This window comes from Tyto alba, unplaced genomic scaffold, assembly GCF_018691265.1.
Source record: "Tyto alba isolate M040663 unplaced genomic scaffold, T.alba_DEE_v4.0 Super-Scaffold_14, whole genome shotgun sequence".
In the NCBI taxonomy this organism is placed as follows: domain Eukaryota; kingdom Metazoa; phylum Chordata; class Aves; order Strigiformes; family Tytonidae; genus Tyto; species Tyto alba.
The window spans coordinates 21467608-21611786 of NW_024881276.1; the positions used below are offsets into that span (position 1 = coordinate 21467608).

The window sequence follows — 144179 nt, forward strand, 5'->3', positions numbered from 1 at the left end:
TAACCATTATTTTAGAATCATTTTTGCTGCCAAAATTCGCAACTAGTATTATTTACAATCTGCTGTATGACCACCTGCAAATCTAACTGAATTTTAAAAATACATACTTACATATAAACATATACACACATAAATAGTCATAAACAACTATTTGAAAAAAAATAATGTAGAATATACATTTCAAAAATGTCAGTTAAGCAAGTAAATTCTCCCCCTGTTGCAATATTGTCTTGCACTGAGGGCATTTGCTCCTGGCAGTGAAGGAATTGCTGGGTTTGGTGTATTTCCTTCAGATGTGTGAGAAAGGCTGTACATGCTCCTAGCTGAAGAAAATCTGGCCACAGTTTTCACCTCATCACCAACCTTGAAACCAGTTTTCTATTCTCTTGCCTATCTAGCTATGAAATCTTCATCCAAACTGCAGTGGGCTCTGCCATCTGTTTGATTCCCCTGCAGATCTGGGCAGAGCAGTTTTATGATCTGCTTTCATGTCTGTAATAGAGAGTATTTTTATAAAGGTGACAAATGCTACTACTTAAAAAAATGACGGATGTTGGTTTATTTTTTATTTTCAATGTTGGCAAAAATATCTTTATGGAGCTTTTATTTCCTCATACCACCCCCAAAACCCACCAAGGCAAACATTTGCTAAAATAATTGTAAGCTAAGCAAAGCAAAGTGGAAAGAATAAGGTTTTGGATTATATACCATTATATTTTATGCACCAACAATACTGCTTGCCAGATTCAGAGTCCACAACATTTCTAAGCACAAAAGTAATTTTCAAATCCCAGGCTAGGTTTGCAGTGCTGACAGATTAAAATTCTGTCTTGCTTTACTTAGAAGTTGACCCAATTTGACAGAAAAATCTTCAGGAGAAAGAAAATGTAGAACTCTGTATTTTATTTGATACCGCTTTACCGACTACAGCAATGCTCTGAATGTCAGTGGTGTTATCCAGGCACTGAAAAACAAACCCTGCATCAAAACATGTGCCTGAAAGTTGTACCTGATTCCTTTATTTCTGCATGGAAAAGGTGACATTCTTTCCCTATGGTACCACCCTCATGGTGCACCCATCATGCAACTTTTTTTGTCCTGCTCCTGCACGGGAATAATGGCCTGTCAGTAAATCATAAGTATTATAGAGGCCCTTGCTGTGCTTCTGAAGTCACCAGAAACTAGTAAAAAAACAGTATATAATTTAGTCTGGCTTCGTGTGACTTGTGCAGTTCATGTGGCTCCTTCATTTATGTACGTTGTGCAACCACCATGTGACAACCTCCCCAAAGGAGGCCTGTGGGATAAAAGATCCCACGCACGTCTGCAGGCAGAGATGGGACTCAGAGAGGACTGTAAAAGGCATGGTGGAAGGAAAATAAGCAAATTGCTTCCCTGAAATGGAAAAAGAGAAGAGACAGGCAAACTTATTTGATTTTCTAAAGCCTGTATGTTCTCAGGTACTGAAGTGATGAATAGCACTTGCTAGTTCTTCTTCCCCACGGGGGACATTCACACAAGTGATACCGGGCTGCCTGCAGTGACTCCCAGGGACTGACAGCACACTTTGCATCTCTCATCCATGAAGTCTGGATGATGGCAGGAAGACATGGGATGTTCTGCTGCTGATCTGCAACTCTTGAGTACCAGGTCAGAAGCCTAGGAGGAGCTGGACAGTGTAGGGAGGTCTTCAGAGATCGTTTCCAGTGTGCTTTAGTGCTGATGTTTATGCAGCCCCTCTTTTATGTTTCCTTTTGCTGTATGGGATTGAGTATTGAATATAAGTGATTTTTACATCATTAAAAATTCTTTCAAATGAGTCAATAAACCGTTTATTTCAGTTCCTAATACAGGTATATTTCTGTTGGTTGCCAGGAAAAGAAGAAATGTTAACAAATACATACAATTCAGGACAAACATGGAAATCATACATTTCAAAGGCTGTTAGAAAACATTATCAGCCTCGTCTATACATGTTTAAAAAGGAAAGCCCTAGCTGATCCGATGTTAATTAAAAATCTGCGTATCTACAGTCTAAGTCTGTTTCCAGCAGACCCAGTGTGACAGGCCAGCGATGCAGGTAACCTTTGTGCCTTGTGCGTCAGTGACAGTGGCACCAGGGCGTGCCTGCTGTGCTCTCTGCTGGGGACAATGGCACACGTACAGCACCTGATCTCCTTGCCCCGATGCTTGCTGCTGATACCGCTATCGGTTTCATCCTGCACAGTGGGCTGAGCGGGCAGCTAACACAGCAAGGGCTTAGAAGAGACTATAAGGCAAAGATGAACGGAGAGTGACGATGCCCAAAAGTGGTAAGAGAGAGGGGAAGAGGACTAGAAGCAGTAGCCACCCTGGGGGCAGGATATTGGAAAGTGAAGTGGAAGGGGCACCCCTCTGGAGCCGCAGGGAGAGAAGGTAGCTGTGCGTCACCCACCAGTGCCCCAGAAGGAGGAAGGGGGGAGCAAGATGTCCCTGTGCCTTCCCTGTGCACCTCCTTGCCCTTCTGCTCTCAACTCCCTTTGCCTTGAGCTCGCACTTTTGCTCCTGCTGCTCAAGCATATGGTGCTTTGTTTCCAGTGCCAGGGAGGCTTTGTGAACAAGCTGCATGTGCTTCTTGCATTCCTTGACCTGAGCCCATCTAGGGTGAGTGGCCAGCTTGAACCATGAGCATGGGCATGGGCACAGCTGCAACACAGCTGCAGTGTAGCTTAGGCAGGGAGCAGTGTAAAAGCACCTCCTGAGAGAAGGGCAGCCATTCCCAACAAGGCTCCTCACAGCATTTTCTCAAACACCTCTCTGATTGAAGACGTGATGCCTGCACCCATTACCTAAGCTGGCCCTGAGCCCAAGCAGTCAAGACCCTAGGAAGGGTAGGAGGGTATGATGCAGGCCTGACAGCCAGTGCTTGTTATGGCTGGTAAAACTGACACAGATTGAGTCCCCGACTGTTTGTTGCTCCTCCGTTTAGAGGAATGGAGCTCCTCACACAATGGCTTAGGAGATTGTCATATGGTTGTAGAGGAAATGAGGCTCCTCACTGAAGGAACCTGAGCGGGATAAGCAAAGGGTGTCTCCAGGAAACAGTGCTGAGATTGCTCTTCCAGAAGGAAGGGATGTGGGCTCAGAGCAAAGAATCTTCTGCAAGGGAAGAAGAGCTGCTCTCATCCACCTCTCAGCTCATCTAAGAAACAAGCAGTGTCTGAACAAGGAGTTCACATCCACTCCATTCCCCAGTATCACAGGGAAGGAGCCTGCTCCAGAAACAAAATCTCAGCCTCTAAGCTGGCACTAGATCTTTTGTGTGCTCGTGTAACAGATACCTGTATGCAATGTGCAAAAGGCTGTCCTTAAAAATCAAGACCTCTGACTAGACTGGCACTTATATGGGCACAAGATACGCTTGAAGTGTCGGTCTTGTTTCTTTGGTTGTTTTAAGATTTGTTGTCATTATACTTTATCTGTAATTAATTGTTTTTTTAAATGTTATTGGTTTATACAGCTTAATTCTATTTGCCAAAACATGCTGACTATTGGATTGTTGCAGTTTTTTCTCTATCACTAGCATGCTGTTGTAAAATACATGGCTACTTTAAAAATCAATCATCTTGTTTTCTGGAGGCATGAAGAGGAGTTATTGTTAAGAGGAGAAGGAAACTTAGGCACCATATCAGAAGAAAACACATTGGCTCAAAATTCATGCAGTGCACCTCAAAGTTCCTTTCACTGTGTGCATGGCCTCATTTTGCCACTTTGAGGGTGACGAATCATCAAAGAGCTCTTGGGCTGACCGTGGCCTCTGCGATGCTCTTCACATGATCCCTTGTCCTCCTCTGCACTGTATAAAGGACTGCTATGAGTCTCTCAGGGCATCTTCTTTCATCCTCCCACTTGGAATCAGGTCCTGCCAGTTGTACCCTGAAGTTAGTGACAAAATTAGCAGGTCCCTGACATGACCCCCTTCCTACGGTGCTTCACTTCATCCTATGCTGTTGTGTCACACTAATGTAGTATCACTTTCCATTGCAGTGAAAGTTCCACATCTTGGCCTCCCTCAGCAGCAACTGTGTTGGCCATAGTCTGTCTCACACCTGAGCTTTCCCCATCCCTCTGTCCATAAGCTGAGGGCATTGAGGATTCCTCTTCTGCTTAAATAGCTGCACAAGGCTCAGGTTATGGCTTCCCTTTCTCTGGATCTAGGTCTGAGATGCATGTAAGGGAAATCAAGCCTCAGGAAAAATGAGGCTTTTCCAAAACTGGGGGAAAACCACTGCGAAACCAAGCAGCACTAACTCCTTGGAGTAGTCTCAGCTAAAAGGATGCGAACACAGTTGCTGCAGGGCTCTTAAAGCTGACACAAATTATCCAGTGTCTAAGAGCACCCCAGGATAGAGGTTTTTTAGGGTCCTCCCCCAAGTACGGTGGCTGCTGTCAGAGACAAGGTACAGGCAGATCCTTGCAGGTGGTCAGGCTGACAGGTCTCTTACCCTGGTGTTTTGCTGGGCAGAAAATACCACAGAATATGCAGATGCTTACATGTCAGTCAGGAGTCTGCATCTGTCACATAAGGGGATAGCTACACCTGTGTAACAGAAAAGCTGGAATTTGCTTGCTTGCCTCTACTTCTTATGTGAACACTTACAAACCTGCAATGACAAAAGGTAACTTCTGCCAGTGCGGGAGAATAGGCCCGGATCCCCAGTTCTATCTGTATTTGCTTCAGGGCAGACTTAGGAGAAATCTGGCCGACACAAATCACGGCACAGTCAAGAAAGGGAAAGGAGGAAAATGCAATCAGTATTGAACGCTGTGATGTTCAAATTTTAAGGTGCAGCTCCACCATGCTTCTTGACAGGAGCTAAATAACAGAAAACTATGGACAAGGGGGACCTCATAGATGCTTCTTAACCTCTCACATTGATCTTTCCAGGAGAAGAAATTATCTAATTCCTTCCAAGGTAATTGTATATTACCTACTGACCTTAAGAAAATGTCCAGGTATTCCAGGGACACCAGGGCAGAATCTGGCGCTGGTATTCAGAACTACAAAGAAACACAACAATTAAAAAAAGAGATGACAGAGTGTGACAAACCAATCTGAGTGACTTGGCAAATGCGCAGTGTTAAGTGTCACTTTATTGCTAAAGATGAAGATTATAAAATTGTATGGCTCCATTTCTCTTGCTGCGTGTCAAAACTCCTATCATCTGGAGATGTAATAACGCTCCTTCTGAAATAAGATAGATACGGTCTTTGTGTATTTTTCTGCTTTCTGACCTCTTATCATTTCCAGGTCCTCCACCCTTTCTCTGTAAATGCTGGTGATCTTAATTTATTCTGTTGTGGTAGTTATACTTAGTCACAAATGTATTTCTGTTCCACTCCCTTCAGAATGGACACTCTGAAAGCTTTGGAGTAATCAGGAAAGTTATCACAAGCCATCAGAAATGCCTGCCTACAAAACAGCTAGAAACTTCCTTTTTAAATCAAGGTATTTCCTGAGAAATAGGAAAAGTTACGAAAAGCATATTCGTATCGACATTAATGATAAAATCCAGATATTGCATGCCTGCTCTGAAGGGAAATGGGATAAAGGACACCACACACTCCCTCCTGCTTCCACACAGTTGGGTGGTTTTTGGGACTAAGGTGCTCAAGCTTCAGAAGTACCACTGCAACGGATCAGCACCTTCATTGTCCCCATAACAAGGAACAATCCAGGGAAAAAGGAAGATCATGGCATGGCAGAGCTCTTTCTTTAACATCTAATAATTATTACAAAACAGCACTAAACCAAACATGGCAAGTGGATATATCTAATTGCCATCTGGTTTCTGGGATGACTGAGTGTAACCTTCACCTCATCTTTGTTAACCTCTGTACCAGTTTTGATCTTATAACTGGTTAGTTTGTGTTGTTAGAGGTATAACGTTCACTCCTTTTATCACTTTTCTCTCCTAAACTACTTCTTTCGATTCTTATTCCCTTGACATTTCCTTTTGGCCTAACATAAGAGCATACATATGCTGAGCATAATTTATACGGCGTGGTGCGCTTTCCTATAAAGCATTCTAAGACTTTCTTAAAAGGTTTAAGAAAGTTTCCTAGTATTACTACTTCTTCCTCTGTAAACACGTACTGCTCACTGATCAGTTCAAGGTGGCACTGTGTTCTCAAAACTTCAGAGTTATCCCAAAAGCTCTTTATCCTGAATTGGTGCTGAATACGCATTTCATTCTAACTCGTATCTGTTGCTAAACTACTGAAGCTGATGTCTATATTTGCTCCCTTACATCTGTGCTGCAGGAGACTGGATCTTCTCCATCAGCTGTTGTAAATGGGCATAAATCTGCTGTCTTTGTCAACCTTACATACATCTCCTTACAGGGTCTCTTCTGACAAATCATTCTCTGACAAGGGCTGTGTACTCCCCATGGTTTCCTTGGGGACATACAAAGCCTGAGGCTTTCTTAGAAGACACATTTTGGGGCTTGGGCCTGACAGTTTGGTGCCACTGATGCACCTGCAAAAAGTGTGCAGCTATCAGCTGTATAATGAGCTGGCTGCCGTGCAAGAGCTCTGCTTTCTTAGAGCCAAATTATGATGTGGAGGTGTGAGGCCTGTACGGAGCCACCTGAACTCACCTGAGACACACAAGCGCAGTAAAATTATCACTTATTTTTCCCTCTGCTTTCTGCATTGTGTCAGAAAGATTGTCTTTACTCTGCAATGGGCTGACACAGGCTGTGGCTATTGCCAGCTGAGGACAGCCGCTGGCAGGCAACATGGACAGAGAAGGAATGAGAGAAGGAGAAAAAACCCACAAACCTCTGCTCTCCAGGGAGAGAGTGAGGATTATAAATCTGAATGTCCAATAAAGGCCAGAAGAGGTTGCAGCCTTTACCTTCAACAGCACCACAAGGAATGCAGAGAAGGCCAGAGTGGGCATGAAGAGAAGAAAGCATCACATTTCATTACACCTGCTATCACTGCAGAAGGGTGCAAGGCCTTATCACACCTGATACAATGGCTGTTTACATCTTTCCACCACTTTCCCCAGAAAGTTTCTACTTAACCATCAAATAACCAATGTCAGCTTCAGGAAGAATGGAAGTCCTCATTTTCACTTTCCACAATACGATTCTCTCCTGTCATGGGATGAAGGACCTCCTTCCAGACCAACGTTCAGCAGGCAGACTTACTATGAAAGAGGATATTCCCTGTGCATTATGAAGAAAAAGGAGATTGCGGGCACCGATTGTGAGAAGAACCCCCTGCAAACTGCTAGTCTTTTAAAGAAATATTTTTCAAATGACACAGCTAGGCAAAAATGTCCTGTTTTGAATAACTACAAGAATGTTCTCTCTGCAGGGAGATGTGAAGAGCAATTATGTTCCCAACTTTGCAAACATGGATTACAGAACTGAAAATGTTTTTTGCTTTAGAAAGACTTGCTTTGATTTTGTTCAAGAAATACTTGAAAATCTGCACTCCCAGATCTGCAAAACCATGATAAAATAATTTTAAAAGGTACATGTGTTTCCAGTGTACACATGAAGGCTAGCAATTGTTCAGTAATTCCATTTAAGCCTAAAATGTTTGATGGCTTGGTGCTCTTGTCATACTTTAATGGTATCTGCTGTAACCAGGCAGAGTAATGTCCAGCTCTATTCAGACATTCTCATTTTTAATCCAAAATTTGCATCTATATCCAACAAAGTATATGCTGCTTGACTATATGTCAAAAAGCAACTCTGCATTCCTCCAAAGACGGTCTCAGCAGGAGATGGTAGGTTCAAGTGGAGATAACATGGACTCTCCGTTTCTCAGTTCTCAGGACATCATTGCCTCTAGGGACTGACATCCGTGGAGGAAGGAAGTGTATTTCCTGATGTGGACCTCTCTTCTTGCACCTCTCTTTTCCTGATGGTTCCCTGGTGCAAAACCCTCTCGGTTTTAACAATATTGCAAAGGGAGACTCTGTAGACATTTACGGAGTTTAAATCTCCAACACATGATTGTGAGGAAACTCAGGGGCTGTATATCAAATTAGGCACTGTAAAATGGAGTGACCTAAAATCACGTGTTATTGGCAAAAAATGTGAGTCTTTGTCAATATCAACATCTACCAAAATAGCCATACACGTTTTCTGTTGGCTGGATATTTAAATTCTGGTTGATGCTACATTTTGTTTCACACTTTCTTAAAAACACTTGAAGGGGAGAGGAAGTATAACCACAGCTACTGAAATAAATGGCTACTGCTCCCTGGCCTGTGACAGCAGCATTTATCTTTTCTACAGCCCATGTGTGAGGGGCAGGAAGAGAAGTCTCTCCTGCTTTTGCCTAGCTATTTTCTGCCAAAAATCTTACTGTAATTTTGATACAGTGAATATTTATAACTGTTGTTAGTGTCAATACAATTTTTTGCAGTTACTGCACTCATTTACATTTTAATGGCCAAGTCAATAAAGATTTATGCACCCGTCATCTGAATTTTCCACAAAAGTGGTGAATGCTTCAAAAAAACAGTATCTCCTGGAGAATACTCCCCTTCTAAGCATGCTTTAAATGCCTTCATTGTTTTGGGAAACAGTAGGATATCCATTAAAATAAGCAACTCTTAAAGTCATAAGTCAAATCCAACAAAATCTGCCGGCAGCCTTCATGGCAGAACTTCTGCACATTACAAAAGCACTTGCTCAGGAACCAGTTTTTCTCTCTCTGTTTTTAAACACTATCTCTTGAACAGTGAAGTCTGGTTTATCACTTTGATATGTCTCAGCTGCACAAACTACATTGTTTTTGTAGCTCAAGGAGATGCGCCGCTTAGCATTGACTTTATTTGGAATTTAATGCAGTAAAAGGAATAGTTCGGAGCAGTGCTTCCAGGGGGTGCATGCAGGCCCACCGCTTAGGAGGGGCATGCTGTGCACTCCCTCCTCTAAAACACGAGCTACAGAAAGGAGAACCTGAAAGCATTCCCTCCGTACCCACCCGTGGGCTTCGCGCGGCAGTTCGGGCTGCCGAGGCCCGTGTGCGCGCCCGTTCTGTTCTGGCCATGCCGTTCCCGAAGGCAGCCATGCCAAAAGCCTCTGTTATCCCCACCCAGGGGAGGCAGCGAGACCCACACCACTGTGCTGCTGCCAGGGCCCCCACAGGATCCCTTTCCATTCCTAGGCTAAGATTGTTATTTCTCTGCCGTCCATCCCTTGCTGGATTTCACGGTGGGCCGGCAGCTGCGGTGACAATGCCGAGAAGCGGGCTCTCTCCAGGGGTCCGTTGTCTCTCCAAGGCGTGTTGCCAGCCAGGGCGCATCCTGGCCTGGCAGAGATCAGCCAGGTCTGTTCCAGCTGGAGCTCAAGATCTCAACGACACACAGAAGTACGAGGTGTCTGGTTAGCTTAGGTTGGGTTCAAGTTTTAGGATGGAGTTCAGCCTCAAGGCTGAGGCAAGGACAAGTTAGGCATCTGGCTCCAGCAGCACCCCAGCTTCCCGACCTGCCCTTGCCAGGTAACATCCATAAATCCCAGTGTTTCCACCCAATCCCTCGCACTAGGGCTGCCAAAGGGGGACATGCCCCAGGTGCGGAGCGGGAGCCGCCCCCCCCCCCCCGCTCCCCTTCGGACAGCGCCCCCTGGCGGCGGGGCGGGCCGCGGCGGGGCGAGCCCGGCGCTGCGCTCCCCTCCCTCCGCCCGCCTCCCCTCCCTCCTCCTCCTCCTCCTCCTCCTCCCTCCTCTCTCCTCTCTCCTCCCTCCCTCCCCCCCCCCCCCCCCTCTCCCTCCTCCTCCTCCTCCTCCTCCTCCTCCTCCTCCCGCGCCCAGCCTGCAGCCGGGATCTCAGTATTATGGCATCGAGGAGAATGGAGACCAAACCCGTGATAACGTGTCTGAAAACCCTCCTCATCATCTACTCTTTCGTCTTCTGGGTGAGTGCGGCGCGGCGCGGCGCGGCACCCCCCGGCCCCCCGGGCACCCCCCGCGGCGGCCGCGGCCCCCAACCTGCCCGGGGGGGGGGGGGGGGGGGGGGGGGGGCGGCGGGGCCGGTGGCAGCCGCCTGCGGGCTGCGGGGCTCCGCGGCGCGACCCCCCCGGGCTGCCGTGCGGGGACGCAGCTCTATCGATGCCGGGATATATACGTGCGTACACATAGAGGTGCGTATCTGCGCACACATACATAGGAAATAATTGGGGTTTTTTTTTTTTTGGCCTCTTCTTGCGGCGGGCAGATCCCCCCGAGCCCCCGCAGGGGAAAGTTGCAGGGGTCTCCCCCGGCTGCCGCGGTGGCCGCCCCCCTCCCTGCCTCCCCCCCCCCAGGCCGGCTGGACCGCGGAGGGGGGGCTGCGGGGCGGCCCCGCCGCCCGCCTCCCCGCTGCCTGCCGCAACCCGGTCCCGGGGTGCAGCCCCCGTGCCCCCTTCCCAACAGCCCCCCCCACACACACACACACACCGGCTTTCGGAGCTCGGCCCGGCTCTCACCTGGGCGCACCGGGCGCTGACCTCCACCGCCGCCCGGTAGATCCGCCCGCGCTGCGTTTCGTAACCCGGCTCAGGCTCCCGTAAACCATTTTTATGACCCAGATACATTAATTGAGTTGCAGTGATTGACTGACGGGGAGCTGGGTTTTTCAGGCGACCCCGGAGGCTGGAGGTTTTTCGCAGCGTCCTGGCCTGTTACTCAGCAGATCCCTGGCATGAGCAGCGTATTGTGGCGGCAATCTGCAGATTAAAGACCTTTTAATGGTACATGGTGACAACATATGATAATGGCCCCGTTGTGTGCTGTTAGAGACCGTAATCTGCACATCATTGATACAGTACACTGAAGCGAATTTGTCACTTCCTAGCCAGGGAAGCTGGATTGTGTATTTTTGTTTTAATAGCTTTATGCTGTGAATAGTGTCTGTGAAACGGAGTGACTCAAATTTTCATTATTCTGCTTAAAAATGCATTCTAAACAAAGAATTGCATATTCATGGCAATAACATTTTACATCTTTATAATGAACACATGACTTTAACTATTTCAACTTTAACTTCGTAGGCTTAGTTGTTTTGTTTTGTTTTGTTTTTTTTAAAAAAAAGCATAACCAAAAGTCATTTTGCTAATCCATACTTACGGCAGTACTTCTGCATTACTGTCCCTGCCACCCCCAGGCATTTAACGCACTCACCCCCCTTCTTTTTTAACAATTTTGGTGGTAACCACAGCAGATGCATCTGATGACTGAAATGGATAGGAAGCCGGAATCGTCTGTTGGTTTTTTGTTGGCAAGTAGATCCTTCATGTTAGTCTCAAGGAGGTAGGTTGCTAAGTTTATACACTTGCCACAGTTTCAAGATTCATCCTTACTAGTCCTCTGTTCTCAATGGATCTATAAGAAACCCCTTTCTTCCTCTGATTAATAAGCAACTGCGGCAGCCGTGGTGAATTCATGGTTTCTTTTTCAAACTGCGTCTTTTTTAAAAGTGACCACTGTATCTGCTGTAGCCTGAATAAACAGAGGACTTAAATCAGCATGCCCGTCGAGCTAGTGCTGTTCATGAACGCTAATCTCATTAAAAAAGAGAGAATTGTACATTGAGCCAAGCAGCTGGCTAAGGTCATTTGCACCGTGGGCTGTCGTGGTGCCAGGCCAGGTTGACAGCTGGGACCTCGTAGGGTAAATAAGACAGCTGAGCTCTGGTGCGGGCTACAGCAATGCGTCTGTGCTGGTGGGATGCTCCGGTGCAAATTCTTTTCCTCTGAACTGTCAGTCAGGCTCCTGTGTGTCCCAGTCTTCTCCAAGGGCATGGCCCACTAACGTGGCTCTATCCAGTTACTTAACACCTGGCAGCTGTGAGGGTGTTTGTCTGTTTGTCCTCTTCATTGAGCCTGGAAAAGAAGAAGAAAATAAACGGCTGGAGACAGAATCCTGCAACTGTGAGAAGAGAACAAATTTATTTTCCATCATTCTTGTTGTTGCATCTGGTTTCCCAAAGCACCAGCCTGGGGATACCTAGGCAGGTATCAATAGGAGAAGACAACAAAGGGCCTGGCACAGGTCCAGAGTAGTTGACAGCAGACCCGAAGTCTTTGTCAGTTGTTCTGCCCTTTAGCACAGAAGAACAAAAACTAGTTCACGTTTTTGGCCCCCTTCTTTCTGGTCTTTGAATCAACCCATTTAGTATAAATTGGAGCAGGCTGCACCTATTGCCATGAGTAGAGCAGAAACAGGGTGTGCTCTGGTCGTATCCTCATGTTCTTTTTACAGGCAAGTTTGAGAGCTGAGGGATGCGTGGAGTTGTCTCAACACCCACTCCCACCCTCCCCCCCCATTATTTTCTGGGGTGCTCTTTGTACTCTCATAAGCTTCTGGCTCCAGAGTCAGCGTAATTCAAATTTGGTCCCTATGAATTCTTGGAGCTGAAAATATGGGAAGGATTCAATAGGATGAACTATTTTAAAAATTTGTTTTTTCGACTTATCTATATACCAGAAGGAAACCATGCCAGTGCCACAAGTGGCTGGTTTGTAGAATTTTATTCTGAGAGCTTCCACACATTTTTTGGAGAGGTTGTAAGCTTATTCTGAAGGAGAAAGCCGTGCGCTGCTTAGGTGCAGTTTGTACGGGTTTTTTCTAGCCGTGGGGATGAGTTGCAGTATAACACACGGAGGAAAGTGGTCCTGTGACAGGGACGTATGTGGTGGAAACCCTTCGGATATCTGGCCAGGTGGTTATGGATTGTGATATGAGGGAACAGGGAGAGAAGATGCTTTTTTGAATCCAGCGAGATGTTCTGAAACATCCAGAAGGACTTATCTGTGTTTACGTTGTTTATAAAAGAAGAAAATCTATGTATGCAGAATGTGCCCGTCATGAGTGATTATTTGTCAGGGTTAAATATGAATTGCATTTGTATCAATGGGTGAGATGTATGTAGATGAAGGCTTTTAGTATAAGCATTAAATGAGGCTCCACTGACTACATGGGAGCTGCAGGGCGGTAATGAAGAGACATGGTTCATTCAAATTTCATACTGCGTAGCTTGTTCCTTTCCAAATAGGTTTTATTTAATAATATTTGTTATTTTGATAGCTTCCTCTCCTCCCCCTCACTGTACTTCCCAACTTCTTTCCGTAAATGTATCAACATGGTAAAAAAATTCCATAAACAGAGATAACAAGCTTTTTATGTGCTCATATGTATTGTTATTCATAGTACACATTAAATGCCTAGGGTTACCGCTTTTGGTCCTTAAGGGACATAGTAATAAAAATTCAACAGCCATTTTTTTCCTAATCAGAATTCTGTACTGAATGCATCTGGCTTGGAACTAGTAGATTAAAAAAAGGCAATAAAAGCGCTGCTTAGCTCTTAGCTATTTTTTTTTTTTTTTTTCCTTTTGGGTATCATAAATTGCTTGCATCGAAATCCAAGATATAACCTGTCTTGTTTTTAAGGGAAGATGAATTTTGGATTAAAATTCAAAGTGAATTTTTCATAGAGGAGTGAAACATTTAAGCACCCCTCAGTACCTTATATTTAACTAGTTTTTAAGTGATCTTATGTCTTAAAATATTTGTATACTTAATACTTCATCATAGGCTTTAAGTGATCTTATGTCTTAAAATATTTGTATACTTAATACTTCATCATAGGCTTTGAAATGTATTTTATTATTGAAGTAGCAGCCTGCCTTAATATGCTTTGGGAGGGAGCTTTAAGGGTGCATGCACTGGCCCTTAAAGCTATAGGGCTGCAGAAAATGGGTTTAATCTTCCATGCAAAGTTTGTTGTTGCCCCAAACAGGCACGGCAGCAAAGTGGTTAGCTTCCAATCTTAGGCCCTTTGAGACACCTGGCAAGCAAATGAGTGCTTTGTGTGTGCTGTCCTGCTGGTATGGGGGTTTGTTGCTGTTAATTAATGTAATAAAAGCATATAAGTAGAGTTTCCATTAAGATATTTTTCCGAGGAGGGTCACTGATCTGAAGAGCATCTATTGATCAAGGCTGATGTTTTGAAAACTACATTAGCTTCTTAGAACTCAGCTTGTCTTTTGCTATGTGATAAAATCAGAACTAAGATACCTATTTGCAACCATAGTAGTTTAGTTTTCCAATTTGTTATTGCTTGGAAAATGGACCTGTGCATCCTGGTACGGCCCCTTGGAGGTTAGCAGGTGGCAGGAGAGCTGTGGGCTGGAGTGTGGTGGGACAGGTAAGTGTCGCTTGGCTGCGAGGCCACAGCCAGCGCTGTGATTTTAAAACAGCTTGAAATTGCGTGTTTCCATATCATTCATCTTCTTTTAGCCAGTTCCTCCGCTGGCCACGGGAATCTGGTGTCACCAGCGTGGAGGGCTCGAGTGCTCCTACGATGGCTCCGTAAAGGATGAGGGGCTCAGGCCCCCTCTGGCATGGGGGGCACGGAGAGAGTCGGTGTCTGCTTTGGAGAAGCGGCCCTGCCATCTCCCTCTCAGGCTTCCCCAAAAAGGAGGCTGGTGGTAGAGGGCTGGGAGTGGCCGCGCTGTCGGGATGGGCAGCTCTCGGGCCTCACGCCGCAGCGGTACGGCAAAGGGGGCATTCGCCCACCACTTAGGGAGCTCACAAAGCCATTTTCTGGGAAATGCACGAGACAAAGAGCGAGCGCGATGGCCTGCTCTATAACGTGAATTTATGGCTGAGCTGCTGACCCATCTTCAAATGCAGCAGTTTGAGCCGTGCATTATAATATGGGATTAAATTTGCCTGTCCCTTTGAGTTACTAGTGGCATTAGTCGTCTTCGCTATGAGTGTCCAGCTGGGTTGCTGAAATTACTGCTTTTCGCCCCAGGACTTCTTTCCAGGGCTTTTGCATTGGTTTTTGCATGTGTATGGTATTTTTAATATCTCTTACTTACCCTGCTTATCTCTTTCTTTTAAATTTTGTTAATATCTGTTAGAAGACAGTATTAAAGAAAATACTTTGAGAAATGTTTTAGCTTTTCCACGTGGTTTAGATCGCTTTATCTTTTGGTGGTTCCATTAACTCTACAGTTGTCATTGCTATATTTTTGCAGAGAGGTGCTACTGTCTGTACTTAAGTTACCTGAAATCCATAAAAATTGCACTCTAAAAAATTTACAATATCCCTGTTACGATGGATTTGAAGTGCTCCATTGCTTAGGCACAAACCTCATGTAGTTGCCTCCTTAAGCCAGTTGTTACCTGTTCTGTTCTGATAATGACATACATGAAAGATTAAAGATAACGGTGTTTTCTTGTGAGCATAGCCCAAGGTGAATTCTGTTGGCTAAATAAATAACTGAATTTAAAAAAAAAAAAAAAAAAAAAAAAGGAGAGGAGCTAAATGGTGTTTATAAACATAGCTCCAGAGTCAGCTTTCTAAACTCCCTCTTGGGGTATTTATCCAACTTGGCTTACTTTTCTGGGTATTTTGGTGGGCTTTTTTGTTTTTATTACTGCTGTGGTATAAAACCCCCTTAATGACAGCACTAACAGAGGAGAGCCGTGCCAGCATGACAGCTCTGGTAAGCAGGCGTAAAGAGGGGATAAAGCTGTGACCTCCGCTTGTGCTCCGTTGCGAGTGCTGGGCTGTGTTTTGTGGGTGTGGTGCAAGGAGGTGCAGGGGCAAGTCCCCCACCGGTCCCCCTGGGTCACCCGTGGGTGGGTTGACGTGGGGGGAGAGCTGCTGTGTGACATCAGTTGTGCCTTCAGACATCGCAAGGATCTCACGCTGTTCTCCTCCTTGGCAGGGAATTGGTTTTACGAGTGTACTTGGCTGGCGTATTGTGGAGCAGAATTGGCAAGTCGGTGCAGTTTTTGCATTGCTGATGCCCATTCACGTTCTGAAAATTGTGTGCGTATGGTACAAATTAGCATTGTACACCTCATTTAAGGGAATAATTGACCTTGCTGTTGGCCAAATGCACCTTATTTCCTTGCTGTTTGTGTAACTATGCTTACGTCTTAACGAGGTACCTGCTACACCTTGACCTTGGAGTTTGTGTCTGGACAGTTCTCTAGTTTGGGGATTGTAGCTTTTTTACATTAACAGGTCAGTTTGAACTGGAGAAGAGGGATAGTGGGTGACTTGAAGTGTTTCAGTTATATTTGGGAAGACATGGGATGCGTTCATAAACAAGCAGTGGCAGAAGTCCTTGCTCTTTCACAGGTGATGGGATAGGGGTGTGGTGAAGTATTACTGGGTGTGTAGTAAACACTTTGGCTGTTTAGCATTCACTCCTGCTCTAAGCAACCTGTTGTGTGGCCTAAACAGTGTAAATACAAATTGTAGGGAAGGGTGCTGGGGAGGCCTTGTTAGCACTTTTTCATCAAAAAGGCAGTAGAGTCCTTTTTCTTGGATGGTGGCTCATATCAGCCTTGCTTGTCAAGGAAATGGAGGCAGTTATTTTAGGTAAACCAAGGGAATTTCAAATAGATCCAAGAATCTGATTTTATCTTCGATTATGTGACTATTTATCAATTCCTTGTGTTGTCAGGGAGATAAATTAGGTCACCTGGTACCATTAGTTGTCTCCATCTCTGGCTTTTTATCATTGTTTCTTCAGTTGTTGCAACTGTCCTACAAATTTCTGTGTCGATGAGTTAATAGATGAATATCTAGAAAGGGTCTTTGTGCACGTGAGCTTGCAGAAACTTCTCCATCAATCTTTCATGTGCTGTGTAACTCCAATGATGCTTGTTCTAGAGATGCCATCTTTACTGCAGTCAGTTCTGCATTCACCAAATCTGTGGGTGAAAATCCTGTTGACCTCAGTGTGTTGCAAACCAAGGTAAATCTCTAGAATAAAATACAGAACTCCAAAGGTGACTATAGGGAGCAGATGATAGTTACTGTAAGGTCGTTTTTATTTGCATAATTTATTTCTTTAGGCTCATGACTTTTAATTAGCATTTAATAATCTCTCAGAGAATAGATTCTTCACATCAGTAGAGCAGGCCTCTTTCCATCTTAGCTCTTTCACTGTGGTGGGCAGATGGCTTATATGTTCTGTCTTTATAACAGTTCTGGGTTATGAGAGGGAAGCATTAAAATTTCTCTTGTACTAAAGGGACTCTGAAGCATGGCACGCTTATGTCTTACTGGATTATCATTATTTCATAGCTGAGCTGGTTCTTTGAGCTCTAGGAGTAGGCCACAGGATTTTTAGGAGCTGTAATAAAAGAATGGAAGCAATGCTGTTAATACTAATTTTGCTGTAATTTCCATGTAGTGTTTTGCAAGATGTTTTCCAGATGTTCTTTTTTCATCTATATGGTTCTGGAGACAGTGCTAAAATCCTTAAAGGAAGGAAGCAGCCCCACTTTCCTCTCTGTTTCTTGCTTTCCTCATCTCCCTGAATTGCCGTGGTGAGTTCAGGTGGTGGCTGGTCATTGTGTGGTGCCCGTGGTGACCCCCTCGCAGAGGCCAGGCTGGATGCACCACAAGGCAGGAGGAGTCTGTGGAGCAGCCTGGGCTGGGCAGAAGGCTGAAACTGTGTCTTGCCGTTGTTTATTTCTGGGAGTTATTTGCTCTGAGCTTTGCAAAAAGGTTGGGTTTGATTTGGGCTGAGTATGGATTTGGATAGATCGGGTTGAAATGTTCCTTTTTTTATATTCAAGCAGGTTTTTTTAAGAATGCATTTTCTAGGAGAATGTGATGGTGTGAATAATGAGGTGATGGACTTAATCTGCAAAAATCTGTGGATTTTGGGAGCAGACCTAAGGAAAAGGTTGGCATGCTTATGTGTTGCAGCAGAGAAGGAGGAGAGGAGAGAAGAGTGTGAAACCCTGTAAGTATCATAGAAAGAGGAGCACTTACATTTCCCTAAAACTGGAAGTGAAAGAAGCCCGTGCTGTATGACCCTTACAACCACTCAAGTGCCTTAATGCCTCTGAATAGAAATGAGCAGCTCAGACCTGTGGATGCCACAGGATTGAAGTTACCAGTGAAGCTAACAAGTTCTTCAGGAGCTTGTTCCTGACCAGATTACAGGTACTGCTTCAGAGAATATAGTGCATGGGAACAGAAAATGGCACTGAACACCACCAGTAAAGTATGTTTACAGCTCACCCCTAGCACATGAGAAATTATTCCTATTGCAAGGACCTAAGTACATTCCCTGAAACTGAAGTTGCAGCTAGACTGTACTGATTTAATCCTTTGGTAAGGTTTAAAAGCATTTATCGTTTCGACAGAGTTTCTGATGGGTTGGCCTCCATCTGGCAACAACTTTGAAGTGTTTAGAAAATTTCTGTCAGCATTTCTGGCAACAGAATATGAAAAAGTGCTCATTTTGTATGTTTCTAAAAATAAATGGGAGCTATATCAAAACCTGAAATTTTTGATGGAGGTAGTCCTCTCAAGGATGGAAACTGTCAGTGATTTGGAAAATCCTAGAAAAATTAAGTTTTCAAAGAAACAAGAATTTTCTGAATATGCTGGTTAATGTTGACATTCTTTTTGTAGCTGGACTTGAAACTTAGGCCAGTTTATGACATCATGAGTTGTGTGATGGCATGGGTTGAATCAGCACAATTAGGGAGAACCAGGGCTTACCCTCTTGAAGATCTACAAAGTGTGTTGGCTACAAAGTCATAAGTGGGGCTTGGGGCCCAACCAGAGTTGAAAGTCTGTAGCAGAGGAGGGGAACCCAGGGTCAGCGTGCTCATGCTGGCTGCAAGGTTGTACGCCTGGATTGGGTTTTTTATCCATGTCAGAGGATAACACAAAGGTTCATGACAAGTGTACAGCTTGCCTGGGGCTGTCCAAATGCTCTACTCTGACCTCACCAAAGAAAATGTGAAGGGTATTGTATACAGTTTATGGAAACGTGTGCAGATCAATTCCAAAAGCTATTTGAGATGGAAGATTGCTGCAATTTTCCTTTGGTGAAGGGAAGAGGGGAAGATCACATGATTTCTGTTGTATTCCCTAATAGTCTTCTGGCCAAAGCATTTTCATTACACCTTGCTGGTGCCACCACTGCTCAAAAGACAATCAAAACACCAGAAACCTGTCAGGAAAGTTGTGGCTTTTATTCTTGCAAGAATAGGTTAAGATAAAAAAAAAGACACTTTCCAGGTTTGTATTAACAGAAGAGAAGATGGAAACTCAATCTTCCTATATGCAGTTCACTTCAATAGTACTTAACATCTAATTGGCTCTAATTAGGCTCGGAACAATAGCATAATTAAGTGCATGTCACTTTTGTTTCCCGTTGAAAACAATGAGGAAACAGAAATACAGACACGTTACCCTTAGTACCTCAGCGCTTTTCCTGATGGCTGCATCTCATCGCTGGGATCGTTTTTACTGCCCGGGCAGCAGCTGCCCTGTGTTGGATGTAGGACTTACTGCTCAGTGGCATGCACTGATTGCAGACAAAGCGTGGTTCAATTTACCTGTAAAATAATGTCCTGTAGGAGACCAGCAGCTGATATTACTGCAGTTTTAGAGATTTTTTTTTTTTTAACGTCCTCTTGGTTTACACGTCATTGATACTATGTTAGAGCTGCTTTCTTGTATAGCTGAGTCTTTCAATCAGTTGAAGCAGATCCAGTTTGCAGTTGCTAGCTAATGTTGAAATCAGCTCGTGTATTATTTGGGACCGAGCTTCTCTTTCCAGTATACTTCAGGAAAAACTGCTGAGTTAAATTATGCAGGTCAAATGACCTAGAGGCTTAAATTTATCTCTCTTGTCCCAGAACAACTTACAGACCATCTATGCATCACCTACAGACTTTAGGGTTTCTTTTGCATGCAAGTGCAGTTTAAAAACTTCCGAAGAAGGACCCAGGACCTCGAGATGTCAGGGCGCTGGCTGTCAGGAGTATTTCAGTATTATTTCCTGGAACATACAAGCCAAGCCCTGAGTGTATTCCTTGCTGCCTGTTCTCATAAAACAGCAGATGATGCAAAGGGATTGGATCAGGATTTACTAACAGAAGGTCACACCTTTCAAAAAGAAAAAAATTTAGTTCGTGGTGACGGCATTACAGATTTATTTTTGTCATGGCAGGTAAGACTGGAGATGCATACGGACTTTCTAGGAGGCAGCAAGACCTTTCTGTATTTACTGAGTATGTGCAGGACCTTGGTGCAGCTTTTAGAGAGCTTGTGCAAAACTCTTGCTGGCAGGATGGGACAACTGTTGTCTTTGCCCGCAGCCTTGTGGGCAAACATCTTCTTATGGAAAAATACTCCTTTTTGAATCCTTCCCCTTTGGTCTCCCTACTTCAGACCGATGCCTTTGCTGAGCATCCTCCCAGCATGGAAAGGGCAGCTCAGTGCCCTCTGTCCCCCCGCACAGCGCTGAGCTCACCCACCCTCGGCCGTGTTTGGTGGCACTGCTCACCAGAGCGGCATGCAAGACAGGACCGTTGGTCCTTGCCCCATACGAGGTGGTCCTGGCGCAGGGGGGGTCAGCCAGCAGCCGGCCGGCGGGGGCGAGAGCACCGCGGGGGTCTGCCCTGGGGTGGGCAGGCGTGGGGTGGGCTGTCCCGCCGTGCTTGCTGGCCTGTGAAATTGCAAGCTGCGGGAGATGTGCTGGACCAGCCAGTGTGGTAATAAACTGAGTATTTCATCCAGAAATTGCGTTATTTTTAACTGAAACCGGCAACAAAAATAAAACCTCCCACTTCCAGGAGTTCTGTGTTTTGTAAGCAACGCTAGTTGCTTTCTGACGCGAAAGATGGTTGTACTTAAAATAGGTACATCTGTGGGAGAGAGAATTCTCAGCTAGTGAAATTGTTCAAAATGATACAGAAAAGTTGCCTCAGTTTCAGTGAACTGGCAGGTTATGCATGCAATACTCAGGCAGAGAAACGGGTATTCTTTAACACAAAACCAACCCCATCCCTGTCGTATGGAAACCTGAGCATGCTGCACCATAGCTATTTTTTAACAGAAGTATCAGATTTAAAGTGTTCCCTTCCCCCTCACTCACTGACCTCAGATTGCCAGGGGACGGGACAGGATTAACCCCTGTACCCTGAAGAACATCCAGTATTAAAGCAAGGAGCTGGGCTGTTTCCTAGATTGCAGTACATTCCTAGTGCAATCCCCAAATGATCAAGAATATAACAGAGCCACAGCCACTTAGTTGATTTATTATTTTAATTTCATGAAGTGCTTGGCTTTGCAGTTTTGTGCCAGGTGTTAGACCAAAATGACTTCCTATTTTTTCCAGCACCACTGAATATGTACAATACGTAAGATGGCAGACCTCTAAATCTGAAGGATATTGAGAAGAATTTCATGCTAAGTCTTTGCTCCTAGGCAATCAGTCAAACTATTAATGGTATAAAAATAAGAGCCACCTCATCAGTGAGAAACAGTTAACCAGTTTTTGATCGGTTGTGCACCCAAGCCTGAGTCGGTGTGGCAGTAACATTTGCCTTCTGAAAACATAATTTCTCTATATCATATGTTAGTGCAATAGTGGTAAGCAAAAAGGTATGATATAAAAAGACATTTTAAGAAGAATTGAATCAGATGAGGCTGATGAGTACGTGTGGGTGGACTGAGCTCCGTCCATATGAAATGTATAAAATATCTTTCAAAGTCATCTCGCTCTGCTTAAAATCATTGGGAACCATATATGACCAGATTGTCTCATGCAGTCAGCTGATTGTTTTTGAAACTCACCCATGCTTAATATTCAGATTCGGTGAAACAGGAGGTTATTCTGGCTTGGATCCCACAGAATTCCCATACAGTTGGGATTGGGAGGGTTTATCACTCATTTTTGTGCTGGATAAATCTTTTTTCCTTTCCTCTGTCAAGAGAGAAGACTGGTTAAGTTTTGCCTCCTGTCTCTGGACTTGCTTTGGTTGCCCTTTGATTTTGCAGCACAACATCATTTCACAAGAAGATGTGCTGTCCTCCAGTGTGGTGGTTTCACTGAAGCTTAGATGGACCCCCAAAGAGGTAGAATTGCATTTAAAATTTTCAGCTTCTATAAAAACAAAGCCTAAACTACAGAATGCAAGAGCAAAAGACTCGATCTGTAGATGTGTTGATGAGATAGTATACTGCGAGATCACACGTGAGTTATCTGGTGGATGAATAAATGCTGAGTATTATGGCCAGCATCAGAGGGCATGCCAGGGTACACGTTGTTTGGATTAAATTCAGAAAGAAGTGGAGCCTAGCTACTGTCTGTATGTTGATAAGGTGGGGTTTTTTACAACATTGACAGTTGTGTATTATGTTTTCTCTGTTCTTCAAATACTGTTGTTCTTAAGAAGCATTATGTAATTACTTATGGGAAAACTAAATATATCTAAGGAACAATTTGGTCAAATTTGGCACAGCTGTGAATCAGTTATTTTAAGTCCTGACTGTAATAATTAATACTTTGTAGCACTCATTTTGACATCTTATTTCAATTTCAGGAATAGCAAGCTGAAATAAAAATTGCATTTTACCTGCTGTTAAGGTAGCTTGTAGAGTATGGGATTATTTCTGAGGAGGCTAATGAATACTGCTTGTGGAAAGAGATCATTGGATGGAGCAGCTGACTGTATCTGAGCTATGAAATTTGTAGACTGTGATGCTTCTTTATTCTGAAGTTGCATACACAATGCACTGGAAAAAGCATTTTGGGTTGCCCAGTGTCTTGGGAGAGGGATCAAAGCTGCTGGTTTGTGACAGCAGGCCCCCAGGTAAGTGGGCCTCCACAGCTGGGAATGGTCCAGGCAACTTTCCTGACTTTATAGATCAGGCAAGCTCTTTTGTGGGGAAAAAAAAAAAAAAATCCCTTCATGCAGGGCATGGGGGGGGGGGGGTTAGTTTTCCTTCCAGGAATTAAGTGTACATTTCTGTAGATTGATGCCTACCTCTATTTTGAAAGATCATTTGTCTGGGGAGCAATCATGTTGACACGCTTACTCCAAAGGAAGAAAACTTGGTGTGCCTGCGTAAGAATGTCCTCATCCTCTTTGTGATGAGTGTCTGTTGTCTCCATGGTGTGCACCAAGTGCGGCAAGCAGGATCAAGTTCAAATGTTGACCTCCAGAACAAGCTAGTTTGTTTACTTTTACCCTGCTCTGGACATAAAGATACAGAGAAAGGTTTTGCTAACATGGAGCTCTGGTTAAAGACCACTATGCAGAATTTTGTGATTCATGGATTCTGCCAGATTTTCTGAGTGAGATTGTCAAGTGCTCATCTGCTTTGGCACAGGAAAAGTGCACTAGCACCTACTGGGGATGAGCCTGAGTTGTGCTGGGAAGGACAGAGTGGGCTTCCCAAGCTGCCATTTAAGGCTAGAACAGGTTGTGAGGATAAGGGTTTCAGGTAACTTATTCCTCAGAGGGAGCATTTAGTTTGGTGGTTTCTTCAAGAAGGGAGTTTGTTCATGCTGAGAGCCTATTCTGTAGCCTGTACTGTAGGTCTGTGCTTTCTCCCACACTTCAGTGAGGCCCTTCTGGAAGAAGATAATGCTGGCTGCCCTTGCTTTTCTGTCAGAGTTAAATTAAATTTTTTTCACTAGATACAGATTAAGGTGTATTTTGTTGTTTGGTGGGTGTAGGCGGGGACAGCTCATGGAAAGTATTGACCGTTCATCCTAGTATGTATCTTGAAGCTGAGTGGGTTTGGGTGAATGGCAAGCTGATTTTCTTCTGATGGTCCCTGTGTAGTTTTATCCTAATGTTGCTTGTAATGGCTATTGCTCAGCTGGTCAGGCTGAGAGCAGAGTGGAATAGTTTAGAGCAGTCACTGTTTTATTCTTAGCCTCTCGTATGGCCTGGTGAACAAGAGGGGAAAGGGCTCAGTGGGGACTCAGCAAAAGCTCATTAATTTCTCTGGCATTCCTGGACCTTTTTACTTAAAAAAGAGAATTTTCAGGTAGGCTACAGCTTGATTTCTGTTTCCCACTTCTCCGTAAGTAGCATCATGTACAGACAGAGGCTGGTCTGTGGCTTAGTTCATGTGTTGGTATGTTTTATCACCTTATTTGGTGCAGTTTAAATTATGGTTTTCAGATGGTAAATTACGAATTGCTTAGGAAAGACTTCTTAATGCCATTTTTGCTGTCGGTTTATTTCATCCTTTTCATGTAAGTAGTACCAATCTAGTATGTGGTGGGGCTGCCTGCTAAGCAGTAACAGATGGCCCATGCTAGCTAGGACAGGAAGGATCAAAGGGGTAGGAGCCAGTGTTATCTACATATGTGTTTTGGATTCCATTATAAACGTTTCCCAGGAGGGAGCACAGCTGGCCCTGGAATTGTGGAAGTCTGATTTTGGTATTCTTTATTCCAAGTCTTGGCATACTTGAAAATTAACATATGTGGTTCATGTTGGGCTGTATCAATAATATAGAAATTATACCCCTTGGATAAAATTGCTGTGCTTGCTGGTTTTCTCCTTTCTTTGGGGGCTTATCCTGTAATCAAAAGTACAGGATAATCTTTCTGTGTGAGAAAGTATACAGAAGAGAGCAGCCAGTTCCATTATGTAATTTTGCTTCCATGTATGCTCTGCCATAGGATGGCCTTAAAATGTAGTAACTATTGCAAAACTGAAGGAGGAAAACTAGAATTAGTCGTAGACATTTCAGACCAGTTTTTCCCCCGCTAGCTTTGCTCCTGCACTAAAATGCAAAATGCATTTTTGCACTAAAATGCAAAAGGCCAAAGAGGAGAGGGGCATGTGTCAGAAAGTGGCTGCCTTGCAGAACTCCTGTTCTGGGGCCATCTCTTAACTCTGGTCTGGCAGCAACCTCCATGCTCTGACCTGGATTTCATCTGTAGCAGCAGGCACATCTCTAAGGGGGCAGACAAAAAGTGTAGATGAAGAAATCTGTGATCTTAAAGGCCGTCTGTGGAGGTAAATCTTTGATTCTGCTAAAGTGGCTGAGGCTTAGCCACAACTGAAATTACAGCTTGCTTTGTGTACTGTATTATGTTGGATGTTTGTCAAGGTGTCGGCAGGCAAAGGCCAAGATATCCTAGATGTGGCTGTATGATTGTGATTTGGCAGATCAGACCTTTCAGAGGGATCTTACCGTACATATTGGTATCTGTCACCTCTTGACACTAGGAAACCACGTATCTGGGAGGCAGGAAACTGTCCTTTTTCAGATGAATAAAAATGGGAGAAACTTCTTACTGAAAAATTCCCTGTCAGACATGGGAAGATCTTCACTTTGTGGGTCTTCTCTTTTTTTGTTGTTGTTGTCCTAAGAGCTTCCTGTGCAAATCCATTTTATTAGATAACATTTCATTCAGTTCTCCCCCTGCCACAGTTCTGAACTTAAATCCTTTTCCTTCCCCCTGGATGGGCAGAAGCTAAGCAGTCCTTGCTTCACGTAAGGTAACCAGAGCTTAAGTCAACCATGGGATGATGTAATGTTCTGACTTCTTTTCTCAACAGTAAGATAATAACACATAGTAGATAAAACACATTACTCAGAGAAAGATGTGGAAGATGACCTGAGGTGATCCTGTCAGGCTGAGACCTTATCCTTGGGCAGCTGAGCAAGGGGAAGTCACTTCTCCTCAGCCTGGCCTGTAAGCATTTGTCTCACAACTTGGCTTATGAAGGTTGCACTCTCCTAGTGCTATATCACTGTGATGAGAGTAGTTGCTGCTGTCTTGATGTCTGTCTTTTGAGCATAAGCAGAAAAGGTTGGCAATGTGTTACGAAGAGATCCATGAAGATGGCCTCTGAATTGCCCTGGGAGAGAAGAAGAAATCAAGTAAGGTAGTGAAAGCTCCTCCTCTGCCCCATGTACACACACTTGCTTGAGTCTAGGGTAAAGCCAGATTCTGCAGGGGCTCACTTAGAAGCTTTCCTGGTCATTCAAGAAAGAGAGATGCAAGTGCTACATCTGCAGCCTCTGGCCAAATTAATGCAAGACTTCGTATTTTGGAAACTGCCTTCCCTCCATTTAAAGCATCTTTTGCCTCCTTTGGTATTAAAGTAATCTCAAAGGCAATTAAAGCCTTCTTTGTGCTGTTCTGTGTTTGTGAACTCATTTTCTTCCACAGAAGGTCATTTGCCTTGAAGCAGTCATTTCATCTTATAGAAGTGAATAGCTTTCAGGACTCTGATGCCCATACTGCCTTCTGCTGAGTTTTCAAGGAAGGGCTGAGAATTCAGAAATTTCTTTTCTGGGTGGTCACAGGATTCCACCACAAAAGTTCCCTCACTCTGTCAGCTTTCTTCCCAAACCTGTCTGCTTCTGCTAGCAAGCCTCTTCTGCATGTGTTCAGCACTAGAAAGTCAGAGGGGCTATGTTCATGGTGGACTAATAGCCCTTCTTTGGTATGATGTGACTGCCCTGGGCAATGCTGTCACAAAACCGACCATGTTTAACAGTCTTTTCCATATCCTTTCACCTCTCTGGCCTGAAGCTGGAAGGTTCTTTCAAGGCTTGTTCTGCCTGAAGAAAAGTAGCCTCTGTCATCTGCCTTAGGAGCATTTCCATCTTGGGCATATGAAAGACAACCACATGGTATTTGTGTGATACATCTGCAAAGTCCTATTTCTGGGTTCAGCCTTCTGAGAGTAATTCCGTGCTAGGCTCTTAGTTTGGCAGAAACCAGCTCAAATATAAGGAAGGTCCAAACCTGAAAGGAATCAGGACTGCAAAGCCCAGTTCTTTGTAAAAGCAGTGGGCCTATGTCTCAGTTAGACCTGTCTTTCTAGCACAGTGTCATATTGATCAGAGGTACCTGGGGCATGGAAGTAATGTGATCATAATTAAAGGTGGGCTCTTCCCTGCTTCTCATGAGAGCTCACTGCCTGCAGACCAGGGATGTGCAGATTTGACTTTATTAGTTTTGGTCATACAGTTGCTCCACAGTGCTGCATTGTGTACTGTAGATGTGCCCTAGATGTCCCTAATCTAAACTCTCCACAATATTTGAACTTCTGGTTTCTGTGAAGGCACCTCATAGACAGATTGGAGTGCTTTTGTGGTATGGTGAGGTGTCATTCGGCTGTTTGGGGGGTTGGGTTATTCAGATATAGGTATAGGTAGAGATATAGATAGATATAGATAGATATAGATTTTTTTTTTCTCCCCAGAAGCAAATTATTCTATAATTTATCTAATAGAGGATTTTAAAAACTTTATTTTTTCAATTTGTTCCAAATCCCTCAACACAGTATAGATGAATTGCTGCAGAGTTCTTACTGGGAATTTATTTTCCCTTATGAATCGACCAGGTTAAGAGCTCAGACAAGTTTGCCTCTCCTGTGGGAGTTAGAACTGCTGCAGGATATTTTCAGAGCAGTGAACTTAAATGTCCACCCCAATCCCATGCCCTCCTTTTTCACCAAGGGTCTCGTTTGCAGAGACAGGACTAGAAATACATTGTTGGTCTTTCAGGAGAAGAAAAGATGAGTTTATTCCCACTTGCTCCAGAAGCCACAGAATACATGCCTGTGCAAAATGGTTTAATGCACTTACCCTTGATGGAGGTGACAGCTGAGTCTTTTCTGCCTCTCCTATTCTCCGTTAGCTCTGTGATGGAGTGCTGTGGCATACCTTGTGGAAAATGGCAAAGGAGGGAGCACCTGCTTTTGCACCTAAGCTGCTGAAAGGATAAATGTATTTAATGCCAGCTCTCCCTTGTGCTTCCCTCCTTAAGCTCTGCTCTTGAGAAATAGCTCATTAATCCGTTAGTGGCCTGGTGAGGAAGGAGGGAGCGGAAAGCCAGTAACAAATTAATTTGGTCCAGCCCAAGCCTCGCTGTGGCAGTCAGGAGCCTGCTCTGTCCCTCCTTGTTCTGGTGGGGAGATCAGGAGCTGGATGCTGAAGAAGGTGCTTGCCTGTTTTGCCATACACTAGTTTGTCTGCTGCTCATACACTGGCTGCTATGTATAAAATCTCTTCTTGATGGACATGAGAAGTTTTCTAAGAAATTATGGTAAGGGCTGTATGGCTTACACATATTCCAAATTTAACAATCACCTTCCTCCCAAAACTTCACACCAGAGTATAAATGTAGTACCTTTCTTTCCTTTTTCAGAGATCTGTGTGTATAGTACAAGTTGACAGGCAAAAAGATATACTTTGACCTCATAGGTCAGCCTTCCAGATAGATAGAAATTGGCAGGTTCCTTTTCTGTGGGCTTGGCAAGCACTGCTAGAGGAAAAGACAGTTCATTACCTGCTTAGGATGGAGATTATTGGTGTCATAACACCATCCATTGCTGGCCTTTTCTGCAGCTCACTGGTGAGGTCTGTTACAATGAACCATGAACTTTTTACCTGGCCTTGAAACTTGTAAGAAAACCACTGGATGACTGTAAAGTGTAAAGGTTTGCACTTGGTTCCTGTTGTAGGAAGACATTGTAGATTTTCACATTACTAATGTATATTTCAAATTGGGCAGAGGAAGTGAGGATGCCTGTAAAGACAGAAGATTTTACTATGCTTTGTTATCCCAGCTAACACTATGTGAAAGGTGATTCATCTAGAAAAATGGGAAGAATTTGGGTTACTTGATCTCTGATGACACAGAAAGATATTTGAAGGAAGATAAACTTTAGCATTGTTTGTTGTGAAACTTTATGGAGTGCTACAGTTACAAGTATCATACTACTGAAGTTTTGTACGTCTTTGCTCCCGACATATCTGCCAGCGTTTCTACAGCACACCTGGGTTGCACCTTCAAGGATCCCAGCTTCAAGAATGGAAAGACGAATGGTGAACAATTTGTCCTGAAATGCCTAATGATACAATGGTATTCATATGTATATCTAACTTAAATAATAACAACAGCAATAACATTGAATATCCTGGAAGTGATCCTAAAGTTCAAAATTCAGTCTGCTTCTGATGCCTCTAGCTTATGTTTTGGTAAAATAAAGCAGCAAAACATTTATCCTGTTCTTAATACTTGTCTTTGGATAACCAGCGGGTTCCCTCTGTCCCATCAGCGGTCCCTTCCCAGGCAGCTGCCATGAAGCTTGCCCAGGATGCAGCCCTGGTGTCAGTGGGACATGCCTGTGGAACGGACCTGCAGCATCTGCCTTTCGATGTAAGGGCAGCCACAAAGGTTCATCAGACTGCTCCTTCATGGCAGGAGCTCGCCTTGGGTCTCTCTGATGCCTCCTCTGGCAGGTACTATTTGCCCTGTGCTTCCAGATGGATACGTTTAAGCAATCTTCCCACATCCCTCAAATGTTATCACCTTTACAGCTGCTTGTTGTCTTTAATTTCCTTTCATACAGGCTCCCATGCTTTGGGATCATTCTTTTGGAGAAGGGCAGTGGATTTCTTTGCCTGTTGTGATGGCCCCTGCTAACTTTGGTCATCACATTGCTAAGGCACAGCTATTTCCCCACTGATATGATCCAGTCTCGTTTTCCTAGGCAATGAGTAGCTTTTTTTTTAAAGAATTCCCATTACTACCTCTCTTTCACAAGGTTCCTGATGTGGCTAGTGCATTGGCATCCTCATTTAAAACCAAATGCTTCAGTCCCCCACACCTTAGTCTGCATCATGTGTTTTAGACTTCCACCATTTTATATACAAGTATATATATTTGTTCTCGTTCCCTGTTTTCCCAAGTCTTTTTAAATGGGACAATTTATTCAGACTTCTCTTTATTTTCTTCCCCTCTGCATTTTGCCAGCTTCTGTCCTGTCCCCATCTTGAGGCTGCAGAGATTTTATGACCTGGTCCACAGGGAGTGCATTATCCTAAACAGTATGCTTTTGCACTTCCCCGTTGCCTTCCATTTAAAAACTCTCGGTGAAATACTCTGTCTCTCTTTTTATTATTTTTTTTCCCCCACCCAGTTTAAAGGTTTAACATGTTTTTGGTTTGGTTAAGATGAACTTGCCCTCCTTTCTGCAGGCTCCCTCTGTCTGAAACTCTACCCAGGTCATCAGGAGTCCAAATGCTGCTGGGGTTTGAGGCTGTGGTACAGTCCAGGGGTCCGAGCACTCACTGCAGGCTGTTTTCCCTGTGATTTTACCCCTGTTCAGCATTTTTGGAGAGTTTTATGTTGAGGAAGGATTTGCCTCTTGGGCACTGCTAACATGGGGAGGGGGCAGCTGCACCGCAGTGGCAGGGTGTCCAGCTGTGGGGCAAGGGGGATTTATGCCAATGCTGACTAGCACAACTGTGCTAAATCTATCTCTGCCAGCTGTATCTTGGATTTGTAATGCTTTCCCAATGAGGCCACCTGCCCTGACCTCCTCGGCACCTGCGCCCTGGGCGGCTTTGCTCACCCATCTTGCTCTAGTCTCCGCTCTGCCCTTGAGATGCGTTGATCTAGGCTTTTTTTTTTTTTTTTTCCCCCTACATTCAGCAGCATGCGAGGGAAGAAAAAAAAAAAAAAAAAAAAAAAAGGCTGCATTGCATTAAAGAAAGTGAGGAGAAAGAGTGAGGAGAGGCAAAAATAGAAAATAAAAGTGTGAAGGGGAGTGAAAAAGCATAAACCTTGGTGCAGTGCATGCTGGCGCAGGAGGGAATGGCATTGGACGAGGCACTGGCAGGCACAGAGATGTTGGGAGTGCAAATGGGGCTGCAAGCCCTAAAAAGCTTTCTTGTCGTCTCATTCGCAGCTAACCCTCCCAGGCAGTATGGTCTCTGTGTGAATAGATGAACCCTCACTCGCGGTGTGAATATCAGCAGCACCACCCAGGCACGCCCCAGGGGTGGCGATGCGGGCAGGCTGCCGGCGGTGTTAGCGGTGCCCAAATGTTTCTCCCCCGTGCCCGAGCAAGGCAAGGCTCATTTTGAAAACAAACAAGTCGAGCCCAGGGTTGCGTTGTGTTGTGCTCAGGCGTCACCCTGCAGGGGCCGGCAGCGATGATGGGGGTCTCGGGGTGCCAGGCAGCTGTGGGGGGGACTTACCCTTCAGTGTAGGGTGGGAGCAAGGAGACTGGCTGCATCGGGGGTCCCTGCCCCTCACCCCCTAATGCCATTTTGAGAATTTCTCCAAGGCCATGGTAACATGCAGTGCCTTTGGAGGGAGGGTTTGTCCTCTCTTTCCTTTGGGCTTTTCTTCTTTTGGATGGTTTCACCCACCAGGAGTGAGTGTGGATGTTAGTGCTGTTGGCCGCCTGTTCCTGACCGTCTGATATCTGGACACCAACAGCTGACGGAATCTGGTTGCGTGGGCAAAGATGTAAAAGTAGAAAGGGTGGGTTAATGGAAAGAGGGGAGGGGGACATATGGAGGAGGAAGGTAAAAGTTAATGGACCAGAGAAGGGCAAAGGGAAACTGTTAGAGGTAACCAACCAGTCATTTGATGGCCAGTAAAAGAAGTGGATAGATAGAATAAATTGGGCAGATGGAAGAGGAGATGGGACTGGCAGGGCATGCTGTTTTATTGCCCTGTACACTTGCTTTCTGGGACATTTCACTTTTCCTAAGGTTGCCTGCCTCAGTAGCAGCGTGCCTGTATGTATGCAATGAGGGGCAATATATCAGTACCATGGGAGTACTGCTGTTCTGCGTGTGCGTGGTACCAGGTATCTCAAAAATGCTGTAGCCCTTGGTATGCAGCCTTTGCTATGTGGCTGATGCATGCCTCTCTCTACTCTCCCTTCAGTTCCCCATCTCTCAGCTGCTGCCCCACTGACCCCACTCTTTGGTGGGGGGGAAGGCAAAGGGGGAAATGGGGTGGGGGTAGGCTGGTCTCTGGGATCAGTGGGTCTCAGAGGGGATTGTGTCGGATGGAAGAATTCCTGAGAATGGGTGGGGGAAGACATCCCTGTGCTGCCTTGCAACACGCCATCATGATATAAAACCCCTTTATCTTCAGGTTGGTCCCTGGAGCAGGATCAGAGGGGCTGGTGGACAGGAGGGGAGGCAGCTTAGTAGTGAGGGGAGGGAGGGAAACCTCCGGTCAGGTGGCTGCAAAACTCCCGTCAGCCCCTTTCCCAAATAGCTTCGTAATGTCTCTTCATAATAGCTCTTGGTGGCATCAAGATTCACAGTGCTTTCACCAAAAAAGGCAGGTGCCAATAGTGTTGGCCATTAGCGATGTAAATGTACAGGCAGAGCCCACTAGAGGGGCACCTGTGCCTTGAATCAAGCCCTGTGCCTTTGGATATGCCCGTGCGACTGTATTTTAAAGCTGCATTTTATGTCCTGGCTGTGTAGGGGAAGGGAGCAAGTATCAAGGATACTCAGAAAACATCTCTGTCTGCTCGGACTTATGTCAACTTCTGGGGGACTTGTCACAGAGCCAGCTACAGCAACATCTTTGTCCATCAGTCATGTTGCTGTTAGTAAGTGTAAACACTGAAACCCCAAACATGCTGAGCAGTTCAGTAGCCGCGTTGCACGTGGCAGTTGAATATGCTGCTGCTAAACGTGTTTGTGCTGTGGGAGCGAGGCCTTTAGTGTAATCTTAAAGCCAAAAATCCCCACGTGTCCAGTTGGCTGTACAGCTGAGCAGGCTCCAAGGGTCTTACTTTCCACCCCATTCTTATTACATTGCCATTTTCTCCCACTTCTTCAATTGAATTAGAAACGCAGTATCACTAATAATCCTATTTTTAAAAATAAGTCAATTCATGAGCTGCCTGGGGGGGACAGAGCATCTCTTTTGTTTACAGAAGAAAATAATTAGATCTTTGCTAGATGATGCCCATTGCGGAATAGCTTAAAGAGAATTTTCTGGTGACAGTAAGGGACAGAATATGTTGAGGCGCCCAATAATAGTGAAGCGGTTCTTATGGTGGGCAAGCTTGTGCTGACAGCAGAGGACTGTTTCAGAACATTTGTACTAAGAAACTTTCTTTGTGCTCTGCTTGTTTATCTGCTTTGTTCCCTTAAATGATGGTGCATTTGTGGATAATTTCCTTCACTGGTAAGCTACCCCCATCAAGTTGAAAGTTGTCTATTTTTAAAATGCCAGCTGCCTCTCGCATAAAAAAGCCACTGCTGATGTACCGTTGCTTGCAATGCATTATTCAAAGTCCTTTTTAGACTCTCAAATAAAGAGCTTCATTAATATTTCAGCAGTCACTGTGATTCTCTCCAAGGGGGCTCCGTTCCTTTTCTCACTTGACACCCCTATATTTTTGTGTGTAGCGAAGATGCTTGGATTTTTGAGTTACCTTTGGTAGAGCGATCTCATAATTTTCTGGAGGAAGTGGATCTTAGATGAAAATTTGACCTTGAAATTGGTGCTAAGCAGATAGCTGGTATACCCAGCATCTTATCGAAGCCCTCAGAAATAGGGGTGGTTTGGAGGTAGAGGGGCTACTTTTATATACCGCATGCCAACTGTTGTGCTTCATCACATGGACTGATCTTTCTAGCTGGCTTTGCTAGCTTAGATGGGAAATAGGAAAGGGGATTGGAAAAAGAGATTCAGGTCAGGTTGGATTTCTTTATGTAAAGATTTACTTAATAAGGTTTTCTTATTTAAGTATTAACTGCATATGCAATGATTTAAAAACCACACTGAGGGCTATTTTCTTCCTTCTCTGTATTAGGTCCAAAATCTGTGGTAAAGCTAGGCTTTTGGGAATGAACGTCGTGACTTCCTCACCTGAGGTGCTGGTGGAAAATCAGTACCAGGCAGGTGTGGAAAAAATGCTTTTGGCTCTAAAGAAGAAAGGCTGGGACAAAAAAGTGCGAACCATTCTGCTGTAGTAGAGCAGTTTTCTTAATCCATGGGGATTTTACCCTTTTTCCTTGTGATGCTACGATAAAAGATTCCTTTGGCTTGATCGTGCATGACGGGGTTTGATGCTGGGAGATGGAGATCTAGCGATACAGATCTGCGTAATAATTTTAAAAGGTAGTTAGTGTTTGAAGGGAAGACACATGTTCAAAGCTCTTGCTTACCCGTGAAACGAGAGCGAGAGTGATAATGCTTGCTAAAAATCAGTGCTGCAGTCCCCTGGGTGCGCGACAGCTATGGGCTGGAGTCTCCCCTGCAAATGGAGGCAGCAGGGGAAGGGATGATGAAGAGGTTGATCTGAGTAGGGTGGGGACCGTCACTTAGCAAAGAAATAAAGCAACCACAAATGTTGGAGGGATTCAGGCAGTGGGTAACTGGAGACACCGTGTTGCCTGCCTGCTGTGTGCCTGCTCTGCACGTCGGGCAGTTCTCGACCTGTAAGGCCTCCCCTTGGGAGAGCGTGCAAGTGGAAGTCTGTGGCTTTGCCCGCGAAATACTAGAAATGCTGTGAGCTGTGCAGTGGTTGAGCATCCAGAAATTTCAGTTCTGGTTTGCTGTTGGAGAAAATTATTCTGACCAGGATTGTTAAGAATTGCGTAATATTTCTCTCCTAAGTCAGCAGTAAAGTGATATTCTAGTCAAGAAATAAGCTTTGGGCTTTTGGGGGTTTGGTTTTTTTTGTGTTTTTTTTTTTTTTTTTTTTTTTTTCTGTTGATGCTTCTGTGATTTAAACTCTCATGTTTAGTTACCTTATTCAGGGTGAAATTAAATTACACCTTTAGTTTTGTGAGGTAAATAACAGTTTTAAAAAGTTCTGATCCTGCTCTTCCAAAATGTACAGAGGGGGTTGTTTATTCCTTCAGGAGGGAAAGAACAGCTGCTGTTCAGAGAAAATAAAGATTTTTTTTTTTTTTCCCCCCACTTCACTGGAATCATTCATGATTTTCCCAGTGTAATTTGTTTAACATTTAAAAACAGAGCTTGGCTTACAAGCTGTTCAGAAGATACAGGAGAGCATATTGCATGGTGCTGGGAACACGCAGGGGATGCCAAAGCGACGCTGGTATATTTTGACTGAAATATTGTTCCTTGGTGGGGAAGGTGTTGGGGGGTGTTAGGCAGCGGGCAAATCCATCAACCCACGGAGGTCGTGCAGACCCCGTGGGCCGGTGCTGCGTGGTCGAGCAGCTGGGCTGCGGGACTCGGGGCGGAGGTTGGGAGCTTCGGCATCGCCGCGTTGTTAATGGCAGGCGACTATCGGGGTGCGCCCTGGCCGGCAGCACCTGGGGAGCGACCTGAGCGTGCGGGAGCTGGGGAAGGATGCGTGCCGCGGCTCTGTCACAGCCCCTGTGGTGCCTGCAGGAGATTATTGTGTCACGCGCTCACAGGCTGACCTTAATCTTCCTAATACGGGATCGCCCTCCCTGAGAGGGACAATAAACAACCCAGATTTTCCTGCTGATGGTAATGCAGTAAGCGAACCCGTAGCTCCAGGGAGGAAACGTTCATCACGGGGCGTTGAGGCGTGGAGGATGGAAAGAGTGCCCTGGGGAGCACGGGGGAGAGACGGGATTGCTTCCTACTTTCCCTACTGTGTGTCCATCAGGTATTTTGGGATTAGTGTTGTTTGATGGGAAGCTCCTCCTTCTCAGGTTGCTTTTCCTGGCCAAGAAACCTTTTCCCCATTACACTGGGACTCTCCAGGGCACTTTGGCTGGCTGCTGCTTGCTCTTTCAAATCACCAGAGATCTCTGCTTATTGTTCTCCATCCCCGGAGAGAGGGGAAGCATCTTTTTCCTTTGTGTTCTGGCCCTGATACTGCTGCCTTTCCTTCAGCAAACTGTTAATTACAATTAAATGTCTGTCACCAGTTCCTGCTGTAAGTGTGCAAGAGGTGGCCTGCTTTTGCAAGGGTTACAGAAGGGTCCCGGCCCAAGGGAACCGTCTGAACCGTGTTTGGAGCTGTTGCTCCCATCTGCTAGTTAAGCGGTTGACGCTCATTACTTTACCTGAATGGTGGCTGCTGGACAAATTGGGGCCATTGTGTCTGAGGACTGGCCAGTATAAGAGCAGATGCTCAAAAAGAAAGATGTATGCTTGGGTCCGCCTGAATTTTCAAAAGACTTAGCTTGGGAAACATGAGCCAAATTTGTTTTGAAAGCTCTTAAAATTTGCTAATGGTAAATCTTTTTTCCAACATAGGAAGCAAGGGCTGGGTACAGGAGGGGGTAAAACAGTAACCAAAAAGCAGAACATGAGTTCAAATCTTCTGGGCAGATGTTTGATCCAATGTCTTAAAGGATCTGGTTAGCGCATGAAGATACCTTTTGGTAGCTTTAGCCACTGCTTTTCAAAGTTGTCTGTTTTCTGGAAATGCCTTTCAACGGTCCATATTGGCACTTGTTAACTCCACACACACCCCAAATTTGAAGGTTGAGATTTTTATAAAGGGACAAAGGTGTTAAGACTGTTATGGTGATGTACATGGATCTCTCTTACTCCTGTCCATTTTCTTTTCCTTCTTCCAAGGCAGTTCTGAAAAAGCTCTGCAAGATTTTGTTGCTGACTCCCTCTCTCAGTGGGAAGAAGACTTTCTGCAAGCCTCCTGACTCTTATTTGCTCAGAAAGGGACCAGGAGATTCACTCAGAGAAGCTGGCTTTGTTGGAGGACAGCCAAGCAAACAGGCACTCGCACAAATCAGTGCTACTGATAGAGTGAGACACTGCTAGAAGTGACTCAGAGGAATTGGCTAATACGCCCTGCGGCTACAAAGAAGTGTACAGAGCAAAATGTTGTTGTCAGCAGAACATCTGATGATGCAGTAGGTAAACTTGTTTTTAATGGAAACTGGAAAGTGAGGCTTGGAAAAATGTCAGGTGTAGCCTTCTAGGTAGAAATTGAATGCTTTATTCTTGGATGTTTGCAAGACTGTAATGCTTATTTAAGAGAGTAGAAAGTTAATTTGTTAATTAAATGTTCTGTTAGCTTGCTCCTCAGTGCCAGCTTGTCTGAGTCACCACTTATCAGCCCAGCCTTCCTTCCTACAAGTGTCACAAGCTTAAATTTTTACTGCAGCTTGATCTACATGTATTGGAAACTGAACTCTGCTCATTTAAACCTATGTGAATATAAATGTTGCCTGTAGCATACCCAGCATGGTTAAAATTACCTCCTTGGTGGGAAACATGTCAGAACTGTTGAGGAGCTGGCTTGGGTTTTCTTCTGGGAACAACCGTTGTACTGCTGGTGGTACTGCAGAAATGCTGTTGGGTTGTACCAAAGGACAGGCAGAAAAGGAGAGTATTGGCTGGGTTTGGCGTGTCCACAGGAGCACTAGAGAACTGAACTGCTGCTTTGTGAAGTGGATAGATGACACGTTGTAAGTGTCTATAGTGCAGTGTCTACGTTTCCTTCTGGTTTTTATGTCCTTGCCCTGGAGTTGGGGGTTTTGCCAGACATCAGTGCAGTCCTGTGCAACTGCAGACTCTTCACAGCCAAGTTTTTGGTGGGGATCCTAGCGAGGGAGGCTTATGGAAGACTCGAAAACGTAACTCGGGGCAGTGAGAAAATCCATGAAGTATCTGCCGTGCCACCTCTTGCCTGGAAAAAAAGTCTTGGTTTTAAATCTCTTTGGGATGGTGCCACTTTGGAGCTGAGCTCTCCCAGCTCCCGGGTACTTTTGGGAGGTAGCTTTGGCTCAAAGTGCTGCCGTTGCTCCTTGCTCACGCAGGGGACAAGAAGGGAGGCCTTTTGCTTCTGAAGCTGCCCAAGCCAAGAGGCTTTTGCAGAAGGATGCTGAGGAGAGCCTCCCCTTCTACTGGCCATGCCGGTGGGAGTGGGGGGCTGCTGTAGGGACCTTGCTCCGCTGCTCTTGCCGGCTCGTGGCCTTTTGCAGAAGCAAAGCCCTGCTCGTTTGCCTTTCTGGTAATAGGTGAGGTGTTAGGCAAGTATGTGCACTGCTGATTTGCAGCCCTTACAAGAGCATCAGCAAGAGAGTGCACGTAATTTTGTTAAGCTTGTACATAGCTACCTCAATAAAAGGATCAACTGCTGGAAGTTTCTTCAAAACAAGAAAGTGAAGCTTTCCTGCAGGCTTTTCAGTAATGCCTTAAAGGGCACCATTTCAACATGAAATGGCTCTTTCTGCTAAATACATTGACAGTGTTATTACTACATAGTAAATTAGGCCTTAGGCCTGAAATTAAGCTATTGGGGCTCTTTAACACTATTAATAGAAATTCAAAGGCTCTTTTCCCCTTTTCTTTTTCTGCTTTTTTTCCCCTCACTTTACCATTCTTGCTTTTAGGTCTGAAATGATTTAAAATTGCCCTGGATGGACCTTCTGGGCAGAATTATCCAAAATTTGCCTAAACTTGGGCAGCATAAAGAAGATCTCCTTGCATTTGTGCCCATTACTCTAATGGGAGGAAGGAGTGGAACTCTTGGACGGATTTCTCAAACATACTTCTGTGCCTGTTTATTTTGTTTCCTGTAGAGGCTCCACCTTCCATGCCTGCCTTCTGCTTGTGAAGACACGGCCAAGCTGGGGGCTTCTGTGCTCAGACTGGGGCTAGGAAAGCCAGTTCGCCTTGCAAAGTCACTAAACCTCCACAAGTCAGTTGGAGGTGCAAAGCGCTTCTGAATGAGCTGTGTTGCACCTTCTCTGGGCAGCACCTCTCAGCCCACAATGTCCAGAGTGAGCCCACCATGGCACTGTGCAGGGGAAGGCTGATTTTTCATGGCTGAATCAGAGGTTGGGGTTTATGGCCTTTTTTTGGCTCCTGCCCTCCTCTGGATGCACGACTGCTGTTGATTCCCAATGTGCACAGCTCCTTTCTTCTTTCTGTGCACCAGCCATTCTCTGTAGCTTTATTACTCTCAGTTTATGGAAACATTTGCTGAAGTGCAGCTTGTGATGAGCTTTGCTTAAATGCTAGCAGCCAAAGCACTAAAATTTATTTTAAATAAATAATTATTTAAATAATTATTTTAAAAATAATTTTGAATCATTAAAGGAAAACAGATAAAATATTTTTTTTTTCAAAGACCTATCGGTTAGACAGGTGGGAAAGCCTGTGCAGCTAAGGAGAAGGAAAAATAGTTGTTCTTTGTTTTGTTCTGATGTTTTTTTCCTTTTTAATTCTATGTCCTTTGTGTCGTTCTTGTTTGTTCAGTTATAGAGGAGGCTAATGTAGGAATGCAAGGTGTTTTACCTCTTTACCAGTCTGTTTGGCTATCCGGCATCCTTCCCGTACGCCCGCTTTCCTCCCTGGACGTGGAGGAGGCTGTGGCAGGTAACGTCGGGACGCGCGGGTGGATGGGGCTGTCTCTGCAGCAGGTTCTGGCGCTGGCTGCTGCGCCAGGAGCGGGAGAGCTGCAGCGCTGCAGCCCGGGGTGGGCTGGTTATCACAGCCGGGGTTCTTCAAAGCAAACCGGGTTCTTCAAAGGGGACTCCAGAAACTGGGTATTCCTTTGTTGTTGTCTCCAGCTCCCTCTCAGTCCTGCCCTCCTTCATGCCCCTGCTTTTCCTTCTTTTTTCCTTTTTGTTTTTTGGGGGGGAGGAGGAGCGGTGTTTGCTTGGGGAGATTTTCTGTCACCTTCTTCTGTAAGAAATAGCTTCCTTTTGCAAGAGATGTATTGCGTACTAGCAATTCTTGTTGACCTAGAGAGCCTCAGACACTGATTGTGCAATGGCTGATGTCTCCGTGCTTTACTGGTTCTCCAGAGAACCACTAAATTGATTGTCTCAAGGCATAGAGCTCATCTATCGAGAGGACGGCAGTGCCGCTGCACGGGCTCTTGCCCACAGCATCTCGCATCACATGCTTTTTGGAAAATGTGGTTCCTTAGTTGTGGCGGGGGGGAGGACTGACTGCCTTAGAAAACTGCACAAATGTCTAGCTGGAAAGTACAATTTATCCTCAGTGCATTTTCCTGCAGAACCATAGTCCCTGGCATAATTTGTCCTCGTATGACTAGTGCCATTAACTTTAATGGCTTGCATAATCAAGTTCTCACATTATCCTACCCCTTACTGTATTTTACTTTACTTCTCATTCTCATCCAAGCTCTGAGGAACAGTGGGTACTGTTTTGACTGGGGAAAAGCCTGTGCTGGTTGAGACTGAAGTGCACAGGCTCCACTCCTCATGGCCGTTTGGCCACCTAAGAAGGAAGGATAGTGCATTTATTAATTTGCCCTAAACAACCTGTGGAAGCACGTTTCACATTACAAATAATGTCAGGGTTCATATTTCTGTTTTCAGGCACTGTCAGTGTCAGTAAGAAATAAGGATTGAGACCAGTAAAGGATTTATGCAATGTGCACCCAGCACTGGGGAATAATGAGAGCACTGGCCTTAGTCCAGGAGAAATGTGACCCAGTAAACTTCTTAAAAGACTGTTCAATTGCTCTCTTTATTATGCAGGAGCATGCAGGCTGTATACAGGATGAATAGTATTTTCTTAACTGCTGCCAAAGGAAACATTTTCTACACTGCGTATAGTCATTTTCTCCACTTTGGTGTTTCGGCTGGCAGCAGAAGAGAGCTGCTTCTCACCTTTTCACAGGGTTGTTTTGTAATGGTGTGGCTTGAACTGAAGTGAGCCATAAGGGGACCCTTCATGAGTTGTTTGTTTCCTTCAAGCATAAGCACAACTCAGTTGGTCTGTATCCTTGCAGAGGAATCCACTGGCTTTCCGTAATTGTATAGGCCAGGAGAGAAAACCTACGGGAAAAAGTTACTTTTCAAGACAAACATCACAGATAGCGGATAGCTGGATGGGAACAGCCGTGTGGTTGCTTGGCTGGAGGTGGGATGAGATGCCCTGGCACCCAGGGACTGTGGGCTCCTCTTGTCGCAGGGGCTGTAGCGTACAGCTCCCGCTGGCTCCTTCCCCAGGGCTCCTGGCTCCCCCCACCACTTTTGGACAACAGGAGCAGCACCCAGACACCCATGAGGCATATTTTACCCCACCCTTGCCATCCCCCTTTCAAGCCCACGGCAGGAGGAGGGGGAGGCCTGTTTCCCCAGACACCCGAGCTGCTTAAAGAAGGATGCGAGGCTCCCTCATCCCGTTCTGGCAGCGCTGCGGTGAGCGAGCACTGGCTACCAGCCGCTGGCCACGAGCAGCCTGCAGTGGGCCAAGCCCTTGCAGCGGGCTGCAGGACGTGTGAGTGGCGTTGCCAGCTCTGCCACTGATGTGTGGCTGGTGAGGGTAGTTCCTTACACCCCCAGCTGCGGTTTCTCTGCGACAGATGATCCAGCTTTGGCCGCTCTGTTGGAAAAGTACTATCATCTCTGAGAACAGCGTCCCTGTTTGACACCTGCAATGATGAAGCAACCAAACAAAAGATCCTCAATAACGTCAGAAATAGTGCAGTGTCTCCAGTTGGGTTTTTTAACACCTCTAGCCTTTTCTCTAGCCTTTGCCCTTCCAAGTGGTTTATTACTTTCCCAAAATAGGTTTCCTAGGAAAAAAATTTTCCACTAGATTCATTCTGAAGCCTGAGTAACAAGCTGTTTATTTATTTAATTGGTTTTATGTTCCAACCTATAAATTAATCTTCTCTGGGTTTGATTTTTGAGCAAGTGAAGCTAAGAGAAGGAGGAATGCATACCACAGATGCAAGGTTTTCTTTTTTTGTGTTTTATCAGTGCTTTCTTTAAATAAAAAGCTTAATTAAGCATACCTTTCTTGTTAGAGTCTGTATAAATGTGGTACCTACAGAACATGAAATGGGCTTGAGAATAGTTTACTGTTCCTGTGCAGCCCATCATTTTATTCACAAAAGCAATTCCTGCATATAGTTATTTGGTTATCCCAATATATTTATCTTTTGCAGCTTCATACGTGGCTCTTACAGATTTTCCTGGCATTCTGACAGCCTGAGCTTCCCCAGCACTAAGACTATATTTTTCTCCCAAGCTTCTAAAAGTGCATTAGAGTGGAGGGTTTTTTTTTTACTTCTTAAGTCTACATTTGTTTTTTATGCTTCATAGGTCACAATGCTCACAGTTGTCTGTACAACCCATCTGCACACAAAACAAGAATGAAATACACAGGGTTCATTAGTCAGGTGTGGTGAATGGCTTGAAATGTTTAATTATATAAAAAAAAAAAAAAAAAAAAAAAAACCAAAACAACAACAAAAAAAAAAGCCCAGTGAATCAGATGTTCACAGAGTAGTAGAGGTGGGAAAAAAACTTTGTGGATAATAGGCTGTTTGAGATGTAGGCTCCCTTATTTGCCCACGTTTAGTTCCCACTCATGTCTTTCTAAAAGCATGATCAGCCAATAAAATATAGGACATCTTCAACTTTTTATTTCTTATGGATATTCTGCCTTGTTAATTCTTTTGCCTTGATGGTAGACTTTTTGTCCTCAATCTATTTTAGAGCTAGTCATTTCTGGAGTCTGCAGTGTACCTTTGTTGAAGAATTAAATGCCCAAATCTTTCCCAGCAATGGCATGGCCGGTCTGTCTTAGAATGGAAGCTTTGGAAAAGTCTGTTCCCACTTAGGAAAGGTCTATTCCCACTTAATTTTTACGAACTAGCTTGCATAGCCAATTTTGTGACTTCCTTGCTAATCAGCATGATTAGCAAGATTTAAAAAAAGCACACAGTGAAAGAAAGTGCTTTGTTTCTCTTGCTGTTGCTGTAAAATTGTAGTGTATTTTTAAACCTTTCCTGACAATTCATGCTTCTTGTGAGTTCTCATCAGTAGAGAAGTTGAACAGAATAGAGGTTATTTCAGCTAATTACAGGGTGACGCTATAGCTTGAAATGGAGGATAAGGAATGAACAAGCACTTTTGAGTGCTCTGCCCATATTCCATTTTGTGCAGGCATGTTAATAGCTGGATCTGTTAGTATATTTTTAAGGCTGTGTTCAGTCTCAATAGGGTGATGTTTGTCTGTGGGCCTCCCTCTTAGTCTGTTTGCAACCAGTGTATTTCTGACAATGCCTGCACTGTCTCTGTGCCTTGAGCCGAATGGATGACTTGTAAAGGGGACTGAGATGTTATACTGGCTTGTCAGTGATGCTCTTCATTTGTATTCTGCTCAGGGGGCCAAGCCACTGAGAAAGAGACGTGCCAGAATGCTTTTCTTACAAGAGCCTCTGCGCTCTTGAATTTTCCTTTGCACTACTTTACCTCGGTGAACCTTTCTCTTTCAAGGTGTAGCTGTTTCTGCGGCACAGAGCTTGGCTTTAGAGAGTGAAACAGATAGGATGTGCACTAGCTATAAACCAGTGGGTTGTTTTGGGCTGTTTTATTTTTGGCTGTGAAACGCAGCATTAGGAAACAGAAAGCTGCATTGAGAACATCTGGTGCCTGCCCTCTTCCTGGCTGAGCGGGCAGCATTAGTGTGAGCAGAGAAATGTGAAATATTTTGTGGAAGTGTGGCCTGTGCTGAGCTGCTTGTGAAGCAATAGCTAGTTCAGATTTTTAGGGAATGGCACATGTGCTAGGAAACTCGAGAATAAGAAGCTCCCAAACTGCTGTTGTTTTAAATAGAAAGATCTGGTTTTGCTCTTATTATAAAAGGCTGCATGTTTGAGATTTGACATGCTAATACAGTACGTTTTTCCTAAAATGATGCAGTGATGGATCCTCGGTGGTAAGGTGATGTGTAGACAAAGTCTGGGGTCCTTGCCTTCTCTGCTGCTTGGGACAGTGGCAGCCTTCAGGAAGAAAGACATTTTAACAATACGAGGTTCTTAAGTACCTTCTTGTTAAAAGTCTTCTGGTTTTGTTCTGTGGTCTTCTGGAAAGCGAAGGGTGCTGTTTATTCATGCTGTCAGCCTTCCTTGCTTTGACTGCAGCAGTTTCCAAGCCTGTTATGCGATGGTCCCATTTTCGGACTGCTGACACAGCGTACCATCGCAGGAGAGACCGGCTGCCCTTGGGCAATATCCTCCCTTGTGCACCGTGCTGACAGGGGCCAGGCAGCTGCTGCTCGTCTCCCGGCAGCCTGTGATTAATGTAAAGTCCAACGGCACCAGCTTTCACCTTCTGCCATGCGAGTTGCCCCCAGCAGTGAGAGAAAGGTCTGACTGTTTTGGTGCCGGCTCCAGCCTGTGCTGCTATCCACATGTTGGTGTGATTTTTCTCTCCTCCATCCTTCCTGCAGCTCCCTTTTGCCCTCTGCCCTTGAAGGCTCCTGTGTAAAGGCCAGATCAAACAGTCACTCTGGAAGGAAAATGTAAAACAGAGAAAAGGCAATTTTGGTGAGGATCGCAGATCATACGTTAGGTCAAATTAGTCCCTGATGGCGTCAACATTGCAAGAGCAGATGCAGTTTGATGAGGCAAGGTCCATGACTGGTTTTGATTGTTTCATGGTCATCTGCATGGCTACATACAAACCCTCTCTGCACTTACACTCATATTTAGTGCCGAACTCTTTCAAGTGAGGGAAATGAAGATCAGGAGGAGGTTGCTGGACATCGGCCAGGCAAGTGCCTGACCATTTGTGTGAGCCACGTTAGGAACAGGACAAAGTTGTTCCTACCTTGGTATCCCAGGGAGCACCATGACATGAATGAAGGATGCCCATTTCTTGTAGTGTGCTATTAATTTCCTCTGAGGCTCTCATTGTCTGCCTGCCCATCCTGGAAGATGAAAATCTAATTCTAGATTTAGACAATAACAGGTCGAGTCAAGGTCAGTAAAAACTCCTGGATACATTCCTAAAGAAAACTGTTTTCTCAGTCCCACTTCACTGGTCCTTTTGATACGTACTGGAAGCAGAGGTCTTGCTTTCTTCCTGAGTTTCACCAGCTTTTGATATGGTTGGTGCTTCAGGTTCCTGGTTATGTTGCTGATGATATTAGGAAGATTGCAATTTCTTCTTGAAGAGCATTTTGGATGAAGGCCTGCTAACCAGAAGAATTTTCAAACAAATTCAGCTAATAAGGTATCCTGAACCCATGCTAAACAAACACGTGATGGCAGAGAAAGCCCTTATTTTCCTGGGCTGTGAATGAATAAAAGTGGTTCCTAATTTTGAAACAAAGGTGTCTGGAAAGAGAAAAATAAATGCTGTTAGAGTCAGAAAACTATTTATTTATTTATTATTTATTCTATCAGAGCAGAAATATTGATACTATGTACAGAGCTAGAATGCAATATTCTCACCAGCTCCTACCCAATAATTTTCATTAGTCCTTTGCATCATCATAGACTGATGCAAAGTAAAATCCTGTTACCTCTTTCCCTTCATCAGTGATGGATGCAGGGAAGCAAACTTAAAGAAAACCACATCACAGCAATTGAGGCAAGGTAGAAATAGTAGGTGGGCCTGTTTGGTCCCTGATTCCTTTGGAACTGAGCACCAGAAAGAACGGTCACAGCATTCTCTGAACAGAACAGGGTAATCTGCTGAGGTCCCCGCAGCACTGTTGTTTCTGTGCATTATGGATTTGTTCTTGTCATGACAATCGCTGTGTCAGTGGAATTTTCTTATGTAATTAGGAGGAACATGATCACCTTCAACCCTGAGAGCAAATGCACTTCTTCAGCAGCAATTCCCATTCATGTGTGCACTGCATACTGAGGGGAAGAGGAGTACCAGGGATTTTATGTGTCTAAGCAGAACACAGTCTGCAACTGGAAATGTTTCTTCTTGTGAAGTAATTTTATATGCTGGTGCCTGGATGTTTTTAATTTGAAATTTTCATTTGAAGTTCAATTTCTCTTGGCCCCAGGGAGAGGGGAGCCATGAGGGAGCAGGGGAAGAATGCCAGTTCCCCTCACCCTGAGGAGGAAGAAGCAGCAGCACTGACAGCACCCCCCATTCCCTGCCCCCTGCACTGCTGTGGGGAGGAGGTAGAGATATCAGGAGCAAAGCTGAGCCCGGGAAGAAGGGAGGGGTGGGGGGGAAGGTGTTTTTAAGATGTGGTAATGTTTTTCACTGTCCTACTCTGTCTGTTAAGTGTTGCTGTTGTTAATGTCTGTATTAAATTTATGTTCTTTTTGCTTCCCGTAATGAGTCTGTCTTTTGCCCATGACCATAATGGGTGAACCACTCCGCCCTGTCCTTATCTTGATTCCCGAGACTTTTGCTGTATTTTCTCCTTCCGAGCACTCAAGGGGAAGAAGGGGGTGAGTGTCTGTGTGGTGCTCAGTTGCCCTCTGAGCTCAAACCATGACATGGGGGTTGGGTTGATGAGCAATTTCTCACAATTTTGTGCATGTTCTCTGTTACGCGTCTTCCTTTTCTGCTTTTCCCAATGCCATGCAAAGTAATGTCAAGAAGAGAACATGACTCAAATTGTTATTTCTTAGGCCTTCCGGTTTTTCTCTTCTGTTGGAATTTTGCTATTTCAAAGCTAATCTTTCAACCACAACTGAGCATGTGCAAAACTGATAAACAAGTAAAGCAATCACCCTGCTTTAAGTCCCAGCAGTAGACTGACAGATGTAGTCTGTAGTACTGGCTAAGCAGAGTCTGTGAATTAACTACTTTTTAATCAAGTGAAGTGTAACTTAGGGTTGCTCTGAAACAAGCATTTGAGTAAAGGGTTGACTCTGTTCTGCAACATTTTCAGCAGGCTTAGGAAGACATTTTGGAATTAAGTAGGTGTTGTGGTTTAACCCCAGCTGGCAACTAAGTCCCACACAACCACTTGCTCACTACCCCCCCGCAGTGGGCTGGGGGAGAGAATCAGAAGGGTAAAAGTGAGAAAACTCATGGGTTGAGATAAAGGCAGTTTATTAGGTAAAGCAGAAGATGCACACGCAAGCAAAGCAAAGCAAGGAATTCATTCACCACTCCCCATGGGCCGGCAGGGGCTCAGCCATCCCCAGGACAGCCGGGCTCTGTCACGCATAACGGTGACTTGGGAAGACAAATGCTGTAACTCTGAACGTCCCCTCCTTACTTCTTCCCACAGTTTTATATGCTGGTCATGACGTCGCATGGTATGGAATATCCCTTTGGTCAGTTGGGGTCAGCTGTCCCGGCTGTGGCCCCTCCCAACTTCTTGGGCGCCCCCAGCCACTCACTGTTGGGATGGGGCGAGAGGCAGAAAAGGCCTTGATGCAGTGCAAGACCTGCTCAGCAATAGCTGAAATATCCCTGTGTTATCAACACTGTTTTCAGGACAAATCCAAAACATTAGCCCCATACTAGCTACTGTGAAGAAAATTAACTCTATCCCAGCCAAAACCAGCACGATAGGCAACCATCCCCAAAATGCTCTCCTGACTGCAAGTTTTCAAGACCCGTAAGGATGATCTCACTGCCTCTTTCTAATACTTCAACTTCTGATTAGTCTGAGCCTCTGATGCAGATGTCAGCATGTTCCCAATTATTATGGCAATGTCCTTGAGTGCAGCCATTTCCAGTCAGACAAATCTGTGCAGTTGAATATAGCAAAGTACTGTTTCAACCGCAGTATGGGTTTCTTCCAGTTGACATAGCATATGTTTACAAAGTAAATTCCAGTACAGGTTTTTGGGTTTTTTATCTCTTTTCTTTCTCCTCCTTTCTCTATATCTTTCTCCCAAAGCCATTTCAGGGAAGAGAAGTCACATAACTTTTATTGGTGTCTGAAAGACACAGCTGAATATGAATTCATGGTTAATTTTCAGTTGATGTTCTATGCCACTTTTGGCAGAAAGCTTTTGCACAGGCTCGTCTATGAGAGGAGAGGGGATATCTGAATGCACTTTGTTTGGGATGTTAAAATCTAAAAGTTTGCCTTTCTTTTCCTTTAGAGCTAGCTGAGCTGGCTGTCTGGCTGTAGAAATCCTTCTGTAATATATCTGTTGGCCTTATTACACTGAAAAACTGGAAAATGCCTCTCTGCTTGCCTGATAATGTTCTTTTGTTACAAAGAAACTTTGCCAGAATCAACCCATCTTCTATTGCTGTATGAAGTTTCCAGAATAATAATGGATGATGACTTCCAAATATTTAGAGTTCTTTAATTAGAAGAAACTATCTCTGTGCTCCGCAGTAGGGAAATTGTGTGTGCCTTCCTCACCCTCCCAGCCCCAAGGGGGCTGGAATGAACGCTGTGGTGTAAGAAAGCAACTGCTGATCTCCTGTACAATGCAAAAGGCCCATGAGCAGTGGGACAGCACTGCCTTGGCTTTGTAATGTTTTCCAGAGAGGCCTTGCCCCGCCAGGAGAAAATCCAGTGAAAATGGGCAGACCTCAAACTTGAAACATAATCTGAAAGGTTATGCTTCTCTTACTTGCAAGAAGTTGGACCTGATGTTTCAGTGAGGATATAGCATTAACTCTTCCTCTCCAGTAGCGTCCCAAGTTGTGTTTTGGAAAAAAAAAAAATAAAAAAAATGAGATTAGAGCCAGGGCTAATGTTGCAGTTTCAGAGAAGTGTTACTCTAAAAATATGCTGACATCCCATATTAATTAAAAACAGTGAGAACCCCAAAGCATGTTGGAATGCTGTGCTCCCTTACACAGTAAAGGATGTAGCCAAAGTCTTTTAAGAAGAGAAGCCTGAATTCCATCTGAGACCTCATGTGCCAGTGCTGTGGAGCATCCTCTCTTTGTTCCTTGATCAGGAAATAGTTGGAAGTGTAAGTATGGGTTTCTAGATGAGTTACAGTGTACACAGGTAAATGTTAATGGTGCACATGTACAAATCTTGCTGTGTTATCTGTACAATAAATCTTGTGATTCCAGCCAAGCTCTGAGCCAGGCTCGAGGCACAGAGCATGCCCTTGACACAGCCTGCCTCATCCCAAAGTAAGCACCGACCACGGGCATTCCTCTCCATTGACTCTGCTGGGAGATGAGAGTGATATGTGGCTGAAATTTCTGTTGTTCTGCTAAACTTATGTCAGTTGAATCTTGTCCTTAGTAAAAGACACTTCCCCATCATCACATTGACCAGATAGCACAGACCATTTGTGACTTAATTTTCAGTGTTAACGAGGTACTCGATGCATGTACACTTCACTGGGGTTTGTTGTAGCTCTTACGGTTATAATATTGTTGTAGCTCTCAGTGCTTACAGTTGTAAAGCTGAGATTCATGGAAAACAGAAAAAATGGGTTGGAGGGGGAATGCCAGGAGTTTATCAAGTTCTTCTCCCTGCTCCTGGATATGATCAGCAATACTTCAGTCATTCATCACTGGTATTAATCTACCTTGTGTTTGAAGAACTCTGCATGAAATCTATTCCTGTACTTTGTTATCATTATATGTAGTTTTTATAATGTTTGATCTGAGTCATTCTTCCTCCAGTTTCAGACCATTATTCCTTATCTGCTGTGGTTATGAAGAACAGATTGTTCTGTTGACTTTTGTAGCATGTTTCTATGTACGTAGAAGTCCATTATCGTCCTGCCCATAGCATTCTCCTCTCTAGATGAAAACAGCATAATTTTCTTTAACCTCTCATCACAAGTCATATTTAACAGATATCTTTTTTGTTCTTTGACCTCTCTTCCTTTGGTCCCCATATTTTTTTTAAATCACTCAGTGTAGGAGATAATACTTCATCTGAGGCCTTATGAAGCCAAGCAGAGCAGAAGGATGACCTATATTGTAGGTGATGTGTGCTCCTGTTTATACATCCTGGCATGTTCAGTTTTCGTAACAGTATGACTTCACTGAGTCGCATTCACCTTATGGTCTGCTCCACCCCGAATCTTTCTCTGAAGAGTTGTTGTCTGAACAGTTTTCCCCAATCTCTATTTGTATACTTGGTTGTTTCTGGGTATGCGTAATAACTGTACTCCTAGCCATGTTGAATTTCAAAGCATGTCTTCAAATGATGAAATAATCTCATATAATCTTGTCATCTGGTATAATTGCATTCCCTCCAGACTTGTGCGCTGCAAATTTTAATAAGCACGTCTTCTACTTTCTCCTCTCCTTCACTGATCTCAGTGTGGAATAGAACCAAGAACAAGATAAAAAGGGGGAAACCTACGTGACATCTCTTTTTGCTTTTACAGTGACCCATTAATGACACTTGTATGTGTCCTTCATTCATTGATGGTTTCATCAAGACTGTGCTTCCTTGATTGCTTTCGGGAACATCTGTGGATACACCATCCAAAGAGGTGTGGCTATTAGGCAGAAAAAACTATAGAAATATTTTTATACAGAGGATCTGGAGCTTTCCTGCAGAAGTAAAACTTCATGGGATGCTAATATACTAGCTTTCTCTTCAGTTGTGACTATAGTCAAGTTGCAACAGTGAATGATTGTCCAAAACAATGTTGGCATAAGTGCAGGTTCTTAATTTGAAAATCTTCATTTCAGATAAAAATCATGCAGCGGAAAATAAATCAGTCATAAATGTAAGGATTTTGGAAGCTGGTAAGTAGCAGATATTGGTATGGCCACATTCCTGGCTTCAAATATTCAGGAACATACAACTAGATGCTAGCATTCAGTTGACCTTGAAAGCCCCCATGTTAAATGGTACCATAGACAGGAAAGCTAACGTATTTCAAAGACTGGAGGCAAATGTAGGTTCAGGTACTATATACATCCCTAAATCCCTTGACAATGCGTGGGTTTTACAGTAGGTACTTTTCATAGCACCTTTGCACTTCTTCATGTGTGTCTTAGATGCGACAGCTGGGGAAAATGGGGATAGTGTATGTGGCACTGACAAATGCTCAAACTGAAATAATACTGAAAAAGAGAGTCTTCATGCCACTTTATCCTTGGGTTTCTGTTGATAATAGCAGATGTCTGCAGTGATGGAAGATGCAGGCTCCTGCTGTGAAACACTGTAAGAATGAGAAGCATATTTGATGAGCTGGATCTGTTTCATTCTTACTGATGAGTTGATACTTTAAGAATACAGGTAATTACAGCAACTTTGATCAGATTTAGTTTAGGTGCAACTGGAATTAATTCCAAGAGAGGCAGCTTGCGTGGATTGAAAAGTAACTAAGGTGTGATATGGCTGGGTGCACTGTCTTGCTGACTTTATTTTTCATTCCTTCTCCATCTTTGTTTCCCCATCTACTTGGCACTGATTTTGTGTTCATTATCTCCTTAGAACTGACTTGTTCTGCAGTCTGTAATGTTTAATGTTGTGTTACATCAGTTTGGTTGCATGATTATCAGAAGTATAGAGAAAACAGCCCTGTTTTGAGTCTGACAGTGATGCTCTGGCAGAATCAAACTGAAAAACTACCTGCCTGTTGCTGTAAACTGTGAGTACCTCATCACCTGCTTCTGATTGTTGGAAGAAACTGGTGGGAGCTGTACAGGATGAGAAGTGCAGTAGCTGGGGCTAACGCTGCCGTTCGCAGCAGTCATTTGAGGCTGGTGGACTGGAATACTTCCAGGGAAAGGGTACTGATACGAAAGTATCTTCACACATCGCTGCTAATCATGGGAAGAAAAGTGCCTGAGGGAAGGACAAAACTCTGTAAACAACTCTGGGATAGAAATACGTGCAGCAGCCCTTTTGGTTGTTTTGGCTGAGGGTAGGCCAGCAGGAGGTCTGTAGCAAGCTGTTGCTTTCTCCAGGTGAAGGAAAACACTTTAGGAGGAATCTCCCCCTGCTGTATTTTGCTCTTCATTCTTGTAAAACATTGGGGGTTGAAGAATAAATGGGCAGCAGTTATTGTTTCACAGCCAGTGCCCCAGGAAAGCGGGTGCAAGCTGGTAGCCCTGCTGCTCGCCAGTCACCTGCCTCCCTATGGAAACTGGGGGCAGGGACTGCTGCAGGCAGTGGGTGCCCTGCCAGCTCCAACAGCTCTGGCTCCGCTTCCTCTGAAAGATCCCCCAGATCTGTAGCGAGTTGAAAGAAATATCCCTTCCACCTGCCGTTAAGATCTTGCCCTGAGTTTTTCGTTCAGACATCGAGAAGGACCAGGTGTCCCCTGTGCTACTTGCTGCCAGCCAAGTGTGACTAAGCGGGCGGTGAGGCTGGAGGGGCCAGCGTGGGCCACCGCTCCTCCCGTGTCTCTCCTTGCATGCCGGTCGGCAATTAAACGGTGGCTGTGAAAGGGGGGCGGGTGGGAGCAGGTCATTTTTGGAGAGCTGCTGGTGAATGTGTCGCGGAGCTGCCTGCCTTCACACCACCCCGGCAGCAGTGGCCCTGCCGCGAGACCGGGGCTATAATTAGCTGGTGGTAATCAGCAGCCACTCGCTTCTGTCGCAGGGATTCAGACTGTCTGAAGTGGTAAATATGCAGAGCTATGGGGTTTTTGCTTTAATGACTGTATCTCCCCACTGTCAAAACCAACTGGCTTTCTTAACCTGGATTTCAGACTGATTTGTAGCTTTATTTTTGTGATTCAACAGCAGATTGGTCTTCGCTTTCCCTGAGTAAATTGTAAGAGATGTGTTGAAGCATTAAGGGGCCTTATTGCTATTTCTGTGCAACCCCTTCAATTTATAGTAAGCTTTCATCTAATTAAAAGAACTCACTGATTGGAATATATGTAGATCCCTTTCTGGAGATGGTCTCAGTGCATCCCTTTAACCCATGTCCTTACCATGTTAGTCTGCTCTGCTTGAACCTCTTGGGAATGTAGGAACCCTTACAAAATTGGAAGTCCCTTTTTCACTGAAGGCATTTTCTTTATTTTATGTCATAAGATCCTGGGTCATTTTTAGCTAGGATTGCTTTCAGCACTGATGGATGGCCGAAATTATGTACCTCCTGACTCTCTGACTTGCACCATTTACCTGAGCCTATCTCATGGAGAAAAGATCGTGACTGCCAAATGTTTTTGCAGAAGCTAAAGCTAGGAAAGGAGGATACCGCATCCTGTTCCCTCTATTTTTCTTTTTATTTACCACATGATAGGCCAGTACATCAGGATTTGTACTGACTTTTAATAGGTTTTTGGGGGTGCAGTTAACTTAAATGGTTTGGTACCTGCCTCATCTGGTATGTTATCCATTTCCATTATTTTGTTCTGTGATGGTAGGAAATGTACTTTCTCTCTCTGAAAATGTTCACCGTACTTAAGGGTTTTTTTGTGTTCTTGGCATGTCATCCTACAGCACTAGCACTTCTCTGGCAGTTTTTAACAACATGACTCTGGGAAAGGAGAATGAGGTCTCACATCTTCTTGGTGAGCAGGGCAGGATCCAGAAATCTTCATCATATCAGACTGAGCAAGACTGATTTTGACCTGATTCTATCAAACTCAAATGCCGATGGTAGGAGCTTGAAACATGAACTTCTTTTGCTGTCTGCAGTTGCAGGGCACAATCGAACTGCCCTGCGTTTGATTACAGAGCTGGACAAACAGTGTCTGGAAGTATACTGGGTACTAAATGACCTTTGGGGGGATTTTTTCAGGGTGGGTTTTTTTAATCTGCCAAATAAAGTGTTCAGGTTTGCTTATCATGGGATTTGTGTCATGCCCTGACAGCCCTCCTTTGCATCTGTGATTAGCCCTTAGAGCACAGCTCTCCAGGCTTTGCCTTGAATTCAGGTTACTGGTCTGCACAGAGTCTCATCTAATGCCTGTGTGCTTCGTCCAGCCTCCCGCTCTCTTACGCAAGGGTAAGGCCATTTATGTGAAAAAGCACACAGCAAGCTCAGCGGGTCTGTGCCTGGATCTCTGTGGTGCAGCTATGAACCATTAATCTCTCCTGTGGTTGCTGATACGTGTTTGGAAGCACAAAATGACATCATAAGGCTTGAAAGCCAACGCTGTCAGATAACTTTGCAGTCTTGTCTTTCAAAGTCAAATGTTTTTTCTTCAAATCTGTACATATGTTATAATCCTGAGCACCTTGTTTGTTCCTATCTCTTCCCTTTGTCTGTCCTCCTCCATGAATTATTCACCAGTTCATAAATAAATAAGGACACAAGTACATTTTGGGAGATTTTGCAAATGCTGTTTGTAGAATAAATTTGTTCAGTACAAAAGATAGCTCTAAAAAGCATTTGGCATCAAGTAACAACACTGTAATCCTAAACACCTGCTTCACACCCAGGTTTCCTTAATCCAAAGAAATTTTTAGGAGGAAGTACTGCTTGCAATGTATGATACTAGAAGTGTCTGCTGCCTGACATACTGTGGAACTAATGTACAGCCTTAGTGGCTGTATTTATAGCATACAACAGCCAGATACACCGCAACAAGCAGAACTGCTCTTCAGTGTCATGGGAATTCCCTAGTGTTATGGCTTAACAGAAGGATGGGGCCATCTCCTCGTGGAGACATTTGGTACTTAGACTCTCTGAAGCAGTTTTCATTAGACTGTACCATGTGCCTTGTGTACTAAGTGTTTTATGCCGAGGCTGGCACAAACCAATTTGTTGATGCTCTGTTTACCTTGTACTCCATACCGTGCTGTGTTCTAGATAGCAAAAGAAAGCATTGCGTCTGCTGCCCTCATTGCCTGGGAGAGGGTTTCGGATGGGAAGCAGAGCATCCACTGGAGCTGGAGCTGTTGCCCGTATATCTGCTGCTCACATAACCGATAATCTCCTATGTTCAGCACGAAGCATCCGGAACAAAGTGCTACCCACACCATTCCCCTGCTGACATCCATCGTTCCAGTTTCCATCTGCTCGCAGGTTTCCAGGACATCAGCTGTGTTCCTAGCTGCTGGTTCTCTCACATATTGCTCAGGTCCTGGGGTGGGCTTCGTGAAGAGTTGCCCACCTAAGGGCTTACAAATTACTGCTCCTTAGATTTTTTCATACATGGATGTAGTTGAGTATGTATATTCATCTGATGCAATGTATAAAATCATACATGTGAAACTTCTAGAAAAATTATTAATTTGCCATATGCCATTGGCTGCTTTGCCAGGCTTCTCTCTTCTCACTTGATGTTCACTCTCAGCCCTGTTTCAGTCCTTGAATGTCTTTAAGTGTCAGACACGCTTTTCAGTCACTCAATCTGCCATAGAAATATTTTTCTCCTCTGGACCTCCAAATTTCTCTGCTTGAAGCCAGCCAAAGGTGCAAATTTAAACAGCCATAGCTTTAATCAGTTTCTTGGACTGCTCCTGAACAAGATTTGCACTGCAAGGGCAGTGGGAATTTTTCCTTTCCCTTGGAAAGGACCCAAGATACCAATTTTTAAGATTCTTACTCTCTTTACAAGAAAGTGTAAGTATTCTACATCATGTAAGATCCTCCAAGCCTTGTATCCATCTTATTGAAAGGATTCAAAAAATAGTTGTAGTAGGATTTGAAAAGCTGTGTGATGCATTTCCAGAAAGGTGACATATGGAGGATGCAGGGCAGTGGAGTGTAAGGGTATCTCTTTTTTTAATATGTCTATCTTGCCATCCAAACCCAATTGTGTCTTTACCAGCTGTGTACAATCCATGGTTTCAAACTCATGCTGCAATCACCTTGTATGCCCTCCTTCCCCATCACATATTACAATTCATACTCTTTGACTCTGCTACAGAGTGACTTAGAGGGACTCTTCAAATTTGGCAGGAAGAATGTGGCTGCTACAGAGTCTCTAAAGCACCCGTCTGTATTTTATTCATCACTGACAGAGGATTTGGAGAGGGTGGTGATCTGAATAAAGTGTGTAAAATTTGCTGCCAACAGCATGATAATTAGAGAAGATAACAGTTTATCTTATATTATTGTTACATGTGCATAAAGCAGGGCTGATCTTAATGTTGGAAGTTGGGTATTTCTGAGCAGTGTGCCTTTAAGACCTACATAAAGCTTCTGCATTACCTTAGGGTTTTTCTTCTGAATTTCCATCTTAAGAAAACCAAGCTTGATTTTTTTCTTTTTTTTTCTTTTTTTTTCCCCCCTTCCTTCCACTGACAGCACTCTCAAAACCTAGAGATGTTTATTTGAAAGAAAACTTAGTGCATATAAGATATTATGGTGTGATAAGACATGTTGCAGTAAATAGGGGTAGAATCATGGGGACATCACTGTAATAGAGATGGCATGGTCAAGCTGACTTTATTACCTCCCCTTTCTATTGCCAGCTTTTTGACTTGGGACAGCTACAACTAATTTTTCTCTATTGCTCTCTGACATCTGGTGGCAACACCAGGTAATGCACTTAATTTGCTTAGTATCTTGCCAAGAGAGTAGCTCCGACATTAGGTTTTGAAGCTTCAGTAGCTTTGCTGGAAAAGAAGCTAACTTGGCTGTCAGTATTGTATTTCAGAGTGGTTTTCAACCCTGGGTAGGACAAATTCTTAAGAGGGCGGGATTTGAGCAGGTCAGTCCCTTCAATAAATTGTGTTTACGTATATATATATATAGCTATATCTCTATATATCTCACATTAGAAAATAAATGGTAACCTTGCATTAACATGGTGCATCTTGATTTAAAATGTTGCCAGTGAAATTTTACTGAGAACTGCTTTGATGCTTAGAGAGCTTAAGGTTGCTGATAGCAGTGCTGCAGAAGAGGTGAAGGCCATTGGCTGACTCTTCAATATTCTCTTGTTCTAACAATTAATTCCTCAAATGAGTTACCATTTTCTGGTTAGCTCTGAGAAAATGGCCAAGCCTGAAAACAAAATTATGCTGTCATTCTCAGCTAGAGAGAGACTTATTTTTGCTTTTGCTGGAAACGACTGAGTCCTTTCTGTTCCTTTGCTTTCCTCCCCTTCTTAAGTGCTGAGTAGAGACAGAAATGAGGATAAAACAAGCAAAATGGTCAGGAGATGCACATATGTGTGTGGCAGGTGCAGCAGTACATGATCTTACTGCAGTTCCAGCACGGGGGCTTGAGGTTTGTGTGTGGCTGCTGAGAAGGTGTTAGTCAACCTCCCCCTAATACTCAGGTGCTGTGTCACTAACAAATAGTGTGTTTTCTCTGTGAAGACCAGCAGCAGGAATAGGTAAATGAAGTGCTGTTAATAGGAAGGGCAGCTTGCTTTGTAATGGTTTGGTTTCTAGTCACAGATTCTGTTTGTAATACCTGTTTCTGCCTTCCCGCTGGGTAAAAGCAGCGAGACCTTGGTGGGAATGTAAAGTGGGAGTGATTAATTTTGTGCAGCATACTGCAGATTGCACTCCCGTTCCAATTTTAGGCAGTGCTTGAAAATCCATGTTTCTTTTCCTTCCCAATCTCCAGTCCCAAGATAAGAAACCAGCCAGCTAATACTGGGAAGCATAATCCCCACAGTTTCTTAGCTATGCAGTGAGAAGCGTGGTACTCAAGAAAGGGATTTTCTGCCATGACTCCTCATTTTGCACTCTGTGCCATCTTGCTTGTTCTTGTATGTGAACGGTATAGCATGTATGTTCTTGTATGTGAACGGAAAGACTGGCCATGGTCAGTAGATGGGACAGTTTTGTGGCAGCCTGAATTTCACCAGAGCCCTGATGTATATGTACGTCCTACTGAAATACCGGTGGAGCCCTGACCCAGCTCATAGGAAATGCAAAGCAGAGGGGCTGCAGTAGGCATTAGGGTGCCCTGAATGTGCTGCTTGATAACTGTCTGATGATGTTGAAGCCTGCTTTGGACTTCAAAGCATGGGAAACTCTTTGATGTCTTATGACAGAAGAAGGCTGTTGGGAAGCTACTGTCCAGGCGGAAAAGGGTTTCACCGAGGTGCTTTAGAAGGCAGCTGTGGTTACGGGCCATTGTTCCTAGCAGAGCTGGTTGCAAGGGTGCAAATGGCAATCAGGGACAGGGCTCAAGCACCATGCTGCAATGCAACCATGTTAGATGCAGGGCCGGTCAGTACTGAAATTAAGGCTCGAGCTCTCAGTGAACTGACACTGATGAACTCTTGCCACAGCCCTCTGCCTTCTCCTAAGCAGGCCAAGTCCCAGTCCCATGAGCTATTAACATGCTCCAGCCATGCAGGATGGATGGGATCACAGGGGGTGGTTTGAGGAGAGCAGAAATGCGCCAACACAGTAGGAGATACAGTGCTTCTGGTCTAAGCATCTTATCTTGAAGGGCAGCTGCATGTTGCCTCTCGCTCTGGCTGATGGAGCCAGGCTGTGACGAAAAGGACTGAAAGCTCCAGAAAAAAAGGTGTCAGGGAAGAAAAAGAAAGTAACATCTGGATACCTTGAGCTTATCATCCCCATCCTTTGCAGTTTGCTTTGGAAAGTTCTAACATAAATCACACTGTAGGAAGGTGCCCGATTTAGTACTTCCCCTTCCTCTTTGTCCTATCATTGGTAAGACCATGAGTTTAATCCAATATTTTGTAAGTATTTTCCACAGGAACATTGGTGATAATATCTGCAGAGCCTTTTTCTAGCTAGACTGTTACAGAGATGTTTCATCCTTGTTTACAGTGTCAGTGTGCCATCCCATGTCGTAGTAAATAAAGCCCCTAAAAATTAAAATTTGAGTTTTACAAGGATGTTTAATAGTCTGGATTATACCCAAGTCCATTATAGCTTATTGGGTAAAATATTTACCATATGTGTTTTCCCACTGTGAAAGACAGCTAGACTTGATTAGGTGTTTAAATGGTCAGATGTTTTGAATGAGGAATTGAGAGGAAGCTCTTGGTTGGTGGCAGAGGCAGCAGAGAGGACAATATGAGCCTGTGATCTGCCTCAATAATGCCACTCCCAAGCAGTAAGACTGCACTCTGCAAACTTTTGTGTTCAAGATGACTTAATCTCAACCTACATAGCAATAACTTCCTGCTCGCCAGTGAATAAGTGATCATAGGAAAGTCTGCTCGATCATTTTGTGGGGAAGGAGCAAGTGCACAGGTCTCGGGTTTTCAGTGAACCTAGGGGAATCTTGGTCTGCCTCCTGCCTTGGAGAATGGTGTCCCCTTCATATCAACTACCGTCTCCTCTGTGTGGCAAAGAGTAGTTTCTGCTCTCCTTCCTGTCAGCAGGCTTTTCTATGAATGTGAAATAAACTTGGGGTGCTGAAATGTTTGGTTTCAGGTACTGTAAAGCCTCCAAATTCTGCAGTGTAACCCACACCTTAGTAGAGGGGTTGTTTTGTGGAACTTCTGTACTGTGTAGGTAGTTACACCAGTCACTTCGGTACAGAAGTACTGATTTTGTGCATGTTAGCCACATTTGCTGCAATTTAGCAATTGGGTCTAAGTAGTGACAGGACAGCTCTCTGCTTGCTGTCATACGTGGCATATGACTTGATAGCACAGCCTATTTGTAAAAACGACCCAGCACTGCTTGCTTTTAGCATTGCTCTGTGGAAAACGAGCTCAGGAACCTGCCACCACCGAGCCAGGAGGGATTTGCAGCGGTTTCCTTTCGTACAGAAAATGCCTCTGCATTGAAATGGAAGATTTTGATTTAAAACCTTCATTTAACATTTGGGAGAGATTTTTTGCCTGTCCAGTTATAATTGTTAAAATAGGTCAAGGTTGAGATCCAGATCATCATAAATCACTCCCCTTTTACAGGCAAATGTTTTCCTATGTGGCCCGAGGGACCGAAATCAAGTCTGACAAGGCGCACAGACCTGCATTTTATTCTCGGCTTTTCCACACTGCCTCTGTCATATTTTTCTCCATCTGGAGACCGGCGCTTACCTTGCACTGCTGTTGTGGGGATTAATTAATCCCTCTATTTGCACAGTGCTTTGAACATGCCCAAACGAAATGCTGTTACTTTGATTGCCTTGTGGCTCTGTGCAGCCTCCTGTGACTGCAGGGTCTGAGAGCCAAACGGATGGGCAGAGCGAGGCCCCTCTGCTTGGTGTGCTGCCTTCTGAGGGCTGCCTGCCCCACCGCCCAGCAGCCCAAAAGGAGGGGGACAAAGTCCCTGCCATGAGGTGCACCCTAACTGTGGGTTGGGCACGGGTTTACCAGGGCTTGTGCAGAATTCTGGGCTGTTTTCTGTGGCTGAAGCAGCCTGTGGAGGTGGAGCTTGCAGTACTGGGCATGAGGCTGCTGTGGGAAAGCCTTCTTCACCAAGACTGGCTTGCAGGTTGGTGGTTGCTGTGCATCTCGCACTGACTGCTAGAAATTTGGACCTATATTTAAGAGCCAGGTGGTTATATTAAGTTATCTGTTGGTGTTTGGAACACAAGAGGGGATTTGGACTTTGCTTAGAAGATGCCAAGCCACCACAGGATGATGTCCTACATCATAGGCAAATGTCTGAGGACAAAATGGTCACTTAGCCATCTTAAAGGTGGATTATCAACGTTATCTGTAATCTTCTGGGCATTTAAGGCCACAAACCAGATCACTGGTTCTGTCTTTAGAGGGCAACAGGGTTTTTGTATTTTTTTGTCAGAGGGCTGTCTTGTGATCTTATCTACTTGAATTTTCTTTGTTAAATAGCTGACTGCATTGTTTTGAAGGGGCGGGTTGCTTCATAGTAGAACAGGGACAGGTTAAAGGTGTAACAAGGTTATTTATCAGTTGTAGTTACAGCAATAAGCATTTGCATACCAGTGACTGATTTTCTTTACATCTCTTCTTACAAAAGGGATGCACTAGTAAGACATATAGGGCTTCACAGGTGGGCTGTAAAATATCAATAGACACATTGTGGTGGCATTTGCTCTTTCATTTCCTTCCATCTCTTCAATTGCTGTTTTACTTTATTGCTCTTCATTTTTTGTCTTGTCAGTCTCTGTTTCCTCTGTTCCTTGTCAACAAAGTTATTTTCACATGGAATTGGCTGCCAGCGTGGTGATGCTCAGGCGGTAGTGCCCCCACCTGCCAGTGGCCCATAATCTTGGTGAGGTTGGCTATACGGGAGCTGCAGAAACTTCAGTCCGCAAATGGACAGGGGATGGTAAAACAGAAGACAGAATTTATTTTGCTGTCATCATGACGGTGGATCCTTTTCCGGTGATACCTTCAGGACACTTGGATGCCAGTGGAAGGAAGCAGAGGAAAAGAGGGAAAGGCCTTCAGGAGAACATTTGGGTTACTAATCATGTGTCAGGAAACAAATTTAGGATGACAATGCTGCATGGAGAGTGGTGGTGGTGGTCAGCCTGTGGTGACCTGCTGGAGCAGTGGTGTGGGCTTTCCCTTGCAAGGAGGAGGAGGAGGAGTATGAAAAGGACATCTTTCTTGAGTTACCTAAGCTGAAAAGCTGCTGCATAGGTGTAGCTTTCAGAAAATTCAGCTCACGCAAGAGAGAGGAGCTGTGGGGAAGACTTGAATTACTCCACTTATCTGAAGAAATAAAACAAAACATGACTGTAGCTACAAAAATCCATCCATGAAGACCACATTGCATCAGCATGTTTCTGGTGTGAATGCCAGTCTGGCCATGAACATGTCTGAAAAGATGTAATTTGATCCAACGGGAGCTTACTACACAGTGTCTGAAAAGATGTAATTTGATCCAACAGGAGCTGAATTTCACTCATCTTTATTTTGTCAAATCCATGCTGCATCAAGCATTCCTGCTAAATGGAAGATGTGTTGGTGACTCACAGCCATGGGACCTATGGTGTGAGACCTGTATGTTTACTGGGAAATCAGAGCTTGGAGCTGATAGACATGGCCCAAATCTGATCTTGGAGTGATACCAGTGTGTTGTGAGGTATGGAATACTGTCATTTCCATCTTTCTCCATGTGCTTTGCCACAAGGTAAAGGGTTTATAGATGGCATTTGATATAAAGCAGCATCTGTAAAAGGGTGAAGGATAATGATTAATTAGCAGCACAGCTGATTGCCCATGTATGTGTCACTTCAGCATATACCGACCTGCCTTCTTCATTTAAAGCTATATGTCCTTTGCTTTCCTCCTGCCGTGAGCTATGTTTAACAGAATAACCCAAAGCCTTCTCAAGGGCACACCCTTAGTCATCAGGTTCCTCTTGGCCGTCCCTGGAGCTATTTTATACCTTCTTGACAGTGTCCCTCATGCTAGCTTCTCTGACATGAGCTTCTCCTCCAAAAAAAAATTAACACAGTTGCCTTGGGTAATGTTCATATTGCTAATGTGCTTTTCTGTGATAAGAGGAATGACTGTCACTTGAGATAGCTGGAAAAGGAAATGAGGGATTTATTCAGCAGAGTACAACTCATATTGCTTTCTCTTCCAGGGAGCCAGCAGGAACCAGTAGCTAATGTGAGGTGGAGGATTGCATGGTATCAGAGACATGATTGTCATCCACACAACATGCATGCTGTGTCTTCATCATTCATTGCTTGCCTCCATCTCCCTCTTTCCCCCAAAAGTCAGAGAGTAGAGGCTGTTGTCTCTTGTTCCCTGGCTGATGGAAGGATAGCCTTAACACTCCTCTTCCTATGCATGGTGTCCTTGCTGTTAAAACCCCATGTAGGGGCCTTTCTTCTGCCCTTCCTACTCAGCCTAACAGGGGACCAAGGCTCCTTTCCATCATCTCTGCCTGGGCTGGGTGCCCTGTCCCCACCATGCCGAGGCCTTGTGAGCTGGGGGGTGGTTCACATTTGTGGTTCACATTTGTGTTGTGCTGCCTCTGCCTGAGGGAAACTAGTATGTGTGGGTAGCTGGGGCCTCTGGGGTGGGGAGGCAGAGTTTACATCTTGGCTTTCAGCAGAAATGCTCAGGAATTCCTCCAGGGCTTTGGCTGTTGGCTCATCTGTCACTGCCCTGATTCCGTTTTGGTTTGGTTTGTTTGGGGAGGAGAAGGGTAGAGGGTGGGAGGAGTAATCCTCTGTGACTGGTGGGCTACCTACCATTCCTCTAGCTTTAATCTTTGACATGCTATTTTTCCTTGGCTTCTTTGGCCTCATCTGCCCGTGCAGTTGGTGGTGTGGGAGCTGTGCAAGCAACGATTAGCCAAATGGTGGTGTCACTGAAGCCGTGCCATGTTACACAGTGCCCTCTGGGACCCAAGCAAGGCTGCGACCTCAGTTTCTTGCCTTCAGTCACCCAGTGTAGCTCCATACCAGTGGGGTCTATCCTGTGCTAGCTCAACCCACCAAAGCCTGATTTAAGTCCCCATTTTCCAGGTTGCGAGGCCTTGGTTAGACCTGTTTGACCTGAGGACCATGCATGACCTGAAGAAGGCAACTCCTTCCAGCAGAATCAGCCCAAACTGCAGCTCCACAGGGTCCAGCTTGGTGTCCCTGGTTGTTTTGGCCCTCACCTGAGTCTCATCTCTCTGCTGCCCTGGGCAGCTCTGTGATTTGTCTTGCTGTTTTCCTGGTGCCCATTGGTGTTGGAGATGACAAGATATGCCAGAGCAGTAGGTGCACTCCTGTGCAGGTGTTGCCTGGCACAGTTGCAACCTCTCTTGCCGCCCCATTTCTGCCTGCCTCCTTGTTGTCAAATGAGACACAGACTGTCAAGAAGGCAGGCTTGTGCATTAGAAAATGTGCTGGTTTTGCCTTACTTGCTTCTTCCCAAGAGCTAGAGGGGAGTGGAGACGGAAGAGGCAGAGGGTGAAGAAAGCAGACTGATGGGCTACCCTCAGCACTGTCAGCAGGATGGACAATTTTTGATGGGGAACATTTTCTCCTGCTTCCCCCGTGCTGCCTGGAGGTGCTTTTGGAAAAAAAACACAATCCCCTTGGGAGCTGACGTGGGAACAGAGGATGGAAAACACCTTGTTTTTCAGACTAGGGTCCAGAACTGAGGCAGGAGCTTAAGCCACTTGAATGTATTTCATCTAGGGTTTCATCGGAGAAAGCCATTTGAGCAAAATGTATGAGGTTTAGTTTTGAGTTTATATGGGGTGATGGGATTCTCTTCTTGTTTAGTTTTGATTAAAGTCTTTTTAGAAGCAGGTCAGTTACATTAGGGTATTCCTGAGTTGTCATTGCCCTGCTACATGATGCTAATCAGTTGTTAGAAATGTTGTATTTTTGTTGTCTTTCACCTCTAAATCAAAGGAAATAAATTCCATTGGAACTTCTGCTCAAACATTTACTGCGGTCTCTCACTACCTCTTAAACACTTAATTTGGTTCAGAACTGAGTATTAATAATTGCATTGTATTCATTTACTTTTAACTTGACTCTAAGCCTGAAAGCAACCAAGCAGAAAAAGTATTTAATAACCGAGAAACTTAGAGGAACAGTACACATAGCCCAATGCTGTTAACATCCTTCAGCAAAAAAGATTAAGTGCTGCTGTCGTCATTTAAGCTTCAGGGGGTGGGGAGGGAACGGGGGAAGGGAGAGGGGAGATGTCTGATCCACTTAATGCAAAGTATAAATTGATGTCATTTTAATTTTCTTCTTACAAGATTTACCACTTTACATGTAAATACCAGGCAGCGATGTGGCTATGTTGGATTTCCTATTCATATGGAGAATGTGTTCATCTACTGGAACTTAACTGATCACACTGAGTTAAGGGGAGGATAATAAAAAGCTATGGAGTGAATAATGGAAGGATTTAAAAATGAGGCATGGGGGGCAGGAGATAGAATACAGCGTAATTTTGGAGGTAAAAGTACAGTTGAGATTAACAGTATATTTCTGGACATCTGGCTGATCTAAAGTCTGTCTGATGATTATCCTGTAATTGTTAAACCTGGCGCCTTTATGTATGGGATTAGGTCTGTTTAAATATGCATGCAAAAAGCAGAATGGTTATTGATTCTGTGCAGCACAGTTTGTGTGGATCTTAGTCTGGAGTCGAATGGATTTCATTTATACTTTAGTTCATGTGTATTTGGTTCTTGTTTTGACTTTTCTCAAAAGTAATGTCAAAACAAGAGCATCTGTGCGAAGCTTAGTGATAGGGAAGAGTTTAAGATAAAAAAGCATTTTTAGAGGAACTGAGTTAGAAAGGAAAAATGGGCATCTTATTAGTTACTAAAGTGCATCTTCTAAACAATTGTATGAAAATTAGCATCTCATAATGCTGCATCTGGATTTAATCCCTCTCACTGTTACAGATTTTTAATTAAAGACTCTTTTGTCTTTATGCCAATTAGTTTGAAACCCTAACCTTTGTGCTTAACAAAAATGGTTGCAGGAACTCTGATGAGATCCTCAGCACTGTTTGTAAAGAAAGAGAACTACTAGGAAAAGCACATTAATATCAGCTCCCATAGAAACACTCAAGTATTTCATTAGCAGTTATAAGCTGGAGAGACAATAGGGAAGGCTTTATTAGGCGAGAGGTGGTAAATGGAAAATTGGCAGCAGAAAATCAAAGTTTTATTATGAATAGCCCCTCACAACTGCAACATCATCTTATTGTTCACGTGTTTGCATTTCCATCGTGCCCTCATCACAAGTGACTAAGGCCCCGTACTAAATAAATAAATAACCCAACCTTCACAAGCAAGAAAAAACAGTATGATGGCTCACTGCCAGCAAAAACTGCTCTGCAGCCATCTGCTCAGCATCAGCCCAGCACCAGCCAGCATGCTGTGAGCGGCAAGTACAGATCATTCCTCAAGGCCTAGTGGTCAAAATGTCACTGATTTTATGCTCTTTGCAGAGTATGTTTCATGTGACCTTTTCTTTACAGAAACTGTCTGTGCTAGTGTTTCTAGTTACACATCTATATTAAAAATCCACTGTAAATATGTTGTGTCTATATTAAAAGGCTAAAGGATGGAGTTGAAATACTGAATATTTTGGTATGTTATTCTAAAATGGATTAAATGAAAGAAATGGACACATGTCAAGGGATGTGAGAGAACGAACAGATTAGTGCTGGCATGAGAGTGGTCAGAAAAAGTGATGTTTGTGTAGAGTCAGGTTTCCAAAGTTGTTGAGGTACCTAAAGGTGCACATGGATTCTGGGGGTTTCAGATGGTCTGCTTGCTGGACCTCTGTGTGATGAAAGACAGTGTTTGGAAATTGCGTGCCTATGTTTGACTGCATTATTCCTTCTGAAGATCTTGGTGCTTTTGAAAAATTCCCTACTCACATGCTGGGCTTCTTACAACCTCTGGTAGTCTGGTTTATAGTAGTTATGAAAGCTTCTGTCTCTGTATTTTATCCTCTGCCCTGTGATGCCCATTCTTGGGGCACGGTCTTCATGATTTAGCAGCCAAGTGTCAATGCTGGGTTTTTTGGACTGAGGGATCAATGAAAGAAATAGAGGACATGGGAGCTCAAAGCTCTGGCTTAGTGTTTAAATAGCTAAAATCTGTTAAAATAGGTGACCTGTAGTCTATCAAGTGCCTCTATAGATGGAGAGTTCTAAGGCTTTATTTCAGAGTTTCTGCAGAGTCAGGCAGGCATTATTTTGTGGGTGTGGGAGCTCTTTATACTTGGGGGAGCTGAACACTCACATGTTAAAAAAGAAAAGTGAGATCTGAAAACTCTGTTCAAGTCATGCTGGATGGATTTAGAGAGAACCATATGCTCAGTGCTTCAGAGTAGGGGGTTGAAAGTTTAGCAGGCATTCTCAAGTTGGAATATAAAGCCTGTAAACCAGAATGAGATCTTCCTCACAAAAATACCTACGCTTTTTTTTTTTTTTTTTTCCCCAGCCAGCTCTAACTTAAACTGGCTGTTTAGCCAGTTTTATGCAAGATCCACATAGTCGCATGGGTCATCCATGCTGGTGAAAAAGAGTTAAGAGCATGACTGGAAACTACCCTTAGACCTTGCACTTGCACTGTCGTGAATGTGACTCGTGCTGCTGCTGGAGAAAGACGAGGAACTCACTAGGCAGCGTGGGAAACTGTGGTTTCTGCAGCAGTCACAGTGTTGGTGGAGGCTCCCTGCAGGCACCTGTGACCCTGACATGGAGTCACACACTGGTGTTTGAGCAGCTTCAGTCTTCTGATGAAGATTTTAAAGAAAAAAGAAAAGAGCTTGCTTTCTCACGCCACTTTTGATCCCTTTCTAGGTTTTGCTGCCAGGAAATGCATGTGTTAGACTTGGCGTCCAAACAGTGTTGTGGGCATTCACTGCTGTGCATCCTGAACGCAGGATTGCCAGGGCTTCTGGGCAGTACAGACCACCTCAAGCTTTAGTCTACTTCAGGACTCAGGTTCTTCTCTGTGCTGGGTGCAGGTCAGGCAGAGCAGAAGTCACTTGTGGAGAGCCAGGATTTGGGAGCATCCAGCCAGGTTAAAAGATTGATTATTGATATGTTTTAACACTGAAAAGACCTAACATGAATATGGATTTTGTGGTATGTAGATATTTCTAGAACTACAGAAATGTGGGATGGAAAGCACCTCCTGGAGGAAAGAACCTGAGTCCCTGCTACCACTGGTAGCTACATCATCTGATGCTTTCATGTATTGACCAAACTCTGTCTCAGAGCTAACTGTCTGTTGCCTCCAAAAGTCCTAGTGAAAGGCTATTCAGAAACTCATTTGTATGAGGGGTTAAGCACCTAATTTTATCCCGAGTCAGTGCAGTAGTGGTTTTGTACCCATGTAGTTCCCTGCGATTAAACAAACAAGGGAAGCCAGTTGAGCTCCAAAACAGTTGGACTTATTCTCAGTTATCACTGCGTTCATCAGAGCAAGCCACATTCTCCTGTTCTTTCCTCATACAGTAGGCTGATCAGAGGTGGAAGAGCTGAACATTTCTTCTCTAGATCTTCCATGCTCTCATTATGTCATATTTGAACATGGACAGCAAGAATCACACTCTACTCCAGAGGAGATTTCATCAGTGCTTTGTTCTGTAGCACCCGTATTTCCATGTGCCTACTGAAAATACATCATTTGCACAAGCATTTTTCACACCTGCACTGCATTGGTAGCTATGGCATATGAATATGGCAGAGATCTGTATTCATATGCTGAGGAGATTACACAGGTAACCGTGTTCCTTCTGTTTTGGTGTGAAACACCTCCATTTCCTCCTGTGTCCTCTGTGTGACACTATTCCTCTTCGTGACAATGTTGGCCAGTTTCATCACCAATAAACTTTCCTTAGAATATTCCTAATTTTTTATGACACTCATAAAAATCAGTCCGCTCCAATGCCTGCAGAACTTCTCTAATAACTCCTATCACAAAGGCTATTGCAGCTTCCCCCCACGTTGCCAGCTCCTTTATCATCACACTGTTTCTGTACAGCTTTTTTTGTGTTTTCCACATGGTGCTCTCTCAGCGGGTTTACTGAAGGGAACTCAGATGGTTCCAGCAGTATTTCTGTTGTGTAAAAAGTGAGTCAGCTTTTCAGAGTTATTTGGGTTAATTTGCAATAACTGAGCTACAGTAAGCCATGCTGCATGGCTTTATTCCACTTTCAACTTACCTCTGCGCCTTCATTTTATAAAGCAAGTCAGGCAAGCTAGAAAAGAATACTTTTATGTTAAAAAAGGACATCTGTTTAAATTAATAAAACAATTTCTTGGCTTCATTTAGCAGCAGTAATTCAGGCAATCCTACTGAAGATGTACACTGGTGATCTTGATTTGAAAATTAATGCTGGTCTTAAGTTTTGAAAGGAACATTTTCATAATATTTTTGCATTTTAATGGGACATTATGAGTTTAAGAAATAACAGTAAAGATAATACCTTGCTGACAGCTTGCTGCCAGGTGCCGGCCATTCCAAAAGGAGGAGGCAACAGCTCATACACCGTCATATGCCTGATTGTAGATACTGCAAGAATTTTTTTTTTCCATTTCTGTTGGCACTATATCAGGTTGGACAATGAAAATGTTATCAACATTTTCTAGTAGGTTTTACTTTCTTCTTCTATTTGCTTTCTTGAACAGTACTATTCCTGTAATGATGCAACAGGGGCGTATTTATTTGTGTTGACATTAAAATATCCATTTGAATGAGAAAATGTTTTCTTCAACATATGCATAAATGTGTTTCAGAAGTCTTTACAGATCTGAATTTATCAGCAAAATTGATCAAAGTAAGTTCAGCTTACTTTGTCAGGTAAACAAAGGGGAATTTGTGTTTGAGCAGTCCTTTAGGGAGAGGGCAAAGCATGTAGAAAGGAAATTTTTTCATTATAGTTTAAGTGTTGCTTTGCTTTGAAGGATAGTACTAAGTATTCTTTATATCATCTAAGAAATTAAGTAAGAGTATAGTGGAAAAGAGCAGTTCTGTTCTACCTTTCTGGACCCAGCAGATCATGAATGCTTCTCCATGGAGGGAGGAGATCTAGAGCCACCAAAACATTTGTCAGCTTCCCCATGTTTTTTGTTGGCTTCCATTTGTGTTGGGCTGGCATTTAGAAGAGATGAAACCTACCTCTGGGTGGTAGAGCCCAGTTGCCTGGCAGGCATGCCTAGAAGAGGATGCCCAGGCACCTGTGAAGAGTATAAAACACAGAGATGGAGCAAAATAGCAGCCAAAGATGAAAAAGGATGAGATAAATTGGCAGAGACTCCTTGAAACAGTTTTGTTTTTTTTTTCATTGGTGCATGAAGATATATACCAAAACTGCTCCTAACAGATAACAAACTTCAGCTCATTTGCCTCAGGAGAACACATTTGCTTTTGAAGATTTGCTTTGTTTGCACTTATTTATGCTTTTTTTCTCTATTTATGGTTTCATGTATTCCGTTATTTATCTTCTTTCAATTCTTGCTCTCTTGGTAACAGAGTGTTCTGCTGTGCTGTCAACAGTAGCACAAAATAGCTAAGGTGAAACTTCTCCCAGGCATTAAGTACTTTAGAGCCAGGCTTTGAATCGTGCTGGTAATAATGTTTATGTACAATGGGGGCAATGTACTTGTGTTGTGGGAACGTTCTCACCTTCTGATTTCCCAATCTACATGTGCCATTTGAGTGAAAGGAAAACTAACTTTTGAGAACTTAACATTCTTTCATTATATATCTGGTGTACCCAGAGAGCAGGTAGCAAGAGCAGACCAAATACCACTATTCCAAACTTACCAGATGTCCTACAGGTTTGGTTTCAGCCTTGTCTAGGATGTGATGATGAGTTTTTCCCACTGTGGGCCAAGGGGATGTCCATGCTAGCTGCGTCAAACTCCCCAGTGCTACCCTGTGTGCAGTAATGCAACAACTATTGCATGGTGCCTGCTTGTTCTGGCTCCCGTGGGTTAGTCCTCTCTGGTTTCGCAGAGCTGTGACCTTTGCACTCAGAGAAATTCTCTGACTGAAAGGGAGGCATCTTCTGGGGCATGCACTTGCCTAAACTTTGTTTTGTAGGCAGCTTCATCTCACAGTGGCATCATTTATCCAATGTGAAGTATTCTTGTGATGTGTTCTTATCTGGACACTCATTTATCTATTTGTGCCTTAGCATCCAGCCACTGTTTTTTGCCTTTATGAGTGGCACGCATCTTAATGTTTAAGTAAGTGTGGATTGTTTTACTTCTAACCAAAGTGTGCTCCTCTCCCCAGGCCAGAAAGAGCATCCAGAGCTCCCAGTCATCCATCTTCTGTTGCTGGGTGCTAAACAATACCACACTGCTCTTGGAAGAGATGCATCAAGTCCCTTTCCAATGTCTTAGGCATTGGAAATGTCTTAGGCAATTTCCAATGTCTTAGGCAAATGGTTGGCTTTTTATTCTCCTGTAATTTCTCTAGTAAGATACATACTGGGAACCTGGAACATATTGTCTCAGACCCTGATGGCCTGAGAGACAAGTCTTGTTGCCTGGTCTGTTGGGATGGTATAATGGTAGAAAGGGTTAGTTGGAAATGGGTTTGCATTTTGCAAAGAACTCCGTAAGTCAGATTGTTCTTTCTTGCTATAATACAAAATGTAATTTTTTAAAAAATTATTATTAGTTGGCAAGGCATTTATTTGGTATTTCATTCATATCATGCACAATGTTTGAGTAACCTACAGGTCAGTGAGTTTCAGCTCTTCAGTGCTTAATTCACAGTGTATCTGAAATATCCTTTTGAAAGTTGGGCCCTTTTGGCACAAACAAAAAAAGTTTCATTCTTGTTAATTCTAAATTTTCACGTTTCTTGATGTGGCATGTTTTGGGATGCTTTCTACTGATAATGAAGGCATCTCTGCAGCTGCAGTGCAGCAAAATGCACTGCAAAATGCATCAAGTATCAAGTCTGCAGTGCAGAAACTTGTAACTGAAGTACCAAGGTCACTATAAGTGAAGTATGAATGGAAATGTCTTTGTCTGAAACTTCCATAAGAAACAGCAGAACAAGGGTTAAAGAAACAGCATGTTTTGCTACGGAGCACCCTTTGTATGAGTTCAATCAAGGAAACAAATGGCAAGAAGAGGAAGAAAAAAACTGACCTAAAGACAGGATAAGACAAGACTGGAGCCATAAGATGCCCAGATAAAGAAAACAAAAGAACTGTGAAATTCGGGAACTTTTGCCAAAGACTTCTGAGAGGACTAAAACAAGATAATGAGGCAGAAGTTTCTGAATAATATTCACTCCTAAATGGTGTGGAAAATGAGCCCCCAAATCAGTTTTTTATGTTTCATTGAGAAGAACCCAGGAGATGTTGTGAGGACTAGGACACACACCTCTGTGTATACGCAGGTGATCCTGGCCAGACTCATTGGTTGGACACATGCATCATGGTGCTTATGAGTATGTTGTGGTTTGGGCCTGATTGGCAGCCAACCACAATGCAGCAGCTCTCTCTCCCTTCCCCTCCGGCAATGAGAAGGGACAGAGAGCCAGGCTTGGGGTTCAAGATAGGACTGGGATGGGGGAAAATCCCCCTTTTATGATCACGAGCAAAAGGCAGACTCGTTGGGGGAATTAAAAAAAGAACATACATTTATTACAGACACTAACAACACATAATAGAGTAGGACAGTGAGAAGCATTGCCACATCTTGAGAACACCTTCCCCCCACCCCTCCCTTCTTCCCAGGCTCAGCTCTGCTCCTGATATCTCTACCTCCTCCCCCAGTGGCGCAGGGGCAGGGAATGGGGGGTGCAGTCAGTGCTGCCACTTTCTTCATCTTCGGTGAGGGGAGTGGCTGGAACTTGTTCCTCCTGCTCCATCGTGGTCCCCCTCTCACAGCAGACAGTCCTCCACAAACTTTCTCTGACTTGAATTCCTCTCACGGGCCGCAGCGTTCCCCACACTGCTCCGTCATGGGTCACTAACTTCCTCCGACTGGATTCCCTCCCACGGCTGCAGCCCTTCCCGAGCTGCTCCGGCGTGGGACTCCCCCGCATGCTGCAATCCTCCCAACGCTGAATTACAGCAGCGGGGCTACCTTTTCCCATGAGACCCCGGCCTTCTTCGGGCACAGAACCTTGATCATCTGAGCAGGAGCAACAGGCCGTAAATCAATGTCTGCTCCACCGTAGACCTTCATGGGTGGCAGGGGGGGCCGCCCTGCCGTCTCACCACAGGATACAGGGGGGTCTCTGCTCCGGCACACCTCCCCCCTCCTTTCTTCCTCCGTTCCTCCACTGACGTTGGTGTTCACACAGCTGCAGCAACTCCTCCTCACAAGTCCCACTGCCCATCACCACGTCCCTTCTTAAATACGTTATCGCAGAGGCGCAGCCGATTGGCTCAATTTCCCAAACAGAAGTGGAGCTGATGTGGAGCTGGGGGAGCTTCGAGAAGCTTCTCACAGGGGCCGCCTCGATAGCCCCCTCCCCTGCCACCAAAAAACTCCACCACTCACTCAACCCAGAACAGAGTATTTGAATGTGAGCATGTCAGTAAGTAAAATCAGCTTTGGAGTTCCATAAAATAAAATCACCTTCTGCTTCCATGAAGTCTTACACTGCATTTTGTTACCCTCATCTCCCACACCTGTAGGCAGAGTCTTGAAGTCCAAGAGAGACTGACAGGCTGAGGAAGCCAGCGATGATGTAGACTCTCTCAGAGAAGTTCCTGTTTTCTTGTTGGGCAGTGTCTTCTCCACGGGTTGATCTTGGAGCACTCCCCACTGGTAACACTTAGATTGGAATAAGATGTTTTTGAAGAAGCAGAGTCTACTGGAGCAGTTTATCAGAGCTTCCACAGCTGGAAGCAACCTTTGTTGTGCATTTTCTCCCAGTGAATGCTAGGAAAGTACACGATTCCCTGTCTTTGTCCTCAGCAAGGTTTAGGCAGGAGAATTCCCCAACAGCCTGGCATGCTTGGAAGCCATGAGGTCCACCTGTTAATATAGTCCACATTAAAATGCAGGTCTTTGTATTTTTATATATTAATTAAGTAGGAGGATGTGCTCCTTTCGTATAAGCCTGGAGCTTGGAAGTGAAAGCACTGTAATGTGTGTTAACGATGTGGTTGGCAACATGAAATGCAAAAAGGTATGTCTGGTCTTTCCCCATAGTGTTTTGTGTCAATGTTTTTTGTTTGTTTCTTTGCTTGTTTTCCATTATATGTGTGCAAGCGTAGCAACTTTATTTGCTCTTGCCTTCCCTCCTGATACTGCTACTATTACGTTCCTGGACTGCCAGGCTCCAATACCTTAAGCTTAGTGTAGCCCATTTGGTAAGCCACCATGGTGCTGGTGTGTCATCCTGGATTAACAGTGAGCATCAGCTACAGCCAGATAGGATGGCTAATTTGGAAGCCACATCCCTGTCTGGAGCCAGTCACAGTATGGTCTTAGTGACAGCTGCTGGCAATGTGTTGCAAGAGCTGGTGAAGTAACATTAAAAGGCTTGGTAAATGCATGTGAGAGAGCAATCAGCTAGGAATTTGTATGGCTCATGCTCAACCTTTTAATGCCTTCTATTTTCTCTCATTAGTAGGTAGCTCCCCAAATTGGAACTTTTAAAGATCATAAATGAGGCTTGCACAACACCAACTGGCAACAGTGCAAACATGAATTTTACAACAACCAGTCAAATGAAATAAAACAGAATGATGTGTATAATGATGGTAACGTTAGCTTGCTTTACTGCTAATATGAATGCTAGTAAAATAAATACTGAATATCTGTAAATAAACTATCATTATACTAGCATGAAACCTCCCTTCAAACTGTAATTCTTCTTGAAAAAGAGGCGATGGTTTTCTTTAATCTTTTCAACAGGCACTCTACACTGAATCATTTCCTTTAATTGCTGTTCTAAACATATAACAGGTTTTTTAATGCCTACTTTTATATTTATCTTTTTACTTTCCATTAATTGCAGTACTTCCATTCAAGCTTGAAAATGGAATTGCTTCCTCAACATATTTCTTCTCTGCTGTATGTAAACATGGGCTTTTTTTATTAGCCCTATTTCCAGTGAAGCTGAATGTGCACTAGTGCCGAATGCACAGAGGGGCTTTCACCAGTTGTCCTAGTTACAGGTGCTTTAAAGGAAACTCAGAAGAGCTGCCATGCAGAACAAACTTCATCTCTTTCTCTTACTGTGGGGAATTTATCTCGTGTTTGGGGGACTGACAAGCAGCACCAAGAGCCAGGGGGATGGCCACTCACCTCTGCCTTTCCAGTGGCTGCTCTGAGCGGCTCAGCAAGGCTTTGCAAGTTAGAATCTGAAACTGTGGCGGCCAGAGCTAGGGATCGTGATAAAGTCTTCCTCTCTCCTTTCGTTTATACAATCCACTTACTTCATTTATTTGCTTTGATTGTGGATTTGGTTAGTAAGTATGTTAATGGTATACCAAAACCTGATTAGAGCTGGCGAGATTCACAGAAATAAAGAAATCTTGAAGTATTTAAAAATTAATCATCTTTCATAGCAATAAGGTATGCAAAGTCCTTGGTCCATCTGTCATTTAGGACATCATTGTAGTTGTTTCAAGAAAAAAAAAAAAACTTGAAGGAGAAAGGAGTCAGTGAGCAGCCACTAGAATATATATAGAAATCTAAGAGTTTGATGAAAACAATAATAACAATCCATACCATCTGCACATCTTACATTGCATCTCAAGTAGCAGGAGCATTCCTGCCCAGAACTTTTTAGATACTTCACCAGTTTTGACAAAGGACATTTTACAGGCCAGATGGAGGTACGTCAGCGGGGACAAGTGGTCCGCAGACGGAAGCGGCAGCCGTTGCCTCCGGAGGCTCTTCCAAAGGGACTCACAGCCACGAATCATGAGGGTGTTAGTCCCTGTGCTCCCACAGGAGCAGTGGCAAAGCTTCAGGGTGGGATGAGGGAGTCCTGCATGTACCACACAGCTTCTGGATCCACAGCAGAATGGAAGATGACTTTAAGTGGTGAGAGACCTGTGGTTAAAAAGCTTTCCTGTTTGCCTGACCATCCTGACCGAGCTGCAGGTTAGTTTGTGTCTCAAAAGAACATCAAAGTACCAGCAGTATAGTTACATGTGTGTTATCAGCAACCTGTTAGTGATACTTGGTATGATGATGATCTGGTATTTTCTGCTGTCTTTTTTTCAAAAATACCACATAACTTCACAACTTCAGACATCTGGGTTGAAATTATTAGAGTTTTGTTCCTGCTATGGCTGACTTCATTTGGTTTTGTTTCAGCTGGAATTTAGCAGTTTGAGTGCAAGGCTAGATAAACTTTGGGTTTTTTACATTAAAATATATACTGTCATGCACTCACTCAAAGTGTTAGTATTTTAATTAAGCAACCCTAACATGTAGCAAAAAACAACTTATATGTGAGGCATATGCCTTTATCTTCAAACACACACAAGTGCAGTACCCATAAACAAGCACTCCTGTGTCTCAAACATTTAAGCAACAGTATGTGTGTATGTATAGAAATATAAGACACGATTCGGTTGTTTCTTTTAGTGTAATCCAGGGACTTCTGGTGAATGGTTACAGGTCATAAACTATTTTGAAATAATATTTATAAGCTACAGTGTGTTGGATGCAGGGTGTGATCGTTTTGAATTTTGATTCTTGGAAATACTTTTATTTTAATAAGGTGGTATACTACAAAGCCAGTTCACTGCAGTCTTGTGCTAAATGCTAGAAGCACACTAGGGAATTATAGCTTCTCTTCTACAATCCTTCAAACCTGCCTTGTTGTCACTTGCCCCTTTCTACCAGTCTGGCTTGTGGAGCAGTCATCTTTTTTCTGCTGAGGATAAGGTTATTCTGATTGCATAGCTTCACACGCACAGCTGAGCACCATCTCTTTGGATATCTGACTTGCTTGTGGATAAAGATATTATATCCCTGCTAAACCTGCAAAGAAAGGAGTTGATGGTCACTCTAGCTGGCAGCTTGTCTTGCACAGAAGGCCACTGACATTCACACAGTTGTTTCAGGGGTGCGTGTGTCTGATTTATCTGTAGGCAGTTGCTGATTTTAAGGACTGTGCATTCTAAAAATGCACACTTATGCAATTCAGAAAACTTTTAGAAGTTAGGAACTGGCTGCACATGGTGTCTGTCTACTGTGTGGGCTCTGGACGAACTGACAAATTTGAAATTCATCTGCCTTCTTCCTCCTCCTTTTAGATGTTAGGAAGATAGGACTTGGGAGAACAACCTTGGTTATTAAATCCATCTCCCAGCAATGCAGGAGAGCACGCAGAGCATCTGCACACCATGGTCCATGGGAATGCCTTCCTGTTGGGATTTGGGGCAGATATTTCCTTCCTCTCTAAAAAAACATTTGAGTATCAAAAGCGACTTCTGGCTTTGACTGTGGCTTCTTTAGTAGGAGTGGCACATGAAAAACAGAGCCATACACAAATGAAGAACAGAGCAGTGTGAAAAACTCATGTGTAGACGCAGAACCAGAGTGCTGGACCTTGACTGGGACAACATTGTGTTATTTTAGGGTGGAACAAACCATACTTTTACCCTCAGCCTTGTTTTGTTACCTTTTTCGCTTCCTTGGCTGTGTTGCCACCTGTGTTTGGGAGGATGGGCAGTAGCCAAAGTGTGGGTGAGAGCAAATACAGATGGTTATGGAGAACATCATTGGTTTTGAAGGACTGACTTGGGTACACTGAAATGAGAACATTGCTTTCTCATGATGGCCCATGTGAGCTGTACAGCAACATAGTGGGGATCCACCATATGTGCACTGCTTGCTGAAAGCAGACTTGTATCCACCAGAGTTCACTACAGCACAGTGCCTGGAGGAGCTGGAGAGGAAAACATGGCTCCTGCAAAAGGAGAAAAGGAAAGAACCAGAAGTTCAATCATGAAAGAAATGCATCCTTTCTAAAGAAAAAAAGCAGTCGTGCAGTAAGAATGGCAGCTCTCAGCTCATTCTGAGTATGATTAGGAGAAAGTAAATAACCAGTGATTTTCCATAAAATTATATCAGTAGGTGTTTGGTTGCAATAATAAAATCCTTTTTAAACTTTAAACAAAGCTCTTATCAGATCATTACATGTACTTCTGAGCTGATTTTTGCATGGATTGAACTGAAATGAATGCTGCAGCTGATGATCTTCTTGGCAGAGGCAGCCTGATGGTGCAGGGCTGGAGGTTACTACTCCCCACCAGCTCCCCGCTTCATCTTCACAGGCTTCATCTAGTTAGGGATATTAGCAGGGCCCTCCTGCTCTTCGCTTGTGCCGCTGCCCAGCAGCCCCCCCCATGGATGAAAGAATGAAAACTGCCCTGCTGTCATCTTTCACAGACAGTGGTTGTGTTGTTGGATTCACCTCCTTCCCTCCCACCTTGCTATTCTGAGAGGAGGAGGCTGCCTCTAACATCATTACTCTCATTTTCACCCTAAATGCATTTGTGGCCAGCATATGCCTGCTTTGTTCCCAGCATAGTTGTCCTGTGGCTGAAATAGCGCTCTCCTGTCCTTGGTGTATAATCCCCTTGCAGGCAGGTTCATAGCATGCCTGACAAATTTTATGGCTTTCTACGACAGGGCTACAGTGTTGGTGAATAAGGGGAGAGCAACTGATGTCATCTACCTGGACTTGTGCAAAGCATTTGATGCTGTCCCGTACAATATCCTTGTCTCTAAATTGGGGAGGCATGGATTTGACAGATGGACCATTTGGTGGGTGAGGAATTGGCTGGATGGTCACACTCAGAGTGTTGCAGTCAATGGCTAAATATCCAAGTAGAGACCAGTAATGAGTGGCATTCCTCAGGGGTCAGTATTGGGACTGGTGCTGTTTAACATCTTTGTTGGGGACATGGACAGTGGGACTGAGTGCACCCTCAGCAAGTTTGCCCATGACACTGAGCTATGTGGTGTGGCCAACATGCTGGAGGGAAGGAATGCCATCCAGTGGGACCTGGACAGGCTTGAGAGGTGGGCCAGTGCAAACCTCATGAAGCTGAACAAGGCCAAGTGCAAGGTCCTGCACATGGGTCGAGGCAATCCCAAGCACAAATACAGGCTGGGCAATGAGTGGATTGAGAACAGCCTGAAGAGAAGGACTTGGGGGTGTTGGTTGACAAAGAAGCTCAATATGACCCAGCAACATGCACTTGCAGCCCAGAAAGCCAACCATATCCTGGGCTGCATCAAGAGAAGTGTGGCCAGCAGGTCTAGGGAGGGGATTCTACCCCTCTACTCTGCTCTTGTGAGACCCCACCAGTAGTACTGCATTCAGCTCTGGGGCCCCCAACATCAGAAGGACATGGAACTGTTGGACCGAGTGCAGAGGAGGGCCACGAAGATGATCAGAAGACTGGAGCACCTCTCCTATGAAGTTAGCCTGAGAAAGTTGGGTTTGTTCAGCCTGGAGAAGAGAAAGCTCCAGGGAGACCTTATAGTGGCCTGCCAGTACTTATAGGGGGGCTACAGGAAAGCCAGAGAGGGACTTTTTACAAGGACACGTAGTGATGGGACAAGAGGTAATGGCTTTAAACTGAAAGTGGGTATATTTATATGAGATGTAAGGAAGAAGTTATTCACTGTGAGGATGGTGAGACACTGGCACAGGCTGCCCAGAGAAGCTGTGGCTGCCCCCTCCCTGGAAGTGTTCAAGGTCAGGTTGGACGGGGCTTTGAGAACCTTGATCTAGTGGAAGGTGTCCCTACCCATGGCAGGGGGTTTGGAACTAGGTGATCTTTAAGGTCCCTTCCAACCAAAATCATTCTATGATTCTACGATTCTATATCCCCTTGCCCCTCTTTGTCCCACTTCATGCGAGGCTTTGGAAACTACATGTCGCAACCTTCTGCTAGAGACTCTCCATTGCCTGGTCATCCTGGGAGTCTTTCTTTGTACCTGTTGCAGTATGACTTCACCTTTCTTGAATGGGTATAACTGGACTTCTGCCCATTGAAGACTGCATTACAGCATTGTGGATGGGGCTTACCAGTGCCTTGTGCCATGCACAGCCTCTTCTGGAAATACCTTGACTTTAGAAATGTACCATTGGATTGAACATGCCTTTTTCTCTATGTGTGTGCCATGAGTAGTTCCTCATAAACACTGTGGTCAGGTGGCATGTAGAAATCCTTTCCCTCCACTATTATTTGGAAATTTAGAAGCTTGAAACTTCTGGCACTGGTCTCAGCAGCATGATCTTGAATTTGATACTATTGAATTTCATTGTATATCTATCGTCACCCATTTCAATGCCGTATTCTATTTCTGAAGGTTATTAGGAGTTTAGATGTTTGAATACAAAGTGATTCTGAGAGTGTTTCATACCACTACTATTGAGTGTGGTGACTAATGAGCATGCAAATCACTTTCTAATTCTTTCTAAGTTTTCTTACTGCTAAATATTAACTTTGTAAGACCAGCAGATTATATTTTCTTCCTCTCTAGAGGTGGATGAGCTGCACCACACGGTCACTGTATGCTCACTGCATGTTCTGTTTTTTGTTTTATTCCTGTTGAGAGATTAAGTTTCGATGATTTGCTTGGGTTAAAGATGGTGTACTATGATGCTATAGTTTGTTGCTACATGTCTGAAGAACAAATTCCTGTGCTTGCTGATCCACTGAAACTACCAAATGTCTTTCACCAGAGACTCTCTGAAAGTCTTCCCTACCCTGGTCAGTCCCGAAGTACAAGAGTCTTCACACTGAAGTCCAGATCATTCTTGTGCCAGCATGTGCTTTGAACGCAGTGCTAGTCTGATGACTGGATAACACTAGAGGTTGTTGTTCAGGGCATTTCATTTTCTTTCTTTACTTTCTTCACATAGGGATTATAGAATTTTAGATTATGCATGGATTTATTAGGAGGCAAGCAATGGGCAAGAGCATTTAAGAAACAATAAAAGGATTTACATAGGGGATATTCCTGTTTCAAAACATCTAGTCTTGATTTTCTTGCCTTTTTTATCTTTTGAAGTCTCATATCTCAGTAAAATTGGAGAACTGTTTTAAAGTTTGAGGTCAAAGTCATGTTATGCTGTGTAAACCACATTTCTGTCATCTTTGAAAGGGCTTTGAAAGTGTGAATATGAGGGACAGCTGCTGCATTGAAGTTTCCAAAAACTTTCAGGTCCCACAGGTAAATATTCTCTGACTATATCAGTTTGCTGATGATCATTTAGTTCCTTCTATTCTGCTATATATAGTACTAGAACTTCAAATTGACCACTATTTCTTTGGTTAGGACTGTGCTTTCTCATTGATACTGAACTGAGTATACACGTGTTTGAAGTTATACTTGTTGAAGACTTAGCAATTTTCAATACCATGTCAATCACTCACAAATAGATTTTGACATTTTTAAAAGCACAGAATTTCGGCAAGGAGGGAAGGACATCTATTAAAGAGATGGACATCTAGAAGAATGTAAGCCTGGCCTGCCGTAAATATTTGTTAAACAAGCAAGTAAACAGAAAAAAAGGCCACATGGTGACCACAAATATTGGATGTGAAAGGAGACTCATAACTTTGAGGAGGACTTGCTAGTTTGTTTAGTGAAGAGAATGTGGAGGTCTAAATCATCTGAAAGGGTATGGTTTGGTCTGTATCCACCTTGACAAGCTGTTGACTTCTGGTGCTGCACCACCAGTGCCATCCCATGTGCTCGCAGGCAGGGCAGGGCAAGGCAGGGCAGAGGCCCACCTCTCCAGCCTGTCCAGGTCCCTCTGGATGGCATCCCTTCCCTCCAGTGTGTCGACCACAGCACACAGCTCGGTGTCATGGGCAAACTTGCTGAGGGTGCACTCAGTCCTGCTGTCCATGTCCCCAACAAAGATGTTAAACAGCACCAGTCCCAATACTGACCCCTGAGGAATGCCACTCATTACTGGTCTCCACTTGGACATCGAGCTGTTGACAGCAACTCTTTGGGTGCGACCATCCAGCCAATTGCTTATCCACTGAGTGCTCCATCTGTCAAATCCATGTCGCTCCAATTTAGCGACAAGGATGTTGTACGGGACAGTGTCAAATGCTTTGCACAAGTCCAGGTAGACGACGTCAGTTGCTCTTCCCTTATCCATCAATGCTGTAACTCTGTTGTAGAAGGCCACCAAATTTGTCAGGCACAATTTGCCCTTAGTGAATCCATGTTGGCTGTCACCAATCACCTGATTACTTTCCATGTGCCCTAACATAGTTTCCAGGAGGATCCACTGCATGATCTTGCTGGTCACAGAGGGGAGACTGACTAACCTGTAGTTCCCCAAGTATTCCTTTTTTCCCCTTTTAAAAATAGGGGTTATGTTCCCCTTTTTCCAGTCAGTGGGAACTTCACTGGACTGCCACAACTTCTCAAATATGATGGGTAGTGGCTTAGGCACTTCATCTGCCAGCTCCCTCAGGACCTACAGATGCATCTCATTAGGTCCCATGGACTTGTGCACCTTCATGTTCCTTAGATGGTCTTGAACCTGATCTTCTCCTACAGTGGGCAGTTCCTCCTTCTCCCTGTCCCCGCCTTTGCCTTCTGCCACTTGGACAGTGTGGCTGGAGCACTTGCTGGTGAAGACTCAGGCAAAAAAGTCATTGAGTTCTTCAGCCTTCTCCATATCCCCTGGTAACCAGGTCTCCCATTTCCTTCTGGAGAGGGCCCACATTGTCCCCAGTCTTCCTTTTATCACTGGTGTACCTATAGAAGCTTTTCTTGTTGCTCTTGTCTTCCCTGGCCAGATTTAGTTCTATCAGGGCTTTGGCCTTCCTAACCCGATCCCTGGCTGGTTGGACACTTTCTCTGTATCCCTCCCAGGCTACTTGTCCTTGTTTTCAGTGCAGTCACTGCATTGCCCAAGAGGAGTAGAGAGGTGGACACTGTCATCTTTGAGAGCAGCAGATGTAAACAAAAGTATTCTCTGGTGAAACAGACACTAACTTGGGGTCACAAGATAGGATGCATGCTCTCCTTTCTGTGTTCATCCATACCTAGGATGCCAGGTCTGGATTCCTCTGTGCACACTCTGCCCGCTGTCAAATCTAGGTGGTCACTTCATTGCCTCTCGTTGACTCCTCCCATCCCAAAGGCTGCCTGAACCATTAATAATGGTTTTAATTAGGTTTAATCTGAGTGCCAAAAGGCTTGTTCTTCCATTTTTTCATGTCCAGGAACACCGTCTCTGCTTTCCTGTCTGTTAGCATTTCGCTGTGTTGAAATTCAGTTGCAGTATGGTGAACACTCCTTGAACGCTGTAGGTTTGGGTGACATTCATGGATAAACCATATCCAGACTTTGGTAGCAAGAGTGTATCTCTAGCCAAATACCAGACAAACTGGGCCCTCTTCAGAGCAAATACACAATAGGGGAAGAGGGATATTCAGAAGAAAGATCAAGGAAAGAGCAGCTTAGCTGCAGATGAGGTTTCAGCAGTGCAGGTGCAGCATTTGCAGAGGATCCTGGAGGTGCATTGACCAGGTGCATGCTGCAAAGATGCTGCCTCACTGCTGCATCAGGTCTCTCTGCTTAGCCCCGGCTGTCATCATGTACCTCTTGGAAGGGGATGGAGACAGCGAATATGAAACACCCATTGGTGCAATGTCAAGCTGGAGAAGCGTTCTCAGTCCTGGCTTTGTGCCTTAGCCTTTGCCCAGCTGCTGGCCCTTGAAAACAGCTCTGTGAGCCCGATTCGTGACCAGGGAGGCTACGGCTGTCTGTCGTCTCTAACCACAGCTCAACAGAGGAGGTGCGGATGAGGGGAGGTGAGGCCCGGTCCCGCTTCCATCACGGCTTAGACAAACGCACGACCTGTGGCTAGCCGCCCGCCTGAGGTGCGTGGCCCTGCCTGACGCAGGCTGCAGCTCTCCAGAGGCTCTGGCTGCCGAGCAGGTTGAAGCTGAACCCATCCAGCCGCTCTCCAGAAACAGTCTGTGCCCCCACAAGCTCGGTCTGAAGCAGCCTGGCCCCTCACCAGCCTGTTTTTTGTTCTGGTGGCCACAGACCACCGGGCAACTCCTTCACAAGCGACCACAGTTGCGCACGTAGGGGCCGTGGCACACACAATGAATCAGTATTCGGGAAGCGCAAATGGCTGCAGGGCTCTAAGCCATCCTCCACAAGCCAACACCTTTCTCTAATTACGCACGTTAGCTTGCAGAGTGGGACGCCGCTTTTAATGTCTCCAAACTGTAAGTTCTTTTTTCCTTAGACGTTCAGTCATGCATATTTAAAGCTGCGTTTCAAGAAATTAGGTCTGAAAATTCCCAGCAGAAATGTATTTTTGCATTTTATTTTTATCCAGAGATGACCACATTTTTGTCTGCAGCCAACTTAAAAGATACATCAATTAATAGACCCACTGATGACTAAATTGTAAAACAGAATATTTTCTCTCATTTAATGAAGTATCTTACATAAAAATAAGCATAAGCTTCATGATGAAGAACTTAATTTTACTAAGATTTCCAAGGATTTTTCTGTAAATGCAAAGTGTAATAAAGCTGAGTTTTCACCGTAAGAATATGACAGTTTATTATAATCATTCATTGCGTGCATGGTTTTAGGATGGAGATCACCTGCCAAATCTTGTTATTCTTCCTGAATCTTCCTACAAGTGGCAAGTAATTAATTATTTCCTTATAGGAAAATTCCATAAGAATAGGTATTTGCTGCCTACTCAAAATTATGAGTTTTGAGCCACACTGCAAGGGTTTTTCCAAGCTCTTGTGTTGTGTCCCCCCACACACTGCACTCTTTGTTAGTGCTTTTAGGACTTCCGGGGCCATACCCAGTTTTTCATCCGGATGTTTTCTGCCTTGCTGTTCATTAAGCAACAAGGTGGCAAGGGGAAGGTTACAATCACCTCTCTGTGATTTTTAATGTATTTTCCCTACAAAATAAGTGACACAGCCTTGGTTGTGATTTCTGCCCCAGCCTGCATGGAAAACGTTATTAAACCTTGGTGTGTCGTTAGTGCCTGGATGGGTGGGGGTGCTGGAAAGAGCTCAGTTGTACATACAATTTGCATTTCCTATCAGAGGTCATTTGACTCTACTTCCTTGTACTTGCACTGTTAAAGTTAGGGATAAGTACACACGCTGTTGTCTTCGGTGTTGGTGGAGTAGCCAAATCAACTCCATGATAACAGTATTCACTTCAGGATCTATCTGAGAGTCAGTATTTTACTTCCTTTTTGTATTTTTTTGTACCAGCACTATAATTTGACCTCTGAGGACATTAATCTGGGGGCATCTTACTCAGGACAACTATTTATGTACTTGTAATAGTGTCCCATCAAGGAAAACCGGTGAACCTTAAAAATATTTTTGAAAAGGAAATAGGACAGTAGTCCACTTACAGAAAGTAGCTGTGCAAGAGCAGGTTGTTAAGCTTGACATCACTGTGTTTAATCAAAATCTACTCCACTGTATTTCTAGGCAAATCTGGTGGCTGCCCCAAGTGCACTAGATACTCAGCTCTGACCTGGTGGCAACATGAGTGGAAGCAGCATCCCCGTCGCCGTAGTTTGCACATGCTGGTATCTCTGATCACTGTTTCTGCAGGGAGGGCATGGGCCAGTAGTTTTAATACATAGGAATCGCAGTTTTGGATGCAAACAGCAAGAGCTGTAGTGGATAATCAATTTTGTGACAGCAGTTAGTACTAGATGGATGCTGAGCAGCAGGGATCATAACTCAAATAGATTGCTGGGGTGAAGGGATGAAGCAAGTCCCGTTGCGCTGGGCATCCTGCATGTGCAACAGAAGGAGACAGCCTGAAGCCCAAAGAATTGCAGCCTACCCAGGTGAGACAGGCAATGGACCACAGAGAGGAATGTAATCTCGCAAATTAGTCTCGTGGCATTTTTTCTTTAAGTCCTTTTGCCTGGATTTTCTTAGGAAGGGATTATTTATATTGGAAACTCTGTCAGGAAAGGAGAGGAAGAGGAGGGACAGGCCTGAGTTAGAAGAGCAGGGAGACAAAAAACTGTCATGCCAGGTCCTGGGGGATGTATTAGAAGCAGTGAAATCAGTGACAGGGAGGCACTAGAGCAGCTATGTACCAGAATGGCCATTGAAGGTTTTTTCTCCTAACACAGTGACCTTTACAGACTGTCTCTCAGTTTGAAAATGGTGTGGAAAAGGTTATTAATTGGATTACAACTTTTTCTTGAGTAGGGTCTTCACTGAGTAGTTTTATAATTGTAGCTGATTTTAAAAACAGACAAGGAGGTTTTACCAGAAACATTTGTTTCTGTCTATCATCGGATTTTTTTTTTTTTAAAGCATCTTCATTTTTAGTGGAAATACTAGGCAGCACCATCGGCGACTACACCTTTGGTGATGGTTGTCTGTTTGACTTCCTTCTGTCAGTGAACATAATTTTTCACTTTTTCCAAAGAAAATTTGAGAACATGAAAGCGTTGCCTTCTTCCAAAGATACAGTTCGTGATATCTTCATTTCTTATTAGCTCCAGCAGAGGTCAATCATGTACAAAAGGTAACCCAAGTTGCTTTTGTAAGTGTAGTCAAGATCACCAGATGTGCGAATAGAGAATTCAGCTGTGTTGCTGGTTTGCGTGCATCTCCATGCTGCATCATACCTTTTCTTATGGCTTTGCTCCTGAAGTGAAGAGCTGACATTAATGCTCAAAGGAAGATTTATATTTATTTAGTCACCTGCTGGCCTGATAAGAGCCCAGAGGCTGAGGCAGGAGAAGATTCAAAGCCAGCCACTCCCATTGCTTTGCAGGCTGTAAAGCAAGAACATTGTGAATGTGATCCCTTGACTATTTTGGGAAAGTTTTAAAATTTTCAGAGGTAGGCCAGTTATTTTTAAGCTTCTCTGGACATGCTTTTAATACAGGATTTGCTCTGGATGCTGTCAAGGTCGACCGTTTTCTTTGTGAAAAAGTTTCCCGCCTTTGGGGAATGTCTGGTAGATCTAATTAGCTGTGTGCCTTGGTCTTCTTTCATTTCCTCACAGCCTGCTAAACCTATCGCTAGACCTTTCAGCTTCAGCCAAAATGGATTGCGTTAGTTCTTGTCCTCCTTCCCCTGGCTTCATCCATTTTATGTACAAACTTTCTCTAGCCTGTGTGAGGAGAAGATCGCTGTAGAGCCATGCAGAGACAGCCTACCTCTACCAAAGTGCAGCAAGGCTGGTGTTTGGAAAAGGAAGTATTGGAATAGAGGAGCTGAAAATAGCAACCTGGGTATTTTCCTTGCATCTGACTCTGCTGCCTCTTTGGATCTCTTTTTAAGCTGCACACATTTTTCATTCATTTATCAAGGTTGCAAATATGAAATTAAATAGAAAAATGATACCTACAATGAGATTGTGATTAATGAAGCTGCCCTTTTGCATCTCATTTCTGTGGATAAAGGACCAGTCCAGGGAAATGCTGAGCTCTTCCCACTGCTTTTGGAAGCAGTAAGGATTGCTGTGTGTTCCATATCAGTCAGGATTGGGTTCCAAGTTTTATTTTGCCAGAGCTTAGGAATCAAAATAGCCGACATCTGTAATGAACAGGAGGACATGAATCATGTAGACAAATAAACTAGCAATTACTGCTGCACATTTATCTTCACCTCTGTAAAATAAACTTTCAATGTTCCATATGGAAGCCCTGCATACAAATTAGTTCCTCTGTATTTGCGTCTCTTTAATCTCTTTGGATGCAAGGATGTAGTAGCTTTCATATCTCCTACCTCAGTTTAAGGCAGCAGCTCATGGTGTACCATGCTACCAACACTCTGTGAGATTTGGGATATGAAGACAACAGACTCAGTTAGGATGTAGCGTGCATTCAGTTTAATGGAGTACATAGTGTTTTCCTGCCTAATTCTGACAGAATCAAAGATAGGGCACTTTCAAAAGTTATTCTCTGAATCCTCTTCTCTTATTTACATATTTCATCACTGTTTCCCAAAAGGAGGGGGTTGATAGTTTAATCTTTGGCCTGGTGCTATTAAAAGAAGTAATTCTTAGACATTTTCTGTTGCCCTTTATTGAGAAACTCCATGTGTTTAGCAGTAATAATGATTTCAGCAATGCCCAGCATTATCAGAGTATCACTCTTCCTGCCTACTATAAAGCCGCAGCACATACCCTTGGTATTAACACTGTTGACCATATCTTTGTCTGTGTGTCTCTTAAAAGGAGATAGTTTATTGGACATGTTAAGTTAGAACTAACTTTTATTTCAGTCATATTTCTGTCTGTAGCATGTTAACGTTCTCACCACATCCAATCAGCTCCAGAACTGGGGGCAGTATTGCAGATAGCATTGGAAACATCTGTACGAATGCTGAAGGAAGGCTGAAGAGCTAGAAAGCCTGTCTTTGACTGAAATCAGTGACTGTGGGATGTGTCTCTGATACCATGCTTGAGGAGAGGCAGGACAAGGCAAGGAAAGATGCTTTGGTGGTACTTGCACAGTCTTGCTGTCCTACTGACAATCCCCAATTCATTCAGATGCAAGAGTGAATGTGTGATACACAGAGATGCTAGTTGGGAAGGAGCAGGGGAGCATAACTGTGCTTGGGAAGCCAGTGAGGTTTGGGCATGATGCACATGGCCAGAACAAGGGGTAGAGCTGGTTGTTTTGTTTTGTTTTGTTTTGTTTTGTTTTGTTTTGTTTTGTTTTGTTTTGTTTTGTTTTGTTTTGTTTTTTTCCCGGATTCTTTTTTTTTTAAGCCAAAACATGCTGATTCATCTAGATTAAAACTTTCCATGGGAACATCTTGATTTCAGTGGAGTTTTTCTTAGAAAATGACCAGGTGGCCTACCGGCTTCATCTCCTGCCATCTCGTCGGTCGAGGGTTTCTGGAGTGTGTGTGCCGAGCCCAAGTTCAGACCCAATGAAACATGAGACCTGCTAGGGCTAAACAATTAGCAATTTCTAGTTGCATGTAGCCTTTACAGTCCTTGCCTTACTTGGATATCTCCTCTGTTGGAGTTTTTTTAACCTTTATAATGTTTGACCTAAATGCAGGGCAGGCCTAATAATGTTTTATTGAATGCTACATCTGAGGTTTCCTGGATGAGGAAACATGAGTCTAGGGGCTTCCACCGCAGTGCATTTTGTAAGGAAGACATGATCTGCCTTTAATGAAATCCAGGATGGAATAGCTAATAATGTTGAAGGCTGGAGAAGGAGCACAGAAAAGAACTGGAAGTTGCAGGGTGGGGTTTTGGTTTCCTTTTCTGGTCCCAAACAGAAATAGTGATTCAAGGTCAGTGCAGTAACAGTGTATCAAAGGGTGTCTTAATTTTCCCAGCTTCCCTCAGTTCCGTGTGTCTCAGCCCATGAGCCTGGAGCAGGTATCAGTAACTTGCAAACCTTAGCTCTATCGAGACTGACAGAGACTTCTCCTACCCCAGGGCAAGCAGGAGAACACTTCCGCGCCGCCTGATCGGGAGCTGTGCTGTGCTGGCAGGGGACAAGAGCAGCCCCGGGGGTCTCAGCCTGCGCCCCCCTCCTCCCCATGTCGAGAAGGGTTGCCCTTGCGCTGGAGCAGCATTACAGCAGCAGTGCCGGCAGTGGGGCAGTCGCCAAAGCCAAAGAAGAACTAACGGGCTTGGTGGTGGCTGCTAGCAGGAGGTGCTGTGGGGAGTGTCGGGGATGGGGGGGTGCTTCAGGCAGGGCAGGGGACTTTCACGGCTGGGACGTTTCCTCGGCGGGTGGACACCGAGGTGCAGGGCTCTCCCAGCAGCAGCCGCACCACCAGGCTGGAAGGAGGGTGCGAAATGGAGGCGAAATGAAACTCTTCGGCTTGGAAACACATGCAGAAAGGGAGCATCCATCAAAATAGTGTGAGAGGAGGGACAGTTTGCAAGCATTAAAAAGAGCCAACAAAAACCAGCACAAACCACTTGCAAGCCCATTCATGGACATGAAACCTGGCAGAGTTTCTGGGGCTTGTTACGGCAGTAGGAACTAGCCCTGAGCACAGATGAACCAGGCCTGCCCTGGCTGCTGGCACAGATCTCTCTCTCTCATGATGCCTGTTTGGGGATGGATGCGTGCTTTGACTGTTTTTTCCGGGTGTGGGCTATTACTTCTTAAACCAAGGTTTGTATAAAGTCCAAAGAAAACTTCAGAGCTCTTTTTTTAATCAAAGCAATGTGTATGTTTGTGACAGGCCTTGAAACCTGATATTTTGGGGGGTTTTTGTTGCTGGTTTTTTTTCTTTTTCGCTTTCCCTTAACTACGCCAGAGGATAGGACAGCGCAAAAAGCTGGATAACCCCATCACGTAATAATCACAGCTTCACTTTTTCCATCCACGCTGTGAGTTTTACATCCGTAAGCACTGAGTGTGCATTTCACCTGCCTGGCTCTGGTTGCACACAGTGTAGCTGGCCCTGCCTTGGCCCCCCTGCCGTCTGCGGGACCCAGTGCTGCGACAAAGGGGGTGGTCAGAGATCTGCTTTAGGAGGGCAGGGTCTCCACGTCAGGGGTCCCAGCAATGGTGGTGGGTGAGCCAAGCTCCCCGACGCAGCTGCGAGCCTGGGCACTGCCAGCCCAGCCCTGGAAGTTGCTTAATGGGCTTCATTAATCCTGCCCCAGGGCAGCAGCATGCCCACAGGACATCCCTTGGCCTCCTGCCTGTGCAGGAGCTCCTGCCTTGTACTGTGCCATGGGGGCAGATCCATCAGCCACTGGACAAGGGGACGATCTGGTACGTGAGAGCTGGTAAATATTGAAAATGGCTGAGCTGTGTAGGCAGCCCTTCCTTGTGCATCCTTTTTTGGATTGGCTGCCTCCATGCGTATTCAGACTGAGCTTGAAACCACCAAAAACCCCAACAACCCATGAAGTCAGAGATGTTTGAGGGAGGTGGCAAAAGCCAGGGCTGCCTTCATCACATGGTGCTAGTCACTGCTGGTATTGCATAAAACAGGGCTGAGGCTCAGAGAGGCTACTCTGACCCTTCTGCCCCCCAGGGGCTCTGGGGGGAATGGGGTCTCAGCCCTCCAAAGAGCAGCTACTGACAGTTCTCCCACAGCTCCTTCCGTTGGGGCAGGATCTGTCCTGTAGTCACTTTTTAGAAGCAATTTTTTTTTTTTTTTTTTTTGACTTTGCTAATGCTTGTTTTTCTGTAACACTCCAGATGTCTCATTTGGGGCATTGTAGGCTCTGCAGCTGCCAGTTTGTTTCTTCTGTGGCTGCTGAGGATCTGGAGTGGGGTTGTGCCACCCTTTTAGCACAGGCTGTAGTTACTGTACCATTTCCAGGACCAATCTTAACTCTCGTAGGGGCCACATGAAGGCCAGGTTTTGCTGTAGAAGTCTGCTGTTGGAACAGGACTGCTGCTCTCTTGCTCCATGTGTGCTAGCTGTTGCAGGTGTTTATAAATAAATCTGCTCTAAGTGGTGAATCTTGGCTCAGGGGGGCTCTAAAAGTCTAAAGGCTTCTGGTCATTCTCCTCTGACTGCCAGGAGATCTGAAATATTTTATATGTGTCCAGGAGAAGATGTACTGATCATATCCATATACCTATCTGCCACTGTTTATCTTGATGATTTCCTAATAATTTTCCATTTTGCCACTGAATTATATGATCGTGGTCTGAATGGAAACATGACAGTGGGAAGGGAGTGGGGAAGACTGGGGAGAGACTGTGCATTGCAGGAGGTGCTCTGAGTTTCCTTTTAGACCTTTCAGATGAAAGTGGACCCACTCTTGTACCTATTGGGCCTGACCCACAGGTCACACTGGATACAGAATTAGGCTGTCGTGGTGGTTTCAGGTCAAGTGAAGGAACTGCTTTGTTAATCAGGTACAACCATACAGGGCTTATTTCCACAGCCCGTCGGGGCAAGAGATAGAGTAGGAGAAGATACATGTAGTGAATGGTGAATGGCAGGAGCAGTGTGTTTTCCTGCTGCCTTGTTTTCCGGCCAGTTCTATCCTGGTCTTCCATCTGCCCTTGTCCCTCCTGCTTTTAAAGAAAACAAACCTAAAAACCAAACCATACAAGAGGCTAGTACATTGATTGTTCCCTTGATTGCGTGATGGAGCAGAGAGATAGCAATGAAAAGTGTGTCTTGAAAATAAGGAAACAGGGTTTGCCTTTGGGTGGAGGTGAGTGTTAGTCATACCACTGCTCATGCTCTGTTAAATAAAGGTCATGAAAAAATTTGCAGGGAAGTCTTCTGGTTTTTTCCTCTTCACATGTGAAATTCCAGCTGGTGCTGCTGCAACCTGAGGTGCATCTGCAGCGTGTCTGTGTGGAAACATCCCATCCCCTCTGCACAGTGCCAGACTTGCTGGGGCTTTAGACTTCCCCACGAACTGAGGGATTTCCTTAAATCCATGTAAATCAGAGCTCTGTTCAGAAGCAGAAGGAAAATAAACCACTGAGAGGCTTTCCTCTTTTTTTCCAAAGTCTGTGTGTACCATAAATTGAATAGGCCCCCCCTGAGACAGGGGGAAACCAAACTCTTAAAATGTATAGTAAAGGGTTAGTAATTGTTTCAAACAGCTGACAAAAATGCTTTTTATTGCAAGCCTTGAGTTCTCTTTCAAATGTGAAGCTGCTTGTTCATTTTGGCAGCGAACGCTGCTTTTATGTCTCCCTGGGGACAGCGGTAAAACTTTCAGCAGCTCAGGCATAGAAACCAACTCTTTGTCGAACTGGAGGCGAGAAACCAAAAGTTGTTCTGCGGATTTCCAAGTCCCTCAAAGCTTGCTTTTGGACTTCACTGATTAATCTGTACCCTCTGAGAAAGCTTTTGTTAGGGAGAGAGGTGAAGATAGTGTTCTGTGTGGATGGGACCAGACTCAGTGGAGGCATTTGATGCCTGTGGGTAGGTAAGCTACTCGGTGATTTTTTTGACGTTCAGCTGTTAGTTGGTGGGGTACAAGAGCTGGATTTATTCCTATCATCACCATGGGAAGGAGAACAGAAATCTCTGCTAATCCTGTCCTGAATGTGTGGCAGAAATGCCGACGCCTGCCACAGCTGGCCGAGGGGTGCCGGGGGGGCTTAGGGAGACACAGGGACGGGATGGGTTTCCCTGGCAGTGCTGCACACTGGTGTGCTCTGCACGGGAGCCAGGCGGGGACACGTCTTCCCTACAGCTCTGGGAGGTGTGGGGAAAGGAGGGGGATGAGCTAGGAAGTGTCAAAATTGCCAGGTGACATTATTTTCTCTCTCTTATAGAAAGGATCTCCTGTCTCTGAGGTCACATTAATTTGCTTTTGTTTGTCTGATCTCCCCTCTTTATTGTCTCTCTGTGGTTTCTTTCCTTTCCCTGTATCCCTCGCCCTGTACCTTTCTTCAGAGCATCTATTTTGTATCCTCCCTTCTCCTGGTATTTTCCTTCAGTGGCTCTGATTATTCAGCAGTTCTGCTGAACGCAGTTCCCTCTCCAGAGAGGTAGAAATGCTGCACCAGAGCAGCACTTGCTGCCACTGCTGCAGGCACAGGTCGAGCAGAGGACGGGCTCCTTTGCCTACTAGTGCCAAGCAGCAGGATGGCGGAAAGGCACAGCAGAAAGGCAGGGACAGGGGTGCACCCTGCATAGCCCTTTCTGAGCCAGCCTAGGTAAAAAAGCCAAAAAGCTGCTTTCCTTCAAGAAGGCTTTCCCTGAATTACTTCACATCACCCTGCATGAAAAGTAGCTGAAAGATCTTACAACATAGTGCAACTGGGATTTTTTAGGTGCAAGACAACTGTGAACAAGGATCCCCTCCGCAAACAACTGCAGGGCAACCCTGGTGTAATAATGTTCAATTTCAAGATTTCACAGTGGTACAAAGATTTTCAGGAGGGAAAACCTGGAAAGCAAACAAGAGAATACTGTTAGCACATTTCTACTGCTCCTGCCCCTCAGCAGTGGCCTGGAGGAGGTAGTAAGAAGTTTTGTGGGAATTTGGGAAGTGTTCGCAGAGCTGGCATTCAGGACTGCCCCTTCGTGTCCCACCTTTGGTCACACTGTGGGAATGAGTTCTGCGTGGACAGTCTTGAAGCAGGCGTGTCCCCGTCGGGTGACCATCCACAGTGCAGGCACCGTCCCTGTTGTGGCTGCTGCTCGACACGGGCACACGCACGCCACGGGCCCCCCCGTGTACCTGCCGGTGCTGGGAGCTTGCGTGCTCCGGCTGCCCTGCGGCCTGGCAGCCGCTCGGGTGAGGCTGGGTGCTCCCAGGACCCACTGGTGTCCTCCCACCCCAGGCCGGGGGGAAAGCTTCTGTGCAGCCAGGGAGGGGGGTTGCTTGCTGTATAGCCTGGGGAAGGCTCACTTGCCAGAGTAAATGCACTGCAAGGGATGTTCCTGTTCCAGAAACTTTAGCAGTAAGGACGGGACGTCAAACATCAGGTTTTTGTGGTTCGGGCTGTTTTTGTGGAAAAGCTCAGGATGTGTGAAGTAGCAACAGTTGTTGTTGGCTTTTGGTAAGAGTGATGGAGTTGGCCACTTCTCTGGAGTTAGTAAAAGCCTTGAGGCTTCCTTCTGCCAACACAACAGCACCAGTGAATCTCTTCAGAATCACTGTGTACTGAATTTGGATGTCTTCCCTGACTGCTCTCTCCTCTTGCTTTGCAGATCACAGGCGTTATCCTTCTCGCAGTCGGCGTCTGGGGCAAGCTCACTCTTGGCACGTACATCTCTCTCATTGCTGAGAACTCCACCAATGCCCCCTATGTGCTCATCGGAACGGGTACTACAATCATTGTCTTTGGGCTTTTTGGCTGCTTTGCCACTTGTCGTGGCAGCCCATGGATGCTGAAACTGGTAAGCATGCCAAAGTGCCTTAAGCAAAAGGGGAAGAGACTTTGTTGATGTACTGGGATTCCCCTCACCCCCTGCCAAGCTTCACCAGATGTTAACGTGTTTTTTTAGGCACATAAGCTAGATTTTATTGATCTTAATGTTCAACACGTGTGTCTTTTGGACAAAGAAGGGGAAAAAAACCCTTTGCCAAAACCAGTTGTTGATTGAGTATGAATGAATTTTTCTACCACACGGCGTACAGGCCCATGTGTGGTTGGGAGCAGGGTGAAATGCTGATGACGAATTACTCTGTGAGTAATTCTACAATCATTCTGTTTTTCTGTGAGCTGGATAGGTAGATATATTTACAGTCTTTAAAATGTCCAAAGAATCATGAATGTGAAATTCATTTCAGGTGTGTTTTAAAGGGGTCATTTTAATACTCTGACGTGAAAACTATGGAAAAAATAGTTGATACCTTCTAAAAACACACCAGGCTTTCATTTTCACCTAACATTCACTAGACTAAAACAAGTCAAACCCAGAAAAAAAAGCTCTATATGGTATGTTTGTCCTTGTCTCAAAAGCAGCATGGATTTGAGGTACACTAAGCAGAGGTACACCAGCTGTCTCTCAGTCCAGTTTAACCTCTCTCTCTCTCTAAGTTTCTCTGTTCTGAGTTTTCCAGCCTACCTTAAAATGCAAAATAACTATAGGTTAAACAAGCCTATACAATAAACTGTGTTTCAGGACCAAAATCCTGCATGTGTAATGGTTTGAAGGGCTTGACAATACATTGCATCTCCTGCTGCAATATTTTGGGGTGGATTTTCCAAGGAGATGGGATGATTCTTCTCCAGTTTGAACTGGATTTTTAGAAAGGACATCTTAAAGAGAGTTAATTTCGTCAGTTGATGGCACAGTAGGGCAGGGGTGGCAGCTGCAGATCAGTCAGCAGGTATGTGCTGGTGGCCAGTCAGCATGTACCTAACCCTGTCGCAGGTGCACCGCTGCTGTCTCTCGCTGGTGATGTGCTGTCAGGGCACGTGTAGAGGCTTGTTGAAGTTACTGCACTCCAGATGGGGAAGGGATAAAGGTGAATGATAATATAAATCCATAGGAAATCAGGCTCTGCTAGTTGCTTTGTAAGTCATGTAACTATTTTAAAGGGATGCCACTAACAGCGGCATGTGCTGTTCCAAGCACATGGGTTTATTTCCATTGTACACGTAAGACATATTTCAAAACTTTCTTTCTCTCCTGAACATAATACAGGCAGTGATTTGACAGCTGTATTAATTGGAGGGAATGATTTTTCTAGTTCTGCCTTCACTGTTGTCTTCCCTTTCCCAACAATCTTCCACTAAAAATAAATCTTCGTCTTTCTACGAAATCCTGCTAGGACTGAATTTAATTTTAAATGTTTCCTTTTTTAATTAACTGTTATTTAGCACATGGAGAAAAAAGGTAGTTTTCCCTCCAGAAGATTAACCCCCAACTTCAAATTTTACCATGCCACCTTGCATTTTTTTCTTTACCTTCTTTATTTCTGCTTAGATGTATTTTTAGTAGTCTGTGAGTGTCTACACTGAAAGGGCTGTTTTCAAGGTTTATTTAGCTCCGGATCCAAATGCTGCTCCTAAAGCCAAACATGGGCCTTGGCTCAGCAAAGTATTTGAGGCATCTGTCTAGTATTACTGTGAGAATATTTCCAGTTAAGTCAGTGGTTCAGTTCACTCATTGGAGAAACTTCAGGAATCAGGCAACAAATCCCAGTCTAGCAGTGAGATAGATAAACACGAACCAAACACCTGGAGAAGCCTATTTACTTTAGCAGTCTGCCATGCCAACATGAAGGGTCTATTTGTGTTCCTTACTGCAAGATCAAAATCTGAGTGATTTGGATCCATCTCTGGCATGTGAGTGTGTTCTAATGTATATGAGAACGCTAAGAAATGTTGGAACAGAGGTGTCAGAAAAGCCAGTAATTAGACAATACATATCATTTGTGAATTGTGTAAACACATATAATATATTCAGGCAATAACCTGTGTATTGCCTCCAAAAGACCTTTGGTTTCTTAACATCTTTAAAGGGTGTATAGAGCAGAAAGTTAAATTTTATGTGATAACTGAGCAGTATCTGTGCTGAGACAAAAGGCTGTCACATTCTGACTTCTCTTGCCTCCTTTTTTTTCAGTATGCCATGTTCTTGTCCCTGGTGTTCCTGGCTGAGCTAGTGGCTGGCATTTCAGGGTTTGTGTTTCGCCACGAGGTAGGTGGAAATGTGCTGAGTTTGCATATGGCAGTGCCTCTCTGGGCAGGAGCTGCTGAGAAGTTCTCTGGAGCGTGGAGAATGTGTAGGTCGCTGAGCTCGGCAGCTCCATACGCATCTCCAGGGATGCGGCTCATGTGCAACAATAACATGTACAGCTCTTAAAAACTGATGCGATTCAAATTGAAGGGATTTAGCAAAAGCTCTTGGCCTCAGCTGCCTGATAATTTACTCTGGAGCTATCGTTTTTTGTGTGTCCATCATAAAGTAAGATCTTTATTCTTTTACATATGCTGAGGGCTGCAAAATAGATTAAATACTTTCCTTAAACACAGCTTCTTCGGCCAGGCAAGTGCTTATTTATATACGGCAGAGAACACTTCTGCATCAGAGTAGACTCAATGTTTTGTAAATATTTTTCTTTTTTTGGAAGGGAGAGAGTGGGATGGGATTTTGTTTCTATCCTGAGAATAAGGAGAGATTAGAAATAGAATGAGGTAGGAAACTGGGACAGGGAGAAGCTTTAAAAAAGCACGATGGTCTAGATCAGTAGTAGCACTTCTGCTTTATCCACTGTAATCAGGTCTATCTTTGGCTCTAAGTTCATGGACCTACATGCCATTAGTGCTGAAGCAGAACAACCCCAGAGACCCTCTGTGTCTCTTCTCTTTGTATTAACTGGTTTTCTAGTCTCCTTTTGACATGGGATTTCCCTTGCTACAGGCTTTTCTGGTGTCTACCCTTGCAAGTGGTAGATGGTTTTTAATTTGATCCTGAAATACCTGTCCATCTGCTGAGGACTGCCATTTCACCTGGCCTAACCTGTGTCAGCCTCCGTGTCAGGCTGCTTGCTCCCTTTTGGCAGAGGCAATGTCTTGTGAAAGTCACAGCCATCTGGGTTGCCCAGATCATCTGCTACCCAGCCCATTTACCACGTAGTCAAAGTGGCTTTAATGCCTTTCCTGGTGATGTGCCTGGCCTTCTCCAGCTGAGAGACCTCTTGTTCCTTACCCAAATGCCTTTGGTGCTGGGGATGAGGGCTACTAACCTGGTCAGGGGGTTCATGTCTTCTTTTGATGCCACTGACTTCTGTCACCAAGGTGTTCGCACAAGCTTTGGCTCCCACCAGGCATCCATGAACAGAGAGAAGCACGCGGTCTCCTTCAGACTTAGTGCTAGAACAAAGTATCTGGGGAAAAAACATCAAAGGATATCTTTCTTATAGATTAAGTAATTTTCTTTTTTTTAAATGTAGCAGTTTGCTTGGGTAGTTTTCTTTCTATGTCCAATACACCCTGCTTGAAAAAATGGCATGAATGACTCCACTCCTGACAGTTAAGAGGGATCTCTGCCAGCTCTGAAAACACACTTAAAAATGAGGGAAAAGGGATAGTTTGGGTGCCCTGTCAGGTTTGGAAATGCATTTTCTTCCTGTGAAAACTGCTTCAGAAATTATGCTATTTGTTGCTCATGTGGGCTGTTTTTTTCCTCACCCTCACAGATCAAGGATACTTTCCTTAGGACATATACTGAAGCAATCCAGAATTACAACAAGAACGATGAGCGGAGCCATGCAGTGGATAATGTACAGGAAAGTGTAAGTCTAAAATTGGTTATTAAAAATTAACAAATAGAGGCAAAGCATACATTCAGATTTGATCACAGAACATGAAGTGTGGATAGCTCAGTGTTCGAGCTGTATATTGCAAGCAAAATTAGAGGCTTGAGAAACTGATCTAAAGAAAAAATATATTGATTTATATGCTTGTCCAAGATGTTTAAGTTTTACTAAACAAGCTATCTAATAAGGATGGGGCCTGTCCCACTTACTTGTTGTTGGTTCCAGATCTTGAATTGGGTTTAGGGGCCAGTTTTATCCTTTAACACACCTTGTTCTTAAGGGAATCTGTCAATAGAATTATGAAAAGTTGTAAATTTGAGCTGTATGAGACAGGATTTTATAATCTAGCATCCTGTATCACAGATAAACTGCAGCAGCTCTCTTCACAAGTACAGTGGGAGGCTGGCAAAGCAGACCTGGTGAGTTAAGGGGTGAAATGGAGTGTATTCTCTCCAGAGGAAAAGGGGGTGGACAAATGTGCTGGTGAGGTCGGCAGTGAAATCTGTTCTCTGGCTGTGCTGGAGGGATGGATTCAGTGCTCGGTGGAAGAGCCTTTCTGACCCACGGAGTGCAGTAGCAGGGCAATGGGAAGTTGCCTTGCCTTCCAACAGGGCACAGGGCATGAGCAAATGCCACAGCATGGCCAAACTAGTTGGAGACACCAACCACAAGGGACCAGGTCCACCAACTGCAACACAGGGCAATAAAATTCACATTTAAATTCCTACTGGAGACTGCACTGTAGCAAGAAGCTATCCCTTTAGCTCACAATATATTCTATGAGCCAAATTGTTTTTCATATGATTGTAAGTTGCTGAATGGTTGAAATTTTAATGTAATTGTGTTGATGACTTCTAAATCTTTAGAAATTACAACTATTATGTTGGACCCCTCAGCGTGCTTGAAACTGTGCCTCTAACCTGGCTTCTCTGGGTTAGCAGATTACTGCACTGCTCTAAACTGAGCATATTTTGCTGTCAAATTGTCTATTTGCCTAATGTTAACCTGTATTTTGAGGTTCTGATTCCTTGGAGTTGGCTAAGCTAAATGGTTTTGAGTAAGTATTCAGTGTTTCTGTTGTAGCAAAATGTTCATTTCATTTGTAGCTCTGTTTTTACAGGGACTGCATTTATAAGCCCTTTTCATGCAAAAAATTCAGCACATACTCTGTATCTTTGAGTCTTCTAGCTTAGCATCTAGAGCAGAACATCCTTCCCAACTTACAGTTTTTCAGCTGATTTCATAGGCATTCTCTATGAACATATGGTCTCCTTCTATTCATGGCTCAGTGAATTTTCCTAGAAATTATTTTGATGAGTTAGAGAGGCTTTCTTCACCTTCTCACTTTGTACTAGTTTGACCCTGTATGTGTTAAATGTAGTTCTATGTAATGTTTTGAGGTTTTTAAGGCCATTTTTTTTGACTGCATTGTGAGGCTTCCTTGAATTTCCAGGATCATCTATAATTTAATAAATAAGCAAAGGAAACAAACAAATGAAAAAAGCCCCAACAGGCCTTCAGCTAAGAAAGATGGCTTTATGACTGGACCTTTGTCAAATGTTACAGATAATAGCTCTGCTCATAAAATACCTTTTTTTTTAGTAGGTCATGTGCTCCCATCTTTTGTAAGTGACATTCCTGATACATTTGTGATAAATGGGGCAGAGGGTGGTATCTACTTTTCAAAACTGGAAGACAACCTGTCTTTATTTTGATTATGATCTTATTAAATGGGCAGTGATGACTCTGTACTAATTTTAATTCTGGTTTGTTTGTCTGTTTGTTTTAAATCTGCCTCTTAATCCTCATAGCTGAGCTGCTGCGGCATTCAGAGCTACACCAACTGGAGCACCAGCCCTTACTTCTTCAAACACGGCATCCCTACAAGCTGTTGCATGAACTCCAGTGACTGTAATACTCAGGATCTGCGCAACATGACTGTGGCTGCCACTAAAGTAAACCAGAAGGTACCAGTAACACTGTGCCAGAGGCGGTTTTTATGAAAGCATCCAGTACACCAGTGGAGCATATGGCTGCTTGCTTACAATTGCATTTTGTTTCAAATGGTTGGTTGATATCATGTTTATTGGGCTGGAGTGATGGTAAGGATGGGCTTTGCCCCCCATCTTGCTTTCAAATTCTTTAAGCTGGCCTTTTTCAAATGACCAGGTGCAGCGTCATTTCTGATAAGGAAGGGATCTGTTCCCCTTCTTCACGGCAGAGGTTGGGGTACGGCACTGCACACAGAGGCAGCGCTGGCCGGGCACAGGGCCACCAGTGGCATGTGCGCCCGGCTGCCCTTGAAGGTCGTCTCAGTCAGCACTTCTCTGCTTCTCTGCTCACTCCTGCTGAACCCTGTGGGGTTTTGTGGAGGACAAAGACATAGCTAGGTGGAAGGAAGGACAGTTTTCACTCTTGCTTATGTTCAAACGGTAGTTTCAGTACCAGAGCCTAACTGTCATACCAAACAGACGGAACATGGGCAATTGACAGCAAGCGTTGTGTTTGACTGGTACATTTACAGTGACTCTTAACATATTTGAATGTGTGCTGCTGCAAGCATAGCACAGCCAAAGTGACCCCTCCCCTGGGGTCACCTGAAGGAGCAGGTTGGGAAAACAGAATAGGGTTAGGAAAGCAGGTTGGGAAAACAGGAAGAATTGGAACAATTGGAGAATAAAAATACAGAAAAAACAAAGAAAGGGAGGAATAAAGATAAAATAATGCAGCATATATAGCAGACACTGCGCTGCAGAAATACAACTCAAGTTCCTGCTTTAAGTGCTAGCGCTTCATCAGTTCTTTCTATCTCACTTGAGATTTGGAAGAGAGGCAACACAGTTTGTTGGTAAAGTGAATGATACTGTGGCCAAATCACCATGTTAAGTTGCAGCATAGCTTAGTCAGACTTAAGGGTTATTTTCTCTTCTATTTTTGTTTTCAGAGTTAAATTTTAAAAAAATAAAGTCCTGAGTAGGTAACAGGGGAAATATGAAAATACCTCTCTGTCCTCTGTTTCTGCCTTTTTCACCTCAGTCACCTGTGAATCAGGAGATTGGAGCGGTGGCTGAGTATCACCTGAAACATCTTTGTTTGAATACCAGTCAAGTGGACAACATTTTCTAGCATGTATTAAAAATATATATATATATACACTAGAGGATTATTTTCCACTAAGCCTTTATTTTCTGTAATAGTCTAATGAAAGCCACTTGTTGTAGACATATGTGGAACATTAGTGACGTTCATCTGTTAAGAAACAGAGTCACCACTAGCAAAGTAATCTTGCTGGGTTGGGTGAGTATAACCACTCCATTCAGTTGCACTCCGTGAACTTGTAGCAACTTTTAGGTTTTGCAGAAGTGGAAAGAAGGATCGAGGGGATGTCCAGTATGGCCATCATCTGCTGCAGGCAGAGTGCTTCCTGGGCAGCCCATCCTGAGCCCCTGCTTCTGCCCATCTTCCCAGCAGGAAAGCTTTCTGGTGTGACTGGTACTCTTACCAGCAGGTTCCACCTTTTCAGTTTGGGATGGCCACGCACTCTGAACCTTGCCTGGCTGCACAACTGAGCAGGTGCCATTTGCATTCCCAGCATCGATCTGGTGTTTCCCCAGAGTGCCAGGCTTGCTTTGCATGCTCTGCATGCACGGAGAAATCCCTGTCCGCTTGCGAGTTCCTCTTGGCAAATGATGCCTGCTAAATTGTGGGCAGCAGCTGAGGGATGAATGGGCTTGTGCTCTTCCAGGGTTAGTAACTCAGTTCCAGCCATGCTTGCTCCTTGCTCTCCTGTCAAATGCACGAGTCACCTGACAGAAAAGGACTGCTGATTCCTCAGGAAGCAGTTGATTTAATTACCTAGAGGAAGTTTGGATGTCTTAACATGTTGTGTCCCAGTTTCTGAGATAGCCATTTGTAAACAAAGGCTGTAAAGATTTCTTTAGCAGTTACGAGATCTCGGAGTTGTCCCAAACATTTGAGCGAGGTGGGATGTTTCTGAAAGGGGCATGGGAATAAAAAGCAAGCTGGAGGAAATGTTGTGTGGCCCTATGCTTTCACTTCAGATGGGAAGCAAATGTCATTGCCTCTGACCCAAGCCCCTTGCTTGTCTTGGAAATAGGCACTTTGCACTCTGTGTGTTAGAGAAAAAGGAAAATACGTACTGTCTGTGGTGTAGAAGACCTTTGTTACTGTTCCTGGGATAAGTATATTTGAAATACATCTTTTTGGTGGATCTTGCAAAACTATCAATAAAACAAGTTCTCTATGAGTTAATCAAATTACTAGCAATTTATAAGGACTAATGGTGAATTATCCAAAGAAGATTAAACTAATAATCTAATTGCAGGACTAAAAGACAGCATTCCTGGCTTTTCTTTGCCAATTCTGCCACTAACTTGCATAATGGCCTTGTGTAATCATTTAGTATCTCTGCCTGTTTCTTCATCTCAGATGGGACTAATACCTAACTTTAAGAGCTGTCATTAGGATTAGCTAATTAATGTTCATATAGTGCTTTTAATCTTCAGAGTTCATGACCAACAAACCTCAAGAACTACCTCTCTCTAAAATCTTAATAAAAGAACAGATGTGTGGAGTCAAGAATGATTGGATATTTGCTAAATTGTCAGTTCTGTCCTCTGAATCATCACCCAGAGGTGTGCACACAGTGCTTCACATACTTCTGTACTGTATATGCAACTCTTGGGTGCTTCTTGCACTCTCACTCGGTGCACAGTAAGGACTGAGCAATTAAGCTGTATTTATACAATGTACTTGAGAAAACAGATTATTGTGATTTGGGAAAACACAGTTTTCAAATGAGGAGAATGATGAAAACTCTCTCACTTGCATGTTTTTTTAACGAGATCTTCTGTCTCCCTCAAATTACCATTGCTGTTAGATGTTGCATCTCTTGAAGGCTGTTGAACAGAACAGATTTCAGAAGAGCTGGGAGAACATTAATCCATGTCAGACACAATGAAAGCACTGCTTGAGAAACCTAATCTCATTTCATAACATGTAAGACACACACAGCTATAGTTGCTTGATGTGTTAAATAAACAAGCTTGAATCTGACATACAGTACACTGTTGTAAGATGTAATTAAGGACTAATATGTACACTTAAACATTTCAGAAATTAATTACAGCTGTGCTAGTACGCAGCTACTATTAGGTTTACCACTTCATTACTCTGAGGATTAAAATGTCTTCTGATATTATAAAAGAGGTTAAAGAAATTCTAGAATTTACTTCACAAATGGCCTGTCTCTAACAAAGGACATTGTCCTTTCCTTCTAGCTGTTATTTTTTTACAAACATCTAATGCTCTGAGGTCATGTAAAGATGTCCAGCAGTGTTTGTGGAATGAGGGGGCTGTGGGTGGAGGGGGAATGTGAACACGCTTCTCTCTTACAGGGCAGGAGTCCAAACTGGGAAAGGGAACTCACTGTTATTTCTGTTTTTTCTAACTTCTGATAAAGTGGATAAAGTTATAGCATTAAATAAAATACCTTGGCACTGGCCTTAAGTTGAGAGTGATGGTGGTCATTTGAGGAAGCGTGGCAAAAGGGGCTGAGAGATGGCTTTGGATTGTGTGGGCAGATGGGTTAGTAATGAAAGAAAAAATAGATATTATCTTTTTTTTCTTCAAGATTTGTGTCACTTGTTTAGATTCATTTAGACACTGCAAACTAGGAAACTTAATTTCAAATGCTTTTTTGAGGGGTGGAGTAGGTGAGGGGAGAAACTTAGCGAAAATTATCATACTGAGGGGGACATCTCAAAAACGCCTATCCAAGAGGAGGGCAGAAATGTGTATGAATCTTCTGGCCCCAGTGTGGGTTGTGAAGTGAGACACAAGGAAGCAAGTCAGCTGATGGAGTCAGGGTCTGAGCTAAAGAGAGAAAATGGTGTTTGGGGACCAGGACAGGGAATTTTATGTCCAAGAGCAAATAAACCAAGAAACTTTATACAAAACCCTCGATAACTTTGTTATATGGTTTAAAGTTATATACCACTCAGTACCTTGCCTCGTGTCTTTTGACAGGTGAAAGCAAGCAGAATGCCTCAGTGGACACCTGAAGCATGCGTGTATTAAATATCTGGAGTATTAGGAAATCAGCATCACTTATTCATGTTTGACCTCTGTATTATATTTATAACATTACCTTACATTGTTACTGGTTTGGTTTCAGATCAAAGCTATGTTCATTTTTTTTAAAACAATGCAAAATTACTTTCCTTAATAAGACTTATAAAAATGAGTGCAACATCACATTTAGCTTTTAAGAGTACTGAAATACATTTGTTTCTAAAAATAACTGGTTTTGCCACCATTTGCCATCATTCACTTAGAATTGCTATTAAATAAAAAGGTGACATTGTTGGAAATTACAGCAAAAATATTGTCTAGCCCAAGTCCATTCTCAATGAGAAATTTGTATGTATTCAATTGTGGCAGGGAAGGTCAATACAAGGAATTATGATGTTTGTTTTCCAGGGCTGCTATGACTTGGTGACCAGTTTTATGGAGACAAATATGGGAATCATAGCTGGAGTGGCTTTTGGGATTGCATTCTCACAGGTAAGTGCATAAACGCTTCCCTTCCCACTTTTTTTTTCTCCCTCTCTCTTTTTCTTTACCCGGACTTCAAGGAAGGAAGGGTTATGGAAAGGGACTGAACTCAGCATGCTCATTAGTCCTGAGGTCATCTGTTCATTGATTTTCTTTTTTTCAACTTAAATGAAGTTTCTCCTTGGGAATATCAGTTACAGTTGAGCTAATGACTAGCTCAAGGAAAACAACTTGTCCCTCCACTGGGTCAAATAGAGGTTAACCCAATAAAACATTGGCTTAAATGGAGCATAAACCACTAAGAAGACAAATAGCTTATCCATAGTTTGGAACGGCTTCTATCTTCTAAGCACTCTTATTTTTTCTTAAAGGAGTCTAGAATTCAAATAAGAGCATCCCTTCAGGCCTCGTCATCCTGGACCTGGAACCTGGAGAGGGCACCTGGTTTTGGTCACCAATTTTTTTATTTTTTTTTCCTTTTAGCACTGAACACTGAACAGAGATCCACCAAAACTAAACCAACTCCTAGCCTGCACCAAAAGGAGTTTGGCATGGGAGGGACAAGATGAGAGCGAAGAAGGTGTTTGCTGCTCCCTGATATTCAAACTGCCTTTACCTGGGCATGAGTTGGGGAAACTAAAGGTCTGATCAGAATATTCTGATCAAGAAGGGACAGAAAAACACCTGCATCTTTCAACAAGACGCTCCTTTATACTAGTCACTTTGTGTATGATGGAAGGGACTCTCCTGGAAACATGCAAAAATGAGAGGGGGAAACACAGGCAATGCAGAAGTGCTTGCAGAATGGTTCAGCAAAACGCACAGCGATGTGTATGATGCCTGAACCACTTCTATCTGAGAGGCAATTTTCCTTCTCTCTGCAGAGACAGCATAGTACAGCTGCAAATGTCATATTCAAAAACTATCATGCAACTTTCATTTGCTTCATTCACATAATACAAAAAATTTCGGTTCCTGAGGCAACACTGAAAATACGAATCTATCTGTTGAATGACTTAAGCTTATCCAGTGGTTAGGAAAAATGAGGTGCTGGGAAACTATTTTACTTCTTCTTAAAACTCATTAATTCAGTTAGCAAGCTGTAGGTTTACGCTGTGCTGCACTGGAAACAAGTGATTTGCCAGTGCTGTTGCTGGTGATAGGCAAGTGAATTAATGGGAGGGCTGTGGTTGCCCTCTTGCCCCTGCTGCCCCATGTGGTCAGCCCGTGCTTGGCTGCAAGGTGTTTTAGTTACATCTCTCTGAGGTTTAATTTGCTCAGCAGTTACAGTGGCCTCCAGGTTCTTCAGAACTGTCCCCAAACCATGTTGAAAATGGCTGCCACGTCCTCTCAGTCATCGTATGCACAAGCTGAGGGAACCCTAACACATTTTGGACTCAGATCAGCTGACTGCCCTGCCTTGGGCATATCGGGAAGCCTGATGCCCTGTAGCCTAGGTGTTAGATGTGAGAAGCCCATGATTTTGCCTGTCATCCTGTTTCATGTGGGCGTAAATGTTGGTTTGTTGTACTGCTGGCCACCCAGAACGTGTGTGTCGGTGTCAGGTCTTTGGGCTCCACAAGCGGTGAAACCACCGGTTTGGTGCTGTTGCTGCATGGAACAGGGGCAGTTTTGTGTTTGTTTTGTTTTTTTTTTTTTTTTTTAACAGGGTATTCTAGTTCTTTCTGAGCGGTCACAGTTGTCTTGATACTCTTCTTCAACCTTGATTTTGACTTGATTACTGCTATAGGACTCTGAGCTCCTAGTTCGGTTTCTAGACAGCCAGAAGGCTACAAAGCATCTTTTAAAATGTCTTATGTAAAACTACCAAAGAAAAAAAAAGTGGGATGAGTAGAATTTTACAATTCATACGCTGCTGGGGCAAATGCCTCTGTCAGAACCGATGCTACCCGAAAGCCTTTAATGGGTGTATCGTACATATAATAAGCAAAACATCATCTTATCTTGCCTGAAAGTTGTTTGCAGCTGGGAGGGAGACTGTAAGAAGAGTGCAGCTGGAATTGTTAGTATTTTGGAACGTGTCTGGATGTTTACTCTAGGTCATTGGTTGTTTGTGAGCTTTGAGGACGGGCAGAGTGCAGCCCTCGCAGCAGGAGCCCTTTGGTGCGAGGCGAGATCAGCGTGGCAGGCTGCGGGCAGCACGGGGGGAAAGGCACTTCACCGCCACAGCTCCGAGAGAAAACCAAAGTGTGTTTTGATGTGGCATCAGCAGCCCGTGTTGCCGGGGATGTCACCCCCCGGCCGAAGTGTGCGGCTCCAGCACTCCAAGCAGATATCCAGCTGCTCGGGGTGTTTGCGAATGTGTAAAAGGGAGAAGAGAGGCGATGCAGGGGAGAAAAATGCTTCTCTCCTGGGGTGTGAAGAATAGAAGGCGGCCAGTTATCATTTACTGCCTAATCTGTTTTGCTGGACCCAATTAGGGACGGTGTTTACAAATTGATTTCAGGTTAACCGTGGCCAGTGGTAATGCCAGGCAGTGCTCCAGCTGTAGGCAAGGTTTCGCTATTCATACTGAGAATAGGTTTAAATTCAGTAAAAGACAAATTAAATCATGTTGCTCTTCTACAGTGAAGCATGCTCAAGGGCCTTTCCTTCACATGATTTGTTAGGGGTTGACTAGCATGGGGAATGTGCTGATTCCCAGAAATAGGGAAGGTTGATGTAGGCCTGGCACAGACCTCCCAATCAGAGTCAGAGTTTAAAAAAAAACCTGCTGTGTTGCTGACATTGTCTGTGCTTCTCCTCAGGTTTGAAATAATAACAATAAAATACAATTTGATTGGGTTTGGACTCAGATGCCAATGCTGACTTCCAGCTGGAATAATTTCAGTTTAGCAGGTGCTCTTCAGAGCAGCAAAATGATCGCTGTGTTACGCCCAACAGAGAATAAAATTATGCAAGCAGCACAGATGATGAAGAGTTTTACCTAGATAAACTACAGTGCAGGCGTTGGCTTAAGGGAATCAAGAGACAGAGTCTGGAGGAGTTTATAGATTGTGGTTTCAGTAGAATCCTTGAGTAGGGTAGTCTCAGTGCAGGGTTAAGGCCAAATTACTCCCTTTGTACTGAAAGACTGGAAGTCAGGTGTTCTCCACGTGCTCGAAACCAGCTGTTGAGCTCGCATGGTTCCCGTCATTTGCAGATACGTTCTCAGGTAACTACAGTCCCTCTCTACAGTGCGACATCCACCTGCCCTCTTTACTGTCAACGTTAACGTGAGTAGCTCTGCCTCACTGTGGGTGCAGTTCTGGTGCAGACATCAGCCACCTTGTCTGCTGAAACCCCTGACTTGAGTACAGGGAGGCTGAGGCTTGGCCCTAGCACAGAATTACACCTCTGTCACCCCTTGCACCAGGGTTAGGGAGTGGGATCCATATCGGGATCCACTATGTGGGTTCTTTCTAAAGACTAATCACTGTGGATTCAGCATGGAGCGTGCCACGGCACAGGAGGCTGGCTCAGGTAAGTGACATGTGACATAGAAAATTTTCTGTCTTCTAAAATAGAGCCAGGGAACCTGGATGCTTGGAGATTTGCATTTTGAGAATATGGCAAGGTAAATCATTGAACTAAACAATTATTCCTGATGAATAATAAAAAAAACAGTTTTAGCTTACCTGATCCGCTGATGAATTCCAAGTTAGTTCAACACATTTCTATTTATAGAAATTCTCTCAAAGAATGAGAAATGGTGAAGATGCCAAGACCAAAAATAAAATTAAATTAAAATTGCACTTCAGTTTCTGTTCAGTGTAATAAGATGTAATAAATATGTCATGCAGGATAGCTTCTAGTCAGTGTTAACTCCTGTAAAATAACTATATTAAAAAGCCAGTTATCATGTGTGTGATAGGAGATAAGATTGAGAGGAAGTTGCTGTGGATAGATTTCAGTGGTCAGAACTGAGATATGCCTGCGATGACACCTAGAAACCATAGAGAGATTAAGAATTTATGCACTGGATTGTGCTCTCTGAAATGAGCTTTGGCCAACAGGATGGTAGTGTAAGAAACATACTTGAGGGACATGAGTTTCCCAGGGCTCTAAACCAAAGAATTGGTCAGCATTTTCAGGTTTCTTGTGGCAAGACCAGAGGTTCCAAGGCAAACTCAGTTTTCCATATAATAGTTCAGAAGACCAAGATAATCTTAGAAAAAAAGGAAGAAAGGGAAAAAGTGAGAATACAAATGCAGAAGCAAGTCCGGTATCTCAGCACTCAAAAAACTGGGACTATAAAATAAAACAAAAAAAAAATTCATAAGTGGATAAAAGTTGAGATGGGGCATTTGAGAGACAATGGAAGCAAAGGGAAATGAATGCAACTTCTAGCAGCTTGTTTCTTTGCAGGGATCCTTTCATGTCGATTCCTCTGGTTTTTCAAAGGAGCTGCAGGGACCTGCTGCACAATAGGATAAGGGGCTTCCTCCCGTCTGAAGAGCAGAGGCAGCAAGTGATCAAGCAAATGCAGAGAGCAAGGGGGGATGGAGAGTGCTCATTTGTGGTTCACAGATTGGGAGCCTCTAACCTGATTTAAATGCAGAGGACTGTAGTTATGACTGTAATGAAAGAGCACCGGCAGGAAAATTCAGCAACTTAATACAGTATCGCCTCTTCCTGGCTACAGGAGGGACAGTGCTCTTGTGGTTAAATGTGGAAGTCTACACACCTTGGAAAGTACATGTCTTTATATGTGTTCAAAGCATTTCTAAGATATTTATTATAGCTCTGCTATGTCCTAGTAATAGCTGGAAATGCTGTATAAAATGTGTATGCAATGGCTCAATATGCATGCCAGTATTTTTTAAATATAGAAGTTTAATATAGAAATTTAATATTATGCTACTATAGCCACTTAAATGCATAAACCAGCATATGGTCAGAGCCACGAATTAATAAGTGGGCCAAAGATCAGAAAGATGCATTCATGTGTAAACTGTCATTCCTCTTACGAGTGAGTTGAGTAAATCAAATCATTGTCACATGCCTGCAAATGCTACAAAGCTTAGACACACTGATTGTTAAAGTTACAGCCTGTGTAAAACAGAAGAATCACTAATTAAAGGTAGCTGGGGAGGTCTGCTACAGCTGAAGGGGGAAAGAAAAGCCCATGGCTTCCTATTTATCCAGGCTGCAGCATCTTTCCCCTTGTAAACCTGCTACAAGCAGCAGTTTGTGATCAGGAACAGCAGTGGCTGTAATCTGGGTGCTTGTGATGGGAAATAATAGGTACCTTGTGGCACAAGCATTTTTAAAAAAATAAAAAAAAGTAAACTTGAATGTACATACATTGACATTGTAGGATGAGGGAGGAACTGATTCGGGTCTGGGCCAGAATTTGCTCAGTAATGCAGAGAAGTAACTTCTGAGCCTAGCTGAAGAAGGTGAGAAAAGACTGAAAGTTACCACAAGCACAGAAAAATGATAATGGGGCAGGACCACCCAGAGGTACATAGTCCATTCTGCCTCTCAAAGCACAGAGAAATACATACCATTCTCCAAAATGGAAATCTCATTCTCCAAAACAGAACTGAGCTGAAGAAACATCGCACAGGTCAGCAGTGGGAGCGTCAGAGCGTCTCCAGTGAACCCACAGAATGTGGTAGGGTTTCAGCAACACTCTCCAAACTGCCAAATTGATAAAATCATCCTCCCAGTGACTGGAAAATTTAAGCGTGGAAATCCAAAGACCAGCCAGACACTGCTAGCACCTTCATTGTCGCCAGCCCGTGGACTCTGGGAGAGTGTGTGAGCACTCCAGTTACCAAATAAGTTTCCTGCTTGAACACTCATCTAGAGAAGTTTAGTAGAAAAGGCAACAAAATAGCAAAAATGTCTTAGTGGTATCAAGTGAGATTTTCAAAGCTGAGGAGGGTTTTCAGCACCCAAACCTCATTTGGCAACTGCAAATACAGCCCCTGAACCCTAGTAGCTTGGGTTTTTATTGGAGGTTTGTCGGGAGGTGTTACCTGTGTCCCATGTCTAGTTATAAACAAATGTCATCCTTGGTATTTGGTGCCAAAGTCGGGGGGTTGTGTGTGGGGGACAGTGGGGGTTCAGCCTGCTTTTAAAGGTGACTCTGTGCCCATTTGAGATGCCCAGAACAGTTCTGTTGGACACTGAAACAGGAGAGGGAGCAAGTTTCTGGCAAATGAAACGTGGCCTGACCAGGAGTGTGACATCTTCGAGGCAGAAGACAGTTTATCTGGATTTGAAGTGCCCTGTCTTGGTCTTGCTCTGGGCTGATGCCAACCCAAACCAAGCATCAGGCTGCTAGAGAAGGTGTAATATTTTGATGATGATCGTGTTAACAGGGAGCACTGACGGTCTTGGGGAAAGGACACGCCAATCCCAAGCGTGAAATAGAAGGAGCCAGTTTGGATGAGCCGCCAGCCAGGCGTTACCTCCACATGCTCTGCGGGGGCCTGAGGGAACTCCGCGGCCGCCAAAAGGTTGTGATCCCCCTCCGTGGGCACTGCTCCCTTGCGAGGCACTCTGCCCACGGCCGCAGGGGACAGGCAGAGGTGGTGGCCCGCGGGGGCTGCCCTTGCGCGGGGCCAGGTCCCGGGAAGGCTCCTCCATCTGCAGAGACGGCCCTCCCGCCTCCCCCCCGGAGCCAGGGATGAGCTGTAACTATCTAGATATGCTCATGAGTTAATTAATTGACCAACTCAAATAAGAAAAGAGAGGTTGAATTATTTATAGTATATTAATGCTGTTGGCATATGCAGGAAACGCCAGCCAACTGCGATAGGCAAAATGTTGAAATGACTGAGTGCTTATTGACGATTGGAAGCCAGGGATCTGTTTTCAATAATCTGAGTGACAGCCAAGGGAATAGTGAAAGACTTTATTTATTTATTTATTTATTTACTTCCAGATTTATAACTCTAGTTTCTCCAGTGCTGCCTCATTTGTAAAGAAAGCGTAATCACTCTGGGGCATTAGGAAGCTTTTCCCCATCATGCTGTTAACAAAGTTAAAGGGGGTCACCAGCTCTCGGTTCTGGTGGGTGGTGGCGTGGGACCCAGGCAGAACTTGCAAGTGAAACGCAGCCGGTAGCATGCTGATACCCCCACCAGTTTACCCATCCATGTCTGACTCGGGCAGGCAATGACAACGGGATTGAAAAGCAGCAAAAAGGCATGATGCTTATCAAATCAATAAGCTCTGAAAAAAATCAAGAGGAAGATCTGACAAAGAAAAATGTGAGACTTTAATGCTGCTTTTCTGATTAGAGCGGTCCTGAAAATAGGGCATAAATACGTTGCACATAATAACTCCAGAACATGAAATCTTTGCTTACCGCGGCCTCTCCTCTGCTCTCTGCTCATTTAATTTAACTTAAATTCTATTCTACTTCTATTCTTGTCCGAAACAGTTGATTGGGATGCTGCTGGCATGCTGTCTGTCCCGGTTTATTACTGCTAACCAGTACGAGATGGTGTAAGAAGGTGAGCTTTCCCCACTTTTCCGCCACTTTCCCCACTTTTCTGTGCTGTACATTATATAAGCTTCGGTATATAATGACATGGCTGTGCTGCTTCTGCTGAAAATAGCGGGCAAGTTTTAGTTGCTCAGCATGTTCATCGAGAATTAAGTCTTTCCATGTGATTCTTTGCTTTGGGATTTTCATTCCAATGTTCTGTTTGGTGGGGAAAAAAAAGCCGGAAAATACACTGCTGAATATTTTGTCATTTTGGTTTTCCTCTTGAAAAGGGAGGGCAAAATATCCACCATGAACACTCTTGGCAACCAAAGCAACCCACTTCTTTTCTTTTATCCTCCCCAACCCAGTCTTTCAGAAGCACGAAGTCCAGAGCCTGGCTCAAGATCAGGAGCTGCAGAATTGGAGAAAGACTGAAACGAATGTTAGAGCACCCACTGTCTCTCGCTCACACGCACGCACACCCACACCCTCACGAGCAAGCACGTGCGCGCGCACACTCGCACCCCACCTCCCGAACTCTGTCCCATGCGTAGTGTACCATTCTGTGAAGTACCACGGTGCCACCGAGAGCAGCCAGGTCCCCTCGGCCTCCGGACCCTGACCCCATCCCCGCAGCTCAGCGTAGGACGGCACCGTATGTCTGTTCTTGGTCACACAGTAGTTGCATCGTAAGTTAACAAAGGTAATTCATTAACAGCATTGATCGGGCTGTGCATGTAGTGACTGGAGGGCATAATTAGCCTTTCACCATGGTTAATAAGTGTTGCACACGTTCATATAAACCGGTATATGAAATATATATTCTTTTGGCTTTCTCTTAATTTCTTGTTTTGTTTCTTGCTTTACTAAGGTTTTCATCCTTTCCCCCTTCCCTGCGCCTGCCCCCCTTCCCCAAAAACAAAGGAATCAGTAACATAACATAAAGATACTTGAAAACGATGTTAAAATGTTGTGCTTGAAGGGAACCGTTATTCCTGATGTTCTTCTACATCTTTGATTCTTACTCAGTGTTGTATGCCTAGTGCGTATCCCGGTAGGCTTTGTCTAGTGCATTTTGCCTCTGAACCTGATCCTGTGTAATACTGTTATTAAGCTGTGCTGTTGCTTACTGTGAAGGCAGGAATTTTGCTTCCTTTATTTTTATTAGGTAGTTATGAACTAATTGAACTGTGCTGTACTGCGGCCTTCATACTTTTTTCCTGTTCTTTCTTTTTCTTTCTTTTTGCATTGAGGTTGCAGCCACCAAATACATTGCTGAATCAAAACGAAATAAAAACTCACACACACAAAAAAAAAATCACAAAAAAAAACAGTCATATGAAATATTTTTGGGGGAAAGCAAAAGTTTAAAACCTTTTTAAAAAAATAGGACTTTTTTAATAATGCCTCTGTCTAGCATGCCAATGAGAATGCATTGATATTGTGAGTATTTGTGATATACGTATTAATAAATGGAACCATTACAGATTTCTAGCCGCTTCATTTTCATTCTTTAGTCGTAACAAAACTCTTTTGAAGGGGGGGAAGTGAACGTGAAACACAAGTGCACAGCTTGGAGTGACATGTCTTTATGCATATTTTAACAACAAACTTGCTTGTGACAGAAAAATGTTATTACCCTGGGAGAAAAAGAGAAAGAGCTGGAATTGTTTCAAAACTCCTAGAAAAACCTTCCACAGCTGGCTTCACCATGTGACAAATGCATACCCTCTGCTTAGCAATTTTTCTTCTTGTGACTGATAACGATCTGCAGTGTTTAATTATCCCATCCTTAGTGCTGTGCGTGATTTTGGCATTAAGCATTTCTCTCTGATTTTGGTGAGGGTGGGGAGAAGAGGGATTTAGGGCTGAGGGGGGTGGGTAATAGCCATCTTCGCTGCATTTGTGGAAAGGCAGGCACTTGTCTCTTTCTCATTTGAATATGTGAGGTGTTGAAAGCCCATGGAAGTTTAAACCTGGAAGTTTTGGACCGAGCCCTTACACTGGTGATGTGGACAGAGGAGACCTGGGGAGGGAAGCCCCGTAGCCTTCCAGCCGTGGAGGAGCCGCTCAGCACCTGTGTCCACACAGCCCATACAGCTGCTAGACTCCCAGCCCGTCCTCCGTCTGTCTGTCCATCCATCCGTCAGTGCCACCCACCCAGTTACTGCAACTGGGGGACCGGTGAGCCTGGGAGTGGCGCTGGCGCGGTCAGTGCGCTCTCACCCTCAACTATAAAAGGGCTTGCGGCCGCACGGGCAAAAACCTGTCGGAATAGACCAAGGTGACACGTCTTAATAACGCCGGTGGCATCTTTGGCTTTATTCAGGGAGCACTTCCAGAGCAGGGAAGAGAAAGAGATATTTGTAAATAAGAGAAGAGGAAGCTGGTCCACAAATTTAAATTCTGCCCTCAATAAAGCATCTGCCGTGAGGGAGCGGGCCATCTTTAAACGTGGAGAACGCCAGCGCAGGCCCTGCACGAATGCTGGGCAGTTTGTGTGTACTTTGCCGGGGACAAACCCGCTTGGCGCAGGTCGCAGAACTCACATTTGCAGTCCTTTCCAAGGGCTTAAAAACAGTCGCAGCCACTCGCTCGGTTGCTGGGGCTACGCGATGCTGGAGCGATGCCTTTTTCCCGCAGGCGCAGGAAGTTCACAGGGGGGATGTTTTTCCACACCAGAGAGAACTGGGCCACCAGCTGCCCCAGTTTCCCTCCCCTATTCATCCCCAGGCGGGTGTCCCCTGCCCCACGGAGGGGCGGGAGGGGGGCGAGGCTGCTGCCTCCTCCCTCAGGAGACACCACGACCTTCCAGAGTGGAAAAGCACCAGCCTCTCCTCAGTTTTCTTTCCTTTTTATTTTTTTCCTTTTCCTGAAAGAAAGAGTTGTTTATGCCAAGAGCTGTTTCTTTTGAAGATGCTGATGTTGGGTGACAGGTCAGCAGGCCCCCCCCAGACTGCTCCAGCTTGCCCATCCCCATTCAGTTAAAGCATGTGCTCAGCTTTAAGGCTCAAGTGTTGAATTAAGTCCATTCAGCAAAGCCCTTTGGTGCATGCTCAATTGTTTGAGCCCAGCAGCACTGCTGGGGTGGGGTGTTAACTGGGCTCTCGGCAGCTTCCATGGAGAGGATCAGGCTGGTGAAGGACCCACACAGGGCTTCCCTGGCAAAATCCCCCTAGTTGGGGTTGGGGCCACGCAGCAGCTCGGTGGGGAGGGTTGTGCTAGCTGGCACCGTGGCATCCCTGGCCCTGGGCACAGCATCCCCGCGGTCCCATGCCTCTCTCCTGGAGGGAGAAGCGAGGCAGTGGAAAGGAAGCAAAGCCGGAGCTGCTGAGTATGGGTTAATATCAGCCAGGCACAGATGTGGGGGATTTTCCCTCCAGAGGTGAAGCTGCCACAAGGTAACAGGGGGGCTTTGCCTCTGGGGCTGACGTCCACCCTCGGGCATGAGCTGAACCAGCAGCGGAGGGGGCCAGCTCCTGCTGCACTGGGCTGGCTCCTGCTGCCCAATCCCTCCCCGAGCATACTGCATTCACTCTGCAGTCACCGTTGCCAAGCTGGGCAAAAGAAGGGTGGGCAGATTTGGGAATCAAAGCAGGTGATGGGGTGACTGGATGAGTCCCAGGATGGGGGGGAGGAGCAGGGTATGGCTGGAGGACGAGGAGCATGGAGATAGAGCAGGACCGTGGGAGGAGGAAGATGGGGCATTGAAACCACCTTGTTTTGGTCCTGGTGAGCTGCTAGCTTGGTTTGGCTGCAAGTTGGATCAGCAGCCTTAGCTGGCACATGCATGCCGTCCTGAGCTGCCTCCCAGGGCTTGCTTCTGAGGAGGGCACCCCTGAGCACTGCCAAGAGGCTAATACGTTGCTGTGATGGTGATTTTTCACAGTAGGGTCACACTGCTTCTCTGGGAGCAGGCGGCTGTGCTGGAGGGCCTTGCTGGCAGCTGCCTTCCTCGGGCGAGCATCGCTGCGGAGGAGACTGGCTTTGCAGGACTGCTTGAGGGCCTTCAGCCTGCTGCTCCTCGGATGACCCAAGGCAGGGGCTAAAACAATTTTGTGCTCTGTGGCTCTTCCTCTTGACTTTAACGGCTCATTACCATTTAAGGTAATTTTAAGATTAGCAGATTAATTTGCTGCCAGCCAAACCCCAGGCGTAAAATACCTGTCATCCCACTGGGGGGGGCAGGTTTGATTGGGATGTGTCAGACTTCTACCAGGGCTGAGTTAGGGCTGCTTCAGTATGAATTTGTATAATAAAAATAGGAATCTTCACGATTTGACATACAAATGACACTTCTGTTTTTTTGTAAGTAAAAGCACTTTGCTCCCTAAACATGTAAAATCTGGCCAACTTTCTGCAAGCTGCTTTTACCAGCTTGGCCTAATTTTGAAGAAAAAAGCTGTTGCTTTTGCCTTTTGCTTGTCATTGCACCTGTTCCTGTTGCAGCCAGGAAATGATTTATTCAAAGGATGTTTCATTTTTGTCCGGCGTGACCGGAGATATTTGGTACGTGCGAGCTCATTAAAAGCAAGCCGTGCTGAGGCAGCAGCTCCTCAAGCTCTGGAGTCTGTTCTGCTCCGTGGTAACTGCAGTGTGGCTATTTTTGGTTTCTGCTGAAGCTATCTATAGGTGACACCAAGTACTAATTTTAGATCGTGGTCCTTCTGTGTAATCCGTGTAATCAATAAATGGAGTGTGTATATATACACACACACATATAGAACATCCCTGGTGCACTATACAACAGTGTAACTCCTAATGTGACGTACATTCCTAACTCAACTACTGAATCATCAGAATGCTATTTTTTATTCACCGTACTCATATAACACAGCATCTTGGCCAAGACTTTCAGAAGCGGTAGATTTTGGGCAACCCCCAGGAGGTATTTCCAAAATGCTCTAGCTTTCAGAAAGTGCCAAGCGACCTACCTTTTGAGAATCCAGCCCTTTCAAAACCTCTCAGGGCACTCAGAAGTGAAAAGTCATTTTTGAAAGCCCTGTATGTTTTTAAAATGGAGATTATTCATCCAAGTGAAAAACATTAATATTTTTTAAATTGCAGTTATTTCCAGAGGGGAAGTAAGGACAGCTTTCTGGCTTGCATGGAAGCCATGGTTTGTGTGCTTTATATTCTTGAGTAGGGAATCAGAAAACATGATGTGAAAGACGGACAGCTGATGCCCAGTAGAACTGCTGGGGTGGGATAGAAGGGGGGAAAAAAGAGCAAAAAATATATAAACATCTTCTTTTCAGGTCAAAAGGGTTTGAAAGGGGAACTATTTCAACCTGATTGTGTGCCTGACATGGTGGTGCAGCAATCTCCAGCTCCAAGCTGAGCAGGCTCAGTGGCTCAGGCCGGCGGCAGGAGGGTCAGCGGTACAGTGCGGAGGGGACTGCTGCCTGCCAGGATACCTCTTACGTCCTCCTGACGGTGAGAGCAGCCTTTTGTGGGAGTCTGCAGGTGTCAGACTGCTAGAAACTACCACGGTGCACATGCAATGAAATTCATGGCCAGCGTCAATCTGTGGCACTACCTGAGGCTTTGCAGGGATGGTTTGGCACTGGTGGTTTCCTCCTCTGGTTCCCACGGGCTTGCTGTGCTTCTGTGGGCTTTAATGTCATGTTTGTAAGTTATTGCTTGCTCAGAAGAACTGCTTAGTGCTTATGTTGAATATTTGGTATCTTCAGCCCCGTAGTTATTTGTAATTTGCAATTAAAAGCAAACAAAAAATTGCCCCAAATTTTCTTCATCCTGGAGTCCAGTGTGACCCAGATGTCAGATGAATGAGTCCTTCTCCCAAGTATAGGAACTGGTACATGGAGCCCCTGGGTTACTGCTTGTGCTACTCCATTTACATTCATGCAATCCTGGTACTTGCAGGGCCGAGCACTGCCTCCATCCTGCAGGCAAGGTGGAATTCAGCCCGACGGGGAACCAGCCTGAGCCCTTTGCGCTCCCTCTGCCGCGCTGGCACCGACAGCCTGCCAAATTCAATGCCATGCCTTGGAGGAGTACAGAAAACAGGTCTCCACGTACTGTGTGGAAGCATGAGGCGGCGTGGAGGTATGAGACTCAGAAAAGCCTGGCCAGCATCACAGCAAGCTCGAGCACTGAACCGAGCATAGACTGGCGTAGTCCACCGGTCTTTGTAATGGTGGGGTTTCCTCCCAATGCTTATCCAGATAACCTAGATGCTCCCTGCTTGTTTGGAGTATGCATTCTAAGTGCTACAATGTGAAAGGGGAATCAAAAAGCCAGTCAAAATCATCTCAATGAGACCCATTCAATAAAAATGTTATTGGCAATTAGAACCGATTTTATAAAAAAGTAATTAGCCCTCCTGCCCTGAGAATTAATGGATGCTTTTCATTACACTCCAAGGGGTAGTCAGCCTAATAATAATCCACTGCAGATGAATGTTGTTCTAAAACGATGTTGTTTGACAACACAGTCAGCAGGATGATCACAAACGGGAGGCGATCCTGTTCTGGTGAATGCTGGAGCTGGTTGCTTCAAAATGAAAGGCCATTAATAATTTGCTTGGATTAGTGCAATAGACTTGACTTCTTACTCGTTAAGGAGATGAAGCAAATCATACAAAAAGACCAGTGCCTTGTTTGTCCCTGGATGCAAGGCTTAGGAAGCCAATGGAGATGCACTAGTGCTGTCTACTACTTTTTGCTGAATGTGTCCATAGAGCTTGACAGGGTGGAACACAACTTGGCTGTGTGGTTGTCTGAACGTTGCGATTTTACTGTCTGAGAGGTGTTTTGCAGCCGGGCTGTGTGTCCCTGCTGTCTCCCCTTCACTGTTGAACTCATTGACACCACAGGGAATGAGTACCAGACGACAGCATCCCTTCCCCATTGCTCCTACTTGACTTTTGGCATTTTCTGTGAGATAGGTGCTGGTGCAGATGCGAAGATCACCATTGACTTCTCAGTTCAGTGGCTGTCCTGCTCTGACAGCCCATCCATGGTCATCACGGCCACCTGGTTCTCCTCAGGGTGGTAAGACATGGCATGGGCAGGTACACCCTGTCAGAGGAAAGCAGTCAAAGAGTGACCAGATGAATGACGATTTCCCTTTCCCTGCCTTGGGAGCATCCTTGCCGCTTCCTGAGGCAGCTCTCCTCTCCGACCTGTGCGTCCCGCGTGGCCCTTGCTCAGCCTGGGTCTCGGGGGGGACCCAGGCTGCTGCTGCTGACTTGGGAGCTGCTGGCACAGCTTCCTGCAGCCAGGCTTTAAAAGCTTCTCCATTACATTTACTAAACCTGAGGATTCAAGTGAAGAACAGAATCCTCCCCACCTAGCTGGGCTGCCAAATTAGGAAGAAGTGGTCCAGGATGAGTCTGGGGAGCTTGGCCCCCAGGGCTTTCCCTGTGGAAAGAAAGTAGGTAATGGGAGGTCTAATTAAGGAGGCCAGCAGCAAAGTTACATGCTGGAGATAAGACCTTCCTTGCCCGATTTTCCCCTTGCCGTCTCACACTTATTTGCTAGAGATCCTGTTCCTATCCCAAGGCAAAAAGATGCCTCCAGTCTCTCCTCCTTTCCAGCTCTCCTTGCGCTCTCCTGGGGAGCAGGGACCTTCCACCCCACGGTGGGAGATGGTGCTGCAGCCCCGGAGGCAAGGTGTGAGCGCTGGAGGCAAGCTCGGCAGCCGGCACTGGAGCCAGCACAGACTTTAATAGCCAGCTCTACCAAAGGCCTCCGTGGTGGCCACGTCTCCACTGCTGCTCCACACTGCGTGCAGCAAGATAAAACACTCGGATGAGTAGTCAGTGTAATGATTGCTTAACTTGCTGCTGTGGTACTGCCTGGAGGCGACAGTGCGGTATCAGAGCACTGCCTCACTGGATGTGTCAAGGAAATACAGTCATGCCATGGAACTAAGTCTGTAGGTGTAAGGATAGGAAGAAACAGGGGCAGAAAATAAGGAGAGGAGAATTAGGCTGTGTGGAGCCTATGGGGATCAATGAAGTGAGCACAGGGCTGCATTACTGTTGCTTTATGGAATCTCGATTTTGGCATTTCGTAGATTATGGATGCCTAATTTCACAGCTTTAAGCTTCTTTGAGCACACATTTGTTTTGCTGTAATTGGTTAACTTTTTAAAAAAAAGTGCATAGGGGGAAAGTATTCTTTTCATGTGGAACCATAACCATCCTCTGAGGTACCCTTAGCAGGGCTGCAAGCCCTAGATCAGCCCCCTTGCTGCTTGTCGCCCCAGCTCTTTATGGGACAGTGGAGTGGGACTGCTCAGCTGCTGGCCCACCGGCAAAGCTGCCTGTGCTGTGGAGAGTGGGGATTAAGGGGATGCTCACACAGAGCACCCAGCCCTCAGGGGAGGCCAATTCCCATGCTGTGTCATGATTTTAATATAAAGGGAAGGAAAAGGTCCCTCAGTTTAGTATTTGCTAGAGTTTTATTCCCCCCTTTTTGCTTGAAAGGTTGGCAAGACTTCTGGGGAAAGTTTTACAAGGGGGGATAAAATAATTTTTTCCCAAGTTAGAAGTTTTCAGAGGTTCAACTAGTTGTAATTAGCTTTGAAACATGAATTAGTAATCACTTAACTGCATATTTAAAGTATCTGGGCTCAAGGATTAAATTTTTTGGTAATATAATGTATTTTAAATTAATGTATTTATATTTTTAGAGAGTTGTTCTTTTTTTTTTTGGTTGATTTTTGCTTTTTCCAACAAGCAAAATGGATGAAGGCTTGTTGTCATCTTGCTGCAGAACCAAGGAAGATCAGGACTAGATCTCCTATGGATTCATGCAGCGTACCAGTCTGAAATTGCCATCATTCGTTTTCTTGCAATACCAGGAAAGGACATTTTGGCAGGAATGGTTGAAGCTTGGAAAGAAAAGTATCCTTTAATACCATCACAGCCACAGGGCCAAGAAATACTAGCTGCTAATATCTGCAGCTAGGACAGGTCAGACTCTAAGACATAAAGGCAGCTACAAGCTCAAAAGCAGGTGGAGTTACAGGGTGACTATATTTTGGTTCAGTAGGAGCTATGACCGGGTACACAGGTGTACTTACTGAAGTGGGAGATGCTCACAGGCCTTCCCAATTATCTGTAAAAGTCTCATTAATACAGCACTTAAGGGACCTAACCCAGGTGGGCACAGCGAGCATAAAGCCTGGACAGCTATTGCCTATGAGCTGCCCCACCCCAGCCCCTGGGCCAGGTCTGCCAGCCCCGTCCTTTCCAGGATGCTGCTGCCCCGTGAGGCAGCACGTCCAGCACCTCCTCACCCCCTGGCTCCCCGTCTGGATGGCTTTGCTGGGCTTCCCAAGGATGGCTGCGCACAGCAGCAATTCAAGAGCAAAGGCTAACAGGGTAAGGAGGTGGACAGCTTTGCTCTTTCTTCACATTTTATCCCAAGTCTTTAAATAGCTTCTTTCGAGTCCTGAGGTGAATGTGATGTGCCTAAGTTTCCCTATTAGGAAGGGATGGAGGGATGGTAGGGTGGGAAATACACAGAAATGCAGGCTGCCCCTGGGCCGCTGGAGTAAGGAGCTCAGCTTCTTCCAGCTACAGAGCTGCAGGCTCCCTTAAAAAAAGTAAAAAACAACAACAACAAAATTATAGTCATTTCTGAACCTGAACTGTTGTTCTGTGGTTTTTGTTATTTCCTAGTGGATCAGGTGATGCGTGTTTAAATAATGGCAAATGCAGCTCTCTTTGGATGACTGGGATGATTAATAATAGCTCTTTTCTGGAGCGAGACTGTTTGTGCAAAGGCACTGAAATTCCAACCCAAACAAGCACCAACCAACCAGTTCAGATTACTGCAGCAGCGGTGCTGCTGGCCAAGCCGGGGGCTCCAGTCCTCGGTCCCTGAGGGCCAAGATCTTGCTTTCCTTGCAAGCAGCCTACGGCTGGATGCTCAAAGTATGGTTATGTTAAAAATGAATGCTGGGAATGCCATGAGCTATTTCTGTTAGCTTGAAGTGGTGGTACAGCAAAGTGACAGTTCGTCATAAAGTTGAAGCTCAACGTGTCCACCCAGCGGCCAAATCACCATCGATGTTCTTGCTGCATTGCTGCCTGCAATGAACTTGCTTGTAGCATTGAAGGAAGTTGCATATAGCTGCCTATCTCAGGAGGGTTTTGAATGCTGGGCACCCTGCACAGTTACGATAGTCAGGAGGCAATTTTTAGCTGGGGCACAAATGAGCTGTTGTGTTTGCCACTGGTTTATTCCCAGACTGGACAAGCTATGGCTGTTATTGTTCCTCAGCCTCCCTCAGTATCTCTTGCCACCCAGTGTCTTGTATTTGAGAATTGGTGCCCCTTTTCTTTACACGTAGGATAAGTCTTCCAAGGCCACACTAGGCCTCTGCTTGTTGTTGAAGAAGGCATGCTGTGTGCACAGATGTCCAAAAATTCAGACCAAACTCTGTTATCTCTTGAGAAAAAACAAGCTGCTTTTAAGACACAGATTGCAACACGGCACTATATGTAATGCCTTCCTGCTGCCTGAAGAAGGCAAGGATAGAATTAGCAGGTGAATAAGGAGGGCCTCATTCATCCCCTGACGAGGCCACGTTACTCTGCTGTGCCAAAGGGCTGCTCTGCATGGCACTGGGTGCAATGCCCCCCATCCCACCTCACCCCAGGCCATGCTGCTCACCCTGGCACCAGCATGCCAAGGAGCTGCCAATAAATGGCCAGGGAGGGCTCACGTACCACCCCGGGGAATCTCCATCCCTTCCCTGGCTGGTGGAAATCAGAGCTTTACCTGGCAGCATTATGGGGTCCCAGCACACAGAAGACATGGGGAAAGTCAGCCCTTCTGTGGCAAGTCCACAAAATTGGCATGGGGACAAATAGCAAAGGGCCTGGCTTTTCTGCCATGCTGGGATTAGTCCAACCTAGCTGACTAAACCTGAGTCATGCTGTGGAGGACACAACCCACAGGACCAGCTGCAGGGATATAGAAGAGACGTGTTTCTCAGCCCTGGCAATCCCAGCCCCATGTTGGTAGTGATGGTGCAATTTTCAACACTGCATTCAAAGAGCAAGCTTTTTGTTGTTGTGTTTTGTTTTGTTTTGTTTTGTTTTTTTCTTCCCAATTAACACTCTCAGTGTTTTGATTCCCTGAGAAAGATGCACAACTGTGCCACCCAAGGAAAGTGCTAGTGAGGGTGTACGTCTTTGCATCTAAAGCACAGTCCCAAGGCAGCCCAACAACCAAGGGTTGATTGACTAAACTGAGTATATTAGTAGCAGCTTAATGAACTGGCCTGTAAAATCTTTAAAGTGGAAGATGGGCATGATACACCAGCCCCTCATGTGAACCATATCTTCTCTGTTTTGTGCAGGTTAATGAGCAGAAGAATCCTTAGCCATGAAAAACCCTGTATGGACTTTCCAATATAGCAATGTTCTTTATTTTTATCACTTAACCTTTAGAGAAGAAATATGATCAGATAAACCATGCTTAGGTGGCATTTCCTATACTGAGTATTTTCTGTAAAGTATAAAGTAAGTATGTAAGTACTCACATCTGTTTATGTGTGAAAAAGATAGCTATTATGCCATGCAACAACATCATCATCATTATCATCATCATTGTATAATATACCTGTATACCTCATACTCTGAAATTGAATATATTTTTTGCCTTATGGGAAGGAAGAGTACGTGGGAAGGGAAGGACAACCTAAAAGTGACTGAGTGCTTTTAAAGCTGATATATGTTCCAAGATGCAGCTTTCCAGTGCAGCAGAGAGGTATTTGGTAGGTCAGCAGAGCAGCCCCAAGCATGGGCATACCCGGTGCTTTCATTCCCAGTCGCAGCAGTCTTCTGCTTGTTCTGGATGGCGAGCAAAGGGGATGCTGAGTTTCACAAGCTCTGTGCCTGAGCGCAGAATTGTTGCATCCTTGGATGCCACAGTGGAGCCATCAGGCAGAACCTCGGTGCAATACAACATTGCATCTCCCACACACTCACACAGGAGATCGGGAGATCAAATTTCAAGTCTGCAAGCTCTGACAGTGTCCCTTTCAGCGCTATTGCAATTACACCTGTTACTCCACCGCTCTTTATTCCCACTTAATGTATTGTGGCACTCACGGTGGTGTTGCAACGACAGCTGACAGATCCCCTGCCTTTGCAGATCTGCTCCTGTCGGGTTGCAGGTGCTTGCTAATCGGATAATGCTGTTGTTTTGGTTGCACTCACGTTTGTCTCTGCTAAATGACAAGCAGTAGCTTGTAGTCTGCTTTCTGGCGCTTCCCTTTCAAGCTTCACAGTTGTACTTGCCATTTCACCCCCTGAGCGTATCAAAGTTGTTCTCGCTGCTTTGTGATATGGTGGCAGTTCAATCACGGGGAAGGATGAGCAGTGGCACTCCCCGGCAGCGCCTGGCACCCAGCAGCCCTCATTAGCCCGTCACAGAGGCAGCTCTGAAATCGATGGGAAACAAAGGGCAGTCACCTGAAACTAGTCCCAATTTGGTTTCTGTGGAATGATCTGCCAGCTCCACTGGGGGAAAAGAAGTTATGCTGGATGCCAAGTAAGTTGTGGGTCCACTCCCTTCATTTCAGGAGCACTTTTAGTCAGGACCCAGGGAGATAAATGCAAGAAGAGAGAAACAGCCCCCCCCCCCCCCCCCCCCCAGCAGTAGTTGTTTCTGTAAATCTTACTAATGAGCCCAGGTGTAAACAAGGTACTGCTGAAACAGAGCTAGACACTCTGATCATTGGGGGGACTCAACCCAAAGATTTCAGCATCAAAACCACAGGCTTAAAAAAAAAGATTTCTCATTATACAGTCATGACCACAGGCACAAGGCTGGGGTTTTACATATTCCTCCTGTTAAGCAAGCTTGTTTACCAGTGTCCGAAGTCCAGAGTGGCTCCAGCCTCTCCGAGTCAGAGCTCTGCCTGTCGCGCCGTGCCTCCAGGGCTCGTTAAGGGCTCTTGCTGCACAACCTGAACTTTCATGCAGCTCAGGTGCATGGGAGAATACTGCCTAATCAAGGAAGGGTACAATTAATAGATTGTCCTCACGCTTGAGATCAGCGCAACTACTCTTGCTAATAATACAATTTCTCACTTTGCCACTGATAGGGGACGTCTCCTTTAGTGCAAGTTGGAAGAGCCTGCGTAGTGCAAGGCTCAGTCTCTGCACACAGAGGTAATCTCCAGTGAAGCGTTAAACCCAGCAGCAAATCTGAAACAACTGTATTTCCTAGTGGGTTATTGTGTGACACCAAACTTCCAGCTGACTTTCACAGCATCTCAAACACGGAGCTGGGAAGTGGCTCCAGGATACAGCTGGACTAGAGCACGGTGGTATTGGAAGGCTGCTTGCTGCACAAGTTTAGTTTGCTTACTTTAGGAATCTTACTTCTACAGATCAGCTGCCAGGCTTAAAAGATGAAATATAGGGAACATGGAAGGGTACCATGGAAAAAATTCAGATAAAGGCTTGCCTCTTGGCCTGAGATAGGTGGGGAAATGGGACACAACACAGTGGCACCTTTTGTTGGTTTTAGTGGTGGTTGGTACTGTGAGGCTGTGAATGATGATAGGAAGGGAAGAACATGACTTCAGAGATGACACATCTACATAAATGATCCACCAAAGATTGATGTTCTGCATAAGAACACAGAAAGAAAAAAATCCTACATACTGAAAACATAAAAAGCCTTGTTAATCTGGCATATTAAAGAAACTATAATTCAAAACTGATCAGCTCCTGACACATCTTCATTTAGCACCCTACAGGTGTACAGAATGTCTCCTTATTGGTCTATAGAAAGAGAAGATACATGGCAGCCTCTGCATGGGTGCGAAAATCACACTAGGCAAAGCAACATGCCCAGAACAGAAATGAACACACACAACTGTAACGTGATGTCTAGAAAGTGTCAAAAAGCATGTGGCTGGAAAGGCCAGAGTAAAGCAGACTGAGGAGAAGTGCACACAAAATCCAAGGGAAAGGGGGCAACCTTTTCTACAAGTAATGATAACAGGACAGGTTTGATGCACGCTTTGAAGAGCTTCCATCTAGAAACAATCACAAAAAGTTAAACTGAAAGGTGAAGGGTCCTTATGGGAAAGATAAGAGCCAGTTCAAGTGCAGATAGAAGACAACCTGCCAGCTTTCAAGGCTATCACTAGTGAAAATGTATAGTGATGGTCATAGCTAACCATGGCCACACAAACAAACATGAGACCAGAAAACTCAGGAACTTTAATTTGAAGATTAACATGTGCAATGTCTCACTTTCCAAGGAGGGACATCTCTAGACTGGGTACGTGTCACTAAATCCACTAAAATCAATGAACTTGACAAAGAAAAGCAGCAGGTCATGAGATTGCATGTTTGTGAGTGGTTAGGCTTGAGACCAAGAGGTTGCACACCACCAAAAGCTACTACAGTAACTAGCAAAATGCCTTCTCAGGAGCAAGGGAACTAACTGTATCCTTATGAAATATATGGCATTGTCACCCAGGGACATAAGGGTATGTCATGGAAAAGATGAAGTCTGTTCTTGTTATCTCCTGCAATGTTTCACAAACCTGAAATTAAGGGATTAAAGGAAGCATTGCAGAAGAACAGCGCACATAGCATGGCTTGTAGCATATGAAACAAGAGAAGGCTTCATAACAGTAGAGGAAAGGAAGGGGGACAGGAGAGATACCAGGTCTTGCTTTGACCCTTAGGCAAAATCACTGGCAGCAGGAGGAGACCTGATTTTTCCCCAAATCAGCTGCTTTGGCAGGGTTTTAACAGCTGCCGAAGGACCAAGGGCTGCCCCAAACCAGAGCTGCAGTTGGGTGGGAAGGGGAAGACATCAGCCCCGGAGAGCTCACGGCCCTCCTGCGAAGGGACAGGGACCCCTGTAAATTGCTGTAGTTTGATGCAGGCACACAGGAGGCCCCGGCATGCACAACAGGCACCACAGCTGAGACTGAGTCTTGAAATAACCTTCCGGAGAGCTTTGAGAGCCAGAAACACTTCACAGCGTTATTGCAGATACAAGAGTCTTGCAGGAATGAAAGCGCCCATTGATGATGTGCCATGAGTGGGCACACTGATCAGAATCCCAAATCAAGGAGAACGTTGAGGCAGCCAGGGAGATACAACCCAAACCTCAGCAAAGCCAGATGTCAATCCCAGAGAATTTAATTACATCTGGAGAAACCAACCACAAAGGCAGTAAAGGCTGCTGATTATAAGCAACAGTGAACAAGCTGAGAATGAAAGAGGTAAACAAGGAAATTTAGAAGTTGCAAAGGAGGTTGAAGTAGGATGGTGTGTTCACACCCAGCGATGCAACACAAACCACTTACTAAAGAAACTGTATTGCTCAGATACAGCATAAATATGACAGCTAGAGCAGTGGACACAGAGATAGGGTGAGAACAAGGATTTGAAGCATTTTCCACCATTGCCACTTGGTATTTTCCCCCTTCCTGTCCCTTCAACCACTACACTCAGACTCATGCTATAGGCCAAAATCCATATGAAAATAAGTAATAAGACTTTGCCAAGACATGGCAATGACTGTAAAATGTTCCATGGTCTCTGTTTCCCACCTTCACTAGTGTCTATTTCATTAGGACAGCCATATTTTCACTCTTAAACTACAGTCCATCAAACAGCGTGACATTTGTTGATGTGCAGCACAGACTTAACGTACCTGGTGAAGCTAAGAGGATGATCAAGTGTCCCTGCTTTTGGGAAGCTGCTAAAGTGAAAAAAGTCACTGACAGAGAGCAAGATGTACACAGGGAGAGCTAAAGAAAAGAGAGGTGGTGTGTCCCAGAAATACAGGCTTTAGCCTATAGTGAGCTTCTCAGGTGGCACAACAAGGACAGGGGACACAGTTTGGAAAGACATGCTAGGTCATGTAGGTCACCAGGTGTTTTTTTGATGGCCATCCCCTCTCATTCTGTAGTATCCTGGTAGAAATTGGTCCTAAACTACTGCATTGCCACAGAAAAGGAAAAGGCAGGAAGTAGCACCCTGGCAGGTAACCATGAGTGCCTTTGGAAGTAGGTTGAAAGTTTAAAAGAAGAATGATGTCAATTCAAATAGCAGCCAGCGTGCCACCCGGTAAGTGTCAGTGTGTTCAGCTTGATGAGATACAGTCAAGTGGTTTGGAGAAAGCAGAAACCTCCCAAGTGGACACCACAAAGCCTAATGTGCTATATTTCCAGCAAAAGGGGGAGAGCGGGGAAAGAAACGTGGCCAAAGAGGAAATACTGTAACCAGCAACAAACCCTCAAGGTAAAGGATGGAGCAATCAATCCCCCTACATATTCCCAACATGAACATTCAGTCATTTAGGGAGTATTCATAGAAAGTGTGGACATAGTATTTCCCACAGTGCTGAAAAGGAAAGCATGCAAAGGGGAGTGTGGGAAAGTGCTTTGCAATGACTCCACACACTGATGTTGAAATGGAGAGAAAACAGCCTGAAGTCGAAGGATGGGCAGTGAGAAGGGCCTCTGTGCCTAGCCTGAAAGGCAGGGAAGTCAGGGACTGTTCACCCTGGGGCAGCTGCCCGAGGGGCTCAGGTCAGAGGTGTTAAATCCCTGTCACTCCTCATGGCACCCCGATGCCATGAGCAGTGCTGATGCCCAAGTAACCCCAGTAATCCTCCCAGGTAAATAACTCGTATCTCAAGCATAGGAGAGCTGTGGAGGTAATTAAACTATTTACAGGCTTTTAATGTAAGTCTGTGACTCCTGGATACCCACGGCTTTTTAGGTCCAATCTGCTCTGGGTGATTGGTAGCTGGGATTTTATCACAGCCCGATTATCACCGCCCTTTCTAACTACCAAAATCTGACTTCTGAAAGGGCCTCCATCTGTCTCCCATCTTACTTTAATTTACTAAGTTGTGCCATATCCCCATCTGGTAATTGGCTGGAGTTCTGTTTTGTTTTGTTTTATTTTGTTTTCTCCCCTTGAGTTATTCAAGAAGACACAGATCTGGCTGAGTACATTAGATCGTTATATGTCTCTTAAAGTAGTTGCTGGATTTATCTGAATAGGGATTAGCAAGATTAAGAATGTTTTATTTAAATTTATATAGTAGCCTACAATTTTCAAATGGTAATTTTTGTCCATTATATTGATTTGTAGTTAAAGGACTTTGATGTTTTTTACTACAGTATGAAGAAAGCAGTTAAGTATTGCTCCTGTGAAAACCAACAGTTTTACAACTTTGTTCAAGACTGTGAAACAACAGAACCCATTGAAATTCAATGAAAATTGACCTCTCACCCCTGTAAGTTGCTTGAAAAGCTCATTTATAGAACTTCCAGAAGTAGCTTTACACACAGTGAGTATTTCCTATCAAACATTCTTCATACAAATTCACATATTATTATTTTGGGAAAAAAAAAAAAAAAAATGGAAGGACATTCCTAACACAGCATTACTGCCATGGAAACGTGTTTCATCCCTTCTTTTGTCTGTCTTTATCTCTCTGAAGTCCTACACCTCGGTTTAGCTGTCTGTGCTGCTTGCACCAACACAGTACAGAAGGAAACCTCAGTCTAGTTTACCCTTCTTTCATCTCACTTCCACCTCCAGCTGCATCCATTATTTTATCTTATGCTCTTCCAAAAAAAACCCTGAGCTTCTGAAGCCCTAAGGCCCTTTAGAAAAGCCATCCAAGTTTCCTTTACCAGAGGGGAATATTCGGATGGAGAGCTGGCTAGTTGGGATCCCATGCACTTTGCTCCATCAGCTTCATGCCCAGCACATCACAACCTGCCTAACACCAGCAGCTGGTGTAGGCTGACTGTAGCTGAGCTCCATCATCCCCCAGCTCTCCTTGAGTCTAACTGAGGATATGGACATGGGTGATGTCACTAACTTGCCTTCATATAATCCCAAGGAAAGCTAAAGATGTGCCACTCCTTTCTTCCTCTCATGCTTGTAGAGTTCATCCAGGCGTTGACCCCTACACAAGCCCACTACACTTCGCTGTTTATGCCCACCCGTCAGGCTTTAGCCATGGTTGGCATCGACCCTCGGACACAGATCAGGTCAGTGAGCAAGCAAGTGCTGAGTGCGTGCAGCCCCCTTCTACCCTTGCTACACCAGTAAGCTAAAGCAGCCGCTAATGCCTCGTTTCTGCAGTGGCATTATCTGCGTGTTTGCAGGCAAGGACTAAGCTGGGCTGTTGGAAAGGAATGCTTAATTATTTGCTGCCTGTCTCCTGCACAAGGTTCTGCATGAAAGCCATGGGATTTTATTCTTCTGGCTGGAGGGAATGGGATGGGGGAAAATGAAGTGCTTGGAAACCCTTTTGTTTCCCAATCATGCTGTGTCTGTACGAATTATTTAGTCATTCTCTGTGCACACTCACTGGGAGAATAATAGTAACAATAACAACAACAATAATAATAATATCTTAATGAAATACTGTAAAGGGAAGCTAATTAGTAAGTGCTACAGTACCCTTTCTGTGTGTTCACTAGACTGCAGAAGCAGTACTCATGTCTGTGTGCTGATGACAGGTGAGTAACGAGAGCTCAGCCTCCTCTTAACATATAACTACCACCAACTTTAGACTCTGTAAGGAGTAAAATATAAAGCATTCAGTAATTTTTTCTCTCTGTCTCTTTGTATACATATCCTTATACATGCAGAGACCCCTTAGTTAATATTTCTGTAAGAATACACACAAATATAACCCATCCTGCACCCAAAATGAAACTGAATTGCAGGTCAGAAGCAAAACTTTCAAAGGCTTTTCAATGGCCGCTTCTCTGCCTCTGAACACATCTTTGGCACTCAAGCTCTTGGAAGAGAAGCATTTACAAGTTTGGGTCTGAGGCATTATCTGGTTCATGCTCTGTATCTTTTAGGATCTGTGCGATCGCACATCACTGCACATCTCATAAAATCAGCTCGGCTGTGCTTATGCATTCACAGCACAACTCCGATTTGAACTCAGCTCCCTGCATTGATGAGAGATTGGCTTTGGGGTGTCTTATCTACAATAATGCGCACAGTTTGCCTAGTCTAGCCAAGAAAACACTGAATAAGACGTCTACCATTTAAGTCCTTACTTCCTTGCTTTAATATGAAAGAAACCCAGAGCAGGAAGCTATCTGAATGTCTTTGTCTAAAATTTCCTCTACCTCCACTGATGTGCAGTGTGTTGCAATCCATGTGATTGCCTTTGTCCTATCGAAGGAGGGACTGGACTTCAGCAACACTGCAAAAATGTAATGCATTTTGAGAAAATTACTCTAAAAGTGGAAAAAAAATAAGCTTGAAAAGCACTTTGAGATGTAAGCTATTACATAAAAGGTCAGCTGTTATTGTTATTACTTTATTAGTCATTATTGTTGATAATGATGAAAATGCTTGTCTGGTTTCAGAAAGGTCATCCTTTCTGCTGCGATTCAATCCTATTTTAAAGGCTGAAGTCTTCATCCCTCCAACTCTGTGTTGATTAACTTTGAGTTTGCTAAGGAAGCAAGACTAATTCAATGAATTGGTTGATTTCCAGTTCAGGTTACCTCAACAGTTTTTAAACTCACCATCCAGTTTAACCAAATGTGACAGAGGGCCAAAGATGTCCAAGACAGAAATTTCATGTGGGTTGCATGAAAGCAGGAAGGTGGATGGAAAAGACCCTAATAACGTTCCCAGATGAGGGGAAGGCTACAGTGTGAGCACAACTGCTATTGCACAGTACAAAGTCCCCTTAGGTGCTCAGACTTAAGACATCAATCTGTAGAAAACCAGGTCTCACTGGATCTTGTCTTCAAACACTTGTTATTCTCTCTTGATAGCAAACCCAATAACGTCCTTAGTAAAGATTTGAATTGTAGATGACAATATAGCCTGTACTAGCATGTAAAATTAAACCTTGGCATTATTCATAGCTCAGCAAGCCTACAGGGTGTGGTATGGCTTTATTTGAAAGCTGCCAAGTTTTCCTCGTGCTGGTACGCCTGTCACCCTGTTTTCCTGTGCAGCAGTACACGCATTCTGAATACAGCTCGTTAGATTATTATCGTTGTCTTCACTCTTTCTGACAACCTCTCAGTCCTCAGCTCAGCTGAGTTTCTTTTTGCTTTGCCCAGTCATCACCTACTTTTTAATGTGCTTGGCACATGGCTTATGTTCTTGTCCTTTACCCAAGCAATGCCAGCTCCCCCTGTGACAAGTTCTCGTGCCTGTGAAGACATATGTGTAGATCCAACTGCAGAAGGAAGTTTTACATAACGAAACCAGAAATATTTCTAAAGCTTCTCTGGAAATTGGTTACCAACAAAGACATTTTTTTCCTCTAAGAAAATGGTATTCAAAGTCCAAATCTGTCCCTTTTCCCCTGCTGTTAATTTCAGTTCATGAAGCACGAGACTTTTTAGTTTTACATGCTGGGAGCTGACTGCAGGGCATCCAAATGCATTTACCTCTGCCCTCTCCATTTTGGAGGTGACTAGAATTTGCTGAAATTAAACCTAAAACTAAAAGGTTCAGCAAACATTAATTTGAATTTTATAAGAAATGAGGTTAGACTGCATTACAAGCATTTTTTCATATCTAGTTATAGCCTTAAAAATGTCACAGCCCCAAAGTTTGTAGACACAGCACACTCTAAATGAACTGGGGAGAGTGATTTTAGAAAGTAAATCATAAATTCACACACATGAGTAACCCCTGGGTGTCCTGACTGAAAGGCTTAGTACAGTGCTGTTGTGCTTCCAGTCAACCAGCTAAAATCCCTTTGACTCTAGGGCTCCCCCAGTAAACTGCTGGCACATCCTTTAAGGATGCCCTATGTTCGCTGAAATTATTCACCTTAGAAGAATGAATAAACGTGAGAAAATCGTGACCTACTCATGGGCCATTACCAGAGGAGGGGGAGGGCCCGCAAAGCTGATCAGATTCATTACTCACTGTCGCTGAAGGCAATTCACCTGGCTCTGCTCCCAAGCCTCCCCATGTAAATCACGTCCCTCACAACCTGAAGGAGCCTCATTTGCCAAACAAGTTGAGCGGCAGCAGCGGCGCTTGGCTAATGGCTTCGGCTCCATCATAGTTTCAGCCCTAAATCGTGAGATCCCAGTGACACTAGATATCTACTTTTAGGCAATAACTAATCGGCTAGGGAAGGGTTTCTCTGTGAGCCACAGATAGCTTGTGCGGTCACCAACGATTTTTCCCATTGCTACTGACAACACAAAATACTGCCTCTTTGAGCAGGGGTTATCCAGCCATTATGACACATAAAATATTGATGCAAATTAATTTAAAAAAAAAAAAAAAAAAAAAAAAAAAAAAAAAAAAAAAGCTGACATTCCCGTAATTCTAGCTGGGCCATAACCTGGGTTTCTTGGAGAGCCCGGCCCTGCGGGAGCAGGGCGGGTGGCGATGGGCTCTTGCAATCTGGGCCCGCGGCACTAGATGGCAAAACAGCGTCAGTTTTGGCAACTCAGCCCGGGATGCTGCTCCCGGCCCCCTCTGGCCCCCCCAAAAGCAGGTCGCTGTGGGTGCAGCCTGCCCGTGGGCATCCCGCAGAGGGGGGGCTGTGCATCCCCCCGCCTGACCCCCCTCCCGCTTTCAAACCACAGGGGTAACCTGCGGCCGCAGAGATCGCGCCTTGGAGATCGGATGCGGCTCTTCAGTACCGTAGGTGAGGAGACCATAAAGGCCGGTATGGATGTATAGGTGGCTATTTTTCTTATTGCTGTTGCTGGCATTAGTTGTTTGCTCTGCAGTTGCCCTCAGGAGCTCTAGAGCCTGTGCAAGACAAGCAGTCCTCGCTCCAAAAGACATTACCCAGCAACTGGGTGGAAAAACTTGTCTCATCTCCTTATTGAACAAAAAGAGATTTACATTTAATAGTCCCATGGGGAAACACCTCTCCTTTCAATTTTATGTCAGTCTATGCATTGGCTGTTTTACTATGTGAGAGAAGCTGCCACCTATGCAGTTAAGCTGTGTTTTTATTAGGAGTCTGTTCTCCCTTTTCCTTGTGTGCAGATAATACCTGTTTATGCTAAAAGGAGTTACAGAGGGAAAAGTGGAATCTCCAGGATCCAATTTTGGATCAAATAGCCAAAATCTTTTAAGTCTAAGCCAAAAACCACTGATCTCTGGGCAGGCCAGTAAGTTACCTTTCTATTTTTTCTAAGTGAGTTAAGGTCATGGTCATGTTAACAAATTCCTCCTCACAACTGAAACACTGTAGCTTATCCCATTTTAGGGATAGCCTCTGTTCCCACACCCTGTCCAACTGTTGGGCTCAAAGAATCAATTTAAGTTGGAAATTGCAACTTTTACAGTTTCATCTGAAGGCACTATCCAAACTGATCTGCCATCTTAATGCTTGGGAACGCAGAGAGATGACGGCAGAACACTCCTCCTCTTCCCTACAGCTGCAAGAGCGTGTATAAGGCTCTGGATGCCAGTGGTCATGATGTGACCCCCTTGGATATGTCTTATGTGTGGTCCCCTTCCTTGGGAGCAGGTGAGCCCATATGGATGAAGCCTGACTTCCAAAAACAGAGCTTTCACTTAGAAAGTGTTGATGAAGCTTTGAGCTGTGTCCCTGCCTTTAATTTTTCTCTCCATCGTTGCATTATTCAGTCCTTCCCCTTCCTCCCTGTCTTCTGTGAGGTGCTGGTAACAGTCCCAAAGTGATCTGCCCCTAGGAAGGGAAGGGGATATAACTTCACCATAACTGTTCATCAAACTATGGGGCCCTATCGAGTCCCATTCTTTGCACTTGGGGACAAAAAGGCAGCAGTAAGCCTGAGTGGGCAGTGCACATACACTAACCGAAGGGTATTTTCAGAGTTGAAAGAAGCCGTGACAGTTGCAAAGTCCAGATTACTTCTACCTTCAGGGCAGGACAGCATAACATGAAAAGATCCTGCTTTCTGCTGGTGTGGGCTTTTAGCAAGATATACTATGCTCAGCCTCGGTTATTTAAATAACACTGTCCCACTCTGTATAAACCAACTTACAATATGAATGAAAAAAAAAAAAAGCTATGGATCATGAAGCAAGTGAGAATGGATAATCAATTTTTATCACTAATATTGTGGGTAAGACCAATAACTCTGAATGAGTTATGAAAATCTCTGCTCTGAGCAGATGTGTCTCCTTTCCAAGCAGTCTCATTTTAGCCCAGCTTTAATAACAGAAAAAAATGTTGAATTAAACATATTAACACAAAGCAAACATCTATTTTAATTGTCTATCATATTTCTTTTTAAAATGTAGGAATGTGAAATTATCACAGGTGGGCTGGCCATGGGAGACACAATAACGATGGACTAGAAAAGCCTTTCAGCTTTACATACATGGGTTCAAATCAAGCTTAAGTAAGTGACAGGCGAAATGGGGCTATTGATTTCAATCTAGTCCCATTTGGCTACAGCAAAAACGCGGCACAACAGTGTCTTAATGGTTAAAGGGACGTCGTCAGCTGAAAGATAACGCTTCTGCTGGAGAACATTTGCAGCATTATTTATAAGAGTTGAAATTACTGGACTGGTTGAGATTACTAGAGATGAAAGACATCAGAGAGTAAGTTTACCTCCCCCTGCATTTTGGGAGATATGTTTACTTTGTGCTTTTGGCAGTGCTGTCTGCCAGACCTGTGCCCCAAATCTCCTTTCCAGTTACACGGTAGAGCAGACATGACACATATGTGCAGGTCAGGCTGGGAAACACATATCCCTTGAAACTGGTCTGTCAAAGAAAAAGATTCACATGGAGTCAAAAATCCCCCGATGACCAGGAACCAACCTGCCAGACAAGCAATAAGGTCTGCTTGATTTTCCTTTCTGCCCGTGTACCCATCTGCCCAGCAGCCCACCTGGAAATACACTGAGGAGCTTTGGCTACCAGGCCAGAGGCAAACTGCTGTGAGCAGTGATGGTAGAGGAGGACAGCATTGCCCTCCAGTCACGTTACATGGGGCAGGTTCATCTCTGGGGGTTTTACAATGCGAGTGATGACGCATCCAGACCTGGGTCAAGAAGCCTATGTCAGAAGAGATGATCTTTTTCTGCCTCACTGTGCACGTGAGTAATTTTGTGTCATTCAGACTACACCTTCGATTAAGGTCTGGTACTTGCAGAAGTGAAAAGCTGGTCTTTGGTTCGTGATGCTCAAGGATAGATTGCACAAGGCACCGAGAAAGAGAAAAGATAGAGCTTTACGCAAAACGAAAGAACACCTGCTGGGCTGTAAAATCTACCAGGAGACCTCACGGTCAGGTGTGTTCCCTGAAACTCTTTGTAACTTCGTTCTGAAAACCCACAAGATACCAAATGGAGAGAGGGCACATCGACAGCGTGGAATGGAACATGGTACAGAGGTCCCTGATGTAGTCCCAAGCACTCCAGCATCCCCACACAGTGTTGTGCAGCACCACGCAGAGACAAGAGACGTGAGCTCGCATCCCAAAAGCAGGCAGGCCCTGCGAGCACAGCGGCTCGCACCATCACACCAAGGGTGAAGCTCCGCGCCAATGCAGCCGTGCTGCTCCCCATCCCAGAGACATGCTGAGTCCAACCAAGGAGGTGGGTCCCGAGGGCCCTCCTCCTGCAGGAAGACCCCAACAGGTCCTTGAAACAAATGCAGTGGCCAAGGTTGCATTCCCTTGCAGTCGAGAGTAAACAAGGAGTCAGTCCTTGTCTTGCCTGAGGGGTAGGCAGAAGCAGAGCTGTAAGTGGAGTGTGCTCACAACTCCATCGTGAACTTGAAAGATCAGACCTTAAGGATCCTATTTCAAAAGACCCAAGTGTGCACCACTGGGACTTGATTTTTAAACACCTCAGTGCTCTTTGGGGTGTGTAAGCCAAGTCCAAGGGGCTCAGGAATGAGCATGGGGAGCTCTGTTTAAATCCTGGCCTTCACTGTGACCATTTAACTCCTGAATCTCTGGTCCAAGGTGGGCGACTCAGGACCATAGCAGGAGTCAGAGCCAGAGTTAAAATACAAGAGTTCCTTGCTCCCACACTCCTCTTTTATCTTTCCAACCCCAGCTCCTGGTGCAACTCTCCTGCTGCCATTTAAAGACACAGCAGGGCTCAGGGGAAAGCTCTGCAGCTGCCCTCTCACCTTCCTTACATCAGGGGATTTGTCAGAAGTTCAGCATTGCCAAATGTCATTTGGAATGATTTTGTAGTTCTAGGTTAATAAAGTGTTTGCCATCATAGGAGAACAGAACCATGCATTACTCCACTTGCTACAGGCCACATTTTTCTTAACCATGTACGTAATATGTGCAGTTCAGAATGATTCTCAATAGCCCTACATTTCCAGATTCACATTTTTAATTAAACAGCGTTTTCTTTCTTTTATTTCTAAATGGGCATGCAGTGTCATTTAAATCTCACGGACCTCCATGACTGGAACATCTCAAGACCTCATAGCTGCAAATCTCCACTATTGCTGCAGAGAAGAAAATATCAGAGAATAGTGAAAGAGCACAACTTACACAAAGCTAGTTCTCTGTGCAATTATTTTTTTAAATTAAATTACATGGAAAAACATATTATCGATTCAAAGTCTCTTTGTAGTGTCCCAGCATTATCTGAAGGTCTTGTTCACCCCTTATTTAGTGAGGCTGTTTATCAGTTTAGAGGAGGAATGGAGTGAACCCTCCTCCAACCCTGGGAGAACTAGGATGACTATAAAAAATGTGCTGGTGGTACTGTCTCCCACGTAGTATGGAGTAGTAGTAGTATGTGGTATGTATCTTCTTACATGTGTAAGTAGTTTTGATTCCTAATGCTGTTCTGAAAATTACCTTAAAACACATGTAATAATATGTTTTACAGATATAGGGATATATATTCCAGAAGTTTCCTTGGTGCTGTGGAAGTCAAATACCTAGTGATGGAAAAGATCCCTTTAATGGTGCCTTAGACTGGTGAACATTGTACGTGTCTCCTCCGAACTCACCACTTCCTCTGGTTTGAGGCGAGGAACGTAGTTTAGGATATTTTACTGACTTTCCTAGGTGCGACCCAGGCACGAGTAGTACAGGGAGACTGCTGGTTTACCTTTCAGTAACACCCTTTCTCTCGGCAGCTGAAGAGGACCCAGCTTTTGTTCGGAACCCCGCTCAGGCCTTCACCCCGCGGAGGTGACGGGGAGCATGGCAGCTCCTCTGCCCGCTCCCGTTTCTTCCTGAGCGCACCACGTTATATATCCCTCACGAGCCTGGCCACAGCTTTCAGAAACATCCAATAAATCAACAGTTAAAAGGGAAGAGTAGACATGGGGAGCAGGTGCTTATTATCTGTGCATCTCTGGAGAAGAATAACCCACACTGTATTTCCATGCCCATTTGAAATGGAATATGACCATGACCCCGCAAGTGGCTCTGCTTGAATTGTTCCTGGCATCATGTTTTACTCCTAATATTTTCATTGTCTGCCTCCATCAGTTTTACCTCCCACTGTAGCATTAATTTTGTATGTGAATATGGAGGCTGTGCTTTAAATAATACAGCATATGCTTTTTATTTGCCATGTAGAATAATATTTTTTTGGCTGATTTATGTTCCACCTGGACAAAATTATTTTTTATGATGGGTTTATTTCATTTGCTCCCACATCCCCAACTGGGGGGGGGCAAAAAGAGAGAAATCTTGTAAACCACCAATAATGACGGACACAGAAATCTGCTTTAAAATAGAAATTTACTGTAAAAACAGATTCTCTCCATCCATGTAAATGAAAAAATGCTGTTGCAATAATTTTAAGCTCGTGAACGCATGGTGCTACTGGAGAGAGTAATCTTCAGGCTCTTGTATCATCCCTTACACAATGCTGAGAGTATGGAGAAATTCACTGACAGCTATAAGCTATTCCAATAGAACATAATTACACATATGGCTACAGCATGGATTTAATTTAGCTCTTTCCAGAACTTCATCAGGAAACAAAGCCAGGACAAAACCCTGTGGTCTTTTGGTTTGCAGATTTGCCACAGAACTTCATAGGCTAAGTTGAGAAATCTATCTCATTTCCAGTTTTCACAAGGACTGTGGAAAAATACGTCGCTCACCATTGAAACAAGTTGGTTTCAAACAGATAATGTGGATTTCAATAACAAAAAAAAAAATGTATGATGTACCTTGTTTTGCGTTTTACAACCCTGGAACAGACTGTCAGTATTTTTATGTTAATCTATCACCTACAGAAATACTCATTATGAACAGATTTATATATAAAAAAAAAAAAAAAAGCCATATGCAATCCTTAGCACAACTTTGTTCTAATTTTGACTTCCAGCTTTTTGTGCATTTTGTAAGGCAACTAAATATTAATCATACAAATCCATAATAGTCATGGCAGTCAGAAAGCTCTGGTTCTATTTTTGGTTGTAATAATCGTCTTCAACCATACAACATCCTCCAGCCAAAACCACACTGTAATAGGAGTGCATATAATAAGGACATGTAACGCCTCCATGTCAGCTCTGAACGGCAGAGCTGGGAAAAGTAGGCTATTTTTTCAGAGCAGCTTCCCTTTTAATACTGAATGTAACAAGAAGAGGTAGGACTTTGACAGGAAAATGCTGCTGCTTCTAGTCCCACCCTGTAACTCCCCATCAGAGGGTAGAAATCCAGGCTGACATCTCCACCGCGGCATCTCCTGGCAGCAAACCGGAAGATTTGTTCCCATGCAGGCCCTCTCGTCCCCACACAAAGCTCTGCTCCAGCCCCTCGTCCTGCCGTGTCCCCAGTTCTTGCTCCACCAGCTAGCACGGAAAGCTTCAGTGAAGGTGAGTCACCTTTGTTCTGCTCCATCTTCTCTTTCTGAGCACTGAGAAGAGTGTAAAATTTATCAACAGCAAGCTAGGCGCTGAAAATCGGGTCGCTGGTTTAAACTGAGGAAGTATAATCTATAGGATGAATGTGTATTGTATTTGTTTCGCCATCGTGCCAGCCCCGGGCCTTTCGAACAAAACCAGAGCTCCCGTTCTTCCACAAACTCCTCGGGATGAAGGCAGCTCTTGCAGGAACGGGAAGGGAAAGGAAAACAGTATAAAAAAGCTACAGTAGATGGTGCTAGACAGGTGCAGAAGACATCAGCTAGTCATTTGAGGATACCTGCAAGATTTACCCCTAAGCTAAGCGGTTTAGAAAATGTGCAATTTAGATTTATCAGTTCAGAAGGGAGATTCAGATAAAAACAGTTGAGCTGGTGAGATTATTAAATGCAGAACGCCATGCTGAGACAATGCTCACCTTACCGCATGTGCTGACGAAAGGGAAATAGGGCGCTGGCAGCCCCCCAGCCCCAGCCCCGGCTGCACCCAGGGGGTCACAGGGAAGGGTGACGGGAGGAGAGCGGGCAGAGACCTTTCTTCACCCGGGAGCTTCTCCTGGGAGCTCGGGGTGGCACCCTTCCCGTGTGCTGGGACGGGATGGCCGAAGCAGCAGGAACGCCGCAGGTTATGGTCAGAGCGGGAAGCGCAGACCGGTATTTCCTGATGTCAGCCCCTGCGTATCAAACCGTTAATGTCACAGAAAGGTGGTCTCGTGTATTTAATTTTATCAGGCGGAAGAACTCTGATATATGCTGCGCTCGGTTCACCGCTCCCGTGCAGATTTACTCGGCGTTTTAGCATGCGTGCTGCCTCACTGACAGAGATTAAAGGCTCTCCTCAGAGCCCCAGGTATTACGCTCAAATGTATAAATCAGGGCTTAATATATAATATTTGTCCATAAAAATATATCATGGTGGCATTCGTTGGGTTATCTGCATATTAAATACTGCTACTGAAATTCACGAGTTTATTGAGGATTATTTTGCTATGCCATTAAAGTCCCCTGCCATCCTAACCAGGCATCCTTTCTGCCAGAGCACGGGCAGGGTGGCAGAGAAGAAGGGGCAGATTTTGCTAGCACCATTTAGGACCCGGCTCCTGCCCCTGCCATGTGGAGCTGTGCTGGGAACCCGCGCCCAGGCCGGCCCCGGGCTCTGCCTTCCCAGCACCGGCCAGGCAGGGCAGGGATCACGGTGGAGATGACACCACGAGCCTCTAAAGGAGAAAATTGCATGATGTATCGCCACTCGGGAGCACCCGCCAGAGAGCTGTTTAGAGTGAGATTACAGTCTCAGAGGAGATTCTCATGCCTCTCGGTCACAGGGTTACTATGATGATGCAGTTGCAGCTCATATGCGGGAGGTAGGAGGGATTTAAATGATGGCCAGGAAGAAAAGCTGGATCAAACCTCCACAAACCCTGTTCAGATTAACCCAGATTCCCGAGTACCAGGCTTTGAGGGATGTGAAATCAGCCAAATTGATTCTTTTCTCTTAAAGAGAAGAAAAGTGAGAGGGAAAGGATGAAGTTTATACTTTGGTCAAGGGTTTACAAGCAGCATGTTAGACTGAAGGGAAACGAAGCCGCCGAAAATCAGAGTTTGTGCAGTCCAAAGGTCTTGGACCTAATCATGCCAATTCCATATTAGCCCAGCTCTACGGATTTCTATGCATTTGCTGCTGACTTACAGAGACGCAAGGGAGACAAAATCAGACTCAGTGCTGCAGTCTTTCCCTCTTCATCCTCTTCATATTCAAGGCCTTCTTTTTTTTTCCTCTCGTAAATTCCCATTATTAACACAGGGGAAAGAAAAAAAAAAAAAAAAAAGAAGTCCCTGGGATCCCTGGCACATCCTTGGAGTGGCTGCAGCCTCACAGTGGATGACTAGACAACCACCACTGTGCCACATAATGAGGAACACACACGCTGCACCGGGAGATACTAATGAGGGAGCTACAGCACCCTTAGCCCTCTCCAGTAAATCCGTGTCTGCAAGCCATGTTTTATTTATCAGGCTTATTATGGCAGCGCTAAGGAGCCATTTGAAAAGGGCCACTGTTGTCCTGGGCGCTGCACACCACAGTGTCTGCTCCTGCCAGCTTCCAGGGGAAACAGATGAGGCTGGCAAAAGGTAGGGGAGAGGGATGCTATGCAAACGCCAGGCGAATGCCACCGTGGCAGCGTGTATCCCATCGTCTCCTTTACGGGGGTGTTTCCAGCCTGCTTTGACCTCCTGGTGCTAACTGAGCACCGCCTGGGAGGGACCCCCGGCCCTGAAAACCTACAGCGACTGACGAACAGATCGCAGCTGAACTTGCGATGCTTTTTTCCAGGAGCGTTTCTGAGGCAGCGAGGACTTGGCGGGCCCGGAGAGACCCAGCTGCGACCTGCAGAGCCAGGCGACTCAGAAGGGCTTCCCGGGAGCCGCCCGAGACGGCCGTGCCCCCGCCCGGCACTGCTCCCGGCAGCGCTCCCGCCGGACCCCCGTGCTTTTCACCAGGCACACGAAGCGCTGCTCCTCCGCACCGAGATGCTCCGCCACCGAGCCCTCGTTGTGCCGCTTCTGGCAGCCTGTGGTCTCGCTCGGATTTGCATGCGTGCCAGAGGGAGAGGGGGATTTACGACCGCCGTTCCCTTCTCCAAACGTCCTCTTCCTGACCCCTCCGCATGCCTTCCCAGAGGTTTCCGTCCGCTCCGGAGAATCATTCCGCTCGCGGAGGACGAGCAGAGACGGGAGTAAAAGGAGGCTAAGTATAAGATAGAAGAGAGATGAGTAAACCTTTGCAAAAGTTGCACCGCAGGTCTCAGCAGGACTCAGACAAATTGGTCCGCATTCCTTTAACATATTAGATTTCTACTTACCCTGTTCATTAGCACATTAAGCTACAAGGGTGGATTGTACAAAACTCACGGAGAGGCATCAATTAAGACGATAAATTTACATACATTCCTTCTGGATGAGAAATGACGGGTTTCCTCGGTTCAGAGTCTAGTACAACCGGACTCGGTTTCAGAAAGAGAAAGGAGGAGAGAGAAGTGTTAAATGCATGCATCTGTACTGCCACCCAAAACGATGGAAGCAGTTCACAAGTTTGAGCAAAAATGTATGTCAAATAGGAATAGAAGGAAACAACTCATAGTTTCCAAGGCTGAACTCTAATCTGCCATGTCACATCGACAACAAATTCCGAGAGGAAGTGAAATTCCCCAGAGATGTTGCTCTTACAAGGCCGGCCCAAATGGTGTTCCCAGGCTGCAGAACACAACACTAAATATTTGCACATATTTATCACTTTTCGCCCACACAAGATCTCATCTTATTTTGCAAACACTGCAGTGGAACAACTTCCTAACCGTCAAAGTGTAGCCATCGCTGGTCTGCAACGTGCCAGTGGCACCTATTTTGTGCCAGCATGCGTCCTGGGAAAACTGTTAACAAAGGCCGTTTGTTACCCTGTTGCTACTGAAGAGAGAATTCAGATAGGCCTTGCAAACGGTATATGAAACCCCTCACATGTTGACAGTATCATCTGTCTTTTCTTGAAAAATACTGCGCAGCTGCTAATGTCGCTGGAGGAGACAGGCCATCAGCAGCATTGTTCCTACAGCTAGCCTTTGTGGCACTAACTTTAGTGCTGCTGTGGCTAAATACTGATGTACAGCTAAGTGAACTAGTTAATACGAGTAATAGCTCAATGACTGTAATCGTTAAATAGTAATAGCGATAGTTCATCCCTGTTCTTCTTCAGGAGTTGGCCACAGAAAGCAAGCACCCATCCAAAAAGGGCTGGCCACCACCAGCTCTCATTCAGTGCAGGGAAAATTAAAGGTTTTTAGCTAATATAGTAACTTATATGTGACTCCTTCTTCCCTGACAAGCGGTACCAAATCTATCCAAGTGGAAAGCTGTTTTCACCCCCACATTTCTGGGCTTGTGCATCAGGAGCGCTCCATCCAGTTGAGGTGCTGGGTAAAGACTGCCGCTGCACGTTGCCATTTTGGTTTCCTTACCCACGACCCTGTGCTGGGCGAAGGCAAGTGTTTGCACCGCCTTGGGCTGCCAGATAGCAAATGTGCAAGCTTCCTCATTGCTCAGGACACGAGATAAGGGGTTTCCAGCTGGTTCCCCTTCCAGGCGCTGCATGGCCACGATAACTAGATCATTCTGAAGGGGAAGTATTTTAAACAAATGCTGCTTGCATATAAAAGCTTGTGCCACAAATAGGATCCTTGTTTCTTAACGGGAGGGGAAAAAGAAAAGTGCCATTTCTTCTTCTCTCGTGTACACAGCCACCGCAATTACATACCACTGGAGTTCGAAATACGTGCTCTTTTATTTCGTTCTAACCAAAGAGCAATCAAACCTAGTCGGGCTTGTGTTAATGATATACATTATATGTACCAGAGACATTTACACTGCATATCAAAATCGATCAGAACATAAGGAAGTTTAAAAAAAAAAAAAAAAAAAAAAAAAGCTGATTGCCTTATGCTGTGAAGTTTGACTGGAGTGTGATCTATCTCAGCCTAATGGGTTAGACACACGCCTGCACAGGCTACAGCCAGCGCCGCATTAGCACTGCTCTAAAATGAGATAACATTTACAAAGGCAGAAGCAGACTGCGTGGCTACACATTTTGGGAAACGAAGGGGGCAGGTGGGGGCCAGAGTAATTTTATGGTCAGGTCCCAATGTGTACAGTGTCATCACACAGACGGAAGACGCAGCGCTTCCTCGCTTGGTGCTTTCGCTACAACCACAGACTTCCCCTGCTGCAGCTTCCAGCTGCATTACTTCCGTCAACTTTTTCTCCTCCCCAGCCAGTGTGTTCTGACCACCGGTAAAGCCTCCAGTTTTCATTTGCTCAGACGTTTAGTTTTTGTTGGACGGGAAAGCTGGACAATAAACCACTTTCGTTCCTAAAGACTCATCCCTCTTTCCAATGTAATCAACCTTCAGCACATGCTGTACGTCAATTAAAGGCGGCAAAACTGCTAATGGTGTATTAGTAACACCCTGTTTAGGATGAAAGTGTATGTTGTGGGCAATTTTCTGGCCTGGTGGGATTATATTTATATATATACATTTTTTTTTTCCCCGCCCCGCCCCCCCCCCGTATTGAATTGTCTGCTAACCGATCGTAATTTTAGATCAAACCGTGCCTCTTGCGCGTCCACGAGTACTCGCCGCGCCTGCGCCCCGCGCCGAGGGCACCCGGCTGCGCTCTCACCCCCCGCAGCCCGGCCCCCGCCACCCGGGGCGCCGGGCACGGGCCTCCTCCCCGCGGGGGCAGCCGGGGGCTGAGGGGCCGCGAGGGGAGGGGTCGCCGGGG

General features: G+C 44.7%; 1 protein-coding gene and 1 long non-coding RNA gene across 2 annotated transcripts; one reads left to right on the forward strand and one right to left on the reverse strand.

Annotated features, from left to right (window-relative positions):
- Positions 1 to 1768: 1768 nt before the first annotated feature.
- On the reverse strand, positions 1769 to 10856 carry LOC122152938. The gene is made up of 3 exons (XR_006164919.1): positions 10475 to 10856; positions 4979 to 5040; positions 1769 to 3915 (listed from the first exon to the last, which is right to left on the reverse strand). It is a non-coding gene; the product is annotated as an uncharacterized LOC122152938 (long non-coding RNA).
- Positions 9765 to 112517, forward strand: TSPAN7 (tetraspanin 7). Its single transcript, XM_042788477.1, has 8 exons — positions 9765 to 9925; positions 92944 to 93132; positions 95311 to 95385; positions 96887 to 96982; positions 98818 to 98973; positions 103508 to 103591; positions 110982 to 111054; positions 111398 to 112517. Exons 1-7 carry the CDS (start codon positions 9845 to 9847, stop codon positions 111048 to 111050), a joined length of 750 nt encoding a protein of 249 aa, XP_042644411.1. The 5' UTR covers positions 9765 to 9844; the 3' UTR covers positions 111051 to 111054; positions 111398 to 112517.
- Positions 112518 to 144179: the final 31662 nt, after the last annotated feature.

What these genes read in the sequence shown, in the direction of transcription:
- TSPAN7 (XM_042788477.1), top strand. Translation starts at nt 9,845, where the DNA reads ATGGCATCGAGGAGAATGGAGACCAAACCCGTGATAACGTGTCTGAAA. An exon ending in TCTACTCTTTCGTCTTCTGG is followed by an intron (nt 9,926 to 92,943) that starts GTGAGTGCGGCG and finishes CTTGCTTTGCAG; the next exon opens with ATCACAGGCGTTATCCTTCT. An exon ending in CCACTAAAGTAAACCAGAAG is followed by an intron (nt 98,974 to 103,507) that starts GTACCAGTAACA and finishes TTTGTTTTCCAG; the next exon opens with GGCTGCTATGACTTGGTGAC.